Source organism: Brachyhypopomus gauderio, unplaced genomic scaffold, assembly GCF_052324685.1.
Source record: "Brachyhypopomus gauderio isolate BG-103 unplaced genomic scaffold, BGAUD_0.2 sc66, whole genome shotgun sequence".
Lineage (NCBI taxonomy): Eukaryota > Metazoa > Chordata > Actinopteri > Gymnotiformes > Hypopomidae > Brachyhypopomus > Brachyhypopomus gauderio.
In genome coordinates, this window is record NW_027506887.1 from 1239480 (window position 1) to 1362380 (window position 122901).

At 47.1% G+C, this 122901-nt stretch overlaps 3 protein-coding genes and 2 long non-coding RNA genes across 17 annotated transcripts in view; 3 read left to right on the plus strand and 2 right to left on the minus strand.

Moving 5' to 3' along the window:
- Positions 1-1908: 1908 nt before the first annotated feature.
- Positions 1909-2722, minus strand: LOC143490765 (uncharacterized). Its single transcript, XR_013124968.1, has 2 exons — positions 2654-2722; positions 1909-2573 (listed from the first exon to the last, which is right to left on the minus strand). It is a non-coding gene; the product is annotated as an uncharacterized LOC143490765 (long non-coding RNA).
- A 26610-nt stretch (positions 2723-29332) lies between these two features.
- On the plus strand, positions 29333-58603 carry lrig1 (leucine-rich repeats and immunoglobulin-like domains 1). Of its 2 annotated transcripts, none has more exons than XM_076989178.1 (18): positions 29333-30469; positions 41900-41971; positions 42729-42803; positions 45737-45874; positions 46126-46269; positions 46969-47112; positions 47754-47897; positions 48251-48394; positions 51029-51109; positions 52285-52356; positions 52659-52730; positions 52852-53015; positions 53339-53659; positions 53835-54116; positions 55052-55486; positions 55625-55756; positions 55853-56210; positions 56574-56700. In XM_076989178.1, the coding sequence occupies exons 1-17, from the start codon at positions 30273-30275 to the stop codon at positions 56185-56187; spliced, it is 2952 nt and encodes a 983-aa protein (XP_076845293.1). In that variant the 5' UTR covers positions 29333-30272; the 3' UTR covers positions 56188-56210; positions 56574-56700. The 2 variants fall into 2 exon arrangements, with proteins under 2 accessions (XP_076845293.1, XP_076845292.1); XM_076989177.1 differs by having other exon boundaries at positions 29335-30469; positions 55853-56131; positions 56574-58603.
- A 1105-nt stretch (positions 58604-59708) lies between these two features.
- On the minus strand, positions 59709-96372 carry slc25a26 (solute carrier family 25 member 26). 2 transcript variants are annotated; one of them, XR_013124963.1, is made up of 11 exons: positions 96220-96372; positions 95068-95224; positions 94550-94659; positions 87067-87171; positions 86810-86857; positions 71375-71419; positions 68261-68330; positions 65215-65279; positions 63607-63680; positions 60223-60604; positions 59709-60106 (listed from the first exon to the last, which is right to left on the minus strand). XR_013124963.1 is itself a non-coding variant. In XM_076989192.1 (10 exons), the coding sequence occupies exons 1-10, from the start codon at positions 96250-96252 to the stop codon at positions 60508-60510; spliced, it is 804 nt and encodes a 267-aa protein (XP_076845307.1). In that variant the 5' UTR covers positions 96253-96372; the 3' UTR covers positions 60140-60507. The 2 variants fall into 2 exon arrangements, 1 of the variants encoding a protein (XP_076845307.1); XM_076989192.1 differs by lacking the exon at positions 59709-60106 and having other exon boundaries at positions 60140-60604.
- LOC143490751 (uncharacterized) lies at positions 62518-67239 on the plus strand. The gene is made up of 4 exons (XR_013124964.1): positions 62518-62945; positions 63343-63429; positions 64588-64754; positions 65734-67239. It is a non-coding gene; the product is annotated as an uncharacterized LOC143490751 (long non-coding RNA).
- Positions 96373-111163: 14791 nt separating the features above from the next.
- Positions 111164-122901, plus strand: part of magi1b (membrane associated guanylate kinase, WW and PDZ domain containing 1b) — a 96445-nt gene continuing 84707 nt past the window's right edge. For 8 of the 11 annotated variants that reach the window (XM_076989156.1, XM_076989163.1, XM_076989161.1 and 5 more), the window contains exon 1: positions 111198-112032. In XM_076989156.1, coding sequence (XP_076845271.1) covers positions 111735-112032 — 298 coding nt within the window. In that variant the 5' untranslated portion in view covers positions 111198-111734. Of the gene's footprint in view, positions 112033-122901 lie in introns of all 11 variants that reach the window. The other 3 variants (XM_076989164.1, XM_076989167.1, XM_076989157.1) reach the window with 2 other exon arrangements.

Below are 122901 nucleotides of genomic sequence, written 5' to 3' on the forward strand. Positions count from 1 at the left end.
AGTTAAAGCACTCAGGTGTCTGCCATCCAGAGGAGCAGGACGCATGCGCGGCTGTCGTCTTGTAAATAAACCGTCATTATTGCTGTGTTAATAAGATATGTTAAGATCCTAATCCTTATGAAGGAAAAATAGGTCCAAACAGCTGTTACTCACACACACACACACACACACACACACACACACACACATGCTGTGCTATACAGCTGGACTCAGCAGTTCTGGAGAGGAACTGTAAAATGGTGACTCATATAACCCAAATGATGAAGAAATATCAGAGTGGAGTTTCTCCCAGCATCCACGTCGAACTCCAATCAGCACCATCGTTCTGTACACTTTAACAACAAAACTGTCCAGATGTCAAAACCATCTGGAACAAAATCTCACAGCTGTGTTGTCCATGAATAGTGGCCAAAGGCGACAGATTAATGCAGAATGGCTTATCAGCATATGGGTTCTAGATCCGAGCTCACATTGGCCATTATGCTATATATTAAGGTCAAAATATGTCTGGTAGGAACCAGAAGAAACAAAAACAACACACTGATGCCATCTGCTGGCTGCTGAAATCACAACGAATTCAGTGTTCAGTGGTTGTAAAACGTTTCAGTGGTCACTTTTTTCATTTACTTTGTGCTTAGTACGCATTTTGTGTGTGTGTGTGTGTGTGTGTGTGTGTGTGATTTAATTGAAAGCTAGTGTTCCAGTCAAACTGGGACTCTGATTCGGATCACCAGGCTGACGTTCATGCCTGAGCAGCTAAGAGCTGGAGTCAGAAATGAACCCAGTGAAAAATCAGACCAAACGATTCTTTTATGGGGGCCACAGCTTCGCGTGCGAACCTCCACGCGGCATGTAGGCCTAGTCAACATATTACCCTGACCACGACAGACTGACCTCTGATAGTCAAATGGAGGGTGTTCAGCATGAGTTTATATATTTAATATAATGTTCTTCAACAAAACATAAAAATGTAAAATATAATTTGACGTTCAACTCCTTTAATTATAATCAAGTAGTTCGGCTATTTGTTATGATAACAGACGTTCTCAATGTGCTCCTCAAGACCACAAGGGGGCAAACTATCATTACACATGTCAAGAGTTTAAATGCGGCGGCATGATAGTTAGCCATGATAGTAAACTTGTGACAGACGTAAGGTGGTCTAAAAGGATATACACATATACTGTAGCATGCACTCACTTAACATACGTAATACTACAATAAAATGATATTTACAGTTGGTTTATTAAAAATGCAACAACAAAAACTCCAATAACAAACGATAGTCCAATGAAAGTAATAAAAAACAGGACATTTCCTCATTTAAAAAAAAACCGGGACAGGGCGTGAAATATGGACATGTCCCAGAAAATACGGACGTTTGGTCACCCAACATAACAGCTCTACCAGTCCTAAAGGAAACAGTCGTTAATTCCCCCTCTGTGGTTTTACTGGCCAGTAGAAGCTCACACTGGACCTCAACGTTTGGGAAACACACGTCCTCGTGTCTTTCGACTGCAAACCACTCATCCTCCACCTCAACTTGTGAGACCTATACTAACCATCCAAGTAATGAAACATTTAAAAGAATTCATTGACGTTAAATCAACATACGTGGGAAGGAGGATGGAGGGAGATTAGCAGTATGAAGCTTGCAGGGTTTAATTACTCCACATGGGAGAACAGGAGTAGTCTCAGGACATCACACACACAGTGTCTTAGGGTGCAAGTCAAATGATCTTACAAACAAGTACACACATGGAATGAACTTTGTTTCATGCACTTATTTCTGCTTGGTCACAAAATATCTGTAGGAGTTTTTTTTTTGTTGTTTTTTTTTTTTTTTTTTACAGAGACTGCTATGATATGCAGCCCAACATCACGGTCACCAGCCGTTCAAAGCAATGAGTGTGTGTGTGTGTGTGTGTGTGTGTGTGTGTTACATGGTGTCACGTTGCTGTGTTATGTGCTGACATAACTCTAAGGCTACAGGTCGCACCTGGTGTGTGAGAGGAGATCGCCAGCTGCTGATGCACTAATGTCTCATACAGGCGCGCGCACACACACACACATATACACGTGTGCAAGTGCATGTATGCACATAAAACACATACATACACACACACTGCTCTGAACCATGTAAATAGGCTGCACTGGATTCATGCCTCACTCCACATGAACACACAGATGAACCAAAAGTGCGTATTTTATCTGCATATTCACCTTCATCGTTTCCAAAGACGGTACAAACGTTACACATTCAAGGAGTTGATGCATGCTAAAAATGCACTATGTAATCATAATGTGCCAGCAAAACACTCATGGGACACGTCTTCCGTCACCGCCGTGGGAAACGTCTTCTCTGACCATCAAGGAGGGATGTCATAGTTCACAGGGCCAGCCTTCATGCCAGCCTTCATGCCAGCCTTCAGGCCAGCCTCCGTAAGCTCCAAGTGCCTTATCATCATAGAGAGAGTTCAGCCTGAGTAGGTCCAGCATGGTAAGCGTGCCCTCCAGGGCGGAGGTCATGGAGAGATGGGCTGGGCTGGAACCCCCTGTTGTTCAGCCACACCCTAAACGACAAGTAGGGGTTCTGCTCCCAGTCTAAACCCTGTGGGTTCACAGTACATGTTTGCTTATATGGGTTTATCACCAGAGCTGTGGGCATCTCTCAACCAAGCAGATGTCTGATAGGAGCTGAAACAAACAGCAGCTGGAATAAATGAAGTGGCGCTATATATAATTGAATAGAGTTGTATTTAATTGAATGGAGCCATATTTAAAATTGAATAGAGCTGTCTTTAATTGAACAGAGTTGGATTTAATTGAAGGGAGAAGTATGTAATTGAACGTAACTATTTTATTGAATGGAGCTGTCTTTAAATGAACATAACTATATTTCAATTGAAGGGATAATTATTTTATTGAACATAGATATATTTAATTGAAGGGAGAATTTTTTAATTTAAGGGCGGTCCTTAATTGGACATTAAATGGAGCTGTATTTAATTGAACTGATCTGGATTTAATTGAACAGAGCTGGATTTAATTGAAATGCAACTTGGATTTAATCCAAATGGACCTGATTCCTACCAGCAGAGTGTGGCGGAAGTGTGTCAGTTTTGAGGGTTTATCTGTGGAGATTACCAGTCTGTGAAGATGCCCAAAAATACTTACAGTTACAAAAGTATTTGCTCAAGAAAATTTGAGTTGACTTTGATGGTCATTATTCTCATGTGTTTGACATGTTTGACAATAATAATAATAATACATGAGATTTACATGATGCTTTTCAAGAACTCAAAGACACTTATAATTACAAATATTCAGTACAGGAGACATCTGAAAACACAACAGGCTAACGGCACAGACTAAGACTTCAGAGACAGACTCGCCTTGAGAAATATCACAGACTTGGGAGAAAAGTTTGGATTTAAAAATGGTGAGACAGAGAGAAGTAGAGTCCTGCACATGTGAGGAGACAGGGTTAAAAAAACTCAGTCATCAACGCTGTGACGAGCAGATGTAGGAACAATGAAGAGTCCAACATAAGAAGACCTGAGAGAGTGAGTGGATTTGTAGTGTAAATCTGAGAGTGAGTGGATTTGTAGTGTAGACCTGAGAGAGTGAGTGGATTTGTAGTGTAGACCTGAGAGAGTGAGTGGATTTTAATGTAGACCTGAGAGAGTCAGTGGATTTTAGTGTAAACCTGATAGAACAAGTGGATATGTAATATAGACATGAGAGAGTGAGTTCTTTCATTTATTGATGATCTCTCAGTATTTCAGTCTGGGAATGTTGTCTGAGGCTGTTTAACATTTATGCATTTCATTCACAATTCTAAATACGTCTTAACAATCCACACCTGTTGGCAGAGGGGCAGAAGGGCAGAGGGGCAGAGGGGCAGAAGGGCAGAAGGGCAGAAGGGACAACTAGCCATTTACTGAGATCAATCTCACAAGCTCCTAGAGCTCCCAGTGCACAATGTTCACCGTTCACTGCCTGCCCCAGTCTCAGTCTTCAGGCAGTGCTCCTCCCGGTCTCAGTGAGTCTTCAGGCAGAGCTCCTCCTGGTCTCAGTGAGTCTTCAGGCAGAGCCCCTCCTGGTCTCAGTGAGTCTTCAGGCAGAGCCCCTCCTGGTCTCAGTGAGTCTTCAGGCAGTGCTCCTCCTGGTCTCAGTGAGTCTTCAGGCAGTGCTCCTCCTGGTCTCAGTGAGTATTCAGGCAGAGCTCCTCCTGGTCTCAGTGAGTGTTCAGGCAGAGCTCCTCCTGGTCTCAGTGAGTGTTCAGGCAGTGCTCCCAGTGAGTCTTCAGGCAGAGCTCCTCCTGGTCTCAGTGAGTCTTCAGGCAGAGCTCCTCCTGGTCTCAGTGAGTCTTCAGGCAGAGCTCCTCCTGGTCTCAGTGAGTGTTCAGGCAGAGCTCCTCCTGGTCTCAGTGAGTGTTCAGGCAGAGCTCCTCCTGGTCTCAGTGAGTCTTAAGGCAGTGCTCCTCCTGGTCTCAGTGAGTCTTCAGGCAGAGCTCCTCCTGGTCTCAGTGAGTCTTCAGGCAGTGCTCCTCCTGGTCTCAGTGAGTCTTCAGGCAGAGCTCCTCCTGGTCTCAGTGAGTCTTCAGGCAGTGCTCCTCTCAGTCTCAGTCAGCCATAATGCATCAAGTGTTTAAGTACCCACCTCAGGAATGTGTTAAATGTGAATAGTGTGAACTAGCTGTGCTAAATGAAGCATCTGAATTCCATATGTCCAGTCTGATCTCTGCTCGCTAATTATAAGACAACTAGATTAGCACCACTGAGTGAGTTTGTAAGAGAGGAGAGTGAGTTTGTAGAAACAGTACAGATCTCTTAAGTCACCCTTCCTTATTTTACTGACAATATTTATCCAGGTCATAGAATTACTCAAACATGTGCTCAGGAAATGCAGTCTTGTGTCTACAGTGTCAGACTGGACAGTAAACACAAGAGTGCACTGGACAGGACAGAGAGCACTGGCGTGCTGCACTGGGAGAGAGAAGGAGAATATCTCGCTCCTATTAGAAACAGACCAATCTCCTTTATCCTCCCTCTCTCTCTCTCTCTCTCTCTCTCTCTATCTGCCCTGCATCCTGTGTGGACTCACAATAGATAGTGTCATTGTGCAGCGTGAGAATTCTTCTATAGCCTTCTGTTTCCCAGACTGCTTCTGCCACTGGACACATGGAACCAGTGTGTATGTGTGGGGGGGATGGGAGGGTATGTGTGTGTTTGTATGTGTGTGTGTCCCAATCAGCCAGAACAGTAGAAGAGTTTATATACAATCCTAAAATTCCCATAATTCTTCACTTTGTTTTGCAGTATGCATTATTCTGTTACACCAAAGAATCAAGATCAAAATCTGCAGTCAGCTTGTGACCTTCTGCGCTGTGGGTGTGGCTTTGTTCAAACCTTCCCTGTGCACATTCAAACGCTACAGGCTGGGTGAAGAGGGGGGTGTGAGATCGCCACGGCAACTGGAATGCTCTGTTGTCCACATGTGTGAGGAGGAGTATAGCAGTGTGAGTCTGGGGAGAAAAGGGGTGTGTCTTGTTGGAGGGGGAAAAGAGGCGTGTCCTGTTGGAGGGGGGGAAAGAGACATGTCCTGTTGGAAGGGGGAAAAGGGGCATGTCCTGTTGTAAGGGGGGGAAGGGGCGTGTCCTGTTGGAAGGGGGGAAAAGGGGCGTGTCCTGTTAGAAGTGGAAAAAGGGGCGTATCCTGTTGGAACCACAACAAAGAACAAAGAGGCCTTCTCTCTGCTCTCTGTCGGGTTGTCCCGGGACGAGAACACCTCACCCTCTCCCACCTTCCCCACTCCAGCACACCTGGCTGTGCACTGATCCACTCCGATCAGTATGCTGGACAAGTTCACTTGGTGGTCTGATGGTTAGGGAACTAGTCTTGTGACCAGAGGGTTGTGGGTTCAATTCCCAGGCCATTGCCCTTGAGCAAGGTACCTAACCCCAACTAATAATCACTAGTGTGTGTGTACTCTAACTGCACAGATGGGTAAAATGCCCATCTGTAAAAGGACAAATTTCAATTGGGATGAAAATCACAATTGACAAATGTGGCAACTTAACTTATTTGTTTGTGTGCCTGTTTTGTTTTGTTTTCTGAGTCTACAGTGGACAAGGTTTAGAATATCTAAACGCAACCCTGAAATTGTGTGTTTGCAATAACGTAACTGTGTAATGGGAGACATGCTCGCAAGTATCTGATCAGATCAGATTTCTCCCAGCCTTGCAGCTCTGTGGTGTGCAGAATCAGAACCCTGTGAACTATGACTTCAGATCAATCGCTCTGTGTGTATGGGAAAGTAAGGGTGGAATGCTGCACTGAGCAGGAGTTGCCTGGAAACCAACAGGTGTTCTGGAATGGCATGGTTGTCGTGAGAACAGGCTGTAGCCCGGTGCCGGATACAGCCTGGCCCAGCTGTGTTTGGCGGCCCACTAGCTGCAGGGGCCTGAATCTGTACTGACACTCTGAGCTGTCCACAGTACAGCTCCACAATACAACTCCTCAACATAGGCACCATCTTATGAAGATTCTTTTTTGTTCTTATGTATATAAATTATTAAATATTACTAAGCCTGTTCAGTGCTTTTTCTTGAGGAGGGGAAAGGGGTCAAATCAACACTACATTTTATGGTTACATTTATAACCATATTTATGGGAACATAACATAATACACAAATCTCCATAACTTGCAAATTAACATACTTATTTATTATATACTTATATACTTATATATGAACATCAAATGAATAGTGTTAATCAAATAGGGTTTTAGTCATTCAGCATATAAACGAACTGCTGAGGGAAAAAGTCTCACGGATGTATGCAAACCTGCAAGGAAAACACTCAAAAGGAATGACAGGGGTTTGTTGTCCTCGTTTATGCTGGTATTGACATAGCTGCTGCTGTTCTGGCTTGCCTTGCCACACACACACACGCACACATATACTCACACACATCCATTCACACACACACAAGCACACATGCACTCACACACACACACACACACACTCACACACACACACACACACACACACACACACACACACACACACACACACACACACACTACCAGGTGCATGCCAGGAGCCTTGCAGGTCTACTGTATGTTGTTACAAGCCTCTTGTGTGGAGATCGCCCAGCAGGACGTATCTGTTCAGGCTGGGAAACTGCAGCATTAACCATGCTCTCTGTGCTCTTGCATTCCCCGTCAGGACGTTCAGAGCCACCTGAGGTCCTTAACCACGGTAAGCATGTAGCAGGGTTTTGTAGATTGCTCAATGCCTTTTTAAGGTTTGATGCACACATACAGAAGTTCATGCACACTCCTCCTTAGAATGCACTAGTTCCCTAATTCATGCACACTCCTCCCTAGAATGCACTAGTTCCCTAATTCATGTACACTCCTCCCTATAATGCACTAGTTCCCTAATTCATGTACACTCCTCCCTAGAATGCACTAGTTCCCTAATTCATGCACACTCCTCCCTAGAATGCACTAGTTCCCTAATTCATGCACACTCCTCCCTAGAATGCACTAGTTCCCTAATTCATGTACACTCCTCCCTAGAATGCACTAGTTCCCTACTTCATGTACACTCCTCCCTAGAATGCACTAGTTCCCTAATTCATGCACACTCCTCCCTAGAATGCACTAGTTCCCTAATTCATGCACACTCCTCCCTAGAATGCACTAGTTCCCTACTTCATGTACACTCCTCCCTAGAATGCATTAGTTCCCTAATTCATGCACACTCCTCCCTAGAATGCACTAGTTCCCTACTTCATGTACACTCCTCCCTAGAATGCACTAGTTCCCTACTTCATGCACACTCCTCCCTTGCTGGAACGATGGAATAAAGCAAGTGCTTCTTTGGCCTAACACTGGGGGAGAGAGTAAACAAGAGAGCAGAGGTACAGTGGGTTCTGCGCAGATGTGTGGTTCTGTGTGACTCCCTACAAACTCAAGCAGATGTGTGGTTCTGTGTGACTCCCTTCAAACTCGAGCAGATGTGTGGTTCTGTGTGACTCCCTACAAACTCGAGCAGATGTGTGGTTCTGTGTGACTCCCTACAAACTCGAGCAGATGTGTGGTTCTGTGTGACTCCCTACAAACTCGAGCAGATGTGTGGGTCTGTGTGACTCCCTACAAACTAGAGCAGATGTGTGGTTCTGTGTGACTCCCTACAAACTCGAGCAGATGTGTGGTTCTGTGTGACTTCCTACAAAATCGAGGCTGAGAGGTTTTCCATGCTGAGCAAATCCTGTTTGTTAATTTAGAAAATTTGGGTTAGAAATTTGGTGTGACATTTCACTGAAGGTTGAAAAACGGAGGCTTCCTGTCATCCCCCACCCATCCACATTTGTCTCTGTTTGCCTCTATTCTGTCTGCAATCTGTAAAAAAAACAGTAAATGGTCCCATTTGCTCTTGGATATGTCAGCAGTTTCCAGCCAAGTGCCGGGAGCCGAACAGACGGCGATCGTGATCACTGATCATCGACGGGTATCATTTCATTTTCACGTATCACATAACAATGTGATACAAACTGCAGCCTGAGAATCAGAACAAAGAACCAGAATGAGGAGAGTCAGACTGGGAGTACGAATATGAATCAAAGCAAGAATACAAAATCTAAGATGGCCATGTGGAATTGTCGATCATTTCAGAGGCGTATCAATCATACAACTTTCAAGATGTGTGAGTGTTTCACAGAGGAGCACAATAATCAGCAAAGAAAACTCTATCCTCTGACATCTGTGGGTATAGCAAACTCTTTCATTTCTCTTTTTCTGTTCATAATTGTTGCTGTCATCCTCATGGCTGTGTTTCACTAAACGGATTAGTGTTCCAGTCTAGTGTCCTTTCATTGGATCAATTCCTAAGTGAGTGTTCGTGATATAAGTGCTGAATAGAAAGACAGAGAGAGGGAGGGAGAGAGGGAGAAAGAGAGGGGGAGGGAGGGACAGAGAAGGAGATAGAGAGGGAAAGAATGAGGGTAAGTGAGGGAAGTATGAGAGAGAGTGAGAGAGGGAAAAAGACTGAGGGAGAGAGAGGGAGAGAGAGAGGGAGAGAGAGGGAAATAGAGGGAGAGAGAGAGTGAGAGGGAAAAAGAGTGATAGAGAGTCCCAGTCCCAGTTGTCCCAGTCCCTTATCTGATGAGGCATCCACTTCAATTTGCAATTTTAATGAAAATCAGACACCTGCACTGCAAACGATCAGCACTCTATGGACTTCAACAAAGAGAGAGAAAAGAGAGAGAGAGAGAGAGAGAGAGAGAGAGAGGGCGTGAAAGAGAGAGAATAGAGAGAGAAAGAGAGAGAAAAAGAGAGAGAAGAGAGAGGAGTGGAGAAAGTCTCTGGGGCGTATCGGAGGTGATGCTGTAGTAGTGGTGTCTGCTTACTGGAGCCCCTGCAACAGATTGTATTTTCAGATGGGGGAGTCCGTGGAAGAATGGCCCCCTTCATACGGGGCGCGGCGTGGAGTCTGGGGTAGAAAGGCCCCCTTCATACGGGGCGCGGCTACAGCACTCTTCTCACATGCTGACACAACCAGGAGCTGGTGTCTGCTGTTGGGGTGGCCCCGGGCCCGATTACACCCCAGGGAGGTCTGACACCACCACCATCCTGACCCCCTGCCTTGACATGAAATGGCCCTACCTCCACCCACCACTCCCTACAGTAGCAGCAGGAAGATGAGCAACTCCATGTGCTGGTGCAGGTGGCCAGGGGCAGGATGGAGGACCCCACCTCTGACAGGGACAGGATGGAGGACCCCACCTCTGACAGGGACAGGATGGAGGACCCCACCTCTGACAGGGGCAGGATGGAGGACCCCACCTCTGACAGGGACAGGATGGAGGACCCCACCTCTGACAGGGGCAGGATGGAGGACCCCACCTCTGACAGGGACAGGATGGAGGACCCCACCTCTGACAGGGACAGGATGGAGGACCCCACCTCTGACAGGGGCAGGATGGAGGACCCCACCTCTGACAAGGACAGGATGGAGGACCCCACCTCTGACAGGGACAGGATGGAGGACCCCACCTCTGACAGGGGCAGGATGGAGGACCCCACCTCTGACAGGGGCAGGATGGAGGACCCCACCTCTGACAGGGACAGGATGGAGGACCTCACCTCTGACAGGGACAGGATGGAGGACCCCACCTCTGACAGGGACAGGATGGAGGACCCCACCTCTGACAGGGACAGGATGGAGGACCCCACCTCTGACAGGGACAGGTAAGGACTCTGGACACACATCGTTCACACATAAGAAACAATACACCATCAAGATCAAGGGAAGGGAAGAGAGAGAGAAGAGTGAAAAGAAAACATGTGAAAATGACAGTGAGAGTGACACAGAGTGGGCCACAGAGACGAGCTCGCTAAGATGCTATCAGCACATGACCTGGATGCTGGCAGGCAGGGCCTGATGGCCTAGATGCAGGACCAGGTCCCGCTGCGCAGCCGCACCGCGGGACAGGGGCTGAAAGATGCAGCAGGCGGGGACAGGACCTCGGACTCGTCCCCAACACCCCCCCCCCCCCCCCCACGCTCCCATTCACCAGGGGGATAATGGAGCCGCCGGACCTCTCCGACCCGGCCGCATTTTTCACCGGTCAGCTTGCCGGCGGGAGCGATACCTATCCAGCGGTTCTCACACTCCGACTCTGACCTCTGTGCCGCTGTCTCCGTCTGCCAGACACCGGTGGCTGCAGTGCCATGGCGAAGGGGGGGGCTTGTACAGGGTGTACTTAAAGGTGTATGGAGATGCCGTGATGCACATGAACTAGAATGAGCGGTTGTGTAAGTAACATAAACAGAGCTGGCTGCCTGTTGCTAAATTTGGGCCAGTTTAACTTCGTGCCTCAGATGCCACACAGTGAGAACTGCACTGATTCAGGCTTTACTGTGAGCTCACAGAGCGCCATGCACCAATCTGAGCAGCCCACCGTTCTGGACTGTATGGAGTGTTCTGGACTGTGAAGAGTGTTCTGGACTGTGAGGAGTGTTCTGGAAGGTCATTGTTCCAGAGTCCCAGGAGACTCTTCATGACAGAACCCCACTCTTCATGTGCTCCAGGGGATGTGTGGGTGAAATGGGGGGGGTGAAATACATGCTCCACATGCTGCTATTAAAAACAACCACCACCATCACCACCACCACCACCCTACTCCACCTGCACACCCACCACCCTACCTCTATCCCCACCTGCATCACCCTACCCAACCCCTACTTCCACTCCCACCACCAACCAATCCCACCCCAACACCTACCCCCACCACCGCCCCTACCCCCACCCTGCACACTCACTACAACCCTACCCCCACTACCACCACCCCCACCTCCACCCTCACCCCTACCCTCAACCCTACCCCACCTCCACCCTCACCCCTACCCCAACACCCCCACCTCCACCCTCACCCCTACCCCAACACCCCCACCTCCACCCTCACCCCTACCCCAACACCCCCACCTCCACCCTCACCCCTACCCCCCCCCCCCCCCCCCACTCTCACCCCTACCCCCACCCCTACCCTCACCCCTACCCTCACCCCTACCCCCACCCCCACCTCCCCCCTCACCCCTACCCCCCCTAGGGTTTGGCTTTTAGGGGTTGGCTGGCACACACACTCCCACTTTTGCTCGCCTGCCCTTCACACACGCCATGGTGACAGGTGCTGTGACGGATGTTCCCACAACAAAACAAAGCACACACACACATGCATACATACACACACATACATGCACATGCATGCACGTGTGCACACACACACACACACACACACACACACACACACACACACCCAGGTCGACCAGGAGATTAGCAGGTCATACCACTACTTCCATAAGGAGAGCAGGCGATGTCTCTCTGTACATTTCTGTCTCATCCCCTCCTGCCATATCAATGTTGCTAAGAAAGGTTGATCTGGGACCGGACATCTTCCCAGCAAAGTAAAAATAAATCAAGAGTGAAGGCCTTTTTGGCCAGTTTGACTGCCGTAGTAGATACGATCTTTCTTATGCTTTTCTCAGTGACACATAACATATGTAATGTCAGTTTGGTTCTCTTGGTTGTGTTCCTCTGTCAGGGCCCCGTGTGCTTACACATCAGTAACCTGAACTGGGCCCCGACAGCCTCACGCTGCCTCCCACAGCAGGTCTCCCCTCAGCTCTGCCTGCACATGTGTGTGCATAGGCTAGGCAGCTCTCTGGTGCACACACACACACACACACACACACACACACACACACACACACACACACACACACACACACACACACACACACACTCTTTCCATTCAACAGTGAGGGAAGGAGCTGCTCTCTCAGCTGTGGCCCAGGCGGGCTGGAAACAGACAGCTGTCTCATTCCTCTGAACGTGTCAGGCCCAGCTCCACACACGACTAAACGCTCAGACTTACTGCAGCCTCCTGGTCGCCATGTGTACTGTAAGCCCCAGTTCATCAAAAGGGATTTGAGCTATCAGCCGTGCAGTTCCTGACATAGAGCAGCGGTGCAAGTGGTCCTGTAAATGGTATATGTTGGCAGCAGGTGTGTGTGTGTGTGTGTGTGTGTGTGTGTGTGTGTGAGTGAGCATGTGTTTTTTTAGTGAGCAGAGGGGTTAACCCCTACAGTATGTTGTGTTGTGGGTTGCTGGGAGGGGCAGCATAACTCTGTGACATCTGGAAAAGCCTTTGGGTTGCCATGACTATGGCACAGTGGGAGGCCATCAGGGGGCAGGCTTTAATGGCCAGGGGGTGGGGCTTCTAGCTGTGGGCGGGTTTTGGAGGGCCTAGTGGTGGACAGTGACAAACTGGAGGATTGTGAGAGACAACGAGAGGCAAAATATGCAAATATATGTATGTGCACATGGGAGTATGTCTGTATTCATTCTTGTGTTGTACATCAGTTTACTGGTACATCTGAATGTCAAAAATAAAGATAAAAAGAATAAATATAAAATGAAAGAGACACAGGAAGACCTTTGGACTGGCAGATTAGTTTTAAAGAAACTTTTAAAAAAACAAAACACTGGGGCTAAGAGCCACTGAAGAGTCCTCAGAGGAATGCAGATTTGTGTGTGTGTGTGTGTGTGTATGTGTGTGTTAAAATGTTAAAGCCATATCTGCTGATGCACATGTAGATGTATGTGTAGGGTCTGGCATGTGTAGGCATCAAGACACACACAAACACACAAAGCAACTTTTCATATGTCTGCGTCCTAGCCCCAAAAGAGGCAGCCATGTGCTACAAAGCCATAGGCTACAGAGGTGGGGAACCCCAACCCCCCCCCTGTGGCTGAGAGGTAGAGCCTCAACAGGAAGCAGGACTCACACAGGGGGGCCCAGCTGCCACTGGCCCAGACAACACCATCATATCAATAATGATCATTACACCAATGATGGGAGAGTAGGAGCAGAAATAATCAATGATACCTTTAGAGAAACACAGGGGGGATTGATGTTTGTATGTCTGGAGCGATTAAGGTAGTACTCAGAGTATATGATGAGAGATAGTGGAGACAGCTTCATGAGTCGTAACAGATCAACATGGTCTGGTGTCTGTGTTTGGTGGATTTGGTAGTTAGTGGTGTGTCAGTGTTCTAGGAGCAGGTGAATGAAGTAATGGAGAATGGGCCAGGGACCGGTGGGAGACTTTGTCTCAGTGTGTCTGATGAAGGTGTGGCTGTAGATGTTTGTGTGTGTGTGTGTGTGTGTGTGTGTGTGTGTGTGTGTGTGTGTGTTAAAGGCATGTCTATAGATGTGCATGTGTGTTTGTCTACACAGAAAGCAATTCTGTTCACAGGTACCTGTGTTCTTTGCTGCCTCCATAGATCTGGCCTCTATCAGACATAGCTTCCCTCTAACCTGGCCCCACGTAGACGTTGTGTAGACCTGGCCTTAGACCAGCGTTTCTCAAAGTGTGAACCTTTTTAAGCTGGTAAGTCGTTTTAATGCCTCTTCGTTTTGCATAAGCCCCGGATGTTTAAAATGTCTGCGCCCTCCACGTCAACAAATTACGTTCGCCACACCCCCCCGCCTCAACAAATCACGATCGCCACCCCACCCCCCCACCCCCGGTCAACAAATCACGATCGCCACCCCACCCCCCCACCCCCGGTCAACAAATCGCGATCGCCACCCCCATTTGTATTTTATTACCATTTTGTTTGGGTGATATGGGACAGGTGGGACATGTAATTTCCCCTTCTTCTGAGGTGGGGAATGATAGAAAAAGTTTGGCAGACCTCTTGCCCTGTGGACCTGGCCTTGCGTAGACCCAATGCCCTATAGACCTGGCCTCCTGCATGCTCTCACAACACAATGAAACAACCAGCCAATACAATAGACTCTCTCTCTTTCTCACAGACACACACACACACATACAGACCCTCGCAAAATGTATTCTCTCAGGAGTATTCTCTTTTCTTTTACCTCTCTTTCTTCTCTCTCTCTCTCTCTCTCTGGCAGGACTAAGAACATAAACACTGTGTCACAGAGGCTGAGATGTGCAGATGCCCTGAGCATCATTCGGTTCTGTTCTTCGTATTCAGTGACATGACCCTTGACATGACCACGAGTCCTCCAGCTGTACCCACAATGCCCTTTCCCTCCCTACTCAGCACACACACAACAGCCTGTATTTAAAAGAACACTAACACTATTTTAATTGTTTAGGCTCTGTACACCAATAAACTTTAATAAGCAATACACATTATGTAAAGATGACCTTTATAAGACCCCTCCTCCATTTCAGGTGATCAGAAGTAATCGGACAAGCTTGTAATCAGAAGTAATTGGACAGTCCCTACTCATTTTATGTGCATCCTGCCTCCAGTTGTGTATTCAGTAATTGAAACACATACTCAGCAACTTTCTCCCTTTGAGTCCTGGGTAGCTTCCTCCGTTCTCTTCTTTCCTCTTTCTTGTAGTCTTTCTTTGTCTTTTCTGTCTGTAAAACTTTGTCCCAGTAGTTTTTATCAAACAGTAACCTGATCTTCATGTTTTTGAGTGTTACCAGTCGTTTGGCTCTTGTGGCACTGTCTTCTCCCCTTTGTGGTGTATCTGTGTCTGCATCCAGGAAAGTGGTCCTCATCTGCTTGGCAATTTTTCTTCATCACTCAAAGCATTTTTCAGTGACCCACCACTGGTGGTTTCTATAATCTGCCAAAATGTTTTTTTTTCTAACATTTAACTCAACTGTTACATGCTTGGTGAACAATGCTCAAAACAGTTTGTTTGATTCCTGTGGTGTATCATCTGTGTCTTTGCAGACTCTCTCCTCTTGTCATCGCCTAGTTTTACAGGATTTGACACTTTCGTCCAAAGCGACATTTGCATGTGCCAAATTCTAGAGGCAATCACAACAAACTCCAGAGTCCATGTTTGGAATCAACTCTGGTCCATTTTGTTAGCTTTCCTTATCCAGACACTCACAATGCAACAATAAAGTTTTGGCCCACAAACAGACATGCAACAGATTATCCTGGCACCAAATATTAAGAGGCAAACTATCCTGGCACCAATGCTGCTATAGCAAGCATGGCCTCAAATTAAAGCAGACAGTCTGTACTTTAGCTTTGCAGTCAGTGTTCCATTTCGAATACACTAGAGTAGAGAACTAAAACAACAAAAACTGATTCACTGTGCAATTGCTTGCAGACTGCGCAGTAAAACACTCTTTCCCACTGATCCAGGATCAGTCCTCATTCCTCAGTCCCTTGTCTTTCCTACTGACAGCAGTTCAGAACCGTATCTCAGATCAGAGGGTGTTTGGCTCTGTGTAGCAGTAGACCCCAGCAATGGAGGGCACCTGAGACTCTGTCTTCTTAGAGCCAGGTGGATGTGCCCCCCTGTGCACCTTTGGATGGGTCAAAGTTTGGGTTTGATGGGTTTGGATGGGTCAAAAAGGGCACATCCCTTTGTGGATGTGCCCCTTTGTGGGTCAAAGTTCAACATCCAGACAGGTCACTTCCTCAGCTCCAGTGTTCTGTATGGTCAGTCAGGAAGAAGGAGACTAGAAATCCCTCTGGCAGACACAGCACTGGAGACATTCAGTCACCTAAATGTAACACTGCAGAAATCTGGATCATATACCCAAATAACCAACTTTTCAACACTGGGCTCAATATTCTGCCACACACCCATTAGAGTTGCTGTTTTACAGTATGACCGTTTGAGTGTTTCACAGATCTGGTCCTGCTACACTGTACGTATCACATATGACGCTTAAAACAATAGGCCTGTAAAGGCTTGCATAAAAACCTGAATCTCCACCACTAAGCTGACTGCAAGAACTATGTCCCATTTTACATGTAAAATATTTGTATGGATTTTTTAAATCACTATTGATACTGCACAAAACTCTTTCAGTGCGTTTCATGGCAAATCCCCGTTTGCATCATTTCAAATGAGCGATTTGTCAGCGTATGGCGAAGCGAGCTCCCCCGGGCCCTCGGAGCCATCAAGACCGGTCAGATTAATGGCCAAATAAGTGTTTCTCTTTCAGCCTGCAGGAATTCAACACTACTAAGGTTAGGTCGGCTGGGGCTTTGCAGCACTGCGTAACACTCTTTGGCCGTCTCACCGAGACGAGCCCTCGGGCCAGTCTGGAGGAGCATCGCCCCCGGACAGGCGGGATCAGTCTGGCTCGTGGCCAGGGGTCACGCCAGGAGTGTGAAAGAGGAGAGTGGAAGGTGAGGAAAAACGAGATGGCAAAAGTAGGTGGAGGAAAAGACAAAACAAACACCACCAGAAATCAACTGATGGAGGAGCAGCGGTGTTCACAGGTGTGAGTGTTTCGAGAGGCTTTTGGAACTTCCGCTTCTGTAGATTTTCATGCTACAATATGGAAAGTATTTGCCATTAGTTAATAACAGGTAGAGGACCAGAACGCTTACAACACCAAAGTAGACAGCGATGCAATCCACATCTTAAACGTGTGTTTTCCAAAGCAAATATCAAACTCGATCTGACTCAGTCACATACATTGCTGGAGGCAAGTTCAGCTGCGGAATTCAGCAGAGACAGTGGGTTCTCAGTCGAAAAGAACTGATTTATTCATCCTGACATCCAGATCAATTTCTATATTCCTCATGAAGGTTTGACAGGCTTCGTATGCTAATCTGCTGTTTAGATTTGCTGTTGGCTACGAATGGCTGAAACACTGTAAGTGGTCCAAAGAGCCGGGTACACAGGGGAAGCCACACACTGCCAAAAAGCAAGTTTACAGTACAGCGCAGACTGTCCTGTTTGGACTACGTCCTGCGTTCCTGACAGTGACGGGAACAGTAAGCGCGTAACCCCCCCCTTCCCTGTTAAAGATATTCATCATGGGCAGAAACGGGGAAGAGAGTGGCCGGTGGTTCCTGTGTTTCTACTCAGAGAAACAGAAGAGTCCAGAGTCCAAACGCTCCCCGAGTGGTAATATGAGGGACAACAGAGCACCAAGAATACGACTGAACGTCTTAAACTCCGATAACAGATGAATCATTCTCGATGTCCACCCGGGCCCGATCTCTACTTCTCCACCCCTTAAAGCTGCTGTTTGGAGCGTGTGTTTCATTTGCTCATGACTAAAATGTTTCAGGCCGATCTGCCCCGAACTTCTCAAAAGAGTCACAGCACAGAAGCCATTGTCGTACGGGAGAGTGGTACAGCGACCGTGGACATGCTTGACAAGGAAAACACGGCCCCAAGTGTCCGTCCCCAGAGGTGTCTCTCCCCAGAGGTGTCTCTCTCCAGAGGTGTCTCTCCCCAGAGGTGTCTCTCCCCAGAGGTGTCCCTCCCCAGAGGTGTCTCTCCCCAGAGGTGTCCGTCCCCAGAGGTGTCCCTCCCCAGAGGTGGGTCAAAGCACAAAGGCCAAGTGACCTCTTTCCCAGGATGTACATCATCCTGGAACATCCAGAAAGTACCATAGAGTGAAATGGGTTAAATATCATTGAACACATCAACTCTTCACTGCTATTTAAGGGTACAGTGTTATGTGTAAAAGGTTATAGGTCTAGTTTATAAATGCTCGGCTGGCCACAGTCTTTGTGTCACTAGGCAAGATGTGTATTTTAAGAAAGGCACAAACACACATTGGCTGTGATATGCAATCTGTGATATGCACATTGAACACTTGAACTGTGTTAATAGGAAAAAGTGCAGATCAGCTGGAAGATGAGAGGACAGAAGAGAGGATCCTACCATCCAGCAGAGAGAGAGAGAGGGAGTGAGAGAGGGAGAGAGGGGAAGGGGGAGTGGGAGAGGGAGAGGGAGATAGAGAGGGAGAGAGGAAGTGTATGAGAGAGAGAGGGAGAGAAGGAGTGTAAGAGAGAGAGAGATCAGATGATGTTTGGCTTTGGGCTTTAGGAAGTATCGTATGTGACACTTCTCTGAGAGAAGGTTATGCGCCACACTTGGGGTCTGCTTCCAACATTCACATGGGAAGCGCTGACTACTGGACACACACACACACACACACACACACACACACACACACACGCACACACATTGATTAATCCATCTAGGTCAATTCAGACAGCAGGCGTTAAAAGCAAAGCACTCAGCACTCAATCTATGGGTCCACCCAAACAAAGCTGAACCAGAACCAAGCAGCTCAATCAAGAGGTTCAAGTCCACATGCTACAGCCACTTAGACACAGTATACTGTGGCTGTCACTTCTCAAAATGTAGACCCTCAAATCTTTTCTGGCAGTTTCAGAGCATAATGTGTATGATTTTATTTCTTTTTGTTTATTGTTTTGTTTTTGATGCATACTTCTAAATATGCTCCTCCGTAGGCATCACCAGCACATAAAGAATTAAAAAACAATTTTTTTTACTTTTTTTACTTACTTTGTTTATTCTTCAGCCAGCAAGGTTCATCAGATCTATGAACGGCCTCAGAGTATTTCAAAAATCACTACTGCACAAGGGACCTTGTTTTAAAATGACCCTTTTTTAGTTTTGTGCAGAGGTCAGATCTTATCAAAGATAAGCACACACACACACACACACACACACACACACACACACACACACACACACACACAAACACACACACACATACACTTCACACTTCTGTTGTATATTCCATTTTGACTGAACAGAGTGACTGACAGTTAGAGTGTGAATTATTGATGGGGTTCTCGGCTGTGTGTGAAGGACAGACGCCATTCTCTCTGGAGCAGCCCACACCATCATGCAAAATTGATTTACCCAGTGTACTCAACACACACTCTCAAAGTACACACACTGCTTTTCTGGTTGTGTGTAGGGGATGTCACGAGTCTCTCATCTAAATGACTCAACTATATCAAGCCTAATGATCTATTATAGGAGATCGATGCCCATTTTATAGCTGGAAATAGGACCAGCTCTCCTTGTAATGTTTTTCATTCTCACTATTCAAATGGCAACAGTGAAAACTGACTTGAAATCAGCATTATATATGTACAATATGCATACCTGGTTGGTATATTGCACGTCCCAGACAAATCAGAATACAGGAAGGACACTATGAAATGATAACCTGTAGTGCTACTGATAACTGTGTACACAAAGCTTTTACTTTAGGCCATCATTCTCAACCTCAAAATTATAAACAAAGAAATAAAAGTCGGAATATCATGAGAAACATAAAACGTCTCAGATATGCCTCTCAATCTACCTCAAAGGTGCCTGTTTATGATGTGTGTGTGTGTGTGTGTGTGTGTGTGTTTGCATTTCAGCAAAACATGATGGCACCTGAAATCTGGGGGTCAAAGGTCAACTTCAGGCTCAGTGGAAGTGATTTGTTGTTGTCAGATCTTACCAGACAAGGCCGGAAAGGAGTGATGCTTCTCAAAACATGCCAGTGAGAGCAAGAAAAGAAATCCAGAATGAGTGATGATGCAGCACACACACACACACACACACACACACTAACCCTAACCCTACCCTAACACTAACCCTAGATGTCAGTGAGGGTATGTGTTCCCATCTCCACACAGGTGGCTTCAGGGTGCCTGTCCCTGCAAGAGTTACAGGTCATCACTGTCATCACAGCTGGGAGTAATAAAAGCTAACGAGAGCCAATTTCCCTTCACCAGCACTTCTCCACATTTGAGGAGCGCCGTGGAGCAGTTGGCAAAAGTACCATCTCACAGGCACCAGAGAGGAGGTGAGATTCACCAGTTCTGACATTAGTACAATAGTTCCAGTCATTTGCTGTCTCTATCCAAACTTTAGTTTAGATCCAATTTGTTCACAACCTCTGCAGTTATTACAGTGGGTGAACCTAATCGAGGATGTTTTAATAGGAATTGAGTTGCTGCTTAACAACTACTAGGGTGACCAGATAACATGGCGAAAAAGAGGACACCTCAGGGGGAGGGGCATATGGGGGCGGAGTCCACTCCCCTTTCTCACATAAGTGATCGTAACATAGTTGGGGAGGGCAGTACTAGTTTGTGAACAAAACACTTCTTTAAATTCAATGTAAGCTCTAGTGTGGATGTTTTTAGTCTCAAAAAGAGGACATGTCTGGATAAAAGTGGATGTCTGGTCACCCTAAAACTACACTCATTCAGGAAGCAAACGTAGGAAACAAAAACTGAAAGCTAAATTGTGCAGGTACATGCAAGATGACAGAGGGGTTTTTAAAACATTTTAAAATGTAATTTTTATTAACAAAATAAATAAAAAACCTGAGGTCCTATGGCACTAATTAAATACAGATCACCTGCATCACAGGTAGTGAGTGATCTGGTAGAAGCTCACTTCTTAACATAGAAGCAGAAGGAAAGGAAAACAGGAGTGAGAGAATAAAAGGAGAACAGAAAAGAGACGGACATTTCATGAGAGATCTGAGGATATCTGTGTATTCAATCATGAGCCATGTCCTGTGATTGACATATTGTAAAAACCACTGATTGGTAGAACAGTTAAAGGGGGAGGAGCTATAGTCCCTATGGTCCTGAACAGCTATCCAGACCAAAGCTTTATTATGCAAACCAAAGCCAAAGAAAAGAACACATAAATGCAGTTAACTGTCTACTATCAAACTTATTTTTCCAGTGCACCTGACCTTGGCCAGCTCAATAGGATGTACTGGGAACACTTGATGGATCAGACAAGACTACCTGGAGAGAATTTATAGAAATCTTAGACCAGGATTCTGGCTCACAGCACCATACAGTTCAGTTTTTGTTCGGATCTAGAACCTATAATACAACACATTGGTTAATGGTCTTGCCCTCTGCACATTTAAGTCTGTGTGTAAATGTGTGTACAATGTCCAGTACAGTGACCTCTTGACACCAGTGGTCTGGAAAAAACAACATGGCTCCTGTTTAAAACATCTCCTTTGCATTCTGAGACTCAAAGGTTGCAATCACATCCATACAGAGCAGGGAACAGTACATCAAGGTACCTGATGAGCACTGAGATTTACAATAGTATGGAGAGTCCAGGTGTCTCTACACCGCTTATAAAAATCAGTAGAAGCTGAGCTATAGCATTGGTCTTCTCTTTGCTTACTGGAGGGATTCAGCTCAGCGATAGATCTCGCAGTTCACAAGTTCTGCAGATTGTTTACTTTTTTAACTTACAAACACCATGAATACACTTTTAGCAGACGACGCACATAAAAGCATCACAGAAGTCCTGACCTGTCATGGATGCTCACTCATCTGATCGTTCAGGCAGGAGCAGAAAAAACATGCAAAGGTTCCACTCACACAGCGAACCGCTACGATTGGCTGGTTGTCCTGGAGTGCGGGGGTTATGTGTTCAAGGTAAAGATGTTCTGGATGGCAGCGAACAGACCCTTCCTTCTGTGTTTACTTCTGCAATAATAGAGAATAAAGAATAGAAACAATGTACATATATAGTCACTATAGTCACTATATATCGGTTTATACATTCAGTATATGTATCTGAACAATCAGAGGCGGTCTTTGCATAGAGGCGTGGCTAGGCAACTGCCTTGGGCCCCTCCCACTGCAGCCCACTGTAGAGGCCCCTGATTAGCTGACTTTTTTCTCGCATATTAATGTTGATGGGCCCCCTAGCTAAATTCGCCTTGAGCCCCCAAATTGCTAAGTATGCCACTGTGAACAATACTAGGTATACTAGTCAACACTACACAGGCCAGTCTCACAGATTTTTCTGATCACCTTTTATAATGAAGTCTGCACATAGCATTTGGGTCCCTACTCAAGTGGTCCCTACTCAGCTCAGGAACATTGCCCTCCTAGAACTCCAGTGAACCATACCTGGTGAAGTCACTCGTGGTGACCCTGAATTTCAGGCCACAGTGGTGATGAAGATGATGATGACAGCTAAACCAAAGGAGGACGAAGGCCCTGTGGAGGCGTTATGGGGTGATGTTGGAAGTTAGACACGCAGAGCTGTGGTGCATTTGCACCGTCACGCGCCATTCTTAAAACCTTGACAGCGGCCGTGAACCCCCCTGAACAATTCCTCCTCCCCGCTCTGGGTAAGGTTTGTAAATCAACGCGTCTAATGCTCACTGGTCAGTTAGTGGTGGTTCATTTTTGGGAAGTTGGGATTTCATATTTGTATTTCTCACCAACTGGTCTAGAAGCATAAAGACACCACGCACGTCCCTGCTTGACTTCTAATAGTCTACCAACATGTATTGCTCTAAAGTTCACTGTGCACAGGGTATCAACACAAGAAAACATTTCCAGTATTACTTCAGATTAATAAAAATCAGAGCTCAGAAAGACATCAATCTGCAGTAGATGAAGATACTGCATGCACAGATACATTAAGAAAACTTTATCAACATTGTGGCCATGTGGGCGATCGAAAAACTTGTTGTCATTGTGGTCTTGATTTAAATGCACAAAGGTAATCTGTGGTTGTTTATTTGTGAGCAGTTCCCACAAACATTGAAGAGCTCCGAGGCTTATTGAGCAATTCAGCGTCCTCTTTTGGCCTTTGCTGACGGCTCTGCATGAGTTAACTTGAGCTTGTTCTACTAAACTGCGTTCTACGTTATGCATGAATAACGTTCAGTATTTCTCGAGACCAGACTTGTGTCTCGCGGTTTCAATATGCTATTGAACATTTTTAAAGGCACTGTGATCACAGAAAACTTACCATCAGCCCAACACGTGGTAAATGTAAGCAATTATTTTCATGGCTTATTAAACAAGGTGAGAAACAGAATGTTTCTCCGTAGATGCCAAATATGTGCCCCCTCTTATTCCATACTATTTCACCCAGTTATCCTTTCTCCTCAGTACTGGAGGTAAAATACACTGGTAATTAAGACAGCGCAGTGTCCTTGCGCAAATTACCATTCAGCCGCCTTCATTTAAGGGTTTGCCAAACTAGGCCATTGAGACGTCGGCACAAACTGTACTGTTCTTAATCCACAGCAGGCAGGGCTATTGAAGCCGTTCAGCAGGTGCTGTATGAATTGAACGGTTAATTGGGCAGTTTGGGGATAATGGGTCTTTCAGAGAAGCTGTCGAGCAGTGAAGTAAAGGCTTTCTGGGAAAATATTCCCCTGGTTTCCTGCAATTCAGTGCTTCCGCAGAGGGGCCCCGGGGCTGTGTCAAAAGCTCCCAGCTGGGCTCCGGACCTGGGTGGAGGAGTAGAGGACTAGAGAAGAGTGCTGGGGGCAAACTGGGTTCTGGCCTCTGACTCAGACCTGCTGGTGGAGCTGATGGTGGAGCTGATGATTCACCTCAATGTTGGACTAAGACACTACCTGGAAGAGCAGCTACTCAATATTTTGCTCCTCCAAACACACACACACACACACACGCGCACACACACACACACACTGATGGATCCAGCATCACACATGGGAGCAAGGTGAGAGCCATTATCCCATTATCTCCAGCAGGGGCCAGGGGGCATGAAAACCGCAGCTGTAGCTGACAGCGTTGGAGCAGATCAGCCTGACCTGAGAACACCTGTTCTCAGATCAGAACAAAGGCAGAAGAGAAATTATACACTCGTATGTACAAATGGCCTAAAAGTCAAATTCTAGCACTGTTCAAAATGTTCTGGAGTGTTCTATCATTATAAAACTCCCAAAACATTTTAGAAGGGTGCGGTGCGTTCCCAAGGACAGCTGGTTCTGGACCAGGCCTGACTGAATCCATGAAAGGCGTGCTGTTTTCTTAGAGGTGGGCCATTGTGGGGTGAAGGGTCAGGGCTTCACAGGGTTGATGGGGGACCCAGCTAACAACATTCCACAGCAGAGAATCATAATTTGCAACAAAGAGAGAATGAGAAAGCAAAAAAGTATGACAAATCATGTGATGCGGTTTCCAAAAATAAACACTTAACAGATGTATCATGCAGCATACCTGAAGAGCTTCTCTGAAACTGAAACGCTGCATATTTCTCCTAAATGTACCACTTGCTGCTCTAGAGGCGTCTCTCTATCAGTGTTTGGCTTAGGCAGGCAAATTCCAACTCCAAAGTCCCCTTTTGCTTTTGAACTGCACAAATGGGTTCATTACACCATGCTAATTTCTATTATGAGTGATTAAATGCAGCTCGCCCCCATCTCTGGACCCCAGCCTCGTCTGGGAGAGGAACTCACCACAGGATTCTGGGTGATTTGGGTCCTACTGCCCCTCCCTTTCAGATTCCCCACAGGTCTTCTGTTCAGTCAAGCTGCCCTGTTTCACCCGGTGTGGGTGTATTCAGGAGACAGACAGGGAGAGAGAGAGAGAGGGGTAAGGAGAGGAGAGAGGGAGAGAGAGAGGCAGGGAGAAAGAATGGTACAGCTGGTCTTTTACTCAAGTGGAGAGCATAAGAATGTGCTCTAAGGTTTCTCTTCTCTCATCTTCTCCCTTTAAGAGAAAGTAAATTTTTTTATCTGTTTGTTCAGGTGTATTTGTGCAATGGTATTTGAGCAGAACTTTTTGTGCAGGGATATTTGTGCAAGAGTGTTTGTGCAGAGGTGTTTGTGCTGGGGTATTTGTGCAGGGGTGTTTGTGCAGGGGTATTTGTAAAGGGGCATTTGTGCAGGGGTGTTTGTGCTGGGGTATTTGTGCAGGCATGTCTTATTCTCTTCTTCCCCTATCAAATAATTAGCATTTGATCCTCCAACAGAATGAAGAGACAGAGTGAAGCATAGTGTTGCCCCGCTACCCCAGCTGAGGTCCGGATGATCCCCAACCCCAGTTGTGTTTTGGCAGGCTGCCTCATGCCCAGAGATGTCCTTGCTAAAACCGAGGCAAACAGCTCCTATACTATCTGCCCTGTCTGCTCAGGCAACAGTAATACAGGTTGAGTATATTTACACTCTGCAATATACTGTATTTGGGAAATTGGAAAAGCACATTTAATTACAATACACTGAATTTCTCAATTTAAATATGTTTTCACTGGGACTGGCCAAGGCAGTAATAGAATCTCTGATTTGGGTATCTGATGGCTCTCAGAAAACACTCAGCAAAATCTGTTTTCAAGTTTAGTGTGAAAGTCCTGACTTATGCAATCTCTTTACCTCACAGCGCATGTTTGAGAGACCTTGGTTCATTAATTCTTTAAAGAAAAGCTCCTCAAGAAAAATGCTGTCAAACAAAGTTAAACAAAAGTGATTATGTGCATGTCACCTTTCATATGCATCTCACCTGTTCTGGTTCACTTCTTTTAGCACACATTCAGTAGCTGTGTCTGTTAAATCTGTTCCCGCCCCAAATTGTAAAAGGACAGATAGAAGAGATGAACTCTTTCCCCAGTTGTCTCCTCCCTTAACATCACACTGTGGAAAGTGGAAGCTATCACCTGTGCCTTCTTATTTCATGCACTGACATATGCACACACATTCCATGGCATGTACCATGCAGGTAAACATTTTTTCTCTTTTCAAAATGAATGAAAATAAGGTGTTGACATGGGGCTGACGTGGCACAGAGTTAGGAGGAACAATAACTGACAGTGAGGGATGGGTTGCCCCCCCACCCCCCGTCTTCAATGGAACAGGCCCGGGAGGTGACTTCTATCAACACCTCACTGCTGCCCAGCACGTACCAAGAAAATAAAATAGTGTGTGGGGGAGTGAAAAAAATTTAATGAAAAGAACTTGGCATAAGTGGGTGAAATTTGCTGGCTTCCTTAAGCAAACAGTAGGCTGAAATGTAAATGTTAGAGCACATTCACAGCGAAGGGCTTGAGGTCCTGCCTGACTGGACCCTTGTGAAGGTCCTGAGGTCCTGCTAGACTGAACTCCTGTGAAAGTCCCGATATGTCATTTAAAATAAATTCCACTTACATAATGCCTTTCAAAATATGCTTTACATACGAATAGTAGAACAAAACAACAAACAAGAATGAAACAAGCAAATTACTGATACTGGAAACATTCCTCAGAGAGTCTGGCCAATATAGACATGATAGCATCATGAGGCTGCACATCCATGATGCAAATCTCCTGTTCCACCACATCCCAAATGTGCTCTATTGGATTTAGATCTGGTGACTGTGGAGGCCATTCGAGTACAGTGAACTCATTATCGTGTTCAAGAAACCAGTCTGAGATGACATGGCATGTTATCCTGCTGGAAGTAGCCATCATGGGTACACAGTGGATGGACATGGTCAGCAACAATATTCAGGTAGGCTGTGGCATTGACACGATGTTCAATTGGTTCTACTGGGTCCAAAGTGTGCCAGGAAAATATCCCCCACACCATTGCACCACCACCAGCTTGAACATTTGATACAAGAGAGGATGGATCATGTTGATGACGTCAAATTCTGACCTTACCATCCGAATGTTGCAGCAGAAATCGAGACTCATCAGACTAGGCAACAATTTTCTAATCTTCTATTGTCCAATTTTCGTGAACCTGTGCGAATTGTAGCCTCAGTTTCCTGTTCTTAGCTGACAGGAGTGGCACCCGGCGTGGTCTTCTGCTGCTGTAGCCCAGCCGCCTCAAGGTTTGATGTATTGTGCATTCAGAGATGCTCTTCTGCATGCCTCAGTTGTAACGACTGGTTATTTCAGTTACTGTTGCCGTTCTATCAGCTCGAATCAGTCTGGCCATTCTCCTCTGACCTCTGGTATCAACAAGGCATGGGTGCCCACAGAACTGCCGCTCACTGGATATTTTCTCTTTTTCAGACCATTCTCTGTAAATCCTAGAGATGGTTGTGCATGAAAATCCCAGTAGATCAACAGTTTCTGAAATACTCAGACCAGCCCGTCTGGCACCAACAACCATGCCACATTTAAAGTCACTTAAATCACCTTTCCTCCCCATTCTGATGCTCGGTTTGAACAGCAGCAGATCGTCTTGGTCATGTCTACATGCCTAAATGCATTGAGTTGCTGCCATATGAATAGCTGATTTGACATTTGCGTTAATGAGCAGTTGGCAGTTGCACAGGCCGGTGAGTGTGTGTGGTGTATATATATATATATATATATATATATATATATATATAGATAGATAGATAGATAGATAGATAATTGTTATTTTATTATTGTTTTATTATTGCCTCCCATGCACCCATATCATTTCATGTGGACAGACCAGTTGACCAGTTTCACCCATAAACATCCCAAACTGGTCTTTGAGCCAGCACACCCCTCAAGGGCAAACGTAATTCATTTAATTAGATCTAAGTGCTAGCAGCAGCACTAGGATGATCAGCATTGTTCAACACCAGCTTGTGAATGTGTCTTGTGTGTCGGGCCGTGCAGGGGTGGATATAGGGAGAGAAGCCGGCCAGCCGTTGAGCAGACAGTCCGGGAGTGATGGGCCAGCCTGCTTTCACGCTTCCCCTCTTTACCATTGGCCAGTAACCCCAGCAGACGGGCTCGTTATCTTTGAAGACCACAGGCATGACGAGTATGACACACACCCACCATCTGAACCTGGAACAATCTGCTGTTCAAAAGCTTTGGTCTGAGGCCACATCACTCACTCTCTCCCTCTTGCTCTCTCTCTGCTGTAAATCTAATGTCTTTATGCTTTGCACCTTCATTCCAGCAGTTTGCAGAAGTCACTTTCATCTTCTTCCAGAAGGACAAGAGCAGAGCTGGAAACATTCAAGCATATAAACACACACGCACGCACACACAAAATACAGAGAGAGGGGCTGGGACAGAAAGGCATTAAAGCATGCAAAGAGAGAGAGAACAAGAGAGTGAGAAAAAGAGTGAAATAAGGAAAGAGAAAGAAGCAGACAAAGAAATACAATCATATTTTGCTTTCATTACTCCAGTCACTGCTGTGCTCACAGGACTATTAAAACCTACGGAGTCTCTTCAGTGGCCTGTGACACACTGAAGGGCACGTCTCTCCTCTCCACAGCCCAATTGGTTGACGGGGGTCATGATCAATCTGAATCAGGCTCCTGAAGAGGGATGACACCACCCTCATCATATCCAGGACCCTTCAGGACGCTGTAACTACAGTTCTTACCCGGTCATACGCTACACCCAAAACTACTTGCTGACTTCCACTCCTTTACACTGCACTAGACCCTATTGATCCTAATCTTAAACTACACCTTTGACCTACATGTCACTCACAAGCTATTTGTAAAAGCAAATTATTTACACCTGGCCCACTGACAGATAAATCACAGGGAAAGACGTGTCAGCAGCTCTCTCGAAATAGAATGCTAAAATGCTGGGACCAAATTTATGCTGGGTTAAGGAGGGTAGAATGCATAGCTGTGATTCTGCTGCGCGTGATTGTTTTCCAGCAACCGATAACTCCTTTCTTTGAACTACCATTCTTTATCCAAACCTCACAAGCAGCTAAACCAAGAAGGTCTCATATCTGACACACTGCAAGCTACCACACAGTGGCTAGATTAAATCAACGATTTCAGAATCTGTTTTCATATAAGAATAACGAAACATTTTCAAAAACACCACTGAATCTTTAGATATGACCAAAAGAATATCGGCAGGAACATTTACTGACTTTTACTTTACTGACTTGTACAGACTCGTTTGTTTAGTGTTATGAATGCGCGCTTATATTTTAGTGTTTAAGTGTGTGTAAAGTTAAATAGCCGCAAATGTACTTTCTTTGCTTTAACTTGGTTTAGTTTAATTTAGTCTGGCTTAATTTGGTTTAGTAGGCCACTCGATGATCATATTCAGCGTGTCAATCGTTATCCCTTCAGGACGCGGTGAGGAGGTGCTGCGGTTCGCCACCAGGGCCGGTAAAGGTAGGCGGAGCCTACAAACCGTGAGCGACGGTCGTTCACCAGCAAGTCGAACTTTGTAGCGTTCGAGAATTCTCCGACAGCCAATGAGATTTGGAGCTCCTTCCTTCCTTGCGATTGGACAGCCAATTGCGATCAAATGGGAGGATCTTCAGAACTCCAATGTTTCCAGCGTGGGGCGATAGTACGTTGTGAAAAAAAAGGAAAAGTGAAGAGAGGAAAAAAAGATCTACTGCTACGATCAGAAGTGAGATGGAAATTGTTAAATCATCGGAACGCTGGGATTTTCTCACCGCATGGGTCATCTGATAAGGAGCTACTCCTTACCGTGGAGCTCCAAACACTTGCGCCGGAAAGTTTGGAACTGGCGAGCCTTTCACCGAAACATTGATTCGCCCGAGTGGTTTTCATATTCATTGTTTTGCAATCGGAAATCCGCGCACAAGGACTTTATAAACTTTTGTAACCCAATCTAAGCGCTGCGGGAAAGCAGCTCCGTATCTCGGCGATCTTGTGTGGAGTTAGGAAGTTTGGATCACCAATTCATCTCCGTCACTTGAACGTGTTTCTATGGGGTCCGCGGGCAATATTGCGTTTTAATTTTTCCTTTGATAAGAATTGTGAATTTGGCGTAATTACAGTTATGCAGAACATTTTCAAAACTCCATTGAGTGTGAGCATACGCTGAGATCTCTTAGTGGCACAGATCTGTGTGGATGCACCCGTGGTGCTGGCTGCCAGTCCGGAGCGGCTGGTACCGCACACCTCCCGTCTTTACCGTTTAAGGACAACCGTGCTCGACCTGTATTCCGTTTTGTTCGGCAGGCTGCAAGTTTCCAGTGTTGCCGTTTTCCCATTTCCCTTTGATTTACTTACCTAGGGATACACGGGAGGAAACTTTTGCGGACTTGGCGTGAAGTAGGTTAGTACGTAAACACTTCTGGACAAACAAGACTATTTGGCGCAATTAGACATGTTGATGACAGTGCGGTAGTCTGACTGTACGAACTGTACAACAGACAACACATTAGAGCTGATTTGGTCTGTGGATACAAGGATATCCGACGTTGCACCAATAGAACTGGATACAAAATGGCGGCGTCCCCGGGACAAATCGGATCATTTTATGCTTTTAATTTAATTTTATTCCTGAAACTGTTAATCAGTTATGTTTTGAGCTCGGACGTGTCATGTGCCCAAAACTGTACATGTACTCTTAATACGACGGACTGCAGCAACACACAACTGACCCATATCCCGAGAGACTTGCCGGAGCGGACGGTGTATCTGTAAGTATCACCTACTAATTGCCCAATCTGTAACTGCCAGGATAAGAGAGGGTTTCCAGTCTGGAGGTTAGACGCCCTAAATAGGGGGTTTGGTTACCTGTAGGCTACACGGTGCTTGTCTGAGAACCTGTATGTTATGATGATCATGATTAGAAACGGTTTAGATCAGTTACCAAAACCATGTCTTCACCACCATCACCTGAAGTCTTTGAAAGACTCAAAGCAGTTCGGCTGAAACTTTTCCCCCCACACACAGTCTATAGCTACTATTGTCACGAGTTCGCAAACTATTATTAGATTCCGGTTTTTATTTCGGTATCAACCCAGGAACAACATTTGGGTCTGTTGAACGTTTTCCCCAAATACGTCAACAGTTGACGTTTTTACATGTGAAAAGTACAAACAATTATAAGCACATTGGTTTTCGGCTCCTTAAAGAAAACCATTTTTATCACTATGTTCTTTTGACACTTTTTTCACTTTCTGTCTGTAAAGTATAAGATGCATATGTTATTTATTCACTCGTTGTAATATTAGCTAATTATAGACTATCAGAAGGGTTAAATAAGCAAAACCCTCTTTTCGGTGACGCGATTAAAAATGCCCCCAAGTCGGCCGCGTTGCTCGCCCTGTACGTGTTTGGAGGTCTAATTCGTCTAATGTAGTAGTTTGTGATCACTGACGAGATCAGTTGTTTAGAAGGCCAGCTTGAAATAAATAAACTCCGTGTCCCTGTAACTCGGGACTCCCCGGCATAAAAGTCGGATTTAGTCAATTTAACGGTATAATTTAAGTAGAAGTGGGATTTTACGGTTTTACACTGTTGATGTCCAGTCTTTCAGATTAGGCGAAAGTCCGACAAAAGTTTTTATTGAACAAATCAAAATTGTCGAACTTTTATTGTATATTTGAGCAATTTGCAAGCATCTTTGCCTGAAATGTCCTGTTTCTCTGGGAACTTGCTCTGCAGTTTTTACTAGTTATACGATATAAAGCATATAGTCTTCTCTTTGGGGTTTTTGATTTATGGAAGACTTTATTGATGCATTTCTCTTTCGTGTACTACTAGGTTGTTCTAGATCATGTTCCAAGGTGCAGATCTCTTCACCTTGCTCTTATCTGCTTGTTTGTTTCTATTCTTATCTGCTTGTGTGTTTCTAAAGCAGACAAGACATTACCGGCTTCTGTCACTGTTTTCAAAGGGAATAGCTTTACTACATCGCATTATCTGTGAAACGCCTCGTCGGAAGGTTTCATCATTGCTCAAGATGTCCATCTTTTGTCGGCTTTCCTTTGTTGGCTTCCAGTTCTTGTCAAAGCGCCTGGATTACTAGATGGTTATCATAAACCAGTTTGAGCAAGGAAACGACGTTAACTGAAGGGGCGCTCTCTTGGCAAGGTGTTCACCGTGTCATCGCCGGGGCCGTTGTTTCTGAGATGTGTTCGGGCCTGTTGTCGGTCGTGTGGGACAGGATCTTGGTTCGGTTTGAAATGCATCGCGCCGACAGGAATAGACACACACGGGGAGCACTGCTGTGTCCTGCTTGTGTGTGAGTGGAGGGTGAGAATGTGGAAGGTGGATGGGTATGGGTGTAGCTGGTGGGGTTATGGAGAACCGGTGTTGTGCCGAATCCAGCACCCCCGAGATGTTCTCGGGAACACGTTCTGTAGGTCCTTCTGGATGGAGTTATGTCCCACACATACAGTGTTGTATATGAATGCTGTCCCTGTTTCAGTCTGTTAGAAAACCCATGTATCGACAAGTCCTGACAGCAGTGCATCCTGTTATGTTTAATACTGAGTATTATAATTCAGTATTTTCTAACTGACATGCAGATACATTTTATATTTAATTTTATGGTGTTGCATCTGTAAAACTGGTTGTTTGTGTCTATATGGCTAAAATTATTTTGAAGTAGAATCAACAAAATTTAAACAAAGTTGCACAAATATGCTTTTTTTTGGCAGACCACCTGCAGAGGAATGCACCCCTCTTAATTCTGGCTATGTTCATGAAACTCGTAGAGTCAAACATGAATTGTTCCCAACTATACACTTCTAAAGTGATTTTGAGTTAGGATCACCAGAGAGTGAGGTCCTGAGAAGGGGATGCATCTGATGGCGGGGGTGCAGAATTCGGCACAACACCGGCTCAGTAAGCAACATCTTCTCAAACACTAATATGGCCGTGCCACCTGCAGCAATACTGTCTGTGTGTGTTTTAAGCACTTCACTTGAATGAGGTGTAGACTGGTGAATACGAGTCGGACGAGAACACTGTGGACGGCCGAGTGTGATTCGTGACGACCTGAAAGAGCCAGTTTGGTGTACCGAATGCATGATGAGTACAGGAAACTTGTACGGTGTGATTTCTCTGACATTGTCATGGCAGGGTCGTGAGAGTGATGGTAACTAAAAAGGTCCCTCGGTGACCCCTTTCTCAGCTGGTCCAGGATCAGCTTGAGCCTTCCGTATCCTAATGACCAGTTCTAAAGTGTGAACACACCTTACTTTACAAGACATGTTCCATGTGGCACTTGTACTGCCATTAGATTTCTTTACTGGTTTGCTCATAACTCCATATCAGTGTTGTATGTTGCACTAGTGTTCCTGTTGCTGGATAGTTGCCTCTCATGACCTCCGTGTACATGGGAATTATGGTGAACATGTCATTGTAATGGCATCAGCTAATATTAAACAATATTAATAATAACATTCATATTAATATTAAATGTTTTTTTTCTAAGCAGGTGCTTTTATTTTGGAGGTGAATAAGTCATATTGCATCACCCATCACTGACCCCTGCACAGACTAGTGGTTACAGATTATAGAGGCTGGATTTTAACATATTGATAATTAATAATAGGTAATTAATATATAACAATTACATGTACAGTCATAAATGTGATGTGACAGTAGTGTGAATTAAATGTTTAAGAATTTAAACTTTGGCGCTCCATAGCTGGACAGAACGAGTTAGGAGAGAAAGAAGAGTCATGTTACTAGCTGTCTGTACTAGAAAATAAAAGTCTCCCCCTTAGTTTAAAAAAACACAGACTAGTGAAATGTTAAAGATCCAGGAGTTGTTACTAGACTCGAGGGCTAAAGCAGACCAACTTGGCATTTCTCCATCTGAGGCCGCTCCACTTTCTGCTCTCGCTAATGGCCCCTGTGGCCCATTCTGGTCGGAGGTACTGTTAGGGTGTTCGTGTGCAGTACGTCCACTCGCAAGAGGCAGAACGCCCATGGGCTTGCTCTGTATGGAGGGTCCAGCCCCAGTACCTTCCTGTTGTCTGAGGAGTTTTCGCTCTGGGCTCCAGGCTCCATGGTAACCAGAGGGAACCTCAGAGTGCTGTGACCAGTAAGGGGCAGCTGCTGTGGGTTTGCAAGTTTAGCTTCGAGAGGTGCCGGTCTGTAGAGCTGTTGGGCGTTCCCTGATCCCCGGGCATTCCTGCTTCCGTCAAACAGCACGTGCCTTAGAATGGATTTGATTGTGTCAGAGGGCTCTGGTAATGTAGACGTATACTGTTGTCCATACAGCAGTCTTTGTTCATAATACCCTCAGAGTAATATTTTTGGTGTATTTAATGTTGGCCAACGACACCATTTCTTCTAATTATTATTTTGAAAATCCTGATGTGTTGAGGGTTACTCTGCTGGTAGGAGGACCCATAACTGTTGACGTTAGTTCAGTTTAAGTGATTGGCATTCTGTTGGGATGTGTCTCAGGAAGCCAGTGTGGGCTGGGAACATGCAAACTGTCCTTTTTAACCCATAATCCCTTGCATCTTTTTGTCCATTACCACCACCCCCTACAGAAAAGTCTTAATAGGTGTATGAGAACCTGGTGGAAGCATCTGTGTTGCTGTCTGTAGCTCTTCTGGTGCCTGAGAATAAAAGGCCAGTGTGCCGATGGAGTCCAGAGTGAGTCCCACTAGCCGCTGGGCTAGAATAGAGCCTCAGTCTCACCGCCTTCTCCCCACGGTCCGGAGCTGCCTACAGGGTCGCGCCCTCTGACCTGGAGTTGCAGGAGTGTGGTTTTGCGAGCTGATGTGGGGGTGGAGGGTGGTGCCATGTGTTGCCGTGGCCCCCCTGTCAGAGGTGTTGGTAAACAGCCCAGTGGAATTTTTCTCTCACCCACCAAAAAGGGGTTGTGTGTGTGTGTGTGTGTGTGTGAGAGAGAGAGAGAGAGAGAGAGAGAGAGAGAGAGAGGGAGGGAGAGAGAGACTCTCCACTGTTTACAGTTCCTAATTAAAATGTGAGGAAGTGTACACTGATTTGACTGTCTGTTCTGGGTGTTGGAAAGTGTTTGGTCAGTCAATACCATGATCACGGGTCAAGAGTTCGGGGTTATGAGCTGATATGATGCAATGTGATTCCCAGCACTTCTGAGGGGAGCGGTCTCATGGGGCTTTCTGCAGTATTGAACAGAAACACTAGCTCCATCCCTTTAGCCTCCATCGCTGCGTCTGCCTCTCTGCCCGTAACGTCCTACCCATCAGTCCCTGTTGTTACAAAAGCGGCAGTCACTGGTCATCCGGTTACTGTCTTATCCAGTCATCGCTAATTTGCTTAGATTGCCATGGTAATGTCCTCTGGTCAGTTCATTTGCTTGTGTTATTGATCCCCATGTTAAACCAGAGTTTGTTCCTTCTGGCTCATACATGTTACAACAGCAACCACATCTGAGACTCACTGTGTAGTATAGACGTATTGTGCAAGAAGACATGTAGATGTATGGTGCAGGAAGACGCCCGTCTAGAAAACGACAGACTAGCGTGCACCGTGTAGCATGAAGTGTCTGTGTCTGTGTGTGTCTCTCCTGTTCTGTCTGTATATAGTGTGTGTGTGTGTGTGTGTGTGTGTGTGTGTGTGAGTGTGAGACTGAAGTGTAGAGCAGGATCAGGGCCTGATACTATTGAACCAGCCCTTTTAGGTACTGATGTAGCAGCCTGCACTGTGGGTGAGACGGCTTGTGCCCTCAGGGTAGAGGTGTGGGTCAACTCTTCACCCTTTCACAACTCTTTGGAGTTGGGACAATATTTTACGGTTCCCTGATTTCACCAGTGATGCGCATTGTCCTAATGGAGAATGTGAAGTTTTTTTAAAAGGTGGAATGTAAAGTTTTTTTCATGGTGGTGATGTCCTTGGGGAGTCTGCTGGCCTAAACATGCACATCTACTGTATATGTAATATTCAGGACTGAAGGTTCAACAGTGTCTGGAGGCATGGTGGACTGGGGCGGAGTTTAGTGAGCATGTCTGGTCTGAATGGGTTCTGTAAAATAGAATTTACATAAGTCCCATGAAGATAAAGCCATCACTTTCTCCTTTATCAAAAAGCTGCTTTATAGTCAAATAAGGAGATTCAAATGGAATATTTGGAATTTTGTTTCTTTTAAGACATATGAACCCCTCCTTTTAAGAGAGTGTCTGCCATGTGAGATTGATGGATGAATCATCTGTGAATTCTGTACATCTGGTAAGGGTTTGGGGATCTGGAAAACACATTAAGAAGTTTGGGGAAGGGGGGAAGGGGAGAAAATGAGAGTTGGAGAGGAGAGAACCTTGTGGAACACCCCCAGCATATGTAGCTCGGAGACTGCAAATCAGCACTCGGTGGTCTCTAAAGTCTTGTCTGCTTTTGTAGGGAATTATGGACAAGGACTCGAAATATCCTTCGGTCTTCTGACCAAAGACCAGCGATATTTAACATGTCATTTCTTTTGGAAATAAATTAGCATCTTTGAAATGGCTGTATTGGAGGAAAAAATGTCTTTTGGGTCAAAATAAAACTTATTTTATGTTTTATCAAATCTTCAAGGCTCTGTGATATTTCACATTTGGCCCCTTGGGAGTCCGCCTCGCCAAAAGTTTGTTCTGTTCTGCTGTGTGTGAATGATTTTGTTGCAAATAAACTAATCTAAACTGGAAGAGCTGAGTGCACATAAATGTTGGCTACACAAACTGGGATTTCGCATGAGGAGCGTTTTCTAGTTTGTGCCGTCTTAGACGCACCCTGCCTGCCTGTAGTACAACTGTAATATTTGCTTGAGACATAATATTAAAACTAAACCTGTATAATGAGTGAATACCTAATCTGTCAATTTGTAAACACAGAGAAGGACTCTTTTCTAGTCATGCCTGGCAGCATCTAAACAAGTCCACATGTACTTGAATAAATCTGTACCTCTGTCTAGCTGTTCAGTTATTTTCTATGCTCCCTGCGAAACTGCTAGTGTAATAATCACACGTTTTATTTCCCTACAAGCATAATAAACTTTTGCAGGAGTGTAATGATAGATGTGTAATCATCTATCATTTTCTTCCTGGTACCAGGCTTAATAGTGAATGTAGGGTTGTTTATTATTGTCTGCAGTAATTCTTGGATCTCTCCTAACAATGATGAGCTGATTACCCTGTTTTAAAAGGAACTTTACCAAGCAATTTAAGCTCATGCAATCAAGGTGTGTGTGTGTGTGTCCAGTTCATTCCGTGCTGCCCTGGATGTATATTGACCCTTCGTGCATTGCATGTGTTTGTACGGCTCCTCCGTTTGTTCAGCAGTCCTGCACATGGGCCTGAGATTTACACAGCTTCAGATAAAACAAAGTGGGATGGGGGAGTGGCTGAGAGAGGAGTTGATTGGCCCTGGCATCCGTCAGTCAGAATTTATCCTCTCCTCCTAGCTGGGAAGATATGTTCTGGACATGTTCTTCACGACGCATTTTTAATGCAAAATTGATCTTGTACTGGAGCACAGTGATCTGATTTACATTTATGGCATTTAGCAGATGCTCTTATCCAGAGTGACTTACAAAGTGCTTTGCTTCTGATCACAGAATACATCCTAGGAAATAGTACAGATAGGCCAGAATTCAAGACACCATTGAGTCAGACTACTACTAAACTACAGGAATCCGTATCATTACCCAGTGTTTTGCAAGTTAGGCATTTGCCAAGAAGCACAAATAACCATAGATAGACATACAATTTAAGAACAACGGCAAGTGGTATCAGCTGAGTTAGTGCTCTGGTAAGAACTCAACAAACAGGTGATGTCTGAAATCTGATGTTTTGCCTTTATATAAATAAATCTTGTTTGTTGTTGCTATTGTTTGCAGTGTACACCAAGTTTCTTAGTGAAGCGTTTGCTTTCTGGCCAGTGATCATGCCCGGTCTTGAATTAAAGGTTTCAATTGGGGAACCTACACCAAGTTTCTCCGTAGACTTCATCTGTTTAAGCCTAAATCTGTGACTGTCCTCTGACGGTATGAATGTGTGTAGTTGTAGATCAGCCAGACGCATTCTGGCGTTGATGTCTCTCTCGGCGCTGTTTGGTCTGTGGGATGGAGGTCCTGGGTGCCCTGTTCTCACCGTTGCTGTGCAATAAAAGCACTTTATGACGGGAAAGAGTGTGATTGAAGGAGAGAGAGATGGAGAGAGAAAGAGAAGGGATCGGAGGAGCGAGGGAAGCTGCTGGCTCGTGCCTGCACCACCACCACCACCTCCTACTCCTCCACCACCACCTCCTGCTGGCAGCTGGAGTCTGAAGTGTTACTCTTTGACTAGTTTATGGTGCGCTGGCAGGAGCTGTACTTGAGGTTCTGTGGTCCAGCTGAGCTTTGAAGGCCCGTCACTGTCATCACACTTGCCGAGGGCGAAGTTCACACTCGGTGTGTCTGAGATAAAGAGACAATGATAAGGAGTCGTCTGTCACCGCCATGTGAATCACGAGGTTGCTCTGGCAGACAGGAAATGACATCACAGTCCAGGTCTGCTTGAATTTGGCGCAGGTATTTGGAGTGGAGAGTTTCAGCCTTTGTGCAGTTTGATTATGGACATTCAGCTCAGAAACAGGATTAAGTACCTCATGTATCCATCATCTTAGCTGCAGTCCAACACATTTGGGGTCAGTTGAATGTAATCCCTTTACTATACTCTACACCACACCTGCTTTAAAAAACACACTGGCTCTTAACCTTTTTAGCCATTTTTAACTTGTGTGGAGAGTGAGAGCGTCTACTGTGACTCCTGTTTGATGATGTAGGAAACCAGTGCTCAGTTTTTGCCGTGGTGGAGGAAGTGTTAGAAAATGCCTCGCTCAGGTGAAGGGTTGTGTTGGGCTGCCCCCGTGGACCTGTCTGTGTGTCCTGCTTGTTTGGGGTCTCTTTCACACGTCCCCTCCGAAAGCGCGTATGGCGATGTCACCGGTCCGACAGGGGTGAGGAACCTCTAGAGGCTTAACAGTACACGTGGCAGACGGAAGGCCGTGCTGCCTGTTCACAGCCCAAAAGGGCTGCGGTCTGTGCGTGGTGTGCAGGTTGGATGGTGGGTGTGGGGGGCTGGTGTGGGGGACCGGTGGAGCGGAGCGTTCCTCACGTGTGGTCTGAGCGCCAGATGCGGTTTTGGCCCACTCTCCTTGTCCGCCTACCTGCTCGTCTTGACCTTCACTGTATGGACACATAGTCGTGTTTGAACTTGATGCCGTGTTTGATCGTGCCCTTCCGCTACCGCCGGGCCTCGTGGGTAAATCTCCATCGGATGCTTGGCCTTGCCCCATTAGTGGAAGGAAAAAGGTAAATGTTTGCACTTAGCAAACATGCGCTGATAAATTTGGACCACTGAATTTGAATGGCCATTGTACTGGCTGTGTGTTCTCACGGTCTTACGTTAGATTTACACTGGGGACAAGTCTCTTATACACTGTCCTGAGACCAGCTGAAAATTTGTCAGCATCACAGAACAAAAGGGTTGACCAAGCCCTATCAGTTTTGCATGCTGGTGCTTAAGCTGAGTCTGTAGTCAGTAGACTGCAGCAGGCATGTCCGTGAAAGAGGTTGTGAGGATTTAGCACAGACAGCCAATCCATATCCAACACTTTGGCCTAATTGACCTTGCATGACAGAGGTCAGCATGTTGATCCTGGAGGTCAAGCCCTATAATGTAGGCATTCCCACCAGTCTGCTGCATTCCAAATTCAAAAGTAAAACTTCGGAATGTTTCACCATTGGAGGTGAAGGCCGAGGGGGCAGCGGTGACCTCGTGACCCCAGGGCTTGATTACCCCCCCCCCCCCCCCCCTCCCTTTCTTTTTCCTTAAGCGCCGGCAGCGGCCGCAGAAACGGAAGCTTTGCGCTGGCCGCCGAGACGCCTTCTGAGTTATGACCCGCCGAGGTCAAGTGCGAGGTGTGAAGGTTAATGTTGTCTGATAAGGTGAGGCAGGCAGAGCGGGCAGAGTGGCGGGGTAGACGTAGGCGTGGCTGTATAAACGCAGCCCCCCCCCAGAGAGCTGAGGAGCCCCAGCAGGCGCACGGGCGCAGGACAAACGTGGCTCTGTCGATGAACTCCGGGACCTTCCCCTTCATTAGCACGGGACCACGGCAGCCCCAAGGCGTCTCGTAAAAGTCCCGTTGGCAGTAACTGACTGAGCCTCGTAAGAACTGTGAAGGAGCGTTTGTGTTTCCTTCAGTTCCTGGTGTGTTTCCTGTGGCCAGGCAGTCCGCTGTCATCGTGGTTTTGGTGCAGGTTCACTGACGGGTTTTCCTGCTCTGAGAGTTTGGTAGTGCTCTGTCTGAACTCTGCACAGAACCCAGGAACAATGTTTTGGACAAACTCTCAGTCTGTCAGACAAAGACGCAACTACAGTCTTCAGTTCAGATTTATAAAGGTAAATAGCAAAAACGACACAACCACAAACCACTCCTAAAATCCTTCTGAGTGTTCTTGTTGTCTGTGAGGTGTCAAACCCGATACGACGGCTGAGGTCTGAATGTCTCCTTTTCTCCCAAACCCCCCAACTCCGGCTGGCGTTGCAGACGGTATCCCAAGCGCCCTGGGGCTGGCAGGGCTGGGTTATCCAGCTGGTGGATACGTGACACCAGTCGCACCCGCGCCCAACGCGTGCCCCTCCACACCTTCGCTAGGGCTGGTTAGAGCAGTGCACAGGTTGCCTTACATTCACGCTGATCGCTGTCACAGATTAGCCATGGCCGCCTCCTTCCCTTCCTCTGCCCCCCCCCCCCCCCCCCCCCCCCCAAAACGCCCTGCGGCAAGGTTTGAAGGAAACACTATAATCATTCAATTTGCTCCAGTGCAGTTTGGTAATTAGCTTCTGTAACGAGGGTGACAATTTAGCGCTACGCAGCACAACAGCGGTGGGTGAGCCAAGCATACGATTATACAGCCCTGCCTCTGGGCAGATCACCGTCTGTTAGCTCAAAACTCGCACACGCACAGACTTAAACACATTCCCACACATGCTTGTGAGCGCACACACACACACACACACACACATCGTGTCATGACAGTAGATGCATTGTTTTGGTTCCCTCCTTATTTATTTTGGAATGGGGCATTCATTCCTCTCTCCCCGACATGACTGAGTTAACTCCATAACTCCTCCAGAGTTAATTCCTCCATTCATGGCTAGTGGTGGTGTAGTGTTTTGGTGGTTAAGTCTCATTAAAAGATTCACACAACCCAGCACGCCTGCCCTGAAGCCTTCTGGAAGCCGCACACACTCTCCGTTCTCTCGGAGGGAGAGTTAAGGATCTTTATGCGTTTCCGATTAGCATGGTGGCTGCTGGCCTTTTGAACGAGCTAACATGCCAGTGTGATTTTTGAGCACCGTCACCACACATCCAGGACTGATCCAGGAACAGTCTGCTGGCTCTACTGCTGCTGGGGGGTTGTGCGCTATACGAGAATCCGCTTGACTCCCGTCAGTATATTTGACCGGTGGTTGGTATCCAGCGTGTTCTGAATTCCTGGTTCCGGTCAGCCGTGCATTACCTGCACGAGCCGGATTGAAGGTTTTTAAAGCTGGGTGTCGGGAGCCGGCGTGCGGGACTTTGAGCGCGGCCCGAGAGCCGTAATCAATCTGGGAGGTTTCAGCAGGAGCAGCAGGAGGCCTGGTCCTTGCCAAGAACCCATAGCTTCAGTCAGAGCAGAGAGACACACGAGGGGGACTATGACAGACAGGAACTCTGATATTAAGTGTCTCAGCGCGAGTCATGAGCTGAAGGGGAACCATGAGTGGAGTGGTTATCCAGCATCTGGGCAGACGTGCTGGGACGCTGGACAGCTGGGACAACGGTGTCCTGGTGTTTGAGGAGAAATGGAAGGAGGAGGGGGAGGGAGAGAAGGGGGTGCAGGCTTTTGTAGAAATTTGCTAATGAGTGCAGGAAAGAGCTATCTATACCCAGTCAAACCCAGTGACATTGAGAGGGTTGAATGTAAATGGTGAGGAACTTCTCCTGCTTGTACTATGCTAAGTATTGCCAAAGCATTGACAATGTTTACATTTTAAACTTAATAGCATAATCTCTCTCTCTCTCTCTCTCTCTCTCTCTCTCTCTCTCTCTCTCTCTCTCTCTCTCTCTCTCTCTCTCTCTCTCTCTCTCTCTCTCTCTCTCTCTCTCTCTCTCAGAAATCTGAGCCACAACCATCTTGCGGGAGCTGACATGGACATCCTCTCCCATCTGCCCAACCTCAGAGAAGTGTGAGTAGAACAGAAGACACCTGTTCCCTGATCAGTGCAGCTCCTGCTTAAGAACTCCGATAAGAACAACTGTAATCCCAGACCACTAATCTCCTTTCACTACTGACCAATTGTCTGAGCTTCTTTTTTTTTTTTTGCTTTTTTGAATTCTTAAAATGTAAGAATTTAAAAGGCTAACATTTATAAACCTGCATGTCCATTAATGAAGACCATGTAAATCCACCTGTTCAGCCATGTCTCTCCAGAATGGCAGTCTGAGGCTCCGCAGAGGATGGAGTGGAATAGTTAATCATCACCAGCACCAGTGCCAGGCCACTTTATTGGGTGCTTAGGGCTTTTTTGTCGATTGTTCTGAGCGGGGGGGGGTTTACTATAATAGGACTCTCCATCATCACCTGACACCACTCACTAACCTGCTCTGTAAATATTTTATACAGCATGGGCCTCTGACTGGCTACAGGCCAGAGAGGTTTGTGCTCTCTCACTCCCACTCACACTTTCATCGTGCACTCTTTCACTCTGTCACTCTGTGGTCAGCACACTGCACACGGAGAATCTGCAAATTGCCCCACCTTATTCTCTTTTTGCTCCGTTCTTTGAAATAACACGGCTGATTATGCTGAGTGTCTTTGGGCATCCCGTCACTCAGGGAGAATAATAGCTGTTATCACTTCACTCTGCATTGCATCAGTAACGCACCACAGTGTTTATCTCCACGTGTAATTAAAACGCCGGTGGGCTTGTGTTTGACCCTCAGGAGACTGGAGCACAACGAGCTGACCTCTCTCCCCATTTTCGGCAACGGCACCCTGCCCATCGTCTACCTGTCTCTGTAAGTGTCCCCCACGTTTTTCAGTTCTACGCTGGTCTGGTGCCACCTTCTCCAGAGCTCAGGTTTATCAGCCAAACATCTGTTCCAGGAGAATTCCTCGCTGGGCAGAGTTTGAGGAATCAGAGTGCTTGACCAGAACAACTGGCTCATATATTGACATAACCTGTACCAGAGTTGGCAGTAATTTTGCTGATGGTCTTATGGGCGAGCACATGTCCTCTGCCTGACTACTGCAGTAATCGTACCAGTCACGTTGTGCACATTCTGTGCTGCGTCTTTCTGCATCTATCAGTTACTGCGTGTGCCCCAGGGCCCGGCTCAGATTTCCCCTCTCTGTAATCTTGCCCCTATGCCAGTGTGTCATCCACTGAAGCAGTGAAGCGATCCCTGTCCAGATCACTCCTGACCGCACAGTCATGGTGTAACCTTATTGATTTACATTTATTCCTTGGTCCCCTTTCAGGGCGGCAGGGCCCAGTTGGGAGGTGTGGGCGGGGGGGGGTCACATTAAAGGAAAATGCTAACTGCCGCACGGATGAGCTTGCGGAAAAGCGAGCATTCCCCATTGGTTGTGTTTGCCTCCAGCGTGTGGGCAGGTTCAGGTGGGTGGGGCTAGGCGGTCACATCTGCGGGGGATGGGGTAGGGATGCTGCTTTTTTTGGCCTGGGTCAAGGCCTGTTGCTGTGCGGTGCCGTTGCATGCTGGGTGAATGGCTATCTTTACTGAGGAGCACAGCTGAGCCATGCAGCCGGGCCACAGCTGCAGCCGCCAGTCAAGGGGCTTACAGTAAACGTGAACCCCGAGAAGGGAGCGTCTGGGGGAGTGGCCCAAAGAGACGTCATCAGCTCCATATCTGGAGAAAAGGAGGGAGAGGGCATGAGCAAGGGGTCAGTCTGTGTGTGTGTGTGTGTGTGTGTGTGTGTGTGTGTGTGTGTGTGTGTGGGTCTCGGTTTCCACCTGTGCAGAACACCCTGTGACTTCTCGCCTGCTTTCTACTTGGATTCGCTTGGAAAGCATTGTGGCGTTCAGAATTCCGGTGCGGTCCTTTTAGCAGTCGGAATGCCGTTGAACAGCAGCTCTCTGTAAAGCGGCCATGCCTCTCCCTCAGCACAGAGAGAAAATATGTCGTCTCATACCAAGTGCCAGTGAATTTAAAATACAAGGTCTGAACTTACTGCGTTAGTTCTGATGCTTTGCGCACACACATACATACACACACACACACACTCCAGCTCCCTATCCTCCCTCCCTCTCTGCCTCAGTTTCCTCAGGTGGTGCAGTACAGGTAACATCTCTCTGTCCTGTCACTATCCCTCCTGTTCTCCAAGGTTTCTGCATCTCTGTTAAAGGATCATGATAAACACTGAGGTTTTGATTTTAAGTGTGTTTGCTGGTGTGTTTCTGTTCACCAGCGTGAATGTGAGTCGCTTCCTGTTCACCAGTGTGAATGTGTGTCACTTCCTGTTCTTGTGGCCAGCCTCTCTCTGTCCCTCCCCCGGCCGGAGGAGCCCAGAGCCGCGGGCTTGACCGGTCCGAAGAAGGAGGCTTTGTTCGTCCCCCCCTCCTGCCGACACATGGCAGCTCCAGCTGGAGCCAGCGCTGACCGTTGGGGGGGGGGGGGGGACTTAACACCCTCTCCCAGGAGGGGTAACCAGAGATGGGAGTTCTAAGGATGCCTCCAACCAGGCATGGGAATATCACAGCCAGCCCACAGGAGTGGGCGTTTCTCCTGGCAGAGGGATGTACATTTCTAATGTGGTTTTAGGGTGTGAATTTAGAGGAAGAGATCAGTGTGACGTGTGGTGTATGGGCCCTAGTTGGCATGTATGGGGGAGGGGGAGGGGGGGTATAGTACCATCAGTCTGTGCAGTGATCATACAGGCTGCTTGGTGACTCTATGCATAATACACGTAAAGACACACGACACCCTTTGACCTCTGGGAATGGGTAATGTCAGAGCGTTTGGATTTGTGAGCGTCCTTCTGCCAGATCAGCGAAGGGAGTTCTGGGTGGCGTACGTGTGGTGATTGGAGCATGTTGATGTTCAGAGGGTCACGGGGACACGCCAGATTGTGCACGGACACAGCGGCCGGACGGCAAAATGATTTCTGATCCAGTTCTCAGGCCACAGATCTGAAGCAGAGGGAGGAGAGGAGGGATGGACAGAAATAGAGAACACGGCAGTTCCCCCGGAGAGATGACTTATGGGAAAGAGCGTGTCTTCAGTTAGACAGGCCACTGTCCTGTTATTCTAATGAGTCTTATTTTGAACAGCTGGGAAACAAGTACTTCTAAACGGAGACCTGGGCCAAGAGTTACATAAAATGGAAGATGTTGCTACTGCAGATGAGTTTAATTCGGATTTTCATCGTTGATTGCTACACGTCGTTAATTTGTTGTGCTGGGATCCTGGTGTAGCTTTGTTGGTAATGCTGGTGTTTGTGGCCAGTGCACTGCAAATATTTTCTTTTGATGGATATTTTAACTTGTTGAGATCGTGTGTTTGTGTGTGTGTGTGTGTGTGTCAAGATACTTTCTGACATCTGACATGTGGGCGTGTCTGGGTGGTGGCAGCGGTTGATTAAACCGCAGTAACTTCTCCTCTGTATGCCCCGATTCCACATCACAGACCTCGTACCACAAGTGTCTGATAGACAGTCAAATGCATAGGGGGTGGGTGTGTGTGTGTGTGTGTGTGTGGGTGTGTGTGTGTGTCCATACATCCTGAACATTGTACATCAAGTGTTTTCTTTTCAAATCAGAAGAGCTTTGGTGATGTAGTTTCATCTGCATGGTTCTGTGGTTCACATGGCCCAGTGTGGCCGTGGCGAGGAGGAGAGCTGCATGAACCTCTCCACCAGGCCCACCACCCCAGGAAGAGCCCTGTGAGGAACCGGGGCTGACCCAGTGACTGCGTTCTCTCCCACTCACAGGCACCATAACAAGATCGCTAGCGTTCAGGGGAGCCGTCTGCAGAACCTCCCCCACCTGCTGACTCTAGACCTGAGTCATAACGACCTCCTCGATCTGCGAGAGCACTGCTTCCCACCCGGACTCCACATCAGAGAGCTGTGAGTGAACCGCGCGCGCACACACACACACACACACACACACACACACACACACACACACACACACACACACACCAGTTCGACCTTTTTCCTGCTTTGTGTTTTTCTTCCCCTCTTCCATGTTTTTCTCTTTCTTGTTTGTTTTTCTCACTCTCCTTTGACATCACCTTCGGTCATCTCCCGGAGCTCCGCTTCCTGTAACCTCCCGTTCTGCTCAGACATGTTGGTTTGTGCCGTCTGTCTCCTGGTAGGTTGCTGAGTGCTAATAAGATCGTGCACCTGGAGTTCGGGGCGTTCCGGAACCTGGCCGACACCCTGCAGGTCCTGAGGTTGAGCAGGAACCGGCTCACCCAGCTCCCCGTCAAAGGCCTGGAGCTGCCCCAGCTAACACAGCTGTGAGTGTGCCCACACACACACACACACGTCTCCTGCCAATTCCACACACTTCTACAAGCTTCTATGGCTTCATGGCTCCAGTTGATGGAGGGGATTTGTTGGTCCAGTCCAAACTCTGACCCAGTCCAGTCTCCTGAGAGGACGGAGGAGGAGGAGGATGGGGAGGCCCATGTCAATCAGATGTTTATCGTATGTGTGTGTGTGTTCCCTCTGTGTTGTGCAGCAAGCTTCATTGCACATTTGTTACACAGGCACTATTGTATCTCATGTCTGCTTGTGTGAATGAGGCGGAAACACAAATCCTCCACCTCGATCTCCTCTCGGGCGTCTCTCATACACACGTGTGGTTCTGCAAAGCCACAGCTGTGTATATGATCCATTCTTATACGACAAATGGATCAGATGATCCTCATGGACTGGTGACATCACAAAGGGGACTCCGCCCCCCTGCCGTGAAGTGTCTGTCACTCAGGTGATGAGATGCAGGGCCACAGTCTCCGCCTCAACGCTTTTGGTTGCAACGAGCTCCCTGGTGGCCCGGCACACATTCTCTGGTTGCTCGTTGCTGTAGGGAACTGAGGGTGTTGGAGTGGGTAATTTAGTTTGGGGGTAAAACCCACCTAAGATTTTGCAGCCGGAGTCTATTGCAGTGTCGATTTTATGCGCGTGTGTGTCTCTCTGTGTGATCGATCCTCCAGAGACCTGAGCAGGAATCGGCTTCGTTTAATTGAGGGCTTGACGTTCCAAGGCCTGTCCAGCCTGGAGGTTCTGAAGCTTCAGAAGAACAGCATCAGCAGACTGACGGATGGGGCGTTCTTCGGTCTGGCCCGCATGAGAACCCTGTGAGTCCCGAATGTAGCACTGGCACTCCTGCACAATCATGGCCTCCGGACCATTACACACAGCTTGAACCACACTTAAAACGTTTGTAAAAGCATTTGTTTTGTTTGATGGAAATTGGCACCAACTGTCCAAAAAGATGTATTTTTGTATGTTGGAGGGGGGTGTCAGGACCAGGGTTCTGTATGTTGGAGGGGGGTGTCAGGACCAGGGTTCTGTATGTTGGAGGGGGGTGTCAGGACCAGGGTTCTGTATGTTGGAGGGGGGTGTCAGGACCAGGGTTTTGTATGTTGGAGGGGGGTGTCAGGACCAGGGTTCTGTATGTTGGAGGGGGGTGTCAGGACCAGGGTTCTGAGTCGTGGTTTTACAGCTGTTAACCCTGTGTTATTTTTCTGGTGTTAATAAGACAATTTATAGTGTGCTTATATCGGGACGGAACTGGACCAAGACCAGTTTTGGCCTTGAGCCTTGAACCCCAGAGCACCTCACTTAAGTCTGTTCCCGCCAATATGTGTGAAGAGACGTTCACGGGTTCAGCACCATGTATGTAGCTGTGAGAGTGCCCCCTAGCAGGCTGATGGGTAGGGTCTTTCTCCTCCCTGGCGAGCCCTAGTGACGGATCTCTGGCATTTGGTTTTCATAGCCATTTGGACTACAACAACCTGAGGGAGGTGAACAGCGGCTCCCTGTATGGCCTGGAGAACCTTCTGCAGCTCCACCTCTCCAACAACTCCATCTCCAGCTTCAATCCCGAGGGCTGGACCTTCTGTGAGAGGCTGCGGGAACTGTGAGCTCAAGCCCCCTCCATACTCACTCACTCCACTCACTCACTCACTCACATGTCAATTGCCAAGACAATAGAAGTACTAAAAATGTAAATAAATAAATAGGAAACAAATGATAAGTAGTTATTATAAAGTGCATAAACCAAGATAACAGAAATAGAAACAAAAAACACTAAATATATTAATAAAATAATAATAATGAGATATAGTGGGTCTGTTAATCTCTCCATCTCACTCTATTGTCTCTGCAAATGCAACTACCAGAAACTACTGGACAAAGACAAACTTAAATCTTACTAACACTGAACAACTCAAGACTGTCCCCCTCTCTGTCCCCCCTGTGTGGCTCTGTTAGGCACCTGGCCCATAATAACCTGACGAAGCTGACTGAGGGCAGTTTTATGAAGCTAGTCAACCTGCAGTCTCTACATTTGAGCCACAACTCTCTGGGCCATATTGCTGAGGGCGCCTTCCGAGGACTGAGTTCCCTACGTCTGCTGTAGGTACCCCGCCGTGTCCCTGCACTGGCCATGTCAGGTCAACCTTTTAAGGACCTGGAATGCTTTCAGCGTTTGCTGTCTTCCTGTACCTATTGGAGAACGTGCTTTTTTAACTGTATGATTGTTATGCTCGACACATTCAGTGACTTGGTGTGTGTACTTTTCAGTCACTACATGTACTTTTAATATTGAAAAAGCTTTTAATGTTGTTAAAAGCATGTCAGCATGCACTGTTCATTTTCTTTGGTCTCTGCTGCACCTGCTCTGAGGCATCTGATTTGTGTGTGTGTGTGTGTGTGTGTGTGTGTGTGTGTGTGTGTGTGTGTGTGTGTGTGAGTGCTTTTCGACACATCAATGCACAGTCAAAGCTTTAAAACAGAATTAGATTTCATTTGGTCTTTTTTTTCTTTTTACGCTTCTAAATCTGGATTGAAAGCGTTGGCTGTAGACTGCGGTTCCTTTGTGCCTTGGGGGGGACAGGGCTGCCACCTCTGTTTAGTGTGTGAGTCTTTGTGAGGACTCTTTTCAGTGCCGGACGCTTTTCTTCACTGCACTGTTGTCTTTGCTGGCCTGCCGGTTCCCACCGGGGCAGCGTGCACATGTGCGACCCGCCAGAGCCCTGTCAGAGAACCCGCCACCTTCTTAAAGACACACTCCCTATAACCGGACACGCACCCAAACCCCCCCCCCCTCTCCCCGCACACACTTACCCAATAACCACATACGCACATGCACACACACTCCCAATAACCACATACGCACGTGCACACACACTCCCAATAACCACACACGCACGTGCACACACACTCCCAATAACCACACACGCACGTGCACACACACTCCCAATAACCACACACGCACGTACACACACACTCCCAATAACCACACACGCACGTGCACACACACTCCCAATAACCACACACGCACGTGCACACACACTCCCAATAACCACACACGCACGTGCACACACACTCCCAATAACCACACACGCACGTGCACACACACTCCCAATAACCACACACGCACGTGCACACACACTCCCAATAACCACACACGCACGTGCACACACACTCCCAATAACCACACACTCCTGATTGTTTTGATGCCTTGCTCTCTTTTCACTTCTTTGCTCAGTTGTTGTTCTTTGCGCTCTCTCTCTCTCTCTCCTCTCTCTCTCTCTCTCTCTCTCTCTCTCCCCTGCCATGCTGTTGGCAGGGCTGAGTGGTGGGGGCGGGGCCTTTAAGTGAGAATGAGGGCCTCTGTTCAGACCTCCCTCCTCTCACCATTCTTCCTGCCTGTCTGGCCGGACTGCTGGCCCCCTCCTCCCCCCCCCCCGTTTGATGTGCTAATTTGGCCACCTTTGTGTGCCATTCGGGAGAGTTTCTCTGGGGTTTCGTGTGGTTTGTCATTTTCTCACCCCCATCTTTACACATGCTTAAAATATTTTGTCTTTTGTGTGTGTGTGTGTGTGTGTGTGTGTGTGTGTGTGTGTGTGTGTGTGTGTGTGTGTGTGTGTGTGTGTGTGTGTGTGTGCGGTACATGAGATGGGTTTAATCTGATCAGGGCTTCTCACTGGTGCTGTAAGTGAGAACAGGGGAGAGCTTTAAATGGAGGAGCATCTCTCTCCCCGGGCCCAGAGCCCTAGTGACTGGCCCCATGTTTAGGGTTGGGGTTGGTGGGAGTGGGCTTTGGACCCGCAGAACCAAGCCTTTAACGACCCGGAGCGCCTTTAGGAGAAGCCAGCCAGAAAGAGAGAAGGAAATGGGTGGGGGTTGTTAAGAGCTCGCCACAGAGGCAGACTGCAGTTTGGGGTAAGAAACAACAACCCCCCGCCCCCACCCCCCTCCCCCGAAGGTGGCACACACCAAAACCTGAAAACCTGAAATATCTCCTCTTTTGTTGCTGTTAGCGTTTTCTGCTTTTAATGGTCTAGATGTTTGGGGTTATGCCCAGGTGGGCATAAAACCTAGTGAAGGGTCTGCAGCTGGGCATGCTGGTGTGGGTGTGTGTGGCTAGAGGGGGAGGGGGGGGGGGGCACGCTCACATTCGCTGGTGTGAACCACTCGTGTTCCAGGACCCTCCAGCCGGTTCACTGTTCTAACAGGTTCCAGCGGCTGCGTGTGTGCGTGTGTGCGTGTGTGCGTGCGTGCGTGCGTGCGTGAGAGGAAGGTAACGCTCATCTGCCATATGTTGTGCATACATGTGCCTGGCTGCGTGCCTTCTACATCATTGTTGACAAAGGAAAGAATGTCTTTGACTGGAAGAAAGAGAGGAGATGGAGAAAAGGACTACTGAGTGGGGGGAGTCTTCTTGTGTGTGTGTGTGTGTGTGTGTGTGTGTGTGTGTGTGCGCCTGAGCCCTGTTTCTGCCAACACTGTCTATTCTACACTCACTCCTTTTTCCTCTCACTCTCCCCTTCTCTCATTCTCACTCAGCCCTTCTCCCCCTCTCACTCTCACTCTCACTTCTTCCTCTTTGATTTCACTCCGAGTTATGCTTTATTGGTACGACTGTTTTAAGTTAAAAGAAAAGATTTTAAAAGTTTAAAAAGATTACCAAAGCAAATCTGGCTACCCCCTCTACTGTCACACACTCTCACTCCCTCTCACTCTCTCATGCCTCTTCTACCACAGAGTTCTGGACCACAATGACATTTCTGGAGCAGTCGAGGATGCCACCGGTGCCTTTGTAGGTCTGGAGAGCCTCAGGACCCTGTGAGTGTGTCTGTTCATCTCCATCAGTTGTGTGTGTGTTAGTGTATGTGCATGTTGGTGTGTGTGTGTATATGTATGTGTGTGGCAGATTTTCATCTGAGCGGATTACCTGGGATGGATATAAATGCTCTGTACTCTTTTTCAATTGATGAGCAGATGGCACAGTCCAGTTCATTTCAGTATGGATTATACATGCAGAGACCAATTAGGTACCTGCTATATTACTGTGAAAGTTTGACCAGTCCTATTGTCATGCAGTGAGAATGTGACCTTCCATCTTAATTATGCCAATAAAAAAGGACATAGCTGAGAACCAAAGGAGTTAGAATTACCTTTTTTTGTAGTGCTAACTGGTCCCTGTTGGCTTTCATTCTTTTTATTAGCATTCATTAATTAGTATTCATTAGCTTTCATTAATTAGTATTCATTAGCATTCATTAATTGGTATTCATTAGCAGAATTGGCATTCGTTTGTGTCATTTGCATGTTGGAGTGAATTGTTACAGAGGTAAATATCCTGTAGAGGAAGCACGGAGCTGAGATGGGGAGCCTGGCGTAGAGAGCGAGGGTGCCCTCTGTTGGTGGGTGTCCTGGTGGTGGAGGCAGGGTGTGGAGAGGGTGGTGTTCCTGGGCAGTGAATGGTTCCTGCCACTCTTCCCTGCACTCTCCTGCACGTCTCCTGCACCCAGGAGTGTGTGTTGGTACTGTGATGGAGTGGCGGTGTCGTGTTGGTGGGCTGCACCTGTTCCCGGGCCTGAGGGCTGAGGCACCTTTCTTTGGTGTTCTGGTGGAGCGTGAAAACATGCTCTTGTGAAGCTCCCCGTTAGGAGAGCAGCCGAACGCTTGTCTGCTGGCGTGGGCGGGGCCGTCTCTCCCTCCCTGTCCCCCTCTCTGACGGAGGACTAACTTTTGAAGACTGATCAACACCTTGATCCACGGCCCATGACGAAGCTTGTGTTTATTACTCTACAAGCGACTGAGTGGGCCCTGCCCCCTCACGAGGCCCCACCTTTAATCTGCTTGATTCTAATGGAGATTAAAGAGAGTCCAATCCCCTGACTATTTCCTAAACTCTGCATGGTTCAAATTTCCAAAGCTCCATTCCACTGTCATCAGACTCAGCCTTCCTAACTGTGCTTTCTCCCTCTCTGCCCCTCCCCCTCGGCAACTTTTAGGGTTCTGTTTGGAAACAGGATCAAGTCGGTGGCCAAGAGAGCCTTCTCAGGCCTGGAAGCCCTCGAGCACCTGTGAGTATCCCACAATACTGTGCGGCCCAGCAACAGTCTGCCAAAAGCAGATGCTTGAGAGGGCTGCAAGCAATTTACTCGCATGTTTGCAAAAGGAGATGGTGGAGGCTTCTTCTTGACTTGGGCCGGCTGAATCTCCAACCCTTCACCCTGCTAGGAAACAAACCGTTCTTTAACAGGATTTCCTGAGATCAGGAGTGTGTGTGTGCGTGGGTGGGTGGAATGAGATGCATGTCTGTATGGCGACATGGGGATCTTGTCACGTCCTCTCTGACCTGAAGACTCTCTTCCTGTCTGGTCAGGAACTTGGGGGACAACGCCATCCGTACCATCCTACCAGAGGCCTTCAGCAAGATGAAGAAGCTTCGCAGTCTGTACGTTCTGTTAATTGCAGCCACACTGATACAGATCACACACATTCACACTAATACAGAACACACACAATCACACACAGTCTTGCTTTAGTGATCTCTCACTCTCCCTCTCCTTCCCTAGTGAAATCCGGAGTGATAGTTTCCTGTGTGACTGTCAGCTGTCCTGGTTTCCTGAGTGGCTGGTGACCCACGGTCTACAGGCAGGCGTACAGGCTACATGCGCTCACCCCAGCAGCCTACAAGGCACCAGCATTTTCCAGGCTCCGCCCCAGAGCTTTGTGTGTGGTAAGCCCCGCCCACTCCTGCTGCCCTGACGGCACGCGGCTGCCGCTGTTCTCCAGGGGGCGGTGAGGAGCATGTTGAGTTCAGGGTGGGTCTAATCTTGTTGAGCCTCAGGTAGAGAAAATCATTTTCTAGGACATTTAGAATTTAATGTTTCACTACTGGTGAATGTTACAATTGGGAACTAGCGTTAAATTTGTTAGCGTTAAATAGAGTTTAATGATGAGTAAGTTATGTGGGAGTCACTAGTAGTTGATTGGCTTGCCACCCATCAAGCAAGTGCATTAAACCCTCCCCCCATCTAAAACCCCACCCCTCCCCTGTAGACGACCTGGCCAAGCCGCACATCACGGCGCACCCCGCGGCAACAGCGGCCGTGCTGGGTGAGGACGTGCGGCTAACGTGCGTGGCGGTGAGCAGTAGTAGTGTGCCCGTCACGCTGACGTGGCGTAAGGACCAGGAACCGCTGGAGAACGCCAAGGTGGAGAGCTCGGCCCGGCCACGCCCACCCGATGGCGCCGTCACCGACTACACGGCCGTGCTGCACCTCCGCAGCGTGGCCTTCGAGCATGAGGGCCGCTACCAGTGCATCGTCAGCAATCACTTTGGCTCCGCCTACTCCAGCAAGGCCCGCCTCAGTGTCAGCGGTGAGTTCAGACTAACTCCTCCCACCCTGGTCTTCTCCTTGCACACTTAGAATTTGGAGCAAATTGAGTTCTGAATCTGCACACGGGCAAATCCGTACTCCTGAGGACGAGGGTGTGAGGAAGGAACGTTTGCATGATGATGAATAAAATGAATAATTCCGAAACTCTCACGCAGTGCTGCCGTCGTTTGTGAAGACGCCACGCGATGTGACCGTGCGGGCGGGGGCCAAGGCCCGGCTGGAGTGCGCTGCCCGGGGTCACCCGCCACCCCAGGTGGCCTGGCAGAAGGACGGAGGTACGGACTTCCCCGCGGCCCGAGAACGCCGCATGCAGGTGATGCCGGACGACGACGTGTTCTTCATCATGGACGTGAAGCCCGAGGACACGGGCGTGTACAGCTGCACGGCGAGGAACACCGCAGGAACCATCTCAGCCAACGTCACGCTCGCCGTGTTGGGTAAGGGCAAACTCGGATTCCCAGAAGCCCCTGCTCTGTTTAGCACTTCCTCCCGAGAAGAATGGAACCCGGGAGGCCTGGTCTTCTCAGATAGAGCGTGCTGTTGTAAACGGAGTTCGGACAGGCCTGGATTATATGGAGGAAGTTTTTGTTGACTACGTTAAAGAAGTATGAGAAGTGAGTGTTATAAGTGAGGCTAGCATTACAGACAGAGAGACAGACAACCCTATTAAAAGATGGACAGAGAGACAGAGAGCCCTATTTAAAAACAGACAGAGACAGACGGAGCCCTGTTGGCTTTCAAGAGTCCCAACCCTGTTGGGTCTGGCCTTCTAAAGCTCGAGGGATTTGTCTAACTCTAAGCTTAGTTCCACGGCATGAAAGAATGTGTTTAAATTTTTTTTTCTCCCTGTTTGCTGCAGCTGTGGCCTTGTACTTGGGCTCAGAGGTGAAAGGTCAGAGAGGAGGTCATGGGGAGGGGAGGGTGTGAGGGCAGAGAACTGAAGCAGTGGGATGTGGGAGCTTTTCTCAATCCTGATCTCAGCTGCCCACAGGCTGCCGAGGGGCAGGGGTGGGGCTAAAGGGGTGGGGCTAAAGGGGTGGAGCTAAAGGGGTGGGGCGAGGTGCACCTGCTTCACACCAAGTCAATTCACAGGGGGGGTGTTTACACTTATCGAATTTCTTGTATTACATTCAAAGCATGTATATATTTTTTTCAAAGCTATATTTTTAATGCTTGAAACTTTCGTCTTGATTTTAGAAGGAAAAACAGGTTTGCGATTTTAACCACCTGCCTCTATAACACTAAAGGGATTTAAAAACAGTTTGGGTTAAACTTCGTAAGTCGTTGTACGCCTGTGGTACGCCGTGTTTATAAGCTAAAGTGTCTGTGTGCGGTGTCTTTCCTCTCATGCGTCTCTTTGCCCCCCCCCCAGAGACGCCCCACCTGGTGCAGGGTATGGAGGACCGCAGCGTGATTGTCGGGGAAACGGTGGCCCTACAGTGCAAGGCCCTTGGGAGCCCACCGCCCCGCATCACCTGGTTACGGGGGGAGGAGCCACTGCACCCCAGCGACCGCTACCACTTCACCCCCGGCAACCAGCTGCTGGTGATCGGCAGCGCTGCCCTGGAGGATGCGGGTCGCTACACTTGCGTGATGTCCAACCCGCTGGGCACGGAGCGCGCTCACTCACGCCTGAGCGTGCACCAGCGCTCCGGCCGAGCCTGCACCCCCCAGACGGGTCCCAGCACGGTCACCGTGGGGATCGTGGTCATCGCCGTGGTGAGCAGCATCGTAGCGACGTCACTGGTGTGGGTCTGCATCATCTACCAGACGAGGAGGAAGAGTGAGGAGTGTAGCGTCAACACCGGTGCGTTTGTCAACCGAATCTCGCTCGTCGTGTGTCGCATTTCACCGTGTGTGTGTACTCAACTTACATACTGCTCATTGATTACATACGGCACCTTAGTGTTCATAACCAGTGCTGATTTAATCTTTGCACTTCCAGATGAGACCATCATCCCCCCTGATGTCCCGAGCTACCTGTCCTCCCAGGGCACTCTGTCCGAGAGGCAGGACATGTGTACACGAGTGGAGCCAGGCGGCGGCCTAGTGACACCTGCTCACAGCCACAGCAATGGTACGTCACCTCGTCCCCGGTAAACGTGATCGGGAACCGGTCTGACATTTCTTCCCGGCTGTTGGTGAGCTCATGGAGTCTTCCGTTTCTACCCAGGTGGCCTTCACTTTCCCATCGTGTGTGCCGACTGCATGGAGAACGGCACTGGCTACTCTGGGCCGTCGGGCTACCCCCCCCGAGTAACCACAGCGCCCCCTTCATGTGCTGAGTACCAGCAGACGCAATCCCCCTCGACCTTTGCCAGCCCCAGGGTGGGTGACGGCCACTACGACGGCACGCCCGACGGACTCCCGATGGACTCCCGCACACCCGTCTTCCCCAGCAACCACGACAGGGCGCCGCTGACGTCCAACAAGAAGCAGAGTGATGGGAAAGGTGGGCGCTCCGTGCGAGACGGGCACAGGCCGGGCGTGTACGCCATTCGCAGTTAGTTCTACCCCTGCCCAGTATGCAGGTGCGAAACATCTTCTATCTGCTGAGATGCCCTCTGCCTCCAGCTTTGCTGAGCTGACGTGCAGACAGGTCCCGTCCTGTCGCCCCCAGCTCACCTGGCATGTTGGCCCACACCCCCCTCCCCCACAGCTTGACTCGGGACGAGCAGCTCTCAGCAGGCGTGCGGGCACACACAGCGTTTCATGACCCCGGGGCCGGGCGAGGGAACGTGTGAACGTGTGTTTTATGCCGCCAGCCATCTGATGGGTTTCTTTCTCCTCTCCCCTGTCTGTCTGTCTCCTTACGCTTCACTTCAGGATCGTCATGTTGACTGTACTTCTTCAGATTTACCAAATGTTTCACTCTCTCTCTGTGTCTCTCTCAGGGTGTTTGTCCAACCGGATGGGGACGGCGGCAGAGTCTCCATCGCTGGACGATGTCCGGCGTCAGTCATCCAAACTCGCCCCCTCTGGGCCCCCCTGCACGGACGTTCTCTGTACCTCTGAGCTCACGAAGACTCTGTTACCCAGAGACCACACTCACACATCCAGAGCCTGCCCTAGTGAGAGCGCCCCCCTTAGGCAGGACAGCGACTAGCACCCTGCCACCATGGCTAAGACTTTTTATTGTTGTTTTATGTCTTCTTTGCACTGTGAACTGCTACCTCACACTGAGGAGTCAGGTCGTGTTTGCTCACGTGCGCGTGTGCAGATGTGGGTCGTGTTTGCCCACGTGGGTGTGTGCATGTGGGTCGTGGTGTCCCGGCGTTTGAAGGCGAGGCTTGGTTGGGGGCGTTGGAGTCCCCATCTGAGCGTTACTGCTGTACATAGTTAAAATCCTCCCCAGGGAGGCTTCCACCGCTCAGAAATGTGACTTGCATTTGAAGCATGCTAATGTAGGGAATACTGTACAGCACAACGGAGAGAGAACATTGGGCTTGGAATTGTACATAAGAGTTTTGATATATAAATATATATATTATATTATATAACTTTTACAGAAGAGTATTTGAATCTATTCTGTGCATGGTCCGATCGGTGTGATGCTGTTTTTCCTCTTTATACAAACCTCCCAAGCTCGTCCCGGTGCCTTATTGGTGTGAACGGTGAAGCTGAGAGCCGATTGGTCAGACGTCTCTGAGAGACGATTGGTCATACATCTGCTCTTTGTTTTTCTGCACTTGAAATTTTCAGAACCCAAACACCCTTCATCTGTGGACTTAGCACAAGGTTAATCTCTACTGGTCTTTTGTTATGGAAAAGTAAGGTGTTTATGGATATACCAACGGTTCAGGCCCAGCATCATACAGTGTACACTGGTACAAGGTATGGAAAATACTATTTATGGAGCAGTACAAATATGTCAGCACTTTGTTATTAATAGTATGGCATTTTGGACATGTATAGGGATATTCTGTTTTCAGCCGGTATCGCCACAATGAAGTCAAAGTTAAATAGGAATGTATAATGTTCAACAACAGCAGGCTTGTGCAGCCAGGCCGCTCTACTAAACTCCTGTGAATTGTTCTGTTTTGCGGCTCAGGCACAGGCCTGCCTACTGTGGAGGCGACATCACCGTGATTAACTGTGAAACTGCAGATTTGCATATTTGCAGAATTGCAAATTTGATGTCTTGATTAGCTCCTCCCTCTGCTAAGGTATAGACCACAAGAATGCTGCTTCACTTACTTAGGGTTAGCCTGTGGTACAATGAAATAATATTTTTTGTTTTTATTGATGGGGGTTTTGTAACACCTTTTAAGGAAAATAACGATTGTGGACTTCTCCAAGAAAAATAAAATCTAACAAACATTGTTAGTAATAGGAGATAATGCTGCCAAATGATGAAGAGAAAGAGAGGCTCTTGATGGCAGGGCGTCTCAATCTGTTAACTGGTTTTCAAAGGTTCCAGTGTCTTCTCACAGAAAACCAACATTAGCCTAGCTAATCTTCAGTAAACATTAGCTAATGTGGCATTTTCATCAGTAAGCATCTAACTAGCTAATGCTAACTTTACCTTGTGTGTGTCTAAGCCAAATAACAGCTCTGTGAAGCTTAGTCACCCACGAGACACTACAGCTACCAAACGCTCGAGTTAGTCAGAGAGATGCGCTTGACTTAGCACCTGGTTTGGTCTGGTTTATATAGGGGGACTTGAGTCAGCAAGCTCTTTCAAAACAGCCTTTCAAAGGAGGAGTTGGCCAGTTGAACCTGTCTGCTTCATATGTGCTGTCCTACCCAGGAACACTTTCATACAAGAGGTTTGGCTGTAATTGGGTTTTGCAAACTCCAAGGTTCTTTCTCCTTTTCTGGGATTAAGTTATTGCAATGTACTCGAACCGATGTACAAGGCTGTTGTAATAACGTTGAAGTGTTTACCAGGCAGGTGTCTAATAAAGTCACATTTTCATTCTTTGATGTTTGTCATCTGAGGTGTTCTGTTTAGTCCAGCTGGTCTCCGTATTGAGTTGGTGTAAATTAACAGTGCAAGCGTTGTATTGAGCAGTGTGTTGAGACTTGATCCTCACTTGTGAGGGTCAGTAAGGTTCTTTCATGATGGTGTTTCTCTATGCAGCCCTCAGAGTCCAGGTTTGCTCCAAGGTGGCTTCCAGCACACCTGTACCAACCATTCAGGTTTCTCAACACTGTGCTTCAGGTGTGACAGGAGTTGGAATACAACAAAAATATAGAGCACCTGGCGGGCCCTCGGGGTCTGGGCTGTGAAACGCTGCCATAGAGGAGAATGCTGTTCAACGCCTGATACTCAATACTGCCACGTGGGTCAGTTCCTGCAGGTCCTTGTGAACTTTACAGAGAGGTCGGTGGTCAATGAGTTCAACTAAATGCTCTGTGAATAGAACACCTGACCAGTGTTAGGATTCAAGGGTAAAGACATTAAAGCATTCACAACTCAAAGGCTAATCCGATCCTACATAGGTGGAATAATTCAATGCCCAAGTGGATGATAATTTAAGGGTAATTTTCCTAAAACCATACTCCTTAATACTTAATGCACAAATGCAACAGCTAGTAACAGATAATGAGTCAGTGAGACTTGTGTGTTATAATTTCGCGCCTGACCATAAGCGCTCGACTCAAAGCTGAGAGCGGCGGAAGCGTTTATACTGGACACGTCACATTCTTTGCCATGTTCTCCGAAACAATATGTGGTAGTGTAAAGAAATACCCCTCAAAAAAGTGCTGGAATTTCAGCTAAAGTACTTGAAAATGCTTGAAATTGTAACTATTTCGTTTCACAACAAACGCCTCTCTCAATTGAGCGATTGTGTTACGTTTACAAGCCTCTTGTAATTCCAGGTCAAAATATTGGGAGAACGTGAATACGTTGAGATTGGGCATTTTGAAAATAAACAACCATTAAATAAACAACAAACAAGCTTATGTAATACAATAATTATTTTATTACCGAACACGGTACCATCTCTTTTAATGTGATAAAAAGCTAATTATTTTGAATCATTTAGAGTAAGTGTGTATTTGTATAAACATGTAACTTAATTAAGCTGAAGGTACTGGGAAATATTGAAAATGGACCTTGAAAGTGCCGTTCAAGTGCTTGAATTCCACTTTGTAAAGGTATATGAACCCTGCAAACATGACTTTGTTCATTCCGCTGAAGGGCCAACGCGCTTGGGCGGAGCCACCACGATTGTATAAATTTTGACTGGATCCTTGCGCCAGTCGTGACGAGTCAAGTATAAACCTAGCTTTAGGCAAATTAGACTGCTTATGGTAAAGGTCACGATCCTCCTAGAGGTCTACAGTACCCTGAGTTCAGTTTCAATACAAGTTGAATGTCCCTCATCAAATCAGTGCAGTAGAGGTTTATCCGGCTGTTCAGGTGTGGTGCCGGAGCAGGTACGGAAGTGCTCGGTTAAAGATGAGGTGTCCACGACAGCTGCACACAAAAATAAACCACAAACACTCCGAGTCCCATAAAACACTTTTAATACTGCTTACAAGCACACTGAGGGCTAACGTTATCACGACAGCTCTTCCATCTCAACAAAATACCTGGAACTCAGGCTGTTAAACTTTACATGCTGTGCACTGGTGGCCAGGTAACGTGATCGGATGGGATCTTTCTCAGGCATGCCAGACGACCAGTGCTTCGTCCTGAACAGGGTCTTCTGCTGGTCTGACCTACAGACATCTTGCTTCACTCTCTGTGCTGGCAGAATGTCACATGTTGTCAGATCTGAGATCAGTTTTGTGGTTTGCTTCATTATTGGCGACAACCGAGTCTGGCTAGGGAGAGCTGACAGTAGATCAGTGCTGGAGTCCACGCCACATGTGCGTCTATAACAAAATGTGACGCACTTTCTCGTAAGCGCCGAGGAAGATGAAGCCCCCGATGCTGATGAAGGCCATCCTGGGGATGCTGCCAGCAAACAGCCTGCCGAGAAGACGAAGGAGAAAGAAAGACGAGACAGGAGATGAGACATGAAGCCTCAACAGTCATGAAGGCTGTTATGCCAACACTAAGATTGAATTTAGCCTCTTTCTGTGGGAGCCTCTTTACGTCTGAGTAGTGGAAGGATTTGCTTAAACAAGGAGTCATGACTGATGTCAATATTAATACATGGACACAAATATTGTAATTTTAGGTTCAGTAGATTCATTACTGTGTAATACACTAACTGTGCCACTACATATCATTATTAAAGGTATAGTAACTGTACTCTGAAAACTCTTACCAAAACACGTGCAGCTAACTGGTATTGTGCAGCTAACTGAGGCTGTCACTAGTATTTACATAAACACAGTTCCTTCACTGCAGTGAGTCTGCAGGTAGTGTGTGTGTTTGCAAGTGTGTTCTGCACAGCGACCACGGTGTGTGCGTGTGTGAGAGGAATCTGTAAAGTAGGCCCTTGGTGGGGCAGCTGGAGGGATGGAGCTACGGGTCCTGACAATACAGCCTCCACCCTTCCTCCACCTCTTCGCTCCCCACACCCACCCCTCCTCCACCTCCCCACCCCTCCGGGGGCTCTTTTCCACACAGCTGCTTTTGGTATTAGCTCAGGCCCCGGGGGCCTCTCTGCATGACGGATGGCCAGATGACATTCACACGCGTCCCTCAACCATCCAGCACGCACACGCACACACACACACACACACACACACACTCTCTCTCTCTCTCTCTCTCTCTCTCTCTCTGGCTTCCTTTCTCTTCCCTCTCTCAGAATCCCAGAATTCTCTTTTGCTGACTGAGGAGTTCTGCCTGCACACCCCCACGCTCTAGTGCTCTCCAGTGAGCGTCGGAGCAGGACCCCATGATCTGCCGACCCGACCCGGTGCGGTCCCGGCCCTGCTGGTGCTAGCTTTGCAGAGGTTTACACGGTGGCTCCTGACACCTGTGCTGGGTGGGGGAGGTGGATGGAGGGACACAAGCCGGTTTATGGGCCTCAGTTTAGAAACAGGGTCACAAGTGGTGTACCCACTAACACATCAATTTTGTCAACTGCAAAGCTGTACAAGGTGCCAAGCACGTTAGACATGTCACTGCTATTCCAGTAATTCCCAGAGCTGAACGTTTTGGCATGCTTCTGCTAGGATCATGTGTTTTAGAGAAATGGTGCTCATTCATGGTACGTGTGTGTGTGTGTGTGTGTGTGTGCGTGCGCGCACACTTACTACCAAGCAAGCATATCCTGGAACATATTAGCAAGGACATTTGTGCATGTGTGCGTGTGCGTGTGCCCACGCCATGTGGGTTGCCATTTAAATATACGCAATAACAGTAAAATGAACAACAATAAAGGCTTGATCTGAGTCATTTCAGATTCTTTCTTCAAACCCATAAGATGGAAACTGAATACTTTCCTCCAGTGATTGGCCTTTCATGAGCATGGGGGCATGGTTTCGAAGTTGTCCCAGTCGACAGCAAAAAGCCCCTCGGGTCAAATGCCACATTACTTCCTGCCGAGCCACCCTTGGAACCAGCAGTAACATGGTCATGTCATCATGCGGGAAGTTTGAGACCCATATATGGGTGTTGTATAATGTGTCAGCTCCATAACAGAGGGGTTAGAATGTCTTCTGCTTCAATTCCTGGACCCTCAGAAAAAGGGGAGGGGGGCTTTGCCCTTTTCGTCTGTTGGTGTGCTCCTTGCCACTACGCTGGGTGAGTCAGAGTGACAGGAAAGAATCTCCTTCTGACTTCCTGCACCTGTTCCCTGACTCATTGTGACATCACAGCCTTGGCAAGCAGGCTGGCGGCTCACGAGGTTTGCGTACCTAATTGGGACTCATATTAAAGATTTGGCATGCTATAAATAACATGCACTTCCTGGAGACCAGGACCGCAACGATCTCTCTCTGCTCGGGCCGAACTGAGCGGACCTGGAGAAAAATGGCACGGGCAATAACGACATGGACAAACGGAAGAAATCAAACCTTTGATTTAACTTCGAAGAATTTTCTTTTGGGGCTCCGAGCCAAGGCTTTACGGGGCACTCCGTTGGCATATGAGCACAATTAGCTCGGACATCACAGGGACAAGATGTTTTGTGACATTTATTGCATTCTATTCTAGGAAAACTATTTTTACGGTTCCAGCTATGTCATTTACAATGTCCTACTGCAACATGCACTCAAAGCAGCCAGGACAACCTCCAGAGGACACCCTCCAGAGGACACCCTCCAGAGGACAACCTCCAGAGGACACCCTGACGAAAGTGGGACCACGATTGGTGCACTCTTCTACCACGCCAGGGGCATATGGGCAACAGAACCAGGTGAAAGTCTTACAGCGGCGTGGCCCTCTGCGGTTCGGAGTGCGGTACAGAGCACGGTACGGAGCGTGCTTCGTAGCGGGCACTTTGGCTAGTGCGGTTAGGGGCTCTGCTGGTGGCACTGGGGGGTGGAGCTAAACATATGGAAGCAGTTTCTGGCTTCACTAGACTCCAATTGGGGCCATTACCATAATTGCAGCTTTGAAGGCAGGCACTTTGTAAGAGCAGCTGCAGAATAGCCCACATTATTAGTCTCAGAGTGTCTAGGCCTCCGTTCCTCTACTGTTTCTCCCTCCCTCTCTCATTCTCTCTCTCTCCTCTTTCAAAGTTTTCCCAAAAAGCATGTATATATATATATAACTATCAAGGGAAAGATTTTTGGAATTCTTTTATGTTGCAGCGCATGCTTCTGCCTTCTCTAAGAGGAGAAAAAAGAAGAGAAGGAGATCAAAGAAGTACCAAAGGTCACTGTTCTGAAGGGCCAAAGGTCAGTGTTGTGAAGGGTCAAAGGTCAGTGTTGTGAAGCAAAGCGCCTTTGCTGAGAGCAAAGCCATTAGGAGGATTTTCACATAACTACAAGAAAGAAAGGATGGATGGACAAATGGATGCGTCTCTGTAAGGCCTTTCCTTGTGCAGTGCTTGTGTATGCATAGTTTCTGCTCACCCAGACACACCGTGCCTCTTCCACACCTCATACAGCACCGGAGGGATATATCCACTGGCTGTAGTTGTGCCAACCTGAGGGAGGGAGATAGAGGGAGAGAGAGGGGATAGAGGGAGAGAAAACGTCTCTTTTGTTAGGCCAGGAGAGGGTAAACAGTGTAAAGGCTACGGCATTCTCATTTCCAAAACACTTCAGTCTGTCATAGACACAAAGATGTATGTTCCATCACTCATACATCACAGTGCAGATACGCTCCGCGTTTTACAGGTTCTGTCTGCTAAGATCAGAGCAGACTTATGTTTCACTCTAGCTACGTCTCATATGGATCATACGGAGACTGCTCACATCATCAGTCAGCCTGAGAAAACCTCAGCATGTGTTGGTACAGGTGTTCTCCAGGGATCAGCATCAGGTCCATCGTGTTCTTCAGAAATAAAAGTCCCACGATGTGTGATCTTAGTCTCGATCATCTAATAACCTGTTTCCACATTTCCTGCACCAACACTCCCTGCTCTGCTGATGAGTTGATCCAGGTGTGGGGTTAAACCCAGGGTCCCTGGGATCAAGTGGTGTGTGTGTGTGTGTGTGTGTGTGTGTGTGTGTGTGTGTGTGTGTGTGCCAGTATGTGTAATTCCACTACACGTACCAAACTTGCTTACACACACATGGAACTGAACATGGCAAAACCTATCTGGGTTATAGCTGTAGGATAGGTGGGAAGGAGTTTTTTTAATTTTTTATTTTTAGCATAGACGGTTGGGAATGTACTGGGGTTGCTTAGGCACTGGGATGCATCCAACATGTGTGTGGTATGACTTCTGATATTGACATCAGCTATGTGGAGACACAGTGTGGCTGTGCGTTCAGCCTTAGTGGCCCAGATGAGAGCAGAGTCTGGCTTGTGTGTCACCAGGGTCCCTACATGACCTTACGTCTCTCCCACTCACCCCCCACCCGTTTCTCCTCCTCTCTTTCTCTCAGTCTGTCTCTCACCCTCTCTTACTCTCTCTCTATCCCTCTTTCTCTCTGCCTCAGAGCATCTGTTCACGGTTTGTTTACACTGGAGACCTTTGTTTGCTAACCTTCTTCTCCATCTGTGAGACCTCAGCAGAAAGCAGACTTAAACAACGCTCCATATTCTCGCCTAGGTCAGCATCATTTTGACACTATACTCCCAGCTAACCCAACAATTTTCTGACACTATACACCCAGCTAACCCAACAATATTCTGACACTATACTCCCAGCTAACCCAACAATATTCTGAAACTATACACCCAGCTAACCCAACAATATTCTGAAACTATACACCCAGCTAACCCAACAATATTCTGACACTATACTCCCAGCTAACCCAACAATATTTTGAAACTATACACCCAGCTAACCCAACAATATTCTGACACTATACTCTGAAACTATACACCCAGCTAACCCAACATAAATAACAAAAATATTGACACTATACATTAGAAAATATTCTGGTACTCAGCCTATGCCAGTGTACACTGTGTACACTTTTCTCATCCAGCATTATTATACTCTATATTCATATACATACAGTATATTCACCAGTATTATTATTATTATTCTGACACTAAACTCTCACCTTAGCCAGCATTATTCTGGTCTTCGCCACATCCAGAGGAGTTGTGACGAATGCTGCTACTCCACCTAGAAAACACACACACACACACACAAATGCTTTTACTTATAAATATAGCCTACACATCTTCCGAGGTATAATACTGGTACATTCTGAAGAATCTACCCAGCAGATGGAAGGCAGATGTTCACAGACAGATGTTCTAAACTATTCTTCTTTTACACACTCGTCTTCACCATCAACAAACATCACACACACACACACACACACACACACACACACACACACACAGTTTTGCAGTGTAAATTTAGTTATGATTCACATACTGGCAAGTGTTGGGGTCCAGTATTTGTGACACACATGCACAAACACCCCCACTCACTCACCAGACACTTCACCAGACCTCACTCCAGGTCACCAACAGCACTTTCTCCTCTATGTGCCATGTCCATTTCTGCACACTCTCACACTCCCTCTTCTGTGCACTCTCCCTCCCTCTCCCCCTGACTCCCTCCCTCCCAGGTCTTCCTCAGCTCTATGCTGCAGCTGGTTCCTGGTGTTGTGGCCTCCCCCGAGTGCCCTGGGCCCATATCTTCTCAGCTCCCCCATCTCTCTTGTACCCATGTCTGGTCCAGCCTCTAACTCTGGGAAGTCTCCTGCTGTAGTGCTGTTACACCTGGCCACAGCCTCTCATAGCGCCAATGCCACCATTTTGCTGGATGTTTTGAAGTGTGCTTTTGGCATCCAAGGCACTGCACTGAATTGCTTTTCCTCAAACCTGAAAGCAGAGCGTTTTCTGTCGTTCCTCCACAGCATGTATTACACGTGTAACACCTCAAGGCTCTATCTCAGGACGTGTCCAGTTCTCCCTGTTCATGCTCTCAACTGGGTCCATCTTCTAGAAGTACAAAGTATCACACCACTGTTATGTAGATGATACGCAGGTGTAGCTCTGGGTAAGCCAAGTGACTCTCTGTACTCTCCCTGACTGCTTAAGAGACGTGAAGTGCTAGATGTCAAAACATGTTCTCCAACGTAACCAAGACAAGACAGACACTGTTATATTTGGGACTCAATTCAGTCAGAGATACTGTCTGGAACCAAGATCAGCTAATGCAAAATCATTGGAAAATATTATTTTCAATAATTATTTTAAATTTGAACAATATGCCTGTGAGAATTTCAATTCAAATATAGAACACTTTCCAGGTCCTTAAAATAAGGATGTGTTTATCATGCCCTCATCTCCTCTCGCAGAGACATCTACAATCCTCTCTACTAGGCCTGTGTTGAAAAAATCGATTTTCCGATTCAGAATCGATTCGCATATGATGATCTGATAATCGATTCGTACGTCCAAAGATCGATTTTTTTGTGAACTTTTACCCCCGCCTCGTCACTGAATTCACGCAGGCGTGCTCGGTCTAACTAACTGTAAAACAACATGGCGTCGGACAGTGACGGTAACGACGATAGTCAAATCGGCAATCTAAAAGCAGAAGGACAGTTTATCCAGTGTCAGTGACTATTTACATTTAGTCCATATCACTGACAGTTTACCCAGTGTTTTTACAGTTTAAAAAAGTTTAAAATGTTCTTGTAACGTTGGGCGCAAGGCGATGGACGAGACAGAATCCTTTGCAGTTTCCAAATCATTACGTTTATTACATTTACCGAAGCGCAGACAGCGCACATAAAACACGTTTACATAGAACATGTGTGACTCAAACAACGACGAGCACAGGACGCTGCGCGAACGCACATTAAATGGACAAACCACACAAACCCCATGTGACGAGACGAGCCACAGGTGAGGATTATCACAAGATGCACCCGCACCCACGGAGATCTACAGACACAGACGAGTAGACGCAGACAACGTTAACACAAGCCCAACAGGGAGGGGTCGGGGACCGTAACATGACAGTTCTGTTATTATATTCTCACTTTAAAGAAAAATACACATTTACATTTTATACTTTCAGTTTATTAAGTGTGAGCACTTTTAAAATAAAAATGCATTTGGTAGCAACAGCTTTTGGGTGACTTCTTAATTATTTCAATCATAATAATAATGCACTGGTTAGTGTCCCAGTAGGAGTCCACTGTTGCAGATATAGACACCTCAAAGATGTCCTCTGTTTATTGTCCTGGATTACCTTTCTTGAAGGTAGATTTATGATTACCCTTTTCACCAGTCTTCCAGCCATCAGTAACTACCAACTACCAGTAACTATTTGCTGATTAATATTATTGATATAATACTAGTTTTAACATGTTGCTTCTGTACATAGACAGTAAACAGCTCAAATAAATACATTTTTAATAACACTAAACCCCGAATTGGATCGAATCGGATCGAATCGATTAAATCGGATTAAATCGAAATAAATCGATTCTTAATCTTCAGAATCGGAATCGGATCGATTCTTGGAATTTGAATCGATACCCAGCCCTACTCTCTACCAAGGAGCCCCTCATTCAAGATTGACACCTTAGTGCAGCTGTGGGGTTCCTAACAGGCATTACCCCTGTTCTCACATTCTTGCACTGCAAACATTCTTACTCAGGGTTCCAAGCCGCATCTGTGATCCCATCAGCTTCCATTCCATCCCTTAAGCCCTACGATCTGCTAATCAGATGTTTTTAGATGTTTCACGTTCTACGTCGAGGCCAGAAGGTGACCAGGAGTTCTCTGTGGCTGCACAAAACCTTTGAAACAGCCATTCATCATCAAATCATCCCCCACAAAAGACGTTTTAAGTCAAATGTAAAAACCTTGTCTCAGCAATCTGAGTGCCTTCAAAGATCAGTCGGCTGGTCTGCCTTTGTTCTTTCTGTCCTGTCAGCAAATGTTTTTGTATTTTTTTTGTTGTTTCTAATTTCGATTAACATCACTTCATGGCTGATCTCACCTGTGAGGAATTCACATGGTTGAAATGTACATGATCCTGACTTTGGCATAGCAACTTCTCCTTCCATCTCTCTTCCCTCCTCCCTCTCTCCCTCCCTCCCTCTCCAAGATGAGGATGAGGCTAATCCCACACACCTGCAACAGCTCCACACACTGCGGCCTGCCAAGAGTCCAGCTGCCCCCCCTGCTTTCTCCTCCACAGAGTCTACACAGAGAGGGAGAGAGAGGGAGAGAGAGGGGGGGAGAGAGAGAGAGGGAGAGAGGGAGAGAGAGAGAGAGAGAGAGAGAGGGAGGGAGAGGGAGGGAGAGGGAGGAAGAGATGGGGGGGGGGGGGAGAAAATTGGGAATTACTCTAGTTAACAGACATGAAAAAAAACACAAAGAACTCAATGCTCCAGGGCTCATTCACACGATGGGAACCAGAGACAGGAACCATCTTTATGTCCAGAGTGCTGCAGTCAGCTCCTTATTTTCCCAGGGAGGACGGAGAGAGAAAGACATACGCAGACAAAGAAGAGAGGGAATGAGATAGCAGGAAAACAAAAACAAAATGGCATCAACAAAAAGAGAAAGGCAGAGGTGGAAAGAGAAGGAGAGAGGGAGAGAGAGGGAGCTCCACAGAGAGATGAGACTGGCTAGTGGAAAGTCTAGACAGGGTAGTGGACAGTCTAGGTGTGTGCTTGTGTATACTTTTTTATATGGCGCATTGCATGGCAAGTAAGAAAGATCTTCCATAACCCTAACCTGGTGTGGCCAGGATGATGGTGAAGCCGGATGCAGTGAGACTTTAGTCCCACCTGAAGCCCAACCCCTACTCCACCACACCTGAAGCCCAACCCCTACTCCACCACACCTGAAGCCCAACACCTACTCCACCACACCTGAAGCCCAATCCCCACTCCACCACACCTGAAGCCCAATCCCCACTCCACCACACCTGAAGCCCAACCCCTACTCCACCACACCTGAAGCCCAACACCTACTCCACCACACCTGAAGCCCAACCCCTACTCCACCACACCTGAAGCCCAACCCCTACTCCACCACACCTGAAGCCCAACCCCTACTCCACCACACCTGAAGCCCAACCCCTACTCCACCACACCTGAAGCCCAACCCCTACTCCACCACACCTGAAGCCCAACCCCTACTCCACCACACCTGAAGCCCAACCCCTACTCCACCACACCTGAAGCCCAACCCCTACCCCACCACACCTGAAGCCCAACCCCTACTCCACCACACCTGAAGCCCAACCCCTACTCCACCACACCTGAAGCCCAACCCCTACTCCACCACACCTGAAGCCCAACCCCTACTCCACCACACCTGAAGCCCAACCCCCACTCCACCACACCTGAAGCCCAACCCCTACTCCACCACACCTGAAGCCCAACCCCTACTCCACCACACCTGAAGCCCAACCCCTACTCCACCACACCTGAAGCCCAACCCCCACTCCACCACACCTGAAGCCCAACCCCCACTCCACCACACCTGAAGCCCAACCCCCACTCCACCACACCTGAAGCCCAACCCCTACTCCACCACACCTGAAGCCCAACCCCTACTCCACCACACCTGAAGCCCAACCCCTACTCCACCACACCTGAAGCCCAACCCCCACTCCACCACACCTGAAGCCCAACCCCTACTCCACCACACCTGAAGCCCAACCCCCACTCCACCACACCTGAAGCCCAACCCCTACTCCACCACACCTGAAGCCCAACCCCCACTCCACCACACCTGAAGCCCAACCCCTACTCCACCACACCTGAAGCCCAACCCCTACTCCACCACACCTGAAGCCCAACCCCTACTCCACCACACCTGAAGCCCAACCCCTACTCCACCACACCTGAAGCCCAACCCCTACTCCACCACACCTGAAGCCCAACCCCCACTCCACCACACCTGAAGCCCAACCCCTACTCCACCACACCTGAAGCCCAACCCCTACTCCACCACACCTGAAGCCCAACCCCTACTCCACCACACCTGAAGCCCAACCCCCACTCCACCACACCTGAAGCCCAACCCCCACTCCACCACACCTGAAGCCCAACCCCCACTCCACCACACCTGAAGCCCAACCCCTACTCCACCACACCTGAAGCCCAACCCCCACTCCACCACACCTGAAGCCCAACCCCCACTCCGAGGCCCAACCCCAGCTTCATGGGTCGAAACCCACCACCATGGGTTTTTGGGAAATCTTCAAAGTGGTGAGGACAACAAAATGAGCTCACACACATGCACGCGTGCTCACACACACGAGAGAGAAAGAGAGAAGAGAGAGAGAGAGAGAGAGAGAGAGAGAGAGAGAGAGAGAGAGAGAGAGAGAGAGAGAGAGAGAGAGAACCAAGACTAATATCAGAATAATGCAGATTAAGGTGAGTTTAGTGTCATAGAGAGAGAGAGAGAGAGAGAGAGAGAGAGAGAGAGAGAGAGAGAGAGAGAGAGAGAGAGAGAGAGAGAGAGAGCCAACAAGACTCTAATATCAGAGACCCGAATAATGCAGACTAAGGTGAGAGTTTAGTGTCAGATGTACCCAGGTGGCTGGGAGAGGATGAGGAAATGTCTTTGAAGATTTGTCAAAGGAAGACCAGAGAATGATGCGTCTGATTCCATCAGAGGGTGAAAACTCAACCCTCACCTCTCAGTGTCATCTTTGAAAGCTGGGTGTTTAAAAACAGTGAACCCACTTTAGTGCTGTCACTAGCATCTGGTAATCACTGTTTCAACTTTAGATCTCATAATGAATAATGATGATTTGTTAGCTGTAAAGTCCGAGCCTCCTATTTGCTCTTCTCCTTCTCTCTCTCCACCAGGCCAAAGGCGCTAACGGAATCTTCTGCTCTCGCTCCGGAGACGTGATGTCATCGCCCCAAAAGTTGGCTTTTCAAAGAAAAACGACGTCACCGCGGCCAGGACCAGACGGCAGAGGCGCACGCGAGACCGAGGGTCATGGTGCAAAGCACTCGAGGCGAGATATGAGCCCATTTAACTCCAGCCGGGCCCGCCACCACCGCGGGGCTGCCATCCGCCGACGGGCCCCAGCAAAGAGAAATGGCCCTCTGAGCCGTAAATGTGTCCAATTAGGAATAGGCAGTTATTTCTCTTTAGTACAGTGCCATTATGGGAACCAATTAAACTAGAAAGGGGTCAACATTAAAAGAGTAAGTGAGAGAGACAGACAGAAGAAAGGAACAGAAGGAAGATGGATCAATGGGAAGAGACACATACCTTTAAATACTCCCAGAGAGGAAACTGCACCAGCGAGAACGGGATCTGAAACAGAAGTCAGAGTTGCCTCCATTAGTGTCTCACAGTGTCATAAACCACTTCAGAAATACAGCACGGCAGTGACAGTCAATGTTAATTAATCCACTGGAAGCATTCAAACACAGGATTCAAACACAGGACTCAAACACAGGACTCAAACACAGGATTCAAACACATGACTCTGAATCTTAAGGGAAACCCACGCAGTCTAGAGTCAAGTCTTCCCAACAGGTTCAGTCCTATTGGACAACAGGTATTTAGAAGGCCTTCTATAAAGCCGTGCTGCAAACAGGACCCAAACGTGTCGACGCAAGGACGGGGGGGGGGATTTGTGGCAAAGTGTCCAAACGTTGGAGCTGGACATTTATCTATGGTGTCAAGTGTATTTAAGATAGCTGTCCAAATAGTTGTGAGGGAGGGAGAGAAGACAAATGGAGAGATGGTCATGAATAAGGGAACAACCTGCACTCTTTAGACAAAAGAGCTGGGTATGAGACAGAGAGAGAGAGAGATCTGATCCTTGTGGAAGCCCACACTACACACTCCACACCTGCCTCTCCAACTACTTCTGTAAGACCAGCCAAATACCTGCCCCAAAGTTCCAAATACCTGCCCCAAAGTTCCAAATACCCCTCAAAGACCCAAATACCTGCCCCAAAGATCCAAATACCTGCCCCAAAGTTCCAAATACCCCTCAAAGACCCAAATACATGCCCCAAAGACCCAAATACCCCTCAAAAGAGACTTCAGAATAACACAGCGGACAGACAGACTGGCATGAATCTAATTGTGAACGTGCCAGACTATGTCAAGTGTGTCTATGACATGCCCCCCCACCCAACCCCACACACACACACACACACACACACACACACACACACACACACACACAGCTTTTCCTGTTCTTATTTTCTTAACCAGTAATGTGTAGACAGGCTGCCAAACCCGAGGTGTGTGTGCGTGTATAAGTGTCACCTGCTGAGGTTGGGTGGGAGGACCTGAAACCTTCTCAAACCTGGAGAAGCCAAAAGAGCTGAATCTGATTTATGAATCCAGCAGACATCCGAGCCCCCTCTCTGCACGCATGCACGCACGCACGCACGCACGCACGCATGCACGCACAAACAAGTTTACATAGATGAACGCACACAAGCAAACATATACACACACAGCATAAGTGCATGAGCACCTCAACACCATACACACATGTATTCTGAGAGGCATAAACAAGAGCTGTGTGTGCGCGTGTGCGCACGTGCATGTTTGTGTGTACGTGTGTGTGTTTAACAGCAGCTAGAGTAAGTGAGGAAGGGCACGGCTACGTGCTGTGTACCGAATAACTGTACATTTGATGTCTGTAGTATGAATATCTAGGGTCAAATTAACAACATCAAAACACCTTATCTCTCTCCCTCTCTCTCTCTCTCTCTCTCTCTCTCTCTCACACACACACACACACACACACACACACACACACACACACACACACACACACACACAAACCAACAGAGTGCTGAAAGTTGTTTTAATAATCTCATGCACATAAGTTTTATCCGGCAACAGTGTTTCTAGAGGAATTTTATAATAGTCAGTGCTCTCTGCTGAAACTTTCTCTCTTTCACACACACCCACACACCCACCCACACGCACGCACGCACACACGCGCACGCACACACGCACACGCGCACGCGCACACGCACACGCACACACGCACACACGCACACACGCACACACGCACACACGCACACACGCACACACGCACACACACACGCACACACACCACTTATTCATTAACACATCCATTTAATTTGAGCGCCCTGCGAGGAACAGAGGTGAGTGCAGGGAACATCTAATAAATGAACTGCATTAATCACAACCTGATGTGCTTCACTAATTATAGATGCTAAAAGGGTTCAATTAATGATCAGTTGTATAGCCCTGCTATGTGTGTCTGACAGAGTGGCTGAGAGGGAGAGAGAAGAGGATAGAGAGAGAGAGAAGAGGATAGAGAGAGAGAGGCTGGAGAGGGACAGAGAGCCTGCAAAGGGGGTTGACAGTGACATTGTTATAGAGTACGACTGTCAGGTAGTTTATCATTGGGAGATAAGAATGACCCTGTCCTGCCCCTGTCGGCCTGCAGAGAGTGTGCGTGTGTAATAACGGTCACTGATCAGCATGTTGGTATTCCACAGGTTCCTGTCCTGTCACAAGCCTTTAACTACTTGTGTGGCATCTGGACAAACAGACGTCAAAATGACCTTCAGCCCAGGCTGACTGTAGGGACGGGCTGACTGAAATTTAACAAATGACTTTAATAGGTCAAAGTGCCCTGCTTGTATACGGATGGGGAGACCCACAGAGAGGTACGTTTCTGTTTTTTCGATATACAGACTAAGCTCATTGGTTTAATGTCTTTTTTTCAAATCTAAAATTCAACATTAACCTGCCAGAAGGGAAAAAGGCTTTACAAAACTGAACTGTTACACACCACTGTTACTGAACTGAACACACCAGACAAACAGAGAACCTTGTGGTAGTGGCTCAGTTACTGAACACACCAGACGAACGCACAACCCTGTGGTAGTGACTCAGTTACTGAACACACCAGACAAACACACAACCCTGTGGTAGTCACTCAGTTACTGAACACACCAGATGAACACACAGCCCTGTGGTAGTCACTCAGTTACTGAACACACCAGATGAACACACAACCCTGTGGTAGTCACTCAGTTACTGAACACACCAGACAAACACGCAACCCTGTGGTAGTGACTCAGTTACTGAACACACCAGACAAACACACAACCCTGTGGTAGTGACTCAGTTACTGAACACACCAGACGAACGCACAACCCTGTGGTAGTGACTCAGTTACTGAACACACCAGACGAACGCACAACCCTGTGGTAGTGACTCAGTTACTGAACACACCAGACAAACACACAACCCTGTGGTAGTGACTCAGTTACTGAACACACCAGACGAACGCACAACCCTGTGGTAGTGACTCAGTTACTGAACACACCAGACAAACACACAACCCTGTGGTAGTGACTCAGTTACTGAACACACCAGACAAACACACAACCCTGTGATAGTGACTCAGTTACTGAAAAAACCAGATGAACACACAACCCTGTGGTAGTCACTCAGTTACTGAACTGAACACACTAGATGAACAGAGAGCCCTGTAGCTCTGGAAGGTCTGAACATTTTAAATGTCAATACCAAACAACAGAAATTTTTAGAATTCTAGGTTAGGCCCCTTGAGCAGATGTCTGGAGATATAGTGGACTCCCCCGCACACGCGCACACACACACACACACACACACACACACACACACACACACACACACACACACACACACACACACACACACACACACACACACACCCTGTTTAACAGCTGTGGAGTTTTATAGCCAAAATTCATACAAAAGAGTCTCTCTTCACAATAACAGAGAACTGATCTGAAAGAGAGAAATAGAGAAAAACCTAGAGGAAAAACTCAGAGGGAGCAACAGTAGAGTGTGTGTGGGGGGGGGGGGGGGGCAGTGGGGTGTGTGTGTGTGTGTGGGGGGGGGCCTCCTCAACCTGAAGAGCTGTCTAAAGACCATGGGCCACTAGCACACCACCTGCAGAACATTGATGACTCTGCACTTCTGGAAAGAGAGAAAGGGAAGGAGGACAAAAAAGAGAGAGAGAGAGGGAGGGGAGAGAGAGGGAGAGAGAGAGAGAGAGAGAGAGAGAGAGAGAGAGAGAGATGCTGCATGCTGGTCTCTGCTAGCTTGTACTCCACTACCCCACTGGTGTCCAGAGAGAGGAGCTGCTGTGGAGAGACCTGGTGCTCCTGAAACATGCTCACAGTCCAAGTCACTTTGACCGAAGTGTCAGACAGTCTTAACTGGAGGCAACCAAGCTGCTGGGTGAGAGACTTCAACTGGGGAGTTGTTTCTGTGTTTACAAACAATAATAACTAAACACATGAATGGAAATAAATAAATGAGTTAAGGGGAGAGCAGAAAATGAGAGAGCCAGAAAGGACAGAGAGAGGGGAACAGGAAACAGGTGTGAGTCAGACGGCAAAACCATCAGCTGAGACCTGCACAGAATCAGCGTGTGTGTGTGTGTGTGTGTGTGTGTGTGTGTGTGTGTTCTCTCTTCAGTTGGAGCTCATGGATACAGAGCTCACGCAGAGGAGACGAAAGACGGTGTACAGGCTGCGTCTCTGAGGGGCAGGCAGGCGGGTTCTGGATCAGGGTTCTGGATCAGGGTTCGCCCAGAGAGAGAACCGCCATGTCAACTGCATTTAAATACGCAGTGTCGCTCTCTACCCCTCTCTCTCTCTTTCGCACGCACGCACGCACGCACGCACGCACGCACGCACGCAGAGCAGTCATACTGAATCAATCACTGGCATGCTTAAGTTCATTCTGCCAAGCCTCCCGGTGACAGCTGCTTCATATGGGATGAAGAATGGAGTTAATTAAGAAAGCACAAATGAATAAATCACAAAAAGGGCAGAGAGAGAGAGAGACAGAGAGAGAGAGAGAGAGAGAGAGAGAGAGAGAGAGAGAGAGAGAGAGAGAGAGAGAGATTATTATGCAAAGTGATGCGTCTCAGTCAAACAAGTCACACAAACCAGTTTGTCTTGCGGGTGATTTACGGGACTCTTCACAGGTGTGGGTTAGGTGCTTCTCGTCCATGTGCCCATACACTGTTTGTAAAGTTATGACGGCTCTTCAGAGGTGGAGAGTCATGTGTGGAGTAACGCTCAGTGGTCTGTAGTTAGAAGGCCAGGACTGTCCGACCACTGCCTGCTGCGACCTGCACAGTGGCGGTGTGTCTCCGCAGGACCTTGTGTTTCTCCACAGCGAGTGCGATCAGAATACACAGCGGACACGATATTTAGCGCAGGCAACGATATTAGCGCATTGATCCAGCAGCGGTGTTACACGACTACACGATATTAAACAGACTAACGCAGCGGTGAGGAGCTCCAGTGACTCACACAGGAGAGCACACACAAGCACTGAGAGGAAGAGGAAGGAAAGACACTCACGCACACAGAGAGGCTGTCAAATGTTATGGGTGACATGTGGAGATATGTCCACATATCTCTGAAGTGAGAAAAACCTATGCTTTGTATTGACAACAGAATATACACGCACGCACACGCACACGCGCGCACACACACACAGGCTTCCCTGGACAGCTCACTCATTTCCCAATCAAAGTGGAACCTGCCAGCCTGTCAAGTGAGATGGATGGAGTTTTCTAACATATTCAATATAAATTTGACGAGTGTAAGTATGCAGGCGTGCAATTTGAAAAAGACGGGAGTAGAAAACAGCAGAGTATACAGTGTGTGAGTGTGTGTGTGTGTGTGTTAGTCCATGGTGTACTTGTGAACGCACGTGCTGAAGAATTCCACCTGACAGCCTTATGTGTGTGTGTGCACACTAAGTACAAAGTGTGTTTAAACAAGCCAAACCTAGCCTGGAGTTCCGGAATGCTTTGACTAGCCAATTGCAACTCACCAATCTACTGTTCCCATCAGCCCACTCTACAGCAAAAATACTCCAAACAGATTAAGACTTGCTCAAACAGACAGACAGACAGACAGGGAGAGAGAATGATAGAGAGACAGAGAGAGAGAGAGAAGCATGGATGGGGAAACAGTCTGTTTGGAATCAGCACACTGGCAAACATTCAAGAGTGCAATTCCATCTGCATGAGTGAAATGCTTCCCAGAACCATCCCATAATATTTACCCGGGGGGAGGGGGGGTTCCTGGCTGAGGAAGCTGATCCAATGCACCCCCACCAAACAACCTAACAGGGCTGCCTCACACACCCCACCACACACCTCCCCTTACAGACTCCAGCCCACTCACCCCACCCTACATACTCCACCCCACCCTACATACTCCACCCCAGTCTCCACCCCACCTTACATACTCCACCCCAGTCACCACCCCACCCTACATACTCCACCCCACCCTACATACTCCACCCCAGTCTCCACCCCACCTTACATACTCCACCCCAGTCTCCACCCCACCTTACATACTCCACCCCAGTCTCCACCCCACCTTACATACTCCACCCCAGTCTCCACCCCACCCTACATACTCCAACCCAGTCACCACCCCACCCTACATACTCCACCCCAGTCACCACCCCACCCTACATACTCCACCCCAGTCACCACCCCACCCTACATACTCCACCCCACCCTACATACTCCACCCCAGTCTCCACCCCACCTTACATACTCCACCCCAGTCTCCACCCCACCCTACATACTCCAACCCAGTCACCACCCCACCCTACATACTCCACCCCAGTCACCACCCCACCCTACATACTCCACCCCACCCTACATACTCCACCCCAGTCTCCACCCCACCCTACATACTCCAACCCAGTCACCACCCCACCCTACATACTCCACCCCAGTCTCCACCCCACCTTACATACTCCACGCCACATCCCACAGACTCCACCCTACATGCCGCACTCACCTGCATGTGACCACAAAGTGGACCACAAGGTGGACAGGGGTGGAGAAGGCAGGAGAGGTTCAGATTAAAATGCTGATTCTGATTAAGGTATAAGATAGAACAGGTGGCAGGCATGTCCCTCTGGTGTGTGTGTCGTGCTACTGTCCCTGTGCAAAGCCCAGTTAAAGCCCAGTTAAAGCCCAGCTGAGCTTCAGAATTTTGTGAATCCAGGTGTCTCCACTTATCAGCTGAGAACAAAATAGAGAAAATGGAGACTGAGGTTTTGTACAATTAAAACCAAACAAAATATAAGAACTCCTGTCCTGGTCATGTCTGTGCAAGAACCCTGACATCAGAGCAGCACACCAAACAACCAATCACAGGACTGCTGCTTCCCAGCATGCAAAGCTTATTGCTTTCGACTCAATGCGATATAGCTACCAGGTGACCAGGGCCACCGGTCGTTGGCCATGACCAACCGGTCAAGTAAGACTGGGAGGGGCTGGTCACTGACCTTCAGGTGGTGGTGGATAGGACGGACAGACGGTACAGATCAAGCGAAGACCACCAGTGATATTTGAAATGATTCCTTCCCTGGACCACAGAACAGGACACAGTGCTCACAGCACTCTTCAGAGGCCTCGGGGAGTTTAATGTCCATTTTATTTATTTATTTTTGCCAAGATATAGATAGAGCTACAAATATAGACTGATACTAGCTGGGTCACCCAATGGAGGATCCCTTTAGTGTTTTGGCCCTCCCAAGGTTTCAGCCTAATCCCAGACTGAGGAGATTTTGCTCGCCACCGTCACCCCTGGCTTGATCATTAGGGATGTGGACCCATGCGCTTGTAAAACTGCTTTGTGACAACATGTGCTGTAAAAAGTGCTGTATAAATAAAATTGACTTGACTTACACACACACACACACACACACACACACACACACACACACACACACACACACACACACACACAGTGAGAGAAATAAACCACACTGCAGTGTTAGGCAGAGAGGTTTGCCCTGTAATTAGAGGTTAACCTCACACTTAATTTACAAGGTTGCGCACACACACGCGCGCTCTCTCTCTCTCTCTCACTACAGCCCCCTCCACCTCTCACTACAACAATCTTCCCAGCAACCTCATCACTACACACTTTTTCCTACCTCTCCTCCTCATTTCTCTCTTCCTCTCTTCAGAGTTTTTCAGACACTGCACAGTGCTACAGCTACAGTGACTCCCTGAATCTGTTAGGCTGATGTGTGTGTGTGTGTGTGTGTGTGTGTGTGTGTGTGTGTGTGTGTGTGTGTGTGTGTGTGTGTGATGCAGTGATTCTGTGCGACCGGATCCTGATCCCAGAATGCCTCTGTGCACCTCCTGCGGAGTGTGTGCTCTTGTACAACAGCATTTGAGACTCAGTACATGTACAACCAGGTCAACACAATACATTAAAAACAATGTGGAAAACATTAACAGATGTGAAAGTTGGATTAAATTCTGTTTGTATGTCTGTGTGTGTGTGTGTGTGTGTGTGTGTGTGTGTGTGTGTGTGTGTGTGTGTGTAGCACAGGGATGCTGGATCTGTTCCAGATCCATGAGATTCCTGTTCAGCTCCCACCCCCCCACCCCAAACTCACTTCTCCCTCTCTTAATGCTCTTATTGAAAACACATGTGGGGGTAAGAAGATGCTCAAGCTGCTTTTCTGCTCAAATTACCCCAATTGGGCAGAAAATTGGGGTAAGAGAAGGAACCCCTGAGAGTTTGAGAGAGAGAGATATGCTAATTCTTCAGGTCTCCTCTGAGAGCAGAGCACATGAGGAAGCCCACCCTCACTCCTTAACCCCACCCCAATCCCTATACTCCACCCCCTAACCCCTATACCCCACCCCCTAACCCCTATACCCCACCCCCTAACCCCTATACTCCACCCCCTAACCCCTATACTCCACCCCCTAACCCCTATACCCCATCCCCTAACCCCTATACCCCATCCCCTAACCCCTATACTCCACCCCCTAACCCCTATACTCCATCCCCTAACCCCTATACTCCATCCCCTAACCTCTATATCCCATCCCCTAACCTCTATACTCCACGCCCTAATCTCTACACTCCACCCCCTAACCCCTAAACTCCACCCCCAACCTCTACACCTGATCCCCTTTCCACTATACTCTACCCCCTAACCTCTACACCCCATCCCCTAAACCCTGTACTACACCCACTCCCTATCCCAATATCACATCCTCTAATCCTCTAGGTCAGGGGTCGGCAACCTATGGGACGCCTGCCACCGTTGGCACACTGAGGCATAATCACTGGCACGCGCCACGCTGGACCAGCATCAGCAAAAAAACTAATAATAAAAAATCTCAGACAGAGAGCACGATCCTCCAATCGAAATCGTTCCTCAACGCTCTGCACTCAGCTGCTGCCACAAACCCATGTTTAAATTTGTTTAAATTACCGTAACGGCCGCACTGCGCTGTGTGTGATGTAATCCCTGAGCCGTGTCAAGGCTGGATTATTTATTATCGATTATACTTACGCGAGTGACTGTAGCGTGTGACTCCGCACACCTCGCACGCGTTCTCCAAAACAATATGTGGTAGTATAAAGAAACACCCCTCAAAAACAAGGGAAAGAACATTTACCTGACGAAAATTAATGTTGCATTGTGTTCCAGGTTTGAAAAGTGCTGGAATTTAGGCTAAAGTGTAGGCAGCCCTGTTCGGAATGTAGACAGCGTGACTGTCAGTACGCAACATGCAACACCCCCCCCCGGCTCCAATTTTATTTGTTGATAGTGGCACACTCATTGACTACACATGTTAAAGTTAGCACTCCATGTCTCAAAGGTTGCCGACCCCTGCTTGCCGACTCAAAGGTCACCAAACTCCCTAACCCTTATACCCCATCACCAAACTCCCTAACCCCTATACCCTACCACCAAACTCCCTAACTCCTGTACCCCATCACGAAACTCCCTAACCCCTATACCCCATCACCAAACTCCCTAACCCCTATACCCCATCACCAAACTCTCTAACCCTTATACCCCATCACCAAACTCTCTAGCCCTTATACCCCATCACCAAACTCCCTAACCCTTATACCCCATCACCAAACTCCCTAACCCTTATACCCCATCACCAAACTCCCTAACCCTTATACCCCATCACCAAACTCTCTAACCCTTATACCCCATCACCAAACTCCCTAACCCTTATACCCCATCACCAAACTCCCTAACCCTTATACCCCATCACCAAACTCCCTAACCCCTATACCCCATCACCAAACTCCCTAACCCGTATACCCCATCACCAAACTCCCTAACCCCTATACCCCATCCCCAAGTCTGTGCAATCCAAGCAGAGCAGAAACATGAGGAAAAATAAGCAAACAATTAAACAACGAATCTCCTGCTCAGCTGGCCAGAGTGCTCAGGTGATCATACGTGTGGCCTCTCGCGTGCTGGCCGGGTAGGGTCAGGTCCGGTAGGATCGGTTCACGCCTTCAGGTGGTGCAGGAACAACTATCAGCACACGCCGCGGTGCCTCTGGTCCTGAGGGAGCAGCCAGTCTGGGCTGAGAGCTGGTCTTCACTTGTAGGCCACGTGCAGTCGCTGCTCGGGCTGGGAGTCACGGAAAGGCAAACACAGTGGAACTAAACTGAACCCCAATCAGCCACAGCCATGACGCAGGCTTCATCAGCGCCATAGGGATGAGTCAGAGCTGCACCCTCCTGACCCAGACGCCTCTCAAACTTTCCTTCTGGACGCGGATTTAATCCTGTGACTGATCTGGGACCAGTGTTGTAATTTGTTGCACTATGGCTCAGACAGTAGATCAGAATTAAAAGAAGTAAACTTTGCTGGCAGTCACTGCTATGTGGGTCATATGATAATTAAAAAACTGTAGGTGTAAAATGATTGGAGTCAGACAAAAGCCAATTAAAAAGCAGCAGATAAATTAGTTTGCAATCAGAAGCAATAAGCAATGTGGAGATTGAGAATATCAGAATCAAGCCGTTTAGATGGGGTATGTATGCTTGCAGGCCATGAAAAAGGCCCATGCAAGTGTATAGGTGTGTGTGTGTGTGTGTGTGTGTGTGTGTGTGTATAAAACATATGGGTGAGTGTTTGGCTGTTTTCAGAGTGAGCTCAGAACTAACCCCCTGATCGTCTACAGAACACCATCAGACCTGCCAAAGCTAGTCCCTGTGAGGGAGAGTACAGCAAGAACAAATGTTCACACACACACACACACACGCGCACACCACTCTTGGAATTCTCATGCAAGCACAAAAAGGCACCATATTGACCTCTTTAATACATATCAAAGCAGCCTTTAAAACTCCTCCACTGTTGTTATTTAGTCCTGATTTACAGAAGTATTAACAAAACACCTACCTCAGTCTTCCTTTCTGGGTATGCTTCACTCTCTCAATCTCTCTCTCTCTCACACACACACACACACACACACACACTTCTCCAACCATAGACACAATAGAGAAAGCATTCTCAACACAATTGTTTTTTCACACACACATACACACACATACACACACACACCCTCCATCTGTGCTAACTGGACAACCATGCTCGTTATGGCATTTATGCTGCTCATGGTGATCAGCCCCTGGTCTTTGCCAGGAGGGTGGAGCTGGAGGTGGCGGTGGGGGTCTCAATGATGGATGGAGGCGAGAGCACCACCACCATCACCACAGGGTGGGCGGAGTGGCTGAGAGTCCAGAACAGTACTGCAGTACGTTCATCCCGCATGGACAGAGTAAATGGAGCTCTTGGCTCCGCCCACATCTGAAGCCCTTGGCGTTGCTGGGCGGAGGGTGAGGGGGGCAACTGTGACCCCCCCCAACCCCCACATTAACTTCAGAAAGTCTAGGTCTGGGTATTACAACATACAGATGGGTCTGGTAGATTAGTGCTTTGATGAAACAGACCCAGGAGGAAGGCCGTGACCATGTCACTCCCTCACCAGAAGATTCCCAGTGAGTACAGTGAAACCTCTGCTGTATAGACCAGTCTTTAGCCTGAGACGCTGCAGTGGAATACCCAGCTCACACATTTCACTGCAAAATGATAAAATAGAAAACAGGAAGGAAAACAAGAGAGAAGATTAAGCACCCAAACAGAGTGCTGGCATGTGGGTGCCCCACACACACACACACAGCTTGCTGCATAGTGAGGTGTGTCCAGCAAACAGCAGGTGAGCAAACATGGGAATAATTCAGATCAATCGGGCTTAGCTGGACTGTGAGCTCCGCAGTTAACTGGCCTTAATGCCATCTAGTCATTACACAGAGAGAGGGAGAGAGAAAGATGGAGGAGAGATGGAGAGAGAGAGAGAGAAAGACGGGTAGGGGGGGAGATGGGGAGAGACACAAAGAGACAGAGAGGAAAAGGAAAGCTCATTCCTGTAGCATGAGCACCACATGATCGATCAAGAGACCACAGAGCACTGATAAATGACCAAAATCAAATGCAACTACTCTCTTGCCGACACTATTGATCTGAAGAACCCTATCTCCAACCATCTCCAACCATCTCCAACCATCTCCAGCTAAAAGCCATTTAAACACCCCAACCAATTTCAAAGATGAAAGGTGTGGCGGGTCTTTTAAAGCTACAGATCTTGGGTTTAAACGTTAACGAACGGTAAAGTCCGTCTCGTCATCACATTGGCTTCAGCCTTGGTTTTAAGTTCAAGAATTTGTTCGTGTGTGTGTGTGAGAAAGAGCCTGCACGTGTGAGTCTGCCTGTTTAATTGCACATTCTTGTGAGTGCAAGCACCTGTATGAATGTGCAAACGTGTGTGAATGCATGTGCGTGTGTGTTAGCCTTTGTGTGAGTGTACGTCTGTGTGTGAGAACATGTGGGCAAATGTATATGTGTGTGTGTGTGTGTGTGTGTGAACATGTGCGAGTAATTGCATGTATCGGTGTGTGTGTGTGTGTGTGTGTGTGTGTGTGTTTGAGGTGCTCTGCTCTGGGCACCTGAGGATCAGTTTGCCAGGAAGAGGAAGAGGGGTTTCATAACATTCTTATAAGGTTACCAGTGCCAGCTCCGCCCCCTCTTGGTTACCTCTGCCAGCCCCGCCCCCACCTTCCCCCAGGATCACCTCCCTGAACTGTGACTGTGTGCTGGGTCGGAGGGGGAGGGGTTCTGACAGGTGTGAAGAGATGCGGCTGTGCTGACTTCATGTTGATCATCACTGTTTTTCACTCTGCCTGCCGCAGATCTGACAGCACGTCCACCTCCACACTCACTCACTCTCACTCACTCACTCTCACACATTCGTTTCTACCCCTTTTTCACTCATTTTCCCCATGTTCCCCACTCTTTGATATGCTTTTTCTTGGTCCTACTTCTTACAATTCCAATACCTCCCTATCTCCCTCTCCCTCTCGGTTCTGGCTGTAGATTGAGTGGAGACGTTGAAGGCCAGAGGTTCACCTGCAAACCCTCAGCAGACTTTAACGGCAAATCTATCAGGTGGGTGAAGAAAACGAGGCTGAAATGTGGACATGATCAATTCCTCCATGTGAGTCGTGTGGATGGATTGGTAGTAACTGCTCCCTTATTCATCGTGTCCTTTCATTTAGCCCATAGATTGATTAAGGCATTATTTTTAAAGAGATTATTGATCTGGAAGGCAAGTCACTTGAGCTCTAAACCACTTCTATGCACAGTTCTGATCCTCATATGCCATCTAGTGGTGAGAAAGAGAACTGGAACTCCTCCACAGAGCCTCGAAATTGAAAGCATAATTATTATTTAAATTCTTATTCTGTCCACAAAAATGCTGGAATATTATTCAGGAAAAGACAATCTTTAGCACCATCTATAAATCAAATTGAGATTTTATGCACAGCACTAAAAAGAAAATGAAAGGTTTAAATGATTAAACTGACATCTGTTTTCTATGTTGAGTGAAGACACTGAAGTCTCTACAATGGATGCACAAAGCTCTTTGGATCGTTTGTCTGTAACAGCAAAAATGCCATTTTTACCCCACACGTTCCTGTGCTCAGATCACACTGAACCCTCAAACACTCTTTTATATGTTTTTTTTAATTATTATTTCATTCTTATTCAAGGAATATGGGTGCATTCTGTTAAGATATGCACAGCAGCCAAGACGACGCGGAAGCACGTTCTGCAGTGATTTCTGCTCTCCATGGAGATGTGGCTGTTGGGTGGGGAGCTATGTCTGTCTCCCCCACCTATGCTGAGGCTTCTAGATGCCTCCCCTATGTACCCGTCAGCCTCAACCACACTTTCCTGAGCAGGAGTGCTGGTCCTCACCACCACTGCACAGTTCACCGGTACACAACGGTAACAAAACACTATGTTACACTTATGTTACACTTGTTACACATAAATATGCAAGCACAGCACAAATTCCACATTAGAGACTGTTTCACTGAGAGCAGAAGGTAGAGCAGGTCTGTGCTGTGTTGGTAATCAGTCTCAGTTCTCAGATCCTGCCCCACATCTCATGACTACTGCATCACAAAAACACAGCCAAGGCTCCAATGGATTAACCAGAAGGAGAACGTCCTAATTAAAGTCCTCAGAGGAGGGCAGGCTGGGGGTGGGGGCGGGATAGGGCGGGGCGGGACTGACAGGCTAAGCAAACTTATCCTGACAGGGCCACGGGGCTGCTGTGGATATCGTGGAGAAATGAATTAGCTCGGTGACACATGTCGGGGCCAATCCCACAGAAGATCCCGCACAAGATCCCGCAGGCGTCTCCGAGCCCCTGCGTCCTGCAGCCTTTGGAATGCTGGGAGGACAGTCGCTCTGCTGCGGCCCAAATGTATTCATTTATTCGGAAAACTCGGGAGAAATCACGCACCCTGCCTGTCCATTCTCCCTATGGCGCGTCCAGATGGAATTTGCGAGAATATCGTGTGTTAAGTGAGGCGGAAAATAAGTACAGGATCACCCAGCGGTGATCTCACACACACACACACACACACACACACACACACACACACACACACACACACACACACACACACACACACACACACACACACACACACACACACACACACACACACACACACACACACACACACAAATGTCACCTTCATACAGCCCTCCAGTTCTTTCCTCTCTCATGTCTCTCCCTCTTTCTTTGCTCCTTCTATAGCAGAGACTGTGACATGAAGGTGAAATAAAGCCCCCCCCCACCCCACACCCCCTCCAGACCCCCCAAAGCATCTGCCCCCCGACAACCTTCATTAGAGCATTACCATGCCGTGCAGGTATACGGATGAGTGAGTGCGGGAATGAGTGATCCGTATCAGATGAAGACCACGTGGTGGAGAGCCCCGCCCCCCCTCGCTCGCACCGCCCCTTTGCCTAGCCCCACCCCTCTGCCTAGCCCTTTCCTGTTACTAATTAGCTCAATCAGGCAAGTTAGTCAGGAGGTGGGGAAAGACGAGGAGATGAGGCTCGGATCAGAAAACTGCCCTTCAGACACGAGAAGCTACACCAACACACAGATAGGAAACGTAGCTTCTAAAAATGAAAGGTAGTTAATAACAGTGAAGACTCCACAGCAGCCCTGTTGGTACGACTGCTGTTTTATGGAAGAGCAGTCAAAGCAGAAGTTCTGTTTGGACTGTGGCAGTGGTAACACTGTCGCTCTCTACTCTGGGCTCACTTAATGGAAAATATGCACTTTGCACTCTGACATTTGACCCCAACTGTTTGTGTTTTTGTCCCCTTATGAACCAACTTTAGATAGGAACTACACATGTTAATTTGTGCTTAGGTCTGTTAGGTGATCTTTTGCAGGAATATTGGTGCACACACACAAACAGGAGAGTCTCTATGGGAAAACCTCACCTCTCTTAGCACAGTACTGCCAAAGCCCCGGTACAACCCTCGGACACCCTGCAGGAGAGGAAGAAGCAGTCAGACCAGCTGTAACATGGGTGGAGGCTGGACACCATCCACCAGTTCACCTTCCTCATCAGCAGTACAAAAGCTCAAACGCGCTAGCACAGACGGGCACCGAGTGGGAGTGCATTTCCAGACGTGTACAATTGAGCTCACAGTATAACATGCAGATATATGTCCAGTTTGTGTGTGTGTGTGTGTACCTCCTCTCGCAGCGTGGACAGAAGGACATGGTGTGTGTGCAGGGAGGGAGACGCCTGTGTCCTCTGCTTCACTACCTCAGTGGGAACCCGGATCAGACAGGCCACCTGCACACAACAGACGCGACAATGTACATTGATGTCTTACACACACACACACACACACACACACACACACACACACACACACACGAACCACGCATGGTAAGGTCATTTTAGGAACTCGTGCCAGACCAAAGCAGCCTCCTGGTCATCACTGTTCCCCTCCTTTACTCTGCTGGACAGGTGAGTAGTTTAAGTCACTGACAGGTTTACAGACACAGCTATTTATTACAGCATGCTGAAGACAGCAGGGCACTAAATGGCCACTGACTAAGAGTGACATAACAGAAATTAATCTGACAAGAGTTAAAGCAGTTCAAGGTCAACGTCTCACACTCTCTCCTATACAACATACAATCAATCTCTCCTTAAAGTGGGCTCTCCTATACAAGTGTCTGCTCACTTCTGAGCACACACCCAATGACATCCCGTTGCCCCCAACAACCACACAAATCCCCCACTCCCCTTTGAATGTCCCTGGGGAGATGGAGGGAGGAGGGAGGAGGGAGGGAGGTGGAGGGAGTCGTTAATGTGGAGGATGCCCCACGAGCTCTGTGCCTACTGCCCGCGCTCCTACCGGGTCCACGTACGCTGACGACCTCCGGCTCAACAGCAGGGGAGGTATCCTGCCTACGCACTTCCCCTGACCCACGGACAGCTGCATGCATGCAGAGCCACCACGGAGAGAAGGAGCTTTAGCTGGGTGGGTTCTAGCAGACGGGGCCTAACCGTTACCTTTGCCCTGCCTCTGCAGTGTTTATTTAGTTACGGAAACATTTTTGTGCTTGTGTTTGTCAGGAGACACCAACTGCAGAGGAGCCAGAATAAAATAAGTATTTAAACCACTACTCCTGATTCAAATGATGAATTAATCATCAAGACAGAGGTGTTTATCAGTGGCTTAAAACGTGCTTTAAAACTGGATTAGAACAGGATGACAAGATCGGGATATAGATAAAAACGACGTATGAGCTGCAATGATTTTACAAAGCTAAGAAGCTTCCACCCTGTGAATTACAAACAAAGCTAAAACCGAGAACTACGGGTCGAGATTATCATGAAGCCTGAAAGACTGGGAACCCGTGACAAGAACGATGCCGTGTAGCAACACTGACACCCAGTGGCAGAAAACAGCTGCTGCACTCTGCGCTAGTAAATAAAACGACCTCAAACATTCCTCCTCCCCCCCCCCAAGCTCATTACTTCACCTTTTTTGGCTCTGTACGTCACGTCGCCTCGTTTAATACCCCAAAGGATCAAAATTACAGCGCTAAACAGAGAGGAAAGTGGATATGACAAGTCATTCTCGTCTTAATTGAATCGTGGGGCGAGAGAGTACGCGGAGGCAATTTCATACCAACTCACAAGGGATCAACGGGGAACCGGAGAAATATCAGATAAATGACGGACACCGCTTATGTCCTGGTCATTTACATGGAGCAGCGAGGTGGGCTGGGAAACTGGGTGAGGGGATGGCGCTCTCTGCAGCTGTAATGACGGGGACGCCGTGGCTCTCGTTAGTCACGGGCCCGACGGCCCTGCAGCGGGGTTAGTAGCCGCCAACAGCAGCCAGATCATTTGTTGCACAAATCGACGCTTTTTAGAGAGGAAGAGCACAGGCAGAGATGTTAGGGGTAGAAAAATCCCTTTTCTACTCGCATGTCGCCGATTCGGTCGGCATGATCACGTGATGAGTTTGTTTCCCGCACGTTCGCCGCCATTGGTGTGGAAGCAGCTTGTGCGGCGTGACTGACACGACACGGGGGGTTGGGGGCCTTGAAGGACCGGGGTGATATTAAAGCGGTCTCATCGCTCACATGAGTGCAGCATCAGATCAGTTCAGCGCGTGCTGGAACTGCTTTCAGGGCCAGTCAGTCCTAACAAGTGTCTCCGTCCTCGTTAAAGGGAACTGCACACATGCACACAAAGATTAATTGCACAGTAAGGTTTCTGGGGATCCCAACAAGTTGTGAATGGGTACTTACAAAATCAGTGACTGTCCAATCGCTGTGGACGGAATAGACCAGGGATCTCCAACCTTTTTGAAACTGGGAGCTACTTCTTGGATACCAATTATTGCGGAGGGCTACCAGATTAGTACGCATCAATCGGGGGGGGTGCAAACGATGCAGCGCTTTGGTGCATGGCACTATAGTGAGCTATTTTTAAAACAAGCCGGCGGGCGACTCATGATGTGGGTGACCCCTGGTTTATTCAATATTGACGGCAGCCTAACTTTTTGATTGACAGCTAATTGAGCAATAGAACACGAGAGGGAGTGTGTTATCGTGAATATATGTACATGCCGTTACTTGACAACGCGTCCGCGGAGTGATACAGAGAACGAGAATACCGTGCTGTTATCACACATATCTGCAGGGTTAGAACACTTCTCAACCAGTCGGATTGTGAACTAACTGTTGTATAATTGGCGAATAATCATTTAGTGTTAGAAGGGGAGGGACAACTGTGAATTTTGATTGGACTTAAATTTAAGTAGATTTCTCGATGGGACCAATTAGGTTTACAAATTTATATGTAATTCATTGGACCTTTGGCGAGCTACTCGGAAAGGGGTGGCGAGCTACTGGTAGCTCGCGAGCGACGTGTTGGAGACCCCTGGAATAGACAGTACAGGTTTAGCGGAAGCTGGTGTGAGAATGGTGGCATAATCATTAACATGCGTTTTCTTTCTTTTTTTTCATTTTTATCTCATCTTTTTTATCCATTTTGTGCTTTTCCGTTTCTTTCCAGAGGTCAAGGCACATTACTGAACTGACATTCCAGTAATTTCTTACGTATCCATAACATGAAATAAGACTAGAATTTTATTGTTGTCAAGTAACCTCCCATGTCTGCACTCTGAAACTCTGCCCTCTGAATTCAGTCAGATTTTCCTCGGTATTTCAGAAGCCCAGGTCCCCGTTTCCCCGAGGTTATTCTGGACTTAAAGAGACGCAGCTGGACCGGTCCGGGCACCTGGCGAACGCTTCACTCTGCCCAGAACTCCATCAGACACCTGGAACGATGTCTCACGAATCATTCTGCAGGTGGTGAAAAGGGGGAGCGGGGGGAGCCATTTTGCCCCACCTTCAACTCCCTCCCCCAAGGGGATACAAGGCAGCGCACCGCCTCCAAAAATACATCTGCAAGTTCTGCAAAAAATAAGAGAGTTGGCATGACGTGCCCTGTGTTTGTGCACACCATCACATCTGCCCCATCAGGACCCCCACAAACGCCCATCAGGACCACCACACTCACCATCTGCCCGCAGCCCTGACCGCAGTAGAGCGGGGAGGGGCCGCGACCTACAGCTCCGGTGCTGCACGTGTCAAATCACACGCGGGCCTTTTCTCCAGCACAGGGCACAGAGGGTTTGGTGCCAGGCAGTGAGCCACGGGGCGGTGCAGGCACGGTGGGGACGGGGGCGTATCCACCCAGAGTTCTGCTGCTGGGTGGGTGGAGAAGGCGCTCCTCTCTGTGATGGATGAGCTCTCTGGAGGAAACACTGGGCAAATGAGAACCAAGATGAATCTCATATAATGGCCAGATAACAGCCTGCTTGGGACCTGACGAACGCCATCGACCGGAGCATTCTTTATGGGCTGCAGTGAAACAGGCACGCACGCACGCACACACACACACACACACACACACACACACACACACACACACACACACACACAGCTTGGCTTCAGTGGGCAAGCTTAAATGACAAGTGCCATTTGTCCAGTACAGACAGGGCCATTATCCATAAAACATTTGAATAAACCGTAATGTTCAAGACAGCCATTCCACTATATTTGCATAATTTCAGGGGGAAGGGACAGTTTGAGAGCCAGCAGTTTGGCAGTTGTGTCTGTCGGTGACTTTCAACACTGAGTGTGCAGATTACAGCAGTCCTTCACATGTGAGTGACACAAACGTCACTCACCAAAAGCAGAGCATAAAGAGAAACAATGCCGGTTAAGGCGAAGGCGATCAAACTCTACAACTTGGTCTCTCTGTCGCCCTCTCTGGTTGATTTGTGAAAAGGACTTTTAACGGTTAAGCCCTTTGGATTATGGGCTTTTGAAGCACACAACACATTTTCCCTCAGCACACAGGCTGTGCCACTACAACCCCACCCTCCCTTTGAAGTGCTGAATCTGTTTTTGGCTGGCAAAGAGTTAACCGCGAGACAGAACTCTTCCTGCTCCCCCTCACCTCAGATTAAAACAGCTGCATTTCAAGCTCAAAAGCCATTCTCCTGCCCTCAACCTCATTTGCATTTTTGTCATTATTTATGCTGACAACGGGGGGGGGGGGGGGGCTCCATTCAAAAACTAATAAAAGATCAAGAAAGCATACAGCTTCTAAATGAACATGAGTACATAAAACCTTATTCTTCAAAACAAAAATTACAGCCATAATAATAACCCTATTGCTTGATTGGGCTTTTTCAAAGTGCATCATAAAATGGCACACAGACACACACACAACCAATATTTATTTTGCACCATGATTCTCTTATTTTATGAGCACCAGTTTTTGTATATGAAATATCAGGATTATGTTAATCAATTCCATTGAGTTGTTTTGAGGGAAATGTGTGAGTTGCCTGCAGACTACAGGAAAGCATGTGCAAAGGTTAATGATTCACAGCTGCAGTGGTAAAGTCAATTAGGTAAAAGACTCAGGTGAAACCCGTAGTGCTCAAGTAATCAGTTAAGCAGACCAATCAAATGAGACATGCTTGGGAAAAGAGTTGAACCACACTGATTAAAAGGGAGAGGAAACCAACCAAACCACTGCTGTGCCAAGGCATAAAGATCTCAAAGATTCCAGCTCCATCCACTGCAAGACAAATCGTTTACAAATAGAGGCCACTTCACTCCACATCAATGAAGCAATGACGTGGCCGATGTAATGCGAGGCCTCGTTTGTTGCTGATCACGTGATTTTGCTCAATATGACACAAGCTCCGAAGCGGGGCTTCATCGGACACGCCCCTTTTTACTCGGTACACGCTTCGAAGCCTAGCTTCAGATGTCCCATCACTACTGGGAAGCACCTGGGATAAATGTACGTGTCTACAACCAATAGACGTGGCGCTCGTGGGAGAGTTGCTGAAGGGAAACTTCTACTCTCAAGAAAGAGCAACGCTGTGTGTTTAAAGCTTGCCAGAGAGCACTTGGACAAACCAGAGGCTTTCTGGAAGTCCACTCTCTGGAGAAATGATTTTGCCACAATCACAGGTGCCATGTTGGAGAAAAAAAGTTAACACTGCATATAAAGAGAAGAACCTCCTCCCAAGAATGAAGCATGGTGGTGGAAGTGTGAAGGTCTGGACCTGCTCTTGTCTCCAGACCTGGATGACTCCATATTATCCAGGGAACCATCAATTCCCAGGCCCATCGACAAGTTTTTGACCAGAATCTCCTGCCATCAGTCAGGCAGTTGAAGCTGGGACGGAAATGGATTATACAACATGTCAACAACCCAAATCGTTCCAGCAAAACCACCAAAGAACGTCTCAAGAGAAAGCAGATGTGCTCGCTGGATTGGCCCAGTCACAGTCCAGACCTCAATCCCATAGAAATTCTCAGGAACAACATTAATCAGAGTTTGTTGGTGTCCTTTTACCGTTCCACCATAGAGAGCATCCTCACTCACGGACAGTTGCAATGCAGCACACAGAAAAGAACTACAGACGATTGTGAGTTCTGCAGAGAACTTTATTGGGTGCTCCTTACCCACCCTGGAGGATCTACACAGCTCTCGTTGTCTACAAAAAAGCCACAAAATCATCAGGGACAATTCTCACCCCGGTCATTATCTCCTAGAGCTGCTACCATCAGGTAGAAGGTACAGAACAATTAAAACAAGGGTGAATCAGCTCAGGAACAGCTTTTACCCCACTGCTATTTGGACACTAAATAACTTGCCATTGTTGATCATTCTCATTTGCTTCTAAAGCTGTTTATTTGTTAAATACTTTCCTGTAATTATTGTAATTTATAGTTTAAATATTTTTTAAACACTTTACACCACAAGTAAGGCACCTTAATTTCGTTATACCTGGTATATTGACAAATATATTCTGAAATCCTGTGATAAGATCTGACGTGGGTGGTACATGCCAGATGTTCCTCCAGCCTCTCTCGCCTGGCAGAGTTCTGCAAGGAGGAGAGGGCAAAAATCCCAGAAGCAGATGGGAGACACTCGTTTGTGGTTACAGAAGACGTTTGGTTGAAGTAATGGCCACAAATGGAGGTGCCACAAGCTACTAACTAAGAGTTCACAAACCTTTGCACTTGGCAGATTTTGGAAAGAGAAGTGTCTTTTGAATAAAGAATATTTTATTTAATAAGCGACTTTCATGACACGCAAGAACACTGCACAAGGAAAATAAACATAAACATAATAAAAAACAGAACCTAACCCAGTTAGAACTAAATACCTAATAAATGCGCATGATTATATCACAGCTTGGGACCAGCAACACTAAAAGCCTCATCCCCAGTTCTGTGCAGTGTAGAGGGAAGCCGGAGGGCGTACCTTAAACAAGTACTGATCAGATGAACCCATTCTTTCACAAATGTTTGTAAAAACAGTCTGCATGCCTAGGTGCTTAATTTTATACACCTGTGGCCATGGAAGTGATTCCGGTTATTTGGATAGGTGAGCGAATACTTTTGCGGTGTGTGTGTGTAAACAAGTATAACCTGAAAATGCGAGCTTTGCCCCTGCTCAGACACATCTTCGACCAAAAACAAAACGCTGTGGTTTCCATAACGTTCATTCTGCGTCCTGAAAAGCCTCCGGCATCCTGTACGCCCTGCCCAAGGGAGAAGACGTCTGATGGAGGATGTCCCACTGAGCACTGAAAGGCCAACTATGCACAACACTTGGACCAGAAAGACGACGAGGGAAAATGGCCCAACTCTGCGGTAGGCAGAACTGACCGGCACTGGAAACCCATGTTCTGGAGCGGAGGGGGGCAGCCAGAAGTCCTGGGCCCGACAGCCTAACACACTGCTTGCCTTTTCTGCTCTAATGCAGGCCATGAAAGGATTAACCAGCCATTAAATTGAAACAGGAGTGTGGAGAAAATACCGAAAATGTGCAAAGCTGCCCACATGTGGACAGAAGCATGCAGGATTTTGGTCTGTTCTCACAGCCATCACAGCAGCTACCACAGCTCCTGGGACTAAAGACTTAGGCCCAATCCAGACTCATTTCAAACCTCATGTGTGGTTCATTCCACCGGTTATGGAGTGGATGGGTAGAACCAGCCCACTGGAACTGCCTGAACCAACACTGCAGTCTCACCACGGACATCTGCCCGTCTGGGCCGCAAACGTAGACGAAACGAGGATGGAGAAAACAGAGGGGGACGTACGACTTCTCCAAGCGAGGCAGCGATCATGTGTGTGATGGGAGCCACATGGGCAGGCAGACAGCCAGCCAGGAAAGCTTTGGTGCCTTCGTAAGTCACGAAGAACGCCGCCGCTGGAAACAGACAGACAGAGACAGGGCGTTCAAGGTCAAAGAGTCAAACCGCACAGCCTCACTGAACAGCCTGGCTGGAGAAACACTATGCATGTGCACATGGTGTAAACAGTGTCTACAGAGATTTTAAGCTCAAACATTTGTGGATTCACAATACAAATGCTGAAAAAGAGAGAAAGATATGTCTATATTTAAACTAAAGGAAAAGCTGTTTTATGTTGCCTTGTTTTCTCGTAAGAACTAATGTAAGATTTGTGATGAGGCGCTTTGGAATCTGGAGATAACTAACATAGTGATCTGAAATTCCCATCATGCCTATCAAAGAAAATTTGCTTTCTTCAAGAAGCCCTGAATGCGAGGTGTGTGTCGTGTGGTGTATTGCTGAATAAAGCTAAACACGGGGCGTACCGTTGGGGAAGGAGCCGATGGCAGCTGAGGGGACTCCCGCGTAGATCCCCCGAAAGCCTCCAGCTCTGTGGAAACCCTGTGGACTCTGCAGACGCGTCTTAATGGTGTCCAAAGGGAAGAGGGTGAGGTCCACACACATACCAGCACAACCTCCAGCCTGATGGACACAACACAAATGGCTTCATTTAAGACACGATGAGCACGTTTAAACAGTGACAGGAGCACACATGGTATCTGAGTGTGACGAAGACGCAATCGTAACGATGGGCCAAATGGCTGCATTTGGCTACTTTAGTAAAGGGCCCAGGAAGACTACAGGAAAGTTTGTTACTTCAGAAAAAGAAGGCTTCAGCTATGGAACTGCACGAAGGGGACACAGCCTGACAGCAAAGAATCTTCACAATAAAGCACGCATCTCAGCAAGGCTACTAAAGACATTACAATATCCAGTTAGCTAGATGTCCTACGTTTGTATGTGTAAACTCCACACGTTTTTAAGCAAATTGTGCCCACCTGGTCTGAAAACCAAGTCCGGACATCGGTCACAAACTTCAAAATACATGCAGTGTTGAAGCATCGTGGTAGTCGTGTGGAATACACGCGACTTCATGATGAGAACAAGAGATCATCAAGAACTACGATGAAGAACTACCGCACACTTCATTCAGCCACACGCAGAACTACCGCACACTTCATTCAGCCACACGAAGAACTACCGCACACTTCATTCAGCCACACGAAGAACTACCGCACACTTCATTCAGCCACACGAAGAACTACCGCACACTTCATTCAGCCACACGAAGAACTACCGCACACTTCATTCAGCCACACGAAGAACTACCGCACACTTCATTCAGCCACACGAAGCTCACAGCATTTTGTAAAGGACCTGCTGCCTTCGTTTACCAAGACGTGGACAGACTTGTACTGGATTAAATCGTAGGCGATCTGCAGTATTTAAACAAAAATGAACTATGAACGTGAAGGACTTCATTGTCGTTAGTATGAGCGAACCCAGTTCGTGTTTAGTGTGGACCACAACACTGGTCAGCACCTTCCTGCCTACGGCCACAACTGCAGGTTAGGCAACCTGTAGTGTTTGAGGATGCTGACCATAACACGCGTATAAACATAAGAAAACTCTGTTACCACGAGCGATGCCATAAAGTCTCGTCTGTCCATATTGTGAGAAGTTAAGGTCGCTATTCACAAGACAACTGCACCGGTGACTTTGGAGCGAACCGCATGACTCCAGTGTTTACAAAGGACGCTGCCATATTTAATACAACTGCTTCCTGGTGAGATCACGTGGTACAATTTCTATCAAAGTTACGGATCTGCAGATTCGGTACAATGGAAACTGTGTGTTATGGTATTAATCATCAAGTGATTAATAATAATATCTATAAGAGGAATAACAATAAGGAGTTATTGTTTTAACAAACCATGCAGACAAAACGTCCCCTTGACACTGCAGACACACCCATACCTCCACTGTACGGATCAAGTGTATCTCCATCTACATGAATATAAAAAAAATAAAAATTCGTCTTCCTTAAATAGATCAAATATGTTCTCACATAGTTATTTTCACTCTGGTCTTTCTCTCCGTCTGATGTTCACACTGTAGCTAAAAACAAACAAACAAATAAATAAATAAAGATCACATAAACAACAGCAAACTTTACAATTCTATTTTAAACGAATCGTAGATGAATTGCTCCTAGCTTTAAAGCTACTTTATATCTCAGGTACTTCTACTTCAATTACTATTTTTTAAACCATACTTATATATACTCAATATATATTTTAAGCCATCACACCAAACGCCACAAAATTTGCATTCCAGGAGTCCCACCCTCATGAGGACAGCTTGGATCAGATTTGGGATGATTAGTGGAGTGGGGAGGAACACGCAGAGCCTTCCACGCTGTCTATTGCATTGGGACCCCATAATTTTGTGCTACAGCTATGATCATGATTGGATAGAAATGTCTCTTTTTCTCTCTTTCCTTCTCTCTTTCCTTCTCTCTCTCTCTCTCTCTCTCTCTCTCTCTCTCTCTCTCTTTCTTGCTGTCAAAGAGGACAGTTTCTTTTATCTGAATGTATTCAGACAGTGTGGATATAACACTCAAAGGTATTATGACTTGTCTCCAACTCTAATTCATATTGTAACCTGCTTCCGTTTCTGCTATCTGAAATCTGAAATTGTTGTGAAGATGTGTGTGTTTATACAACCTGCAGGGGACGACTGTGGACTAATAAGTGCAGCATTACTGGGCTGTATAATATACTGTAATATGTTAATGTCCTGTATGCAGCAAGTTTAGTTACACACTGCCCTCTTGTGGCAAAATCTAGAAGCTACACATTAAACAACGCCACCATTTCTTGAGTATTTTATGTCTACATCTTAGCGCAAACTTTAAAATAACAGTAAACATCTGATCAGTCAGTGATAGTGCTAAAAACTCAAAATCCAATGGCAAAATCCAACCCCTGAAATGTTTGAAAACCTAATCTCTGATATGATTCAAAAAGAAACCCCCATGTCTGTGTGCAGTGAATTATTTCCGATATATCTCTAGAGCTCTGCAGTCGCAGAGCCAGTTCAGGAGAAGACAAGAGAAAATACACTTACTTACTGGCTGACAGAAGACTATTATAAGAAGACGTTATATTTACTGAGGGATTATGTAGCCTTCTTAGGTAAAAGAGAACCTGAACATACTGCCATCTTGTGGCAGAAGGCACACATTACCGCAAATGATACACCAGTCTCATTACTCCAGATTAGCTCCTCTAGAGTCTAGTGTATAAGCAGGGCTCTCAAGTTTTGGATTCATGTCAGAGTGTGAGAGTTGTTGACGGGGGGTGGCGAACGTGAGTTGTTAGTTGTTGAGCGGGGGGGGGGGGGGCGTGAGTGAGTTGTCCATAGATATGGATCGGAGGTAAATAAACTAGATTTTTTTTTCTCGCCGTGTGAAATCGGAAGTGTGGCGTGTGAGCGTGTGAAGACGGTCAAATGCGTGTGTCACACGCTCAATGCGTGAGACTTGAGAGCCCTGTGTATAAGACTGTATAAACACACCTGCTTGGGGGTAATTTACACTCTAATTCTACTGTAAATCTTCTTAAATGTCCCTCACAGTGTGATGTCATTCTTTACATCACTGTCCTTTCTTTTGTTTCTTCTTCTTCACTTTCACTCATCACAGCGTTTTCTTCAACACACTTCCCCTTAGTATTGCACACACCCCCCAGCATGTCACATGACTACTCGTATTGTGTAAATACAAGACCAGCAGATAAAACACCTATTCCTTCTGTACAGTTTTTTTGCATAGCTGTCTCTAACTGTCACACTCATTTCTCTGTCCATCACTCATTTCCTTTCTCTGTCTTTTTGTCCTTCTTCCTTGTCCTCACTTCTGCTTCTTGTAGTCTGACACGCTGGTCTAGCTGAGTCACTGCTGGACACATGAGGACATTCGTGCTGGACACATGAGGACATTCGTGCTGGACACATGAGGACATTCGTGCTGGACCCACGAACACATTCCTGTGGCTGAAGGTCTTCTCTTGAAGCTTCATCCATCCTGCTGGGTCTCTTGGGGTGGATTTCTGATGAGACTGCGGCACATGTGAATCTGATCTCCTGCTACTGTGGACACGGGATGGAGCAAGAGTCCATTGTGTTTCTCTAGTGTACTGTCAGAAACCAAACAATGTTACTATGACATTACGCTGATCTGGTGATCTCTGTCTGGGGAAGAATGGCATCAGGCAGTTGTGGGTACAATAGCCACTGAGCCCACAGGTGAGGGTTAGTTAATCCAGCCAGAATGGGGAACTTAATTCTTTGTGTATGTGCACTGGGCTTCAACCAGTTTGTGGTAAAACATTACTGTGTAAAACAATGGTTCACATTTTATTTTGGTTCTGAAAAACAGATGCTGTGTTTGTTACCTGCTCATTTCCTGCATGGCTTATATGTCTTTAATTTAATTAATGGCTGAACTGCTGTTTAAAACAAAAAAACAAAGCTTTTTAAAACAAAGTGAATTTTAAATATTTATCATAGCAGCATACTTGCAGAAAGGTATAGTGCACAAACCAGTCACTCCCCTCCTCCCCTCCCCTCTGACTCTCTTCCCCTCCTCCTCCCTCCTCCCCTCCCCTTTTACTCTCTTCCCCTCCTCTCCTCCCCTCCCCTCTGACTCTCTTCCCCTCCTCCTCCCCCCTCCTCCCCTCCCCTCTTACTCTCTTCCCCTCCTCCCCTCCTCCCCTCTGACTCTCCTCCCCTCCTCCTCCCCCCTCCTCCCCTCCCCTCTTACTCTCTTCCCCTCCTCCCCTCCTCCCCTCCCCTCTTACTCTCTTCCCCTCCCCTCCTCCCCTCCTCCCTCCTCCCCTCCTCCCTTCCCCTCTGACTCTCTTCCCCTCCTCCTCCTCCCTCCTCCCCTCCTCCCTTCCTCCCCTCCTTTACCTACTGATGTCACCCTGGGCCAGTGTTCGGTTGTGCTGCTGTTCTTTTGATCTCTTGTGCTGTTGATCTGTTGTTCTATTGATCTGTAGTTCTGTTGATCTGTTGTTCTGTTGTGCTGTTGATCTGTTGCTCTCTTTATTTGTTGATCTGTTGTTCTGTTATTCTGTTGATCTGTTGTTCTGTTGTGCTGTTGATCTGTTGTTCTGTTTTGCTGTTGATCTGTTGTTCTGTTGTTCTGTTGATCTGTTGTTCTGTTGTGCTGTTGATCTGTTGCTCTCTTTATTTGTTGATCTGTTGTTCTGTTGTGCTGTAGATGTGTTGCTCTCTTTATCTGTTGATCTGTTGTTCTGTTGTGCTGTAGATCTGTTGCTCTCTTTATCTGTTGATCTGTTGTTCTGTTTTGCTGTTGATCTGTTGTTCTGTTGTTCTGTTGATCTGTTGTTCTGTTGTGCTGTTGATCTGTTGCTCTCTCTATTTGTTGATCTGTTGTTCTGTTGTGCTGTAGATCTGTTGCTCTCTTTATCTCTTTATCTGTTGTTCTGTTGTGCTGTAGATCTGTTGCTCTCTTTATCTGTTGATCTGTTGTGCTGTTGTGCTGTAGATCTGTTGCTCTCTTTATCTGTTGATCTGTTGATCTGTAGATCTGTAGATCTGTTGCTCTCTTTATCTGTTGATCTGTTGTTCTGTTGGGTCTGCTCTATATCACTTCTGCCTCCATCTGCTGTACACACACTGACCAGCCACTTGATTGGGTCATCCTGATTTACATCTTATAGATGTGCAAATTACTGCAGCAGTATGTTATGTACTGTTTCTCATCTTGCCCAGTTTGTCGGTTACACTATATTATTGAGTGGCAGAAAATTCTCAGCATTAACACGGCACGTGGTAGTGATGCTGTAGTGTTACGGTAGTGACACGGTACTGTTATGGTAGTGTTATGGTAGTGACACGGTACTGTTATGGTAGTGTTACGGTAGTGTGTTATGGTAGATTTATGGTAGTGGCTTGTGGCGTGGTAGTGGTACCAGTACATTAATAAAACACATACATACACAGAGGCATAAATTCAATACATGTACTTTCTCTATTTATACAACTTTCAATCTCTCTCTCTCTTTCCCTCTTTCTCTCTCTTTCTCTCTCTCTCTCTCTCTCACTCTCCCCCTCTTGCTGTCAGAGCATTATTGACTCCACTGTCAGTCTTATTGAGTTTAAGACCTTGAGTTTAGACCTTTACATTTACATTATTACTGGAAGTCTCCAAACCTTTGAGATGTGAGGATCCTCACCAATCTTTCCACTGATGTTGCGGTGGTGCTAGTTCTGCCCTGTAGTAAATGTGTGTGTGTCTATGTGTATGTATGTGTGTGTGTGTGTGTGTGTGTCTATGTGTATGTATGTGTGTGTGTGTGTGAATGTGCAGTAAATGAATTACCACTCCACACATTCCTGCTGTGTGTGCTGTCCGGGCATGGTGATCGACTCCGAAAGGCTTCATCCATAAAATGGAAATGAATTATTCATGCGGTAAAGGTCTTCCTGCAGGCTGGCTTCATACACTTCAACCACACTGGGCTGTAGTTTTGCTCTATTGTGCATTAGACAGGTTATTTTTTGGGTAGAATTTGTAATTGATCCTGAAACTGCTTTAATTTTCTGCAGCAGTAACCATGTCATCCACTGGCAAAATCATTAGTCTGCAGATTTTTACACACTGAATCTCAACGATAAGGTCATACCACTAGAAAAAAAACATACCACCTTTCTGGGATAAATATAGTTGACCCGGTTATCTCTGATATATAAGAGTAATTGCTTATGATTACATAGTAATTATGTAGTGATATGGGGTGATGTGGGCTGTGTGAGTATATGTGTGTATGTGGCTGTGTGTAATGTTGTGTATTGTCGATGTATTGACAACCTGAATACTCAGTTCATTAGGGGAAGGCTGGTTGTAGTCCTTATCTAACCACAGGAGAAAGGAATGCATTCCTGGACTGATGCCTTCCCTAACAGGATGGTGGTGGGCAGAGACACGTGGGGAGGTGTGGAGAGGTGACGAAAGATGTGGGGAAGTGTGGGGAGTTGTAGGGAGGTTTGGTGAGGTGTGGAGAGGTACAGAAAAATGTGGAGAGGTGTGGGGAGTTGTAGGGAGGTGTGGAGAGGTGCAGAAAGATTTGGGGAGGTGTAGGCAGTTGTGGAGAGGTGTGGGGAGGTGTGGGAAGGTGTGGGGAGGTGTGGAGAGGTGTGGGGAGGTGTGGGAAGGTGTGGGGAGGTGGTGGGAGGTGTACGGAGCAATGGGGAGGTGTAGGCAAGTGTTGAGAGGTGTGGGGAGGTGTGGAGAGGTGTGAGGAGGTGTGTAAAGGTGTGGGGAGGTGTGTAAAGGTGTGGGGAGGTGTGTAAAGGTGTGAGGAGGTGTGGAGAGGTGTGGAGAGGTGTGAGGAGGTGTGGGGAGGTGTGGGGAGGTGTGTAAAGGTGTGAGGAGGTGTGGAGAGGTGTGGGGAGGTGTCCAATGGGGACTCAGGGAGGATGGATGGATGATGAGGTAGGATGGTGTGTTGTACAGTTCTCTTCAACACACACACACACACACACACACACACACACACTGGTGCTCACATGCCCACTCAGACACACACTCGCATGACACTGCACAGGACAGACAGAGCGATATGCTCTGAGCCTCCCAAGACTCCACAGCAGTGGTTCCCTTATGCTTTACTGGGCATTCACTGACTCAGATCATCCTGTTTGCACAGTTACATAAAAGCTTGGAATGTGTGTGTGCGTGTGTGTGTGTGTGTGTGTGTGTGTGTGTGTGTGTGTGTGCGTGTGTGTGCGTGTGTGTCTGCACTTGTGAACATACATGTGAACAAATGACTTTCAGACCACCATGATTTTCAGGCTCTGAACCATTGCACAATAAAATCAGAAATAAAGTAATGAAATGTTCAAGCTGCCTGACAGGATCTACTGTGTGGGAGCGCTCATGCTCAAAGCACATAGGGAACGTTTCGGTGAAAGCATTCACTTACATCCTGGGCGGGGGCAGGGGGTGGGGTTAGAGTGCTCTGGGGGCAGGGGGTGGGGTTAGAAGGGTCTGGGGGCAGGGGGGTGGGGTTAGGGAGGGTCTGGGGTCATAGGGTGGGAAGGGTAGCAGTTTGTGCTGGAGATTCCCAAATGTGAACATCTGACACTGTCTGAAGTTCCCCACCCCTGCAGCAAGGCATGTGTTGGGAGTCCAGCAGTGTTGATTTAACACATATGATCCTTATTACAACTTCAACCTCATACTTTGGAATTGATTCTAAGTGACAGAAAAACAACGGTGATAAGAATGGAAACCCCCTCTCCATCTCTAACAGCCTTCTAACATCGTCTGAGAATCAGGACGTACGGGAAACAGCGTCTGATTTAAAATTGCTTTTGTCCCCATGTTTTCATGGATGTAACATTTGTAACACACTGTTTAGAAATGACACAATAATCTGCAGACAAGAGATGGAATTAATTAATCAGTGTGCAATATATGTGTTTTTGCATAAACTTCGCCATGCCACAGCGTCCACCATGAGTGAGTGATGCTATAGGCGGCGTCAGTGTAATGCAGACCATTTCTAACCCTGTTTTAAATTATTGTGGGTTTCCTGGCAACCTCTCTTGTTTGAAGTCAGCTGTCTGTCTGAAATTCTATATGTGTAGGAAATACTTTCTCTGAATATTGCAACAATTAACGCCTCTCCATCTGTCTTTCCCTCTCTCCATCTCTTCCCCTCTCTTAATTTATCTTTCCCACTCTCTACCTCTCTTTCCCTCTCTCCATCTCTTTCTCTCTCCTTCTCTGTGGTTTCTCTGTCACTCTCTGGCATCTCTCCTGTTCACTCTACGTTTGTCTCTCTTGTTCTCGTCATGGGGATGTTCTCGTCCTGCTTCAGCCTCCACAGGAATACTGGAGAACACTTTAACACACACAGTAGGCATTAGCATAAATTACCATAATATCTTAAGGACAGCCCCTTCCATTGTGTCAGCGTGGCCAATAAGCCCTGACTTTAATGAACTGAAGTGGACCTGACGCATATGGGCCAGCAATTACAGCGTAATAGAAGAAAGATGATGAAGTTGATGAACTTGAATGGTGTGAAGGAATAATTAATATAACTAATGCTAATTCATTTCACAATTAGATAAAAGTTAGTTATTTACTCAGTATCACTGTTGACACAGCCAAATACTGGGTTCAAAACAAGGGTAGGGAACCTGCAGAAATCGTGAGCAGATGTAACCTAAGCTCAACTGGTTAACTGTGACAGAGACGCACCAGGCCACACAAGCGATGCCTCCCCTGCATCTCCTAACCATGGCAACACGATTTTCCTTTAATCAACCTGGAATGCCGCAGCTCCAGAACGGCTGGAGCTAGGCTGCCTCCCCACCGTACTGTCTGCATCTGTCCAGACGGCATCAAGAAAGCTCTGCTGAAGGCAGAAGTTCAGATCTCAGTCCTACAAGCAGGCCCCAGGACCCAGGCCCCAGGACCCAGGACCCAGGACCCAGGGTGTACACTGAGGCGCTCTATAAACACCAGCTCAGGTTTCCACCCGACTGTATTCCATTAGACCCCCTCCTCCACCCTCTATTTCTATAAGTGCAACAGAGAGAACAAGGAATAATGTCTCGCCTCCACCGCCACGATCTGAGCATGGCAATCCCCACTCGATCACAGTAATTCCCACTCGATCACAATAATTCCCACTCGATCACAGTAATTCCTTCTCGATCACACTAATCCCATCTTTCAAGGAAACTGTACTCAAGCAAGTGGTTGCTTAGCATCCGAGGTGATGTTGGGCTGATCTCCCATCATGAGAGGTTTGGTCATGAGAGGTTTGGTCAATATCTATATAGATGTATGGAGACCCATTTCCAACAACCATCACTCCAGTGTTCTAATGGTACATTGTGTTTGCTAACTCTGTAAGGAGGCTATTGGCAGGGTTGCCAACTTTTGACGTTCGCTTGGAGTGAGATTTTAACCTGGAGCCGGTGGCGAGTGTATTTTGTTGAGCGGGGGTAAGGGGGGGGGGTAAAATGTAATGTAAAATGGACACAGATTTAGTGTTATATCGCCGGTGGATGGCGCCAGAGCTAGCGAACTAGTAACGTATTGAATCATATATGTGGATCTGAGGTAAATAAACTGGATATTTTTTTTCGGCGTGAGATATCGGAAGTGTGGCGTGAGAGCGTGTGAAAACGGTCAAATGCGTGTGTCTCACGCTCAATGCGTGAGAGTTGGCAACCCTGTATTGGATATTTAGAAAACCCTTGAAAACCCTTGTGCAAGTAGGTTAGCACAGCTGAAAACAGTTTTGCTGATTAGAGAAGCTATAAAACTGACCTTCCTTTGAGCTAGTTGAGAATCTGGAGCATTACAATTGTGGGTTCGATTAAACTCACAAAATGGCCAGAAAAAAAACAACTTTCAATTGAATCTCGACAGTCTATTCTTGTTCTGAGAAATGAAGTCTATTCCATGCGAGACATTGCCAAGAAACTGAAGATTTCCTACAATGGTGTGTACTACTCCCTTCAGAGGAGAGCACAGACAGGCTCTAACCAGAGTAGAAGGAGAAGTGGAAGGCCCCGCTGCACAACTGAGCAAGAAGACAAGTACATTAGAGTCTCCAGTTTGAGAAATCGACGCCTCACAGGTCCTCAACTGGCAGCTTCATTAAATAGTACCCGCAAAACGCCAGTGTCAACGTCTACAGTGAGGAGGCGACTCCGGGATGCTGGGCTTCAGGGCAGAGTGGCAAAGAAAAAGCCATATCTGGCTAATAAAAGAAAAAGATTAATATGGGCAAAAGAACACAGACATTGGACAGAGGAAGATTGGAAAAAAGTGTTATGGACAGATGAATCAAAGTTTGAGGTGTTTGGATCACACAGACGAACATTTGTGAGACGCAGAACAACTGAAAAGATGCTGGAAGAGTGCCTGACACCATCTGTCAAACATGGTGGAGGTAATGTGATGGTCTGGGGTTGCTTTGGTGCTGGTAAAGTGGGAGATTTGAACAAGGTAAAAGGGATTTTGAATAAGGAAGGCTATCACTCCATTTTGCAACACCATGCCATACCCTGTGGACAGCGCTTGATTGGAGCCAATTTCATCCTGCAACAGGACAATGACCCAAAGCACACCTCCAAATTATGCACAAACTATTTAGAGAAGAAGCAGGCAGCTGGTGTTTTATCGGTAATGGAGTGGCCAGCGCAGTCACCAGATCTCAACCCCATTGAGCTGTTGTGGGAGCACCTTGACCGTATGGTACGAAAAAAGTGCCCATTAACCCAATCAAACTTGTGGGAGCGGCTTCTGGAAGCATGGGGTGAAATTTCTCCAGATTACCTCAGCAAATTAACAGCTAGAATGCCAAAGGTCTGCAATGCTGTAATTGCTGCTAAGGGAGCATTCTTTGACGAAAGCAAAGTTTAAAGTAGAAAATTATTAAAAAAAAAAAAAAAACATTATTTCTACCTTGTCAATGTCTGGACTATATTTCTATTCATTTTGCAACTCATTTGATAAATAAAAGTATGAGATTTCAGGGAAAACACAAAATTGTCTAGGTGACCCCAAACTTTTGAACGGTAGTGTATATATACAGCCACACATACACACATACACTCACACACACACACACACACACACACATACCGTACACTCACATTGTCCTGCTGTCGTCCATTACAGCAACTCAGGACTCCACTTCCCATCACCCTCGGTCCTGAGAACATTCTACCTGTCTCCTCCACCAGGCTGATCATCATACGCAGACTGCTGACTCATGCCACCTGTTGCTGGTGCATCTAAGTGCATGCATACCTGTGCATGAGGTTTCTTCATTCTGTTTCACATCACACCAACCGCACTTACCAGGCAGCTGTGTATGGGTGAGGTCACGGGAGAGGTCACGGACGAGGTCATGGGTGAGGTCATGGGTGAGGTCATGGGTGAGGGGTTGAGGGATGCAGTGAGGTCATGAGATTCCCATACGTCTGTTTTGGCTGAATCAGACTGATAAAAAGAGGAGAAAGGCTCCCCCTTCTCTTCTATCAGCTGGACCAAAGTCAGTTTTAGTATCAATGTTTTAGGCAAAAGGTTTAGCAGAAACATCATTGAACAACATTGAACTACACAACCCTAAATGATGGCATGTGTCAGAAATAAGTAGTCTCATGTGAGTTGTCCACTGTTTTAGTTACAAATTGTGTATTATTTTATTTAAACAAATGTGCTCTCGCGTGGGTTTTCCCCGGGTACTCCGGTTTCCTCCCACAGTCCAAAGACATGCATGTTAGGTTGATTGGTCACTCTTAATTGCCTGTAGGTGTGAGAGTGTGTGTGTGTGTGTGTGTGTGTGTGTGTGTGTGTGTGTGTGTGTGTGTGTGTGTGTGTGTGTGTGTGTGTGTGTGTGTGTGTGTGTGTGTGTGTGTGTGGGCGACTGGCGACTTGCCCATGGTGTACCTGCCTTTGTCCAATGATGCTGCTGGGATCGGCTCCAGTCGAAACCCCCGCCCCCCGTGACACGGACTAGCAGGATAAAGTGGTAAAGATAATGGATGGAAATGTACTCTGTTTTCACACATAGACCTGTCAATAAATCAATTTAAATTAAAGGGCTCTTTAGTCATTCTAATGTAGTGCACCTGGTAGTTCAGGTCAAATTAGAGGAACTTGACCATCTAAAGATGTTGAGGGCACGAACAATGTCTCCAGAATGTTATCATTCTTTTGGGCTGACACTCAGACTAGGGTTAGGGTTATATTTACTAATGCCAGAGGTACATCTTATATTAACAACCCTCCTCATGATTTGCCCTGTGAAACTACACCGAAGTCCACAGTTCACATATTAGCCTGGCTGTAAAAGTCTGACAGTGACATTTATATGAATTTTTATTTGACCTTGGGTACGCAGTAAGGATTTTATGACACTTTCAAAAAATGGATAACATATTTTTACAATAAGCTAGAGAAATAGAAGAGAGAGAGAGAGAGAGAGAGAGAGAGGGGTGGGTGGGGGGGGGGGGGGTTGGGTGGCTGGACAACTCACATGAAACTGTATACATGTACATAACTACATGTTCCACTTCATGTCCACCCATTAAGATACACTACATGTTCCACTACATGTCCACCCATTAAGAGACACTACATGTTCCACTACATGTCCACCCATTAAGAGACACTACATGTTCCACTACATGTCCACTCATTAAGAGACACTACATGTTCCACTACATGTCCACTCATTAAGAGACACTACATGTTCCACTACATGTCCACCCATTACAGGACACTACATGTTTCACTACATGTTCACTCATTAAAAGACACTACATGTTCCACTACATGTCCACTCATTAAGAGACACTATATGTTCCACTACATGTCCACTCATTAAGAGACACTACATGTTCCACTACATGTCCACTCATTAAGAGACACTACATGTTCCCCTGCATGTCCACTCATTAAGAGACACTACATGTTCCCCTGCATGTCCACTCATTAAGAGACACTACATGTTCCACTACATGTCCACCCATTAAGAGACACTACATGTTCCCCTGCATGTCCACTCATTAAGAGACACTACATGTTCCACTACATGTTCCCCTGCATGTCCACTCATTAAGAGACACTACATATTCCACTACATGTCCACTCATTAAGAGACACTACATATTCCCTTAATAAAGGTTACTAGGAATGGAGCAGACAAAGACACAGACTCTACCCATTTAGATGATGCAAAATCCAGCACAAATTCTGAGCATAATATCATATTGAAGTGTTCTAAATGACGTGTGTGGCAGCTGGTAAGGGCTGTAAAGGTGGCAGAAAAACTGCAACTGTCGTGCTCTAAAGATATGCTAACTTGCAGTTATGGCAGCATTGTGTAGCAAAAGATAATCTGTCTTGTTGAAAAGCTGTTTATTCATCTTTAACCCAACATGTAAAGTGCAGCATTGCCACTGTGCTCTACTTGAGCAAAGGGATTTCTTATTGTGCAGGATGCTGCAATGATGAGATTTATCCATTCGTGGGAAAAGACAAATATTAGACCAACCCCCCCCAACCAAATGGCTTTTTGAAGAGAGACTTGCGATGTGCTCAGGGCTGCATTACAGCTTACAGCAGGAGTGAGCAGGGTGTTCATTAACAAGAGCCGAGGAGTAGGGGTGAAGCATGTGGCTGTGCCAGAGCTTCAGAGAAAACTACAACAAAAACACTAGAATGTGTAAAATAAAAAGGAAAAGACATGCCATGAGTAGGCAAAGCGAGGCAAGCATAATGAAGAAGCTCATTATAGCCTGAGATCTCCCACCTGGGGAAGGGCTTTGCTAAGGGAGAAAAAATGTTGCACAGTTCATCAAAAGTTAAATTGAAATTTTAAAAACAAAGAATTTAAATAAAAAAGTTTATAAAACACAAAGTTTGAGTATTTTACATTTTTATATGTTGTCATAATGCTTGAATCACTCACATAGCCTCTGTAAAACAGGTATAAGTACAATTCTGTAATATATATCAGTAGATGCTTTATTGAACTTACTTTATTCAACAATCCTACTGGAAATATAATATCAATATAGTGCCCATCATTGAATCATGTGCTCCATAGTGACAACCAATGTCACTAACTAGAGTAACTGATGTCACTAAGTAATGTAACTAACTAGAGTAACTGATGTCACTGACTAGAGTAACTGATCATGTAAGTGTTGTTGTTAGTCCCACAATTTTTAAAGCAGATCATAACATTTTTAATCTTTATGTAAATTATTATTGACATTAAAACTAATTGACAATTTCCAATAGAGAATATTTTAACAGGGAATTTTGAAAAAGAAGAAAATTTTATTTATTATAAATAATAAACGCACAAATAAATAAATAAATGTCCTCATATATAATTATAAGTAAAAACCACCAATTTTGTTGATGCATAGACATGGTTCATTATTAACAATAATAATTAACTTGTCATGCATGGCTAATATTTGGGGAAAGATTATCTCTTTTCAGACTTCTTTCATTTTCCAGGAAATCCTGACAACTAAGAGAAACATTTTATGTAATTCTGACTTAAATTAGATTTAATGACAGTGATTCACAAAGCAAAATAATTAAATTACAAAAGGAAAAGCATCAAGCCGCCCCAGCAGGCATGGAGTGCCAGTCAGACCAGTGCAAGCTGGGCTAGTCGAGCTGCTGAAGATCATGCATTTGAAGCATTCTCCTTCTCTTTCTCTCTCTTTTTCTTTCTCCCTCTCTTTCTCACCTGCTCTCATTCTCTTCTTCATTGCCACAGACTTCTCTGCTCAGCAGAGAGTTTGCATGCTATGCAAGCGCTTGCAAATTCCAGGCCCGGCCTGTGTATGTGGGCTGGCCCCAGCTGGCGGAGGGAGCGGCAGGCTCCGCCCACTGTTCTCAGGCCTGCTCGAGCATCACTCACTTTACTCCTTGAAATGTGGTCTGGCGCCTCTCGGGAGGACAAATGAGGTTAGGCAGAGTGCTTGCGTCATGGTTGTGGCGGCCCACATGCAGGGGCTTGGCTGGGTGAGTTTCTCCCAGGGGACCGCCGGCTGTAATGAGGACCACAGGGAGCTCAGCCGGTTTCGGCTTAAAACACGCCATCACCTGCACCGTTCAGACATCAGCGGGCATCGTGTGGGCACAGAGCTCAGATGCTACCGCCTATTTGACCGACACAGCCTGTCTGATCTCAGTGGCAACATCAGACAACCTGAGACGGAGATGGTAGCCTACCTGAGACCCACACGCACACACAAACATAGACACACCCCCCATGTCTATATATACAGACACACACACACACACACACACACACACACACACACACACACACACACACACATAGCTGAATCATGCGATTGCCATATATAGATGCATATAGATGGCTATAAGAAAAGAATGATGACGATGACTACTTTTCCAATTCTGTGTTGTGCCAATATATATGAAACATGCAAATATGGCCACTGGCCAGTTTCACGAAGCTATGAGGAAGACAGAGGAGTCTGGTTAAACCGGAATGACAGGGCCGGTCGTGTGGCGTGGCTTCACGCGGCAGAACACACGCTTCCGCACCGCATTCCGCTGTTGACAGTTCAAACTCACCTTTCAGGTATACGTGGTCCGCTCATTGTATCAGACTGACTCACAGATCCGTATATGGAAAGGACCGTGGAGCATTCGCAAACCATCACATTACAATTAGAATTAGTTTTGAAAATTAAAGGTTATGTTTGTGTATGTCCAGAAGAACTTGTTTTATTGATTTGTGGTAATTGATGGTCAATCTAATTCAAATTACAAAAACAATAAGAAATGTCGTCCTTAACTATTCAAACCTAAGGTGGCGTTTAGGACATTTTATCACGATTTATTCGAACATCTATAGGTTCAATAGGTTTAACACACTGCAAAAAATGTGAGGCCCTGCAGAATTTGAGGACTCTAGGACCCTGCGTTCATCACATGTCGGTTTTCCTTTTAAGACTCCGGAGGGAAGCAAAGCGCATGCGTCTGTTTTACTATCGCTCCGTCCTATGGCTGGAACAGGCAGAATAGGATGAAATGTAACAAAACAGAAGACAACGTTGTACCTGTTTAAAGGAGCCGTGAACAGTGGTGAGCCACCAACCAAAACGACCCGCCTATAGAAAAAAAGCCGCATGTTAGAAATAGAAATTAATAAAGTGACTTAGAAAAAACTTGGCTACTCAGAAAGAAGAGCGGAAATTTTAAAGTGTGGACGCAAGGCGTTACTGAAACTAAAGCGGACTCAGATGAGCTTGATCAAGAGGATTAAAAGATGTAAAAAAATAGGAATATAATGCACACGAATTAGAAGCAGCTGGTGTGGTCGGAGTTCCACTTAAGTTAACTCTCGAATAAGGATGGCTTGATTTTTGTGTGTGTGTGGCGCAAAAGGTGCTTTCAGGGTGCGAAGGAACGAATAGAAACTTTCTGCGTTACGTTTGGATATTTCAGCATATGAAACCTCTCTTTTGATTTTCCCTTTTCTTTTTATCAGTGGGACTACCTGTTTCCGGACGGATCTTACTCACAATGTCCAAAGTGGTGCAGAAGAAAAATCACTGGAGCACCAAAGTTAACGAGTGCACGGTTTGTAAAGACGCTGGTGGCGAGTTCAACGTGCAGCTGCTTGGCGGCGCGGAGAAGGGCGAGTTCGCCTATATCGGACACATTCACGATCATGCCTTGCTTTACAAAAGTGGAACACTGTCAGAGGGGGAATTACTCCTGGAGGTGGAGACCCTCTCCGTCTCCGGATTACCGCTGTACGACGTATTAAACATCCTGAAGAACTTCAAAGGACCCGTTAGGTTGAAAACGGTCAGGCAAGGTAAGCGACACGGAGCGACTCCCTGTTAACTTCAACTGTTAAGATCAGGATCTGGGCCATGGGACGGAATAAACCCTGAAGCCCGTTTCTTTAATGTTCCGCAGTTCCTGGTATAAATGTACACGTAGGTTTGTATTCTGTGTTTATTATTTGGCCGTGATCTATAGTTTGGCTGTAGTCACCACAGCGCGTTGATGAGTTGAATGGGTCAGAGTAACTTCACCTGAAGAGTCTTGAGAGGCAGCCGGACTCACCGCCTCTACGCCGTACATCATGTGTGTGGTTACTAAACATGAGACCGCTTTTCTCAGCAGTCACAAATCATCTGTTTGAAACAGTTCTTTTTGCGTTAAATCATGTCAGCGTGGAGGCGGAATAGAAGACATTGACCCCGAACTATAAATCACAGATGGAGACATCAGAGACCCCAGAGTGTAGGTCTCGCGCTTGCATGGGCTACTGATGTGTACCTGTGGGCCTCGCGCTCATCGCATGGTTAAAGTTCTAGTGTCGCCTTTGGCCAGCGCGATGTTGCCCATTCTGCCCTGTTTCACCGACTTGACACAATATCAGGAAACCAGCCAATCAACCTCAGCTGCATTCCTGGAGCACCACTGGGTATTGTGTTCTCTCTCTCTCTCTCTCTCTCTCTCTCTCTCTCTCTCTCTCTCTCTCTCTCTCTCTGTGTGAATGTTACTGGTGTTTAGTTTCATCATAAAGAACATCATCTGTCATGTCTGGAATGTATGGTGAAAGCACTCCTAGTACATTTGCAATTCCACCTTTTTCACTTAAGGGAGAAGGGATGTTTTGCAGTATTTTTTGGACTTTAAGATATAGGCTGTCAATGAATGTAGAATGTCTCTTATTTGAATATCCATTTACCTTATTTGAAGTGTTCAGATTGCTTTTAATTTTGCTTCCTCTAGCTTGGACATTTTTTGGTGTTTTACAATGCAAAATGTATTTATGCAATAGCACCTGCTCTCTCTCTCTCTCTCTCACACACACACATTCACATTCTCACAATAGTCTGAAATGTCAGCACAATAGCCATACCATGAAATGACCTTGGCCATTTTTTTAATGCTGGAAGCTGGTTCTGGTGGTTCTGTCTTTAAACTGTAGCCTCCACAATATCCTGCAGTGCTGTTTACTCCTGAAGCTTCTATGTTCTCACTTTCATTAATCTTAAAATTACGACTTCCATCTAATTTTTTTACTTTCATAACTTTGAAGCTGTGTTTTTTCTTTTTAGAAGGAATGCAAAGTTCTAAGATGACTTATTCACAGCTATAGCACCCATAGACACGTTTATAAATGTATAGAGTTTTGCATTAGTAGGGCTGGAAGCAGTTAACCAGACATCACTGACAAGATGGCTGCATAATAACATTTAACCTGGAGCCAGGGGAAGATCTTTGTGGCAGCCCAAATCGTGCAGCACGGCTGACTGATCTGCTCTGTTTCTCTTCCACAAAGGAAACTGCTTTTTCCGTTGTCTTCCCCAGAACCCAACATTAGCAGGTAGACGCCTTTTCATAGTCGTATACGTCCTTACAGCAGACTGGAAAAATTGGCCTCTGTTTACACTAGAATCATGGTAAACAATGCTGAGCTGTTGGGGGTGGGTCAAAGGTCACTTGGAGTACGGCCCATGTTGGCCTGCTAAGTAAACCAGGTGTGGCTCTCTTGCTTAGAACATGATGCATATTAATTACAGTTCTGATGTATTAAGTCTCCTGAGGTGATTTTCTTCTTGTGTGTTGAAGCAGGATTTTGGAATGATCCCTAGTTACTCTGGGTGCTTGTATGTTGTATATTGAGTGAACTGAGGTTTTTATTTGGTTTTGTGTGTGAGGCTGAGGAGTTCCAGTGCTGGGGTGTGGTAGTGGAGGTAGGCTAGATAACTTAAGTAGACTGAGGGGTTGTGGTTTGTTTTAGGTTTTCCTCTCGGTCCAGTTGAAGTCTGTTTGTTGTCTACGGTAAAGTGAAGTTGAAAACATTTCCAGTTCGGCTTTGGGAAAAACGTTTTAGCTCATATTGACATACTGACGCTTTCCTTTTGATGTTTAAGATTTGGCTTTGAGCTGTCCGAGCTTGATTATCATTCAGACCGTGCAGGAGAGCTTTTCCGTAGAGCGGACGTGGCTGCAGGTGGAAGGTGGGGTCAGAGCTATGCGAGTTGTTTGATCAGCTAGCAGAGGATTAAGCCAACGCTGGATGACCCTGGCTCAGATCAGTTCAGATACACTGGTGTTGACATCTCGTATACCTGACTAAGGCTTTGAATTCACTGAGCATTACACAGCCAGTAGCAGAACAGGGGATTCATTGTTTGTAGGTACAAAAATTAGTTTTTTATATTTTCAAATAATTGTCTTTTTAGGTTCCCTCTTTTTTTTTGTTTATAAGAGGAAGGGGCGACTTTGGCCTCAGACTTTATTTTATCTTCCTCCTCTTTTGTTCATGAGGACAGGAATGTCCGAGTCAATCACCTGTGAAGCCACGCTGCTTTGGAACAAAGAGAAATGCTGTCTGTCCAGGGCCGGTGGAGGAAGGTGGTCTGGAACTTGTTCCGCTTGTCATTAGTTCTTTTCCCTTCGAGCTGGAGGGGGGTTGGGTGCGCCTGCAGACTGGTTTTGGAGGACACCACTTTGTCCTTTCTGTGCTCCCGTCCTCTCCCCTCTGTTCGACGTGTCCTAACTGCTGGTGAAGAGCCAGGCACCCTCGAACGACCTCTAATTAGGAGCAGCTTAACCAGACCAGCACCAGCTGCACCAGCAGAGAGGCTGTTGAAGGTGCCCACAGTTGGTTTATAGAGGGTGTGGCCTTGTAGTTGTCATGGTAATAAATGCTGAGTTGTAATTTAATAATTCCACGTTGGTAAACATGTTGTTGGTGGTGAAGGTGAAAAGTGAAATTCTGGGTAGTTTTCTGATGAGACATTTGGGCTCTTGGATGTCTGAGTACTTTTTTAGGGCAACCCTGTCTAATTTGCACAGGGCCAGGACGTTTGAGGCCCATCAACGCTGCAGTGACACCTGATAGAATTAAGCACTTGTTTGCAGACTGAGATCAACTGACCATGAGGAATCAGGCCTGCTGAGAATGACTTATGGAGACAGACAGTCAGAATGTGCAGAGACTGCAGGCTGTGGGCCTGACACTGCAAAGCCCTGATCATAAAGCTGATGGGAGAGCTTCAGTGAGCCCAGGTTACTGTCCGAATGCTTTTAAGAGCAATGATTCTCAGCACCTCCTACTGCATGCACTTCAGGTCCTCAGTTAACCGTCAGGGTCTCCACATGCTCGTTCAGGTGAGCAATGGGAAGGTATGGCGCTTAAGTCTGTGTCACGAAACTGATCTTGGATCAGCATGGAACGGATGCGGTCCTGATTCACTACCCATCAGCTGTGCTGCTCGTGTGTCCTATGGAGACGTAGTCTTTCGTGGAATGCTGCTTCCATGCGGACTCATTTATTCATTGTTTCTTTTCCTCTTATTATGTTGGATTGGCGGTATGTGGCAGCCAAGTATTGTGAACGCAGGAGGCAGACACGTCTGATGGAAGAACAGATGCTTCAGTAAGAGAATGGACCGTTGAGGCTGATGGTTAATCAGATTCTCTTATCAGACTGGGGCTGCCTAGAGGAACAGCTTGGGTGCATTGCTTCAGCACGACCCCAGAATATTGTGATGAGGCTTAACCCCCCCTTACACACACACACACACACACACACACACACACACACACACACACAAACACAAACACTGTGGATCTTTCATTGGGAAAGATTCCACTTCTCAGATACACATCAGACACGCACATGAAAATGCAGTTTTCTATGCCTCTGGGCAGATCTTAAGATGAGACGGAAGTTTTTTGAGTTTTGGCTCAGCCTGAAGATGAACATGCCCAGCCATAGGAACACCCCATATTGCTGGTGACATTTCTCCTCGTATACTAATACAATGCTTGTTTTATTCGGTTTTTAAAGGCGTCTATATGAATCATCGTAGATGTGGCTGACCAGCTGCAGTTAAAACAATGATGGGGACATTTGATTCAACCCAGCCAAACATTTGTGTGTAGGATTCTCTCTGTCTGACATATTCCAGATGTTTTTGTTTTGGTGTGTTCTGCGGTCCCTCATCATCACTGCATGTCCATAAAGTGCCAAATCTGTCGTGTTTGGATTTTTTGCACAGCCTGTCAACACCTGTCCGTCAGCTCGAATTCCAGGGTTTTTAACAATGTCGTCTGGCGTTTAACGGACTGACTGATCAGCTGTGTCGAGGGAGCAGGGTGGAGCCGACTGTCTGAATGGCGGTGTGGGTGCCCAGATGGAGAGGTGTTGGAGGGACATGATGGCTGCACTGAAGTCCAGTGTGGAGTCATCCTGCCTCCATGTGTGTGCTGGACTATCAGGCTCTAGGATTTAGTCCTGTGCAGTCTTGTGCTTATTCTCCAAAGGATTGCCTTTTCCTTTTTGTGTGTGTGTGTGTGTTGGTGTGTGTGTGTGTGTGTGTGTGTGTGTGTTACGCTTGCTCATTTGCAGCTGCATCGCTCATTAACACCTTTTTAATTGCTGGAATCTTCTGTCCATCTTCGTTAATTATCGGCGAAGCTCTGTTGCTCTGCTCAGTCTTGTTGTTGGTCATCTCTCTCTCGCCATGGTAACTGATGTGATGGCCACGTGATGTGAGTGGCAGTGATGTGGCTGTTTGTTGCGGTGTGTTGATGAGGCTGGTGAATTGACTGGGGCCATGACCTGAACTTCACATTTATCTACATGTAGATACATATTATGGATTACTTAGTCTTTTTACAATATTTATACTTCTCATTGTGCAGTAATGCTGTAAAATTAGCACAGCGCTGGAATGCCTTGGTTTTGTTGTCCAAGTTTTTTCTTTCCTTTTAACGTTTTCTCACTGAGCTGGCACGTTACTACAGTGTGTGTGTGTGTGTGTGTGTGTGTGTGTGTGTGTGTGTGTGTGTGTGTGTGTGTGTGTGTGTGTGTGTGTGTGTTTGGGGGGCTCCATTCCGTGTGATGCTGTTCTGAACCCTCTCATGTGGTCCCAGATCAGTGGCTGGGTTTAAACCAGGCTGCCCAGTAAAGATGTTCTGGCCTGCTCTGTAATTCCTGCATCACTTTAAGGAAACGCCCCTCCTAGAGCGCCAGTGGCTGGACTGTCCTCCGCTCCCCGTGGTAACGGGAGGCGTTTCTTTTTGAAGGGGAGGAGCTGAGGTTTGCCTGTGCTGGAAGCCATGTCCCTCTCCACCCAGTGCTCCTCTGGGAGCAGGTCTTGCCTTCTTTAAAGGCAGTTTCTGTCATCCTTCTCTCCATTCAGATGAAGAGGAACCTGGTGTGTCTGCTACCTCCAGAGTCGAGAGGAGGAGCAGAATGATGAATCAACCTTTTGATCTTATGGTCGATAAGATGATGGAGACATGTCCATGTATGTTCTAGCCCATGTTATGAGTACTCAGATGGGCTTATTCAGTGTTTTTATAGAGGCTTTATATCATGTTTTCATCAGCCTGGTGTTTACATTGGTTTATAAACTACAGCGGAGATGTCTGTCTTGCAGTATCCCTCGTGCCTTTGATGGGTGGGAAAATAAACACACGTGTCTCTTTAAGAGGAACTGTTAAAGAAAATATTGTCTGCATTTTTGTCAGCGTTGTAGTCTTCCTTTCAGCATGTGTCGAAAGGAGAGATAAAAAGTCATCCAGAGACCTGTTCAAGCCAAAGTGTGTGTGAGATTTCATACAAAGTACAGCTAATGTTCCTCCTGATTTTCAAGAATATATTGGGGGGGGGGAGACTCCCTCATAAATTAAAAAAAAATCAGCCAATGGCCTGAAGTTTTTTCAGTGGTGCAGTCTGTCTGCTGATTGGCTACTTCACATTTCAAGGCGTTTTTGGAATCTCAGACTGAGTATGGTTTTTAGGGCTTTTATGAAGTCTTTATAAATCACATGCCTGGCTCTTTGTGTTTAGTGACAGGTCTACATCGTTTCCTCTGTGTCACTTCCTGATTCCTGTGACTTTTGTCCCTGTCGGTCTGTGAGTTTGGCTCCACCACTGACTCTTCTCTTGCTGGGCTTGGCCTCATGACTCTGTGCTGAAGTGGGAAGGAGCAGACGAGCTCCTTGACCCCCGGGGCGGTCAAGGTCTCCTCCTGGACAGTTTTTAATCAAAACTGCAAAAAGCAAAGACAGCAGAAGTGCTCATTCGTACCTGCGTGTTTCACAGAGTGAGCAATGTTGCGGAATGTTCCGGTCACTTGTTGACGCGTCTCTCTGTTTTGAGACCAAAGCTCAAGATCCAGAATGTTTGGAATCCTGCCAAACTGGTCAGAGTTTGTCACCACATTAGTCACTGACAGATAGGAAGAAAAAATAAACTTGTGTTTTTTTTTTATCTTGCTATCTGCCACCTCTCTCTCATATACAAACACACACACACTTTTCCCTTTTACTCGTTCTCATCCACCCCCCTGCTGCCTGCTCCCCAGGGTCTCGGCCGGCTCAGTCCTGGCCCTGGCTGAAGCTTGTGAGTGGGGAAGGGCCACTCCTGTCAGGCCACTGTCCACCAGCACACTGGTGACGCTGGTCGGAAATGACCGTGAGTCCCTGGATCGGACCTGTCAGACAGGTTGGGGTGAAACTGCCATGTGCATAAACAGACACGCATGCATGCGTGCACGGCGCTATTCCACCTGTCTGCTGGTGTGGGCGTAGCAGGTGTTGTGGGGCTAGGTGGTGTGGGGCTAGGTGTTTGGTGGTGTGGGGCTAGGTGGTGTGGGGCTAGGTGGTGAGGGGCTAGGTGTTTGGTGATGAGGGGCTAGGTGTTTGGTGGTGTGGGGCTAGGTGGTGTGGGGCTAGGTGGTGTGGGGCTAGGTGGTGAGGTGATGAGGGGCTAGGTGTTTGGTGGTGTGGGGCTAGGTGTTTGGTGGTGAGGGGTTAGGTGTTTGGTGGTGTGGGGCTAGGTGTTTGGTGAGGGGCTAGGTGTTTGGTGGTGTGGGGCTAGGTGTTTGGTGGTGTGGGGCTAGGTGGTGAGGGGCTAGGTGTTTGGTGGTGTGGGGCTAGGTGTTTGGTGGTGTGGGGCTAGGTGGTGTGGGGCTAGGTGTTTGGTGGTATGGGGCTAGGTGTTTGGTGGTGTGGGGCTAGGTGTTTATGCAGCTGTCCCTGCAGCTTTAGCTGGCGTTCGTCAGACGTGCCCTCCCTGCATAACTCTCGCCATCATGCCAGCTGTGCTGCTCAAACACTGCCCAACCTTCCCTCACGGTGTGTAGTCTCTGGTGGGGTTTTTGTAACCTACACCCCTGAGCCGTAAAGCACAAGACGTGGGAGCTTGGCCCCACCCACCCCAGCCCCTTGACCAACGGAGCGTGCAAATGGTCTATTTGAGGATGATTGAGGTCTGGAGTACCGGTAACCACGGTAACAGGTGGTGGCCCCCAGCCTGGTTTCTCTATGCTGATTGGTAAATAAATCTTGTGGATACTGACGTGTGTGTGTACACACACAACAGCTGCCCTGAAAATGAGCCGTCAGGGATATGAACCACGTTTTAACTGATGATGATAAAATTGTTTTAATTATTAGAGAGCGCATCCTAAGGGCTATGTTCTTCAACCATGTTACAGACATGATTTACTGTTTTGGCCCAAAATGTTTTGGCTACATTTTTACCAGTAACATCAATCTAAAAGTGATGACAGTGATTTCACTTATACTGTTTGAATCATCCTATCTTGCTGCTTTGCGCTTGGATGAAGTCTTGTGAAGATGGTTTGTTTAGTTTGCTTTGAAGCCGTTTGACAGCATGGCGTGTACATTAGCATGGCGTCTCTGATCCCTGATTCTGTGTGGAGGGCTGACGTGTAAAGGTGAAACACTTCTTCTGAACTGCAGAAATGTTCCTGCTATCCGTCTTTAAGCTGACTAAACAGAGACGGGTTGAACAGGTTTACATGCTGCTGATCGAACCCTTCCTGGGTGTTGGGAGTGACTTATTACTCTGTTTCTTGCTTTTGTGTTTTTCTCGTGTCTAGAATGCTCTCCGTGGAGAAGGTTTGACACCTTCTGACACAGGTTGACTTGTGATCCTCTACTGCTCCTCCATTTCCACCTGGTTAAACCCAGCCAGCGAGCGAGGACCGTGCTGTGCTCCAGGGTTCTGGGAGACTTCCCAGTGCTTATAGAAGTCAGCAGTTTTGTGAGGAGCTTAGCCTGCAGGCGGTACATTTACATTTACCAGAACCGCGCGTCCTTACAGAGGCCAGGGCACACGAAAACCAACTTTTTTTGCCTGTTTGCCTGCTGCGTTCGCAGATCTAGCAAATATTTTGCTGGCTACACCATGTGCACCATTCAAGATGCTGGAGTTTGGAAGTCTAATGTAAAATCGTATAGTATGAAGTGGTGTGAGTTTCGCAAGAGAGGTTGTGGCATATGAAAAGTGCCTTGAGGATAGAAATCTGAACTCTTATTCAAGCTTTGGACTTTGAACCTGGATTTGAACCCGATTCCGAGAGTGAACTACTGTCTGGAGGTAGTTCCTTTAGCGTGGTAGTAAGGCAAATCCTACTGTGTGTAGTTGTAGAAACAACAGCTGTAGAAAAGGGCTAGCAGCTGTTCTCCAGACTGCTCTGAGCAGCTGGGCCACAGTGTTTGAGAGTGCAGCTCAAGGAAAGGGAGAAGGACATCACTGTTGTGTGTTGTACATCTCTCTTGGTGGCCATGTTGATTGACCCAAATAGGGGTGTGTGCGTATGTGTTCACATAGGGAGGGGTGGTGGCACTGTGTACACTAGATAACCTGGTCAGGGAGGTGAATTATTGCACAAACCTCCACCATACTGGGAAGCTAAATGCTGATGTCATAATTTTAAAACACAAAACAAATTCCATTGCAAAACGAGCTAAAAAGACGTTCCACTTCCTTTCTACTGACCCTGCCAGATAAAAGCTTTTATTTGTAAATAAAATCTGCTGGTGCCTGGACCTCCAGTCAGTGTTGCTTTGGGATTCGGTTTAATGAAGAATGTTTCATCTCTTCTGGACAATTACACCAACATTCTCAACAAGTAAGAAAACAGTTTAGAGACTCGTGCTCGTCACAGACCGGAACTGGTGAACTGGTGATTAATGTGAAGGATTGAAGCTGAATGTAAAGCTGTACGGGCGTAAATGAAATCTAGAAACTAAATCACCTCTCTCTCTCACACACACAGACACACCCACACACTTGGAGGAGTGTGTGGTGTGGGAGGAGTCATGGCTGTTCTCTGCGTCATATCCATTTGTGATGTTGCAGAGCTTGTTAGAAAGGGAGAGTTTGAGTGAAAGGGTGTGTGTGTGTTTAAATGGTGAGACTGGGTGAGATCATTATGTTGCAGCTGAAGCCTAGAACAGAAGGTAGCAGATATTACAGTCATATATCAGTTTCTGGAATGGTCTGTTCTCTCTCGGTGGGAAAGCCCCTCACTATGACACTCTCGCGCGAGTTCCTGTATGAGTGATGGTTTATTGTCTGCCCTCCACTCACCATCACACTAAATCAGTTCCAGCTGGATTTATGTGTCCACCAGTAATCACAGGCTCCTTGTGCCTTTTGATGAGCTGTCAGGAGGGGGGGGGGGGGTGTCTGCCCATGTGTGTGTGTGTGTGTGCTCATGAAAGTTGTGCATGTGCATATGTGTTGCCTTATATTGTGCGTATACTTCTTTATTGTGTGTGTGTGTGTGTGTGTGCATGCAGCTTGATCGATGTACTGCATCTGTAGAAGTGTATGTGGTTGCATTTTGCCAGTATAACATATAATCCCCTCTTCTCTGCGTGCGCCCCTCTTTCTCTCTCCCCTGTCTCTCTCTCTCTCTCTCTCTCTCTCTCTCTCTCTCTCTCTCTCTCTCTCTCTCTCTCTCTCTCTTCTCTCACTCACTCTCTCACTCTAACTGTGTTTTGCACTTATATCTGAAGTTGCAAGGTCTGGCCAGTGTTGACCAAAGACAGTGTTTGTGTATGTTCAGAATACATTTTGTGGACACACCTGGTAGATGTCTGAAGGGTGTTCCTGCTTGTTGGGGTGTGTGTGTGTGAGGACACGGTCTCCTCTTTCAGGACATTTGTCACATGGGTCAGGAAGATGACAATTTTACCGCCTGCCCAACAAAATCCCTCCCAATGCCCAAGTTTTGCAGTGTTATGGATTTTTTATGGGGGCTTGATCACAACCCAGGTCAATGATACTTAAACAAAGGTGCATCAGTTACTGAAAGGTGCAGATGGAACTCTTTCCCTGTCCTCTCTCCCTCTCTGCTTCATTATTCCATTTTTATCTTTTGGGGGGGGGGGGTGCTGGACCTGTGGCTAAGGCACACAGTGCTGGTTGAACTTGGACCCTTCCTCTTGGAGCAGGAACCCTGCTAGGGGACTGCACCACTGGGAGATCCTACAGCTCCCCCCGGTGTCTGTGCAAAACAACAGTAACAGCAGGATGCTTTTAAAGTGCTGTTCAACTACTGAGTTAATTGTACGTGTGGGGAATCGACTCAGAGAAAATCTATGAGCATTCTATAAAAACCATCCATCTGTATAGCAAGGCCACAAAGCCCTCTGTTGGAGGGAGTCTGACGCTCTCCCCAGGCAGTAGATCTGTTGGAAGTTGTTTTGGGAGCTGGCCCAAGGTGCAGGTCAGGTGGACATGCTGGACGTGGTGTGTCTTCTCCATCCTCTGCTACACCCAGTGTCCAGCCTTGTCCCCTGCTGTTGGGTGATTTTGGCATGGTTATGCACTGGGTTGATTTTAGCACACACAAATCATCTCATGTTCTTCAGGATATTCAAAATT

Coding starts and splice junctions, on each gene's coding strand:
- lrig1 (XM_076989177.1), top strand. CDS start 30,273: ATGGCGGCGTCCCCGGGACAAATCGGATCATTTTATGCTTTTAATTTA. Junction 52,731..52,851: donor ATGAAGAAGCTTCGCAGTCT/GTACGTTCTGTT, acceptor CTCCTTCCCTAG/TGAAATCCGGAGTGATAGTT. Junction 54,117..55,051: donor CGTCACGCTCGCCGTGTTGG/GTAAGGGCAAAC, acceptor CCCCCCCCCCAG/AGACGCCCCACCTGGTGCAG.
- slc25a26 (XM_076989192.1), bottom strand. CDS start 96,252: ATGGACAGACGAGACTTTATGGCATCGCTCGTG. Junction 94,660..95,067: donor CATCGGCTCCTTCCCCAACG/GTACGCCCCGTG, acceptor GTCTGTTTCCAG/CGGCGGCGTTCTTCGTGACT. Junction 68,331..71,374: donor CTCTCTGGGAGTATTTAAAG/GTATGTGTCTCT, acceptor CTCTCTGTGTAG/ACTCTGTGGAGGAGAAAGCA.